Source organism: Anastrepha obliqua, chromosome 4, assembly GCF_027943255.1.
Source record: "Anastrepha obliqua isolate idAnaObli1 chromosome 4, idAnaObli1_1.0, whole genome shotgun sequence".
NCBI classification, from domain to species: Eukaryota; Metazoa; Arthropoda; class Insecta; order Diptera; family Tephritidae; genus Anastrepha; species Anastrepha obliqua.
The window spans coordinates 34,358,185-34,502,363 of record NC_072895.1 but is presented as its reverse complement, the minus strand read 5'-3'; the positions used below and the strand labels follow the sequence as shown (position 1 = coordinate 34,502,363).

Genomic DNA, 144,179 nt, shown 5'->3' with positions numbered 1-144,179 from the left:
TTTCACTGCGCTAGTCGAAAGCACTAATATAGCTCTCATATACTCGTACGAGTGTGTATATGTATTACACTCGCAGCAGAGAAGACAATAATTTGTGTTTATCGTATTTGTATGCGAAATGGAGAAATAGCGTTATTTTTTATTAGTGATATCTACTCATAAGTATTTAACTTTTTTCAAGCTTTAATCGCGCAGTAAATGCGGTCTCTATTCGATAGATTAGTGAGAAATTCTCACTCGTTGATCTAATTGGACCGATAACACCTGCATAATGATAGCAACCGAATTTTATGTGTAAATACATATCTGAGAGAGTAGTTTTTTTTTTTATTTGGAACATCCGCTTTTTTTGTTCATTTCATTTATTTCAAGTCTAAAACACAATTACTGATTTTACAGACCACTTAGAGGTAATATGAGTTTAAGTTGCTGCAGATAGTTAAATATATAAATTAAAGAAAGAGTTAAGAAATTTATAAAATTTATTCTTTCGAACCGAAAAGACAAGCGAAATAGAACTCGAGATCTCATTGCATTCTCTTAGAGCGCGGACTATAGGAGCAGTATGCGCACAATTCGTACTAAGAAATTTAAGATGAAATGGTTAAGTATTGCGTGGAGAGAGAATAGAGATGAACAATCAACTTCTCCTTTAATTACATTAAAAACAAAAGACACTGAGAGTATAGACCGTCTACTCTCTAGAGACTTTGAGTTAATTAAAATCAAGCGGGAATTATAGGAAGGGATAGAATAATGATGGAAAGAATAATGAGCTGGCGCCTATCATGGTCCCGTTACTTTGCTCTCAGCGAATTTGACAACGAGTTACGTGATTTTAGCTCCAGTCTGGCCAGATTACAATTTTCGTAACTTGATTTAGCATTTTTTTTTGTTATTTAGTCTCAGAGTTTTATTTTTTTCTTCATGACATTTTTCTGGCCTGTTCTAATTAATGTTTATAATTTTGTAAAATATCCATTTTTTAATAATTATTTAAATAATTCACTCAGTTTTATTTAGCTTTACTTTTTTTAACATCTGGTGGCATTGCCCGCGATTGCAGGTGTTGTTGGTGTTCCTCTGCTTTCGGCAGTCAAATCTCTCTCTCGCTACTGCAGTGTTGCCTAACTTTGAATATAAAAACGCACTAAAATGCCCATTTAAAGAAAATAAAACACCAAATTTTTATTGAATAACTTAAAGAACTTTGTATGCGTGACAAATTGTCTTTAGAATGTGCGTTTTTCTTAATAAATGTGTTATGCTTATGTACAATTTAATTTATGAGTTTTTTGTTAAAAGAAACTCTTTTGTTAAGGGAATGACTTATTTGCTATATTTGAGGTTATGTAACTAGATAAGGTACTCTTTTTGTAAAAATGTCAGTATGGTTTCTTTAGTATTTTCTGATATTTTGTGGCTTATTTTTACAATGAATACACCTCTTGATGCCCTATGTCCCACTAAGGATTGATGACCGGAAGAAACGATTACACTTCTATGTTTTTAATCCGCATTCAGTAAATTCAAAAGCCTTTTAAAATGTGTAAAAATGTTTTCAATCTTAAGAAGAGTTAAGAGAGGGGCATTTAATATTCTTGCATAACCTTAAAAGGAGCAAAAAATTAAATTCACACTTTCAAAATATCATATTTTATAAAATCAAGAAATTTTCATTAGTACTAAAATCTTCTTAGAGTGGCCTTTTTTAACCTTCTTTTGTATAATAATACAGATTTTTTTTAACTTACAGTTTCGGTAGCTTTAAATTAAAAAAAAAGAAACAAACACGAAACTTCAAAATTTTCGCATTTTGGGTATAAAAAAGCACTAAATTTATTGCGAAGAGCAAATGGTTGGAAAAACGTGACGTCACGTACTCTCTGATGGGCGCAATCATCTTTCTATCATTCTTGGGATAGAATATGAGACTTTTAACGGCCTGAGAGCATATTTTGTTTATTTTGTTAACTTCTGTACACGTTCAATTCTCTCAATTGCAAATTGGTGGCAAGGCCTCCAGATAAATGTTGTCGTCTACTTTAGAATAATAGCCAGGCTGCCATCTGAAGAGAGGAAATAATATCAAAATAACAAATTAAATTTAAAAGAACTGAGAAGGAGCATCTTTATAAGTTAGTTTGGGCATTTGTTCTGAAAAAGCAGGCGTACTTAGTTGTCAATATTAACGGTTCGAAGTATCTAAGTATGAAATCTATTGCTACATTATTCCGGCGTCATGTATTGGTTGTTAATTCTATACCTATTTTTATAGGTACTATTTCTCAGGCGACCGCCGAGGCCGAATGGGTTGGTACGTGAGTACCATTCGGAATTCACAGAGAATCTCGGTGAAACACCAAAATTAAGAAACACATTTTTCTAATAGCGGTCGCCCCTCGGCAGGCAATCGCAAACCTACGAGTGTATTTCTGCCATGAAAAAGCTCCTGATAAAAATATCTGCCGTTCGGAGTCGGCTTGAAACTGTAGGTCCCTCCATTTGTGGAACAACATCAAGACGCACACCACAAATAGGAGGAGGAGCTCGGCCAAACACCCAAAAAGGGTGTACGCGCCAATTATATATATATTTCTCAGAGTGCATCGGAACGTTGTTTTTTCGCCATTCTGGGTTCACTCGAGCTTTGTGAGACGGTGCCGAGTCCTGTTGAAACGTCCATGGTCTGCCACCGAAATGTTTGTCTGGCCACGGCTTCAAAGCAACCTCCAGAATACTTTCTCGATAATATTTCGTATTTACCTTGACGCCAGGCTCGATAAAAACGATTGGTTACAGCGGCCCAAACTATTACCTGTGGCGGGTGCTGCCTCCTGGTGGCCCATCGATGATTCAAATTCTTATATAAACGGTCGGTCAAATAAAGCCTTCGTTTTGAGTTTCGAATTGATCAATTTGAAAAATTGTCTCGTCAGAAAACACAATGTTCGGAAATTGACCGCTTTCGACCAAGCGAAGCAACTCCTTCGCTTTCTCAAGTCTGACTTGTTGCTGCTTTGGTGTGAGATCATGCGCCTTTTGTATTTTGGATCTTGTAAGGCTTGACTTTGAGATCATTTTCAAGTATGCGGCGGATGCTACGATCAGATATTTTCAGTTCTTTCACCATTTGATTGGCACTTCGTCGGGGATTTCGCTCAAGTCGCTTCATCGTCTTTTGATGACCATCTCCATGATGTTTCGCGATGCTACCAGTATCGTTGTAACGAGTGATGTTGCGATAAACAAAGACTTTATTTACTTCAGAGTGCTCGAGTTCACGAACAATCGCTGGTTGTGATTTTCCACCCAAATATAATGCAATCCCACCATTACGTTTGAAATCCATTACTGATTTTCTTTTTTCGCGTTTACTATCGGTAAAATTCTTTCGCACGCTTGTAAACAATACTCTGGACTGTCATTTAGCTAACTAACAGACAGCTGATGCGCAGGCACCTGACGCCCGGACATATTGATTTTCTTAGATTTCTTTGTTATTTAATTTAAATATTGTTCGTTCTTTAACCAAACCCATAGAAAAGATAATAACAACAAACTTAACGCAAATATGTAGAATGAATAAAGTATTATTTAGTATTAAATTTAATAATAAAAAATAAATTTTAATAAATTTAAATAAAAATAGTATCAGAAATACCTCGAAATGGGTTATGAATACACAAATACCTTTGTCTGTTTTCCTATGAAAAAAATGCAAAAACAATGCAATTTTATTAACTTTTAATAACACCCTGATCAAATAGTTCCCGGAACAACAGCCAGGTGACGCTTTAAGTCAGCTCTGTTTTTTTTTTTGTTAGGTTCCCTCATCTGCAATTAACATTCCTACCAAAATTTTATCGCCATTGCCTGACATTTGTAAAAGTTACGTCATCTTGAGTAAATCTGCCCCTGCGCATGTTTTCGATCGATTTGTTTAAAAATGGATTTGCATTAGCTACAACTTATTCATAATAAATTTTGCATTAAGAAAGAATTCAATGGTGCGACAACCTTAAAAATTTTGGGAAATTGTTTTAGGATAATGATATTATGATATAAAGGCAATGACCGTTTACGAGTGGTACGAACGCTTCAGAAGAGGTCGTGAGTCCATCGAGGATGACCACCGTAGTGGCAGGCCGTCGACATCGAAAACTGAAGAAAACATCAAAAAAATGAAAGAAAAGTTGATCAATAACCGCAAATTAACCACCAGAGAGCGGGCAGAGGACATGAAAATTGCTCATGGATCCGTTCAGGACATTTTAGTTAATGATTTGGATTTGCGCCACGTTGCTACAAATTTGGTCCCAAAGGGAATTGAAATTCATGCAAAAAGGGGGTCGCGTTGATATCGCAAAAGACATTATTTTCAAGGCTGAATAAGACCCAACAAGGGGTGCTCACTCTCTTCTTTTTCAATGTCGTCACAGCTTCTGCAGTAGTCGATAAAGGGCCCTAAAAAGATTTCTCTAAGTTTCAACAGTCGGTTTGTGCACTAGTTCGTCTGGCTTGCAGTTACCCTCTACGTCTCTGTGACCCGGTACCCAGAGGTCTTCGAGGTAATATAAGGGCCGGTTGGCTATCTGAGTACAAGGTGAAGTGAAAAACCAGACTGGCGTCACAAAAATGTTTTTGATGGCACCATCTTTTTAATGAGTTAGTGCGTTGGAAGTTACATTCCCAGCTGACTTCCCGTGAAAGCTTGGTGACATTCGGTTCAGTGGAAGCGAAGTTATTGCATCTAAAGTGTCAGTATATTTGTGTTATCGGTATAAAAATTAGGAATGGAAGGCCCCAGACGAGCCACCACCCAAAAAATCGCGTTTGGAGAAGTCAAAACTCAAGTCGATGCTCATTTGTTTTTCCGATTCCAAGGGAATTGTCCGCAAGCTGTTCATGCCAACGGGCCAAGCCGTCAATACAATTTTCTATCTTGGCGTTTTGAATCGTGCGATGCATTCATCCAATTCGCCCTGAATACCGTATCGAGGCCAGAGGTGACTATTATAATAATGAATAAATAAACTCGAAGAACGAACGAGATAAATTCGAACGAGAAACGAACGAACAAAGCTCTTGTCGTTTCTATGTTGACTCAGTCTTGTTTATTTTGGACTTCACCTTGTACAAGCCGCAGTATAAGGGCATACCTAATTTGTCGGTTATATTTTCAGTGTATCCCCTCAAAAAAGGTATAAAAAATGCATCTAACAAAACAAAACTGAACACTGCTCAACTAGCAGCTAGGGGAGTAGTAGCAAAGTAACAGAAGTGAGAGTTGTAGCAGTAGCTGGAGTACACAAGAATAATTTCGCAAGTAGCGCTCCGACCGTTTTCAACTTTTCTGCTACTACAGGGTTTGATTGAAAAGTAATGAGTCTTCCCGCGCGGAGCGTCTGCCAAGCGATAAACCGAATCGGCTGGTGGGGGAAAATGATCGTTGGACCTTCCCCTTCCACTAAAAACCGGTCCCAGTTCGCTGGCAATAGCGGTGCAGTCAACATCGCTGTTTTAAAAGTGTGTTAGGATTTTGCAGTGGCGAAAATGTAGCGATCGTTGGAGCAACGTTACTCGATCAAATTTTGCGTAAAGCTAAACAGTTTGTACCTCCAGGTAGCACTGTAAACGTGGCAAAGAAGTGCTCCTTCGGCTGAAAAACCGCGTCGCCCGGGTTCGGCCCGACCTCGTCAACAATTGAACCCTTCATCACGACAATGCGCCGGCGCACACCGCCTTTCTCTGCACCTCTGAATTGGCCAAGATGGGGGTTCCGGTGCTTCCCCACCCTCCCTATAGCTCAGCCCTGTCCCCTTCGGACTTCTTCTTGTTCCCGCGCCTGAAAAGAAAGCTGAAGGGGAGGCGTTTCGACTCTATCGAGGCGATCCAAAAAACTGTGACAGCCGAATTGAACGCGATTCCGGCGGATGAGTTTAAAAAATGTTTCCTGCAGTGGAAGGACCGCTACCAGCGGTGTATTGACGCTCAAGGGTTCTATTTTGAAGAATATTAGTTGTATAAGCCACAAGGTGTAATAAAACTGCTTAAAAAAAATAAGGCTCATTACTTTTCAATCAAACCCTGTACTCCAACTATAGAGAGCACTGAACATTTTTTTGACTGGTACTCTGAGCTACGAACAGTAACGAAACGTAGCTTGGAGCGGAGTTTTGCGCTACCTGTTCCACTAGTCATCTGAGTAGTAGCGAGAGCAAAAATGAAGATTAGGAAGTAGCGAAGCAATATCAATCCAAGGTGTACAGTAAGAAATAGAAATGCTTAGGAGATGACTAAGGAATCGCAAGATTGATGACACTCACCACTCACTCCACCAGGATGGAAGAAAGACTATTTTCTTCGGTGCCCATATCCAGTATGCATGCACATTATACTCTCGTACACACGTACGCACGCACACATGCATACATACAAGCCAAGCCCTGTATCTGAAAGGTGTTAATGACTTCACCAAAAAGGTATAATTCCTTTTGAGCAGTGGTAACGAGTAACATTTTCATTATTGTTTCTATACATTAGTAAAATTTTGTAAATATTTGGAAGAATTTAATGCCTTAAAGCGTGCTAAGCCGATTGACGACTATAGATAGAGAATTCAAACATAATCTGGTCTCATCCAAACGGTGTGTATGTATGCGTGTATATGTGTAATATGTGTCTGTATGTAATGTAATTTTATATGTACAGTGAAGGACTTAAGTCTACATACAGCAGCATATTTTCTGAGTTCCCAGAAGGTATACAATAATTGAAAAAACTGTTGATGTATGATAGTTTGTTTCGGAATTCATATTCACAAATTTAAAGAAATTCAATTATTTACTTTCTTTACGAGTATAAGTCTACATACAGTTCAATTAGCTTAAAAAAAAAAAATTATTCATTTTAAAACGAGCTTTTTGAATACTTTTAGTACTCAGTAGGTCCACCACCGTCAATCACAGCTTGAAGGCGTCGTGGCATTGGCCCAACTAGTTGGGTAAGCTCTTCCTGCAATATTGGATTCCATACCTGAAGAGTTGATTCTCTATCAATTTTGCGTGAGTTACTACGAGTATACTTCGTCGAATCTTTTTCTCAAAATGCATACTCTATCGGGCTTAAAGGGACCCGGTGGTCTAAAACTTTCAAAAAATTGATTATTTATTTTTTCAATATTTCGAAAGTATAGTATTTTAAGAATATACTGTGAAATTTTCATGCGGAAATGCCCAACATTATAGGTTCTGCAGCCCATTAACTAGGTAGAGAGCGGTCCGCGCTCCTGTGCCTCAACAAATGAAATGAAATAAATTTAAACATTTACCTACTCAAGCGAATCGGCTGAAATTTCACTGTCATTTACCAACCGATTGACTTCAACATACGTGTTTTCGATACGTCAATTCAGTACAATTTCAACCATGGATCGCTTTGCACCGATACAACCCGCTGAAATAGTGACGCTATACATCGAAAATAGTCGTTCCATTGTTCTAACTCAACGCGCATATCGCAAAAAGTATCGTGGCAAACAGGCACCGTCTGACAATACGACAATACTATTCGTCGTTTGGTGTCAAATTTTTTTGGGCACGAGACAGTAGGAGATCGTCAACATGCCGTTCATCAACGACCAAGACGTTCCAATGCGAAAGGTTTAGACTGCAACGAAAATTCCCGTGACGTCTAGTGTCAAAAATAGGCTACATCGAGTGGCCCCCAGATAATCTGACTTAACCCTCCCTGATTTCTTTTTGTGGGCCACTTAATTGATATTGTATTCAAAAAAATAATAATTAATAAATTTTAAATAACCAAACCAAATAAAAATACCTCACTTATACAAATCAGTGGTTTTTTTTTCAAAGTTATTTAGTTATATTTTTATTTGAATTATTTCGTAATTTTTTGATTAAAAAACTGAAAAAAACCCGATTTGTAGAGTGTCGAATTCAAACCCGCGCCATTTTATAAAATTTTTTTGTTTTTATTTTAGTAACGGGCCAGAGCTACAGTCATACTGATTAATCATTTTTTTGGTTTTTGTGTTTCAAATAAAGAGAAGGAATAAAATGGATAACACCATCCAAGTCGAATTTTTCGGGAGGGTCAACTTTGGCGCCGTTTTTAAAATTATTAAAATTGAAAAAAAATGTTTTTTCATTTTTGTATGTAAAAGAAGTTAAATAAAAAGCCTAAAAAGTTTTAATATCGTTTTTCATTTCTTTTATTGTAAAAAACAATTCCGGAAAATACTCTAAATTATCGAGCTCTAGACCCCTTAAATCCAAACTCTGCTGCGGTATATTTAGTTGTCTGGGTGCGTAGTATAAGAGCCTTCTTTGAAAATTTGTGCAGTATGCTTAGGGACACTGCCTTGTTGGAAAATCCTACCTTGTTCAAGACCCGAGTATTCTACTGATGACTTCACATATTATTCCAACATGTTTTTATATTTATATCGGTCCATAGTACCTTCAATTAAGGTCATCCTCCAACGCCAGATGCAGCTATAGCTGCCCAAACCACTACGCTACCATCGCCGTGCCTGACAGTAGGTATCAAATTTATCATTCCCATATACGCATTTCTTCTCCCCCATATTTTAGCCCGGCCATCACTTTCAAATATATTGAACTTCGATTTGTCAGTAAATAAATCTGTAGACCAGAAATCCATTCCCTTGCCAATTTTGCTTGTGCAAACTCAACCCGAAGGCGACGGTTTTTTCTGAAACCAGAGGCGTTTTACGTGGTCTCCTGCTGAATATGCGCTATTATTAAGCGATCTCTTAATAGTGCTTGGATGAACACTTTTTCCGGATGCCTCGACGATATGTTGCTCCAACTTTGGAGCCCTAAAACTCGGATTTTGGTCGACTTCCCTTAAAATATTCGTGGATTTTGGTCGATTTCGCTTAAAATGGAGCTTAGTTCTCTTCAGAAGAGCTTCTTTGGACGACCGGTTCGTTTTTCATTTTCATACGAATTATCATATGCATGTAAGTATGTATGTAACAGCACCGGGCATTGATGGAATCACTAACGATGGGCTGAAAAAGGCACTGCAAGTGAGACCAGAAGTTTTTCGAAACAAGTACACAGCAAGCATTAAAAGCGGAGCTTTTCCTGTGAAATGGAAACAACAGCGACTAGTCCTACTGCCGAATCCTGGAAAACCTCCAGAAGATCCTTCATCATACAGGCCGCCATACAGGTCTGTCAGCTCGCCAATACGGTTTCAGAAAACATCGCAGTGCAGTAGATGCAATAATAGAAGTATGCGAAATAGCAAAAATTGCTATCTCTGGTAGTATATGGCTAGGAGGAACCAAAAAATATTGCGCAGTCGGGACTCTGCACGTTAAAAACGCGTTCAATACGGCCAAATGGGACCAAATACTGATGGCACTTCGGAGTATGAATGTGCAAGCTCCAAAGCTGCAAAATCCAGCGCTGCTTTATCGCGACTGATGCCCAATGTGGGTGGACCAAGACAACAAATGAGAGCATTGTTAGCAAGCGTCTGCAACTCGATCCTGTTTTACGACGTGGAAGTGTGGGGCGACGTAGTGAAATATCCCAGCTACTTGAGACAGGCTAAACGGGTGTACAGATCATGCAATGTCAGACTCATTACAGCCTATAGGACCATATCTGACGAAGCAGCAGGCAGAATCCCCCTCGATATAAAGGCAAAACGCATGAAATAAAAATAACAGCATGCAAAAAACGCGTGGGTATCTGATGACAAAGCTTCACTGAGGGACGTTCTACAGAGGAGCGATCATACCGCTCTGCAAAACTGGCAGACCAAATGGAACGATAGTAGCAAGGGAAGAACCACTTTCACTATGATCCTCGACATTCAGAAATGGGTCCGGAGAACACATGGAAACGTTACAATAGCTTCATGCTGACACAGTTTTTAACTGGGCATGGCTGTTTCAGACTACCCATTTTGCCTATACTGCCAAGAAAAACATGAAACGCTTGAGCATACCCTGTTAGGATGCTCTAGATTTTATGGGGAACGAAGCATGTGGCGCTCAAATTATGGGCGAGAGCATGACAGCTGCTAGCCAAGTACAATATATGCTACATAAAATCTGAAGAAACGTGGAGCTATGGTTGCAATGCAACCTCAACAATTATGCGAAGGCTGAGACATGATGACAATGAACGCAGACAAATGAGTGAATAAACACATCCTGCCTCCTCGAAGGAAAATCTTAACTGGTAATACCGAGGGGAAAAAAGCAGAACAGCGAGGCGATTCAGTTCAAAAGAGCCGAGGAATATCGCAAGTGAATCGGAAATGAGTCGGCTCATACGTATCTTTAGAAGATTCCACCTCCAAGGTCCGCATACCAAAAAAAAAAAAAATAGCAATGACGATTTTTAAACTGAAATTTTCGAATAACGGTATCTACCTTACAGCTACTTCTTCAATGTTTTCTTTGCTTGAGTGAACCAGAGCAGATGGATGCACATATGTAGACTTTTTTCATACCGCTGTTTCGTTGTTCGGTTAATTTTTGTTAAAAAGCAAATAAATAATTAAATTTCTATAAATTTGTGAAAAATATGAATTCCGAAAAAAACTACATCAACAGGTTTTCAATTATTTTGCACCTTCTGGGAATTTAGAAAATGTGCCGCTGTATGTAGACTTAAGTCCTCCACTGTATGAAATGTGTGTATATCTAAATATGTGTATGTATATTCCATCCGCCCGTGTTTGTATGTATGTATGTACATATGTGCAGTATTTTATCTAACCACTGTGTTGATGGTTCCTATTATTCGACTTAACACAACTTTGTTCAGTCAATCGTATTGGCTTTATGGCGTATTATACCTTAAATCGCAATCACACCACAAACAAATAAAACGGTGAATGCAACAATGAAATGGAACCCACACCAATACACCCAAATAGCCTAAATGCACGTAAACAGCGTCTGTGCCCATTTGAAGCGGCCGAGGATCAACTGCCGCATATTTCGCACACCCAACTGGCCACAGGTAGGCAACTGCGAACCATATGGATTTGGTGAAAATTGTATATAAAAATACACAAACGTGCAAATGTGTTTGTTTAAATCCATCAATACATTTTTAAGCAGAAGCCGAAAGTAATCAATGCCAAGGGTGTAGCTACAAACATAAACAGGACTCTAAGTGACACACAGCAATTACCGGGCAATTGCGATTTGGACTTTTGTTGAAATGTCGTTAACTACACACGCACCGATTATGTTGTGCCTGTATGTGTGTGTATATGTGCTCATATATGCGTTTTATTCAATAGGAGTGTGTGAGAATGCTGATCAACTCATGGGCTGCTTTTCCTGCAAGTGACATAATCCGCAGCTGGGCCACGGTAATGAGTACGTCAAAAGCGGCTGTAAATGTTGAAGGCTGCTACCGAAATTGATATATTAGTCTGCGAAAGCTGTTAATCTGCTTTTTGTCTATCGAATAAGTGATAATCGCAAAGTAGGGACTAATGACGGGAAGCCACAGCTTGGGATCAGCCATTGATCTGGCACAATATTACCCAGAATATTGACGGCAATGTTTACGGAAGTGCTGGTTAATCCGTGCGTAAAAACTATTTGCGGTTTCAGTAACATCATCATTAAAACTCATTATTTTTAGACAAATATCCCTTGCTCAACCTAGGCTAGGATACATTTTAATGTACGCATATGATTGTGTACGTATCCGTTACTTAGAATTACAAACGAATCGATTAAGTTTTTTTTTCTCTTTAAATTATATGTATGTAAGTGCGTAGTTGCACCAACGGGCCCGTGCGAATCATCGCAGTCACTAAATTGTAAATAATAAAGTGGAAATAAATATTTGGAGTTATTTACCAACTAAATTAATTGATTTTTTTTTTTGGAAGATCAAAACAGGTAGAACAACATTTTTTCCTCTCCCAAAATGTGGCAGCAGGTTTTGTATATAGAAATATCCAAAACCGAGGTTTATGTCTAAGATATTTACTTTATAAAAAAAAATTTATCCAGCTAAGAGATCAATCACTTGTCTACTAACAGAAGGGATACGCAAAAATACTAGACGAATTCCCTTTCGTACCCTTAAAGGCAATAAACTAATCTGAAATTTCATCTAAAAACATTCTTAGGACTAGCGAAGCCATAGAGAGACTAGCCGCAGACAGACAGTTACACATCTATTGGGTACCCGGGCATAAGGGCATTGCAGGAAACGAAATTGTAGATGAGATTGCCAAAAGCACTGTTTACATACAATTCGAACAAGAAAACGATTGAAACCTTTAAATACGCTATACAATGGCATCGCTGCGGACATAAAAACACTGATAGATAGGATGTGGAATAATCTAGCAGCTCGTAAAACCGCGAAAATCATGTGTACACAGAATGCAGATAAACACGTCCGATTCATAATAACTCTGTCCAGAAAAGAAAGCAGAACTATCGTAGGTATGCTGACAGGCCACAATTTGCTAGTGGCGCACACATACAAGATAGCAATTACAAACAACTATAGCTGCAATGAACTAGAAGAGAGGGAAGCTCTTGAACACCTTCTATGTTCTTACCCTGCATTAACTAGAACCCGAGTGATATGTTTAAGAGCTCTACAATATGAGAGATTAGAATGTCTCTCGGCGTTAGAGCTTCAAAGCTTACTTAGATTCGCAAAAGACGCAGGCTTATTACAAGAAGCCTACTATATACAAGGAAACTTAAGGGTCAAGCTCAATCTGGTACCGCTAAGGACTAATAGGTCTATGTGATGGCTTTCAGGCAGCCAGGTCAACTAACCTTCATACCCTAAACAAAAGAGTCAACAGAGCTCTTCAGGACATCTTAGACGAAAAAGTTGAACTGATTACACAGGTCAACAAAGTTTTGTTCTAGGAAAGTGTAGGGTCATTTTCGAAGTAATTTTTTGCGTAGAATCCGAATCCGGGGTTTAAATTGCTCTATCACGTCAGGATTTTGAGATATCCTAAACTAAAAGTGCAAAATACGCTGTTTTTGCCCATTTTTGAGGTTATGTAGCTACGAAGATTTTGCTCTCCATAAAAAAGTAAACATAGTAGAGGTCTTCCTCTTTTAAATGCCGTTGAGTTTGCTTAAATATCTTTATTTTTCACTGAAATATCGCATTTTGAAGTTTCCATGTTTGGGAATTTTTCGATATTCGAAAATCCATTGAGATAACATGAGACGCGATACGGTCGATTACATAATCGCACAAACATGGAGACTTCAAAATGCGATATTTCAGTGAAAAATTAAGATATTTGAGCAAACTCAACGGCATTTAAAGGAGGAAGACTTATAATTTAAAATACCACGTCAACTTTTTTATGAATGGGCAAAAACAGCGTTTTTAGCACTTTTAGGTTAGGATATCTCAAAGTCCTGACGTGATAGAGCAATTTAAACCCCGGATTCGGATTCTACGCAAAAAATTACTTCGGAAATGACACTACACTTTCCTAGAACACACTATAAAATCAATTATTTGGCGCGTGCGCCTTGATGTCGTTCCACAAATGGAGGAGCCTACAGTTTTAAACCAAATTCGAAAGCAAAGAATTTTTTATAAGAAGTTTTTTAATGGCAAAAAACACACAGGGGTATGTCATTGCCTGCCGAGGGGCACCCATTTAGAAAAAAACCTTTTTCTTCATTTTTGGTCTTTCACCGAGATTCGAACTAACGTTCTCCGAATAGTAGTCACGAACCAGCCCATTCGGCTAGGGTGGCCGGGAAGATCGGGATTGGTAATAGAAAATAGAAGTGAAGTCAGCATCTACACTGATGATTCCAAGTTCAATGAACACATAAGTGGAGGCTTTTACTCTGAGGAGTTGAGTAGCAGCATTTAGTGTAATTCAAGCTGAAATTCTGGCAATCAGAGAAAGTCACCACTAGAGAAATAAATATATACAAGGTGAAGCCCAAAATAAACAAGACAGAGCTAATATAGAGACGACAGGAGCTTTGTTCGTTCGTTTCTCGTTCGAATTTATCTCGTTCGTTCTTCGAGTTTGTTTATTCATTATTATAATATTCCCCTCTGGCCTCGATACACTGTTTTGCGCGATCTAAAAGCTTTTCGAAAGAGTGTTTCAGGTCATTGACCGGAAAGGCCTTCAAGATGTCGGTACATGCCTTTTGGATGGACTCTACGGACGCATAACGCAATTTTCCGGCCAAATGCAATTTTCCAAATAAGTAGAAGTCACAGGGAGCCATACCAGGCGAATACAGTGAGTGATTGTTGGTTAAAATGGGATTTCTAGTCAAAAATCAGTCACAAAAGAGGATCGATGAGATGGTGCATTATCATGGAATAAGTGTCAGCCTCCTCCTTCGCGGTATTCAGGGCGAATTGGACGAATGCGATGCAACAAATGCTTCAAAACGCCAAGATAGAAAATTGCATTGACGGTTTGGCTCGTTGGCACGAACTCCTTGTGGACAATTCCCTTGGAATCGTAAAAATAAATGAGCATCGACTTGAGTTTTGACTTCTCCAAACGCGATTTTTTGGGTGGTGGCTCGTCTGGGGTCTTCCATTCGGTACTTTGACATTTAGTTTCAGGTTCATGTTGGAAACAGCACGCTTCGTCACCAGTTACAATGTTGTAAAGGAAGTTCTTGTTTTTTCTCGCCACTTTAATGAAGTCATTCGAATGTTGAATTCTGACCAATTTTTGGTCCTCAGTTAGCTTGTGCGGAATGAAACGTGCACAGACCTTTCGTAAGCCCAAATTATAATTTAAAATGCGATAAATCGATGTTTTGGAGGTGTTCAATTCCCATTCCATGAATTTCAACGATGATTTCTGCTCATTTTTGATAAATTTACGAACAATTTCGATGGAGTTTTCGGTGATTACTGACTTTGGGCGGTCTGTATGTTCATTGTCATTTATGACCTCATAACCATCTCTGAAACGTGTAAGCCACTCATGCACTCTGGCACGAGATAGACAATCATCGCCATCAACTTTTTTCGTCATTTCAAATGTTTCGGTAAACGTTTTACCGATTTTAAAACAAAATTTGATATAAGTTTTTTGTTCGACACTCATTTTTGTATCGATGACACAAACATACTGAGACTTTAGATGCAATAACTTCGCTTCCACTGAACCGAATTTTACCAAGCTTTCACTGGAAGTCAACTAGGGATGTAACTTCTAACGCACTAACTCATTAAAAAGATGGCACTATCTCCTTGTATGTATGTATGTATCTGTGCGTGTTTATTTATGTATGCATTTATGTACTGTCTTTCCGTATAAAATTACAAAAAAAAAAAAAAAACTAGACCTTCAACATCTAATCGGCAAATAAATAGATCTAATAATTTATGTACTTGCGTAATATTCGACAATGTAACATTCAATAATAGCAAAAACACATGTAAGTTTGCATACACACAATTCAATAATTCCCAGATGGCCTTTTTTCGTTGCACAGACCCAACTACGGGCATATATCGTAAATACATATGTACATACATACATTCCCAATTTCCCAACGCTGCCATGCAGAGGGGTTCTGACATGCCCATATGATGATTGACTCAAGTACATTATCTAACTGAATTTGAATTTCAATTCAATTGAAATTTGGTAAGTTTGCGAAACCAGAGCGAAACAAGCGAGTAGCAAAAAACAAAGCAAAACAGAAAAAAAAGACAACGTTTCCGCTTGTCTTGTTCATCAACCTCATGGCAAAACGAACCCAATTATCTTTCAATAAAGAGAGCACAAAGCGTCTATCCTCAAGTTACACAAATTGTTTTCTTGCTTTTACTGGCCCTATTGTTGTTGCTCTATTTGGTTTTTGTATGTAGCGGATTTGTATTTACTAAATCCAAAAAGCCAAAGTAACATCAACATCAACATCAACACCAAAGTGAGAAAATGCTTTCTGCATTGTTGTGGGTAAAAGCTATACGGAGGGAGGGTGCGGCATTGCGGCGGCGAGTTCCATGCGAAGCCGTAGCATCAACATGAAAGGGGGATGATCAACATTAGCTCCGCAAATCCGTAACGTGGCGTAGTTGGGCTAAACTGATTTTGCGTGAAAAGTTCATAGTTAAATGTGGAGTCGGGAACGAAACACAAATCTCGCCTGCGGGCAAACATTTTTATTAATTCATAATCAAATCCAGACAGTATCTATGCACGTACATGCATACATACAAACATACATATGAGTGTGCAGGGGTCATATACGCACATAAGCCATAAGCCCAGTTGGGCATTCCCCTTCGCTCAGTAATCTTTGTGCACTACATACATAAATACATGCATTATTACGCTCTGCTCTACTAGCAGTAGCAGAGCGATGATTTTGATTTGACTCCAGCGTTCGCCTTTCGGGTAATTTAATACTATTTTTCAATTTTCGTATTTTACAAGCATTCATAATGGCATGTGAGCGCAGTCGGTTAGAATGTGCAATAGCCGAAGAACATACACACACATACACACATGCATGCACGGTATATTAGCAAGTACTCATGTACATGCACTTAAGCTCATGTTGCGCCTAAAGAGGTAATTTTACCGCTCTAATTTCTCAACAATGACTGTTACAGCGGAAACATTAATACATACGTAGATAAGTATGTACCTCAAACCTTACAAGCAAATCTTCGACACATTCGAAACACCTAATAAAGATATTCAATTTATTCGCTATACTTCATGCTCGTAACCGAAATAAACAGCTTGTGCGGTCCAGTCATTGAAGCAAAGGCGATCTCTGAAACGCAACGTGGTTTTCTTAGTAGCTTTGTATGCACAGCCGTGCTTTGCATGTACATTTGATCGATGAATCGATGAGCCGTGAAAATTTAAACGATGACTTTGTTCCTAAGTGAATGTTTATCTCGTCAGCCTTTCCGCAATAAATTCACGGGGCCGTCTTTACCACCTGGACGCAGGAGGCCAAACTACAGCTAAAGGTGAAAGTCGATGACACACCAATACTGGCAGTTAACAACCACAAAATTTTGGGTGTCACCTTCGATAGTTTGCTCGCCTTTTCACCGCAATTGCCACTAAGGTCCAAAACCGCAACAAGGTGCTCAAATCGCTGGACGGTAGCACTTGAGGCAAAGACTAAGAAATGCTGCTGGTGACATTTAAAGCAATTGGCCGGCCAGTTCTGTATTATGCTGCGCCCGTCTGGTCACCTGGCATTAGTGATACGCAATGTGATGCCCCCTACAACACCTTCACATTGAGGCTTCCATGTCCTCTGTAGTGCCCCTTAACTTAATGCTCAGTTAGAAATTTATACTGGGGTGATATATTTGATAGAGCCTGAGCAACCTCTCTAGCATGTCAGAAGGCATCTCTTCAACTGCACTGACGAGATCCAGAATAAAACACAATTGCAACTACTGAACCGGACAGTATATAAACAAATAATAATAATAATTGGCGCGTACACTTCTGTTAGGTGTTTGGCCGAGCTCCTCCTCCTATTTGTGGTGTGCGTTTCGATGTTTTTCCACAAATCGAGGGACCTATATTACAATTTTAAGCCGAATCGGAACGGTAGATGGCTTTTTATGCGGAGCTTTTTCATGGCAGAAAAGCACTCGAAAGTTTGCCATTGCCTGCTGAGGGGCGACCGCTACTAAAAAGAACTTTTTTTGTCAATTTTGTTTTGTGGACGGAGACTTGAATCTACGTCTTCCAAATGGTAGTAACGCTTCAACCCATGCGGCTACGGAAGCCGGACAGTATATGGACCGACAATAAATGACATCCATCGGGAGACGCTGCCTCGCGAGACCTGCGTAACTTTGGCTTAATTACATTCTAGATATTGTAGCAGGTTAAACTCCTACTTATCCAGAATCGACCCCGAAGTACCCAATATCTGTTCAGCATGTGAAGGCACACCGCACGACACTAACCACCTTTTCATATGCCACATCAAACCGAATACCTCTATGAATACCTCTGGACTCAACCTGTCGGAACAGCCACTAATTTTCACAAATTATTAAATACTTTCAATAATAACAAATTCGTCTTCATTCACATGGCTTGAGTTAGGCAAAGGAAATGCTGTTCGTCAGTTTAGTGGACTATATCGATGTCCCTGTAAAGCTCATGGTGGCTTTCGCTTCAGTGTTACAACTCTCCTACCGTCCAGGTTTCTGCAAGTTACCTAAGCACGTGCAGAATGAGAGGCTGAGAGAGAACTTTACTATTCAATGGTCTGTTCAGTCAAAATAAGCTCTTTTTCTCAAAAGTTTCTGGTTTCGGAATAAGCAAAATTCTACTACTTTGAAGTAATAGAACAGAACCGAGGATGATAGTTTACAAAGTTTGGCTATCCGAAGCAAAATTGTGGGAATAAATTCGGCTGCCATATCATAAGGGATTCGTCAGCAGAATTATTCCCGTTCATTTCACACATAATCTTACGCTCATCTATGTAATAAGTCGTTGTGGGGGCGGCAATGAGTGACATGAGGTGTGGCTACGTTGAATTTTTCTCTTATAGTATCACCAACACAGTCTCACTTTTTACCGAACTCTATCCTAGACAAACCGTTTGCATTACTCCAGTTACCCCAGCAAATCAGCTGATTCTTTCAAAATAGCTGAGAGCCGGTTAACGGTCTGTTGTTAGCCACACTTTCTGAATTGTTTTCTTCAGGGAACAGAACAGTGTCGCCGCGCGAAAAAGCAAAATTACCAAATTTTCGGAAAAAAGTAACTAAAAAAGAAGCCAAATTTTCATTAAAAAGTTAACTTTTTGTATATTTCGTATGAATATTTTTATTTATAATACTTATTCAAAAATAATAGAAAAAACGCGTTATTCTTACTATTTTTTTTAATTTGTTTTTAATTTTTACAAATTTTTTATAAAAATATATGTGAAGGGTGATTAATTTAGCGATATTGGATTCTTAATTGAAATAAACAACGAAAATTCAAATTGACTGTGCAATATTTCATAATTTTGTGTAGAACCATTCACGACATTTATTTTTCAAAGATAATTCCTTTTAAATGTTGGCCACAACTGCGTCGTAATTCGGCCATCCGTGAACACCAATTTTGAATAACTCGCTGGAGGACTTCGGTTGGTATGTCGGGAATAACTTTAGTAATACTGGTTTCCAATACCTCAATCGAAGCTCGATTATCCACAAAGCATTTCGACTTCACATACCCCCACAAATAAAAGTCCTAAGGTGTGATATCACACGATCTTCGTGGCCAATCCACTGAGAGATAAATTGCTCACCGAAACGACGACGCAGTAAACCCCTTGTTTCACGGGATGTATGGCAAGGAGCGCTGTCTTGTTGGAACCAACCACAAATGTTGTGGAGATCACGGCATCAAAAAGTCGTTTATCATGGTGCGATAGCGTTCGGCATTCTCTGTTACATTGGCGCCAGCCTCGTCTATGAAGAAATATTGACCGATGATTACTCCAGCCCATAGACCGCGGTTGTTTTCAAAGGATGTAATGGCTGTTTTCGAATGGCTTGGGGTTGCTCTTCAACCCAAATAAGGCAATTTGGCTTATTGACGTAGCCATTAAGCCAAGAATGGGCTCCTCACTGAACAAAATTCGGGTCCCATAACTGATTTGTTTTATTTTTTTTATTCCTTGATATCTCTTGTCAAATTAACAATAAATAGTTTGTACATGAAATTATATGAAGAAATACCGCTCTTAATCAGAGCATAGGGCGGAAAAAAACTCAGACCAACGTGAGCGATTTTGTGCAATTTTTCGAATTTCATGCCAGGAACATCTTGATTGGTATTCCGCGGGTGTTGATCGCATCCAAGTTGTTCGTGGTCGTCCTCTTCTTCTGGAGCCTTGTGGATTCCTTTCTAGGGCCATCTTTGCGATGTCGTTGTCTTCTTTGCGTAAGGTGTGCCTAATCCAACGCCATTTCCTTTCTTTGATATCAGCTGCGGTGGGCTTGCACATTGAAATATTTAAAAGATTTTCGTTGGCCAAAATATGCGGTGAATAATGCGCAGACATCTGCTGATAAATGTTTGTAGGCTATTGCATATGTTATCTGTGACTTTCCATGTTTCGCACGCATAAAGGAACACTGGTTTGATGCTTATATTGAAAATTCGCAATTTTGTGCGGGAACTTACATCAGCTTCCGCTCCACCATTTTTTGACACTATGCTGACAAGGTAGCAGAAGTTCTCGATGTCCTCAACTGTAACCAGCGTGCCACCCACTTCAAGCGTCAGGTCAGTGCGTCCTGGTTTGGAGTTTCGATACTTATAAGCTTCGTTTTTTTTCAAGTTGACTCACAATCCAACTTGGCTTGCATATCGTATTAAGGCAGTAAGTTTAGCGAGTGCTTCAAAAAATTTGTGTGTCAAAAAGCATATATCATCGACATAGTCCAGATCGCAGAGCTTCTGATTTGGGCGCCAATGAATGCCCGATGGAATATCGATATTTGTTTTTCTTATAATGTCATCAAGTACAGTGATAAACAGCAGCGGCGACAACACACAACCTTGACGCACACCATTGTGAATACTGAACAACTCGCTCTTTTTGCCTTTGAAGAGTACACTGCACACAGCTCCCTCCTAAAGTTCTTGAATGATGGTGACGATTTTTTCTGGTACTCCATTAGTCCTCAAGGATGACCAAATTGCGCGCCTGTTCAAGGTGTCAAAAGCGCGCTCAAAATCCACAAAGAGTAGTTACAATGGCAACCGCCGTTCTGCTGACTGCTCTATAACTATACGCAGCGTGTTAATATGATCTACACACGATCTTTTGGCGGAAACCATTCTGTTCGGTGCGCAATATGTTGTTGAGAACTGGAGCGATTCTCTCAAGAATGACAAATGCCAAGATCTTTATTACGCACAACGACTTAAATCGCCTTTCTTCGGAATTGATATTATTATGCTCTCTTTCCAGTCGATCGGGATGCTGTTTGCTGACCAGATTTGAAGTAAGAGGGGACGGAGTAGTGGGGTTATTTCATCAGCCCCGAATTTTAAGAACTCAGGTGGTATACCATCCGAGCCAGAAGCTTTGTTGTTTTTAAGCTTGTGGATTGTGGTTTTAATTTCCGTGCTAGATGGGGGCTCAGTCGAGATATCCCTGTTGGGATTCCGTCGTCTATTGCTGCGGACGGCGTCTGCCTCTTCAACTGACTGAAATTATGATGCTTTAAAAGATCGGTCGGCTTCAAATCTTGGACTAGCTGTTTTTTAAACGCTTTCGAACCAAGATCTTTGCGTAAAATCGCCCAAGTAGGGCCATAACATAGGCCAAGTTGTTGAGATCGGTGCCGAATCGATTCATCCGAGTCTTTGGCAAAACTTTCATTTACAGCCGCAAATCTCTTCACTTCGGGATGTACGTAGTCTATTCGGTCGAGTAGCATCTAATGATGTAAAATTATTATAAATTTTGCCGATGGTTTGCCTAATAGTGCGTTCGGTAGGACGGTTATTTAGACCATAAGTTGGCCTCAGTGCGGCTTGAACGCTTTTCACAGAAGTAAACGTTGTTGAGGCGTAAGTCGTTCCATGATGAAATGCCAATGAATACTGAAAAAAATTATGTATTTAGTTTGACAGTAGTCACGCGTGATCTCTCAAAAAAACCCTATTAGAAAAAGTATCTCCAATTTGATCACCTTTAGGTTAGGTTAGGTTGATATGGTTGCCCAGGGAATTCTTCTTCGTCCTTTGTGATGCCATTATGGAGGGGTGAGGCGGGAGAGAAAGACCGATGGGATACAGGGAGAGGACGGGAAGAGATGGTGCTGGGATGGTTAGGAGCGTGTGGATTACGAACGATGACTATATTTGCGTCGACCGCTTAATGCTGCTGATGAAATTCATCAGATTTTTAATGTCAGCACCCGCTATATCAGCGGGCGTGGCAAAAAAGTAGGAGCCAAGATACCTAGATCTTAGCCCCGCCAGAGCAGGGCAGCTACGGAGAGGGTGCTGAGATGGTTCCACCTCATCGTCCATACATCCAGCTCATAAAGGACTCGAGGCGATTCCAAGTCTCACAGCATGCATTTCTCGCGCATTGTGTCCTGTGAGAGAGCCCACGAGATTAGAGAGCTGATATTTTGTCAGCCTCAGAAGCTCGCCCGAGCGCCTCCGGTCCACACGTGGCCAGAAGGATTTCACGACCTTACACTTTTGTGCACTTGCCCAGCGCTCGCTGAGTTGGTGCGATGCCCATCTTTCCAGAAGCAGACCGCAGGTAGTCAGGGGGATCCCGATTCTCTCCCTTCGCGGGAAATCACCTCGCATGTCTCTTGTCTGGCCAGCTCATCTTCCTCACAGTTTCCAGTAATGTCGCTGTGACCAGGAACCCAGATGAGGCTGATGTTAAAGAATTCGGACGCAGTCGAAAGCGAGGTCAAGCATTCAAGCATGATCACCTTTAGTTTAATTTATTATATAAATCAAAATTTTTATTAGAATTTTTTTAAATTTTTTAATCAGAATTTTAAAAGGAAGAAGGATTTGGGCACGCAATTTTATAGGCCATTAAATTTTAGGAGCTTTGAAAGAGCTCAAAATTCTCGTTGACTTTTTTTCGATCTCCAAAATTGTAGGACAATTTGAAGTAAAGGATACAAAAGATGGATAAAATTTTGTTGATGCCCAACAATTTTCCGCTAAGCTATCAGAGAAGTGGTCAATCGAAGCGGATGGCATGTCCACACAATTGGTTGTCCTGTGCCTTGTATCCACTGCAGTTTAAAGCGCAATTCTATTTATTGCCTGTTTAGTATTTTAGAGCGAAAAGATTCCTTAAGTAATAGCGTCATGTAGGTCTTTATTTAATGCTTTCTGTTTTTTTTTTCGTTAAAACATGTCTTAAAGAAAAATCACTCTTATTTAGACACCAGCCGGAATGAGATCGTCAAGTTGCGATAGACTCTTTCGTTGAAAACCGGCAATCGGCTAAGTTGAAGAAAAGATCGGCGATGATGTGCAGAATACGTTTGATGCTATTATCTTTGCCATTGTCATTGTGATTGTCGTTTTCTTTTCCGCTTCCACTTTTCAAATAGGAGCCCACCCATGTGCAGATGTGTGTGTGCGTACAAATTTTACATACTTTGAGGGCATTAAATGAATGCAGCTGGATAAACAAGGCCAATACCCAGATTAGGAAATGAAAAAGTTCTTTGGCTTAACAAAGCCAAGAATAACAAATACAATTGTGCGCATTGGTAATTCGCATACATGCAGACGAATATCTGAACCCTGCTGGAAAGTGGAAATGTTTTGAATGATGCATAAAAAACACAAAATCTAATAAAGGGTGGTTAAATTTCAAGGGCCGATATTGAATGTGAACCACACCTAAACGTCAACGACACCGTTGGACTTCTTTCTTTGGGGTTATTTGAAAGAAAAGGTGTACGTCGATAAGCCAGCAACAATTCAAGAGCTAAAGGATGAGATAATTCGGCACATTAACGGCATAGAACCTCATTTAGCGTCATCGAAATTTTGGACCATCGGATGGAGGTGTGACGCCGAGGTCGCGGCGGCCATTTGGCCGATATTTTGTTCAATACGTAATTGAGCCATATTAATATTATCATAATAAAGAGAAATGACAATAACTTTCTACAAAAATTTTATTTTATTCAAAATCAACACCGGCCCTTCAAACTTAACCACCCTTTATATAAATGTTTAGGTTGGTCTGACGCCATAGTCCAGACATAAACTGGTCAACTTCGGTAAGAAAGAGATCAAATATCGTGGTTGTGCAGGTAAATTTCTCTGATATGGGTTCTAGGACAAAGGAGCAGAGAGGAAAATGGAATTGGTGTTGAGCTTACCAGAAAGAGGTCAACTCAATCGGTCTTAGAGGTCTTCTTCACTGTTTTTAAAAGGGAATCGCACAACTTATTTCTTACAAAAGCACGGATCAGATGCAGCTTCATTTTTTCGTTTGCTATTTCGAAACCCCTTTGGCCTCAGTACAATAGACCTAGGACTCAGAAAGTCCTGAGGACTCCGCGCAATTTAAATTCCAACCTCGTAGCTGTGTTTACCGGTCATTGGACGATCGGCACACACGCAGAAACGCTAGGGTTACCAGTTAACATCCATTTCAGAAGCTGTGTGGATATTTCAGAGAAGGAAAATGTTGAGCATTTTCTCTATAAATGTCCGGGTTTGACAGCTAGACGATTAAGGTCACTAGGTGCTTCTTTCTTCGGCAGCCTGGAGCTCTGCTGCAATCTAAATTCCATCAACCTTCTTCATTACATCGACTTTGGTTGACTGTAGAAATTTGCCATTTGCAGGTTTCAGAATGGCATCAAAACGACGTTTTAGTGCCACTTGGGGAGTGCCAGACTGGTAACTAGTCATCAACCAACTAATGGGGCCCTATCAGTGCGGCTTCAAATCCGTTCGTAAAAATATTGGTTTTATTGGCTTCGACACAAGAACCGTCAAAACAGCCTATTTCATTTCAAATGCTTTCATTGAATTTAATAAGTTAATAAAATTTAAATTATATAAATAAACTAGCATTTCCCAGTGGGCTTCGCACCACCATACATAAAATGTTTTTTTTATATCGCAAGAAATTTTTCATATTAAGTTTTCTTTATAGAACTCGTAAAATGTTTAAACAGTTGAATTAGTTGATTTTTTTTCATTCAACATACTTTCTAAAGATGTCACAATAGCCTTTTCTGTACTTTTTTAAAATTTGATTGTGGTGGTCACCTATATACAGGTAAGGTAAAAGAGCTGATAAAAACTTGTAATTAAATTTTGATTCTTTAATTTCCATTTCAATTTTTTATGCTAAATAAATTATGCTAAAATAAATAAACTTAAAAATGTTTTTCCAGTTCCTTGAATGATCCAGTTTTTATTATATTTTCGTCCAAAATTAATATTAACATAATACACTTACAACCACAACAGTACAACAGAAACGCTCATAAGCGGCTGTGTATTTGTTGTTGTTTTTCCCATACAGGCATTTCGTATGAGAGGAAACCATTACTCACATAAAATGTCATAACTCAGGAACGGCTGCACCGATTTCAATCAAACTTCACACAAACCACCTCTTCAAAGATAGAAAAGAACTCTAAAATTTTTATGTCAATCGGTTTGGCGGTTCTTGAGTTATAAGATTACCAAGGAAATGTAATTTCTTTTTATATACATATATAGATTTATAGAACTAATAAGTATAAAATAATTATATTTAATTTAAATTATTTATCATAAAAAATTTAGTTAAAATAACAAAATAAAATTAAATTTATAATTAGGAATTTACTAAATAAATAGATTTAACTAAATTTTTTTTTTTTTTAAATTTTCATATTTATTAAATTGCGAATTACTTCAACTTCGAGAAAGAAGCAAACGAAGTTGGTCCATAGGCGAGCAATACAACGAGTACTTTGTTGTTGAAAACTACTCGTATGAATTCGAAGTTGTGATGGAATTTTTGGTCTTGGTAAACAACTGAAATCAGAGTCTCCTCTCGAGGAACAAAAACTATATTCTAGAAGCATCCTATTATGCTTTTTGTATTATTTTAGAAGGCTCTTTAACTCTCCGTTGGGCATCCGGGTCTGGCCGGACTGGCTTTTTCGAATTTGGATGTGATTTTAACATACAGGGTCCGGCACTCGAAGTGTAACCAATTAAAAAGCCCATAAATTTAGTTTGGAAAATTACTTTTATTCTATTCAAAGTAAAAAAATGTGTGGAAATAATACAAACAAAACTTTGGACGGTAATTTAGTCAACTAACACCGAGTGGTCTGAAGTTGGTTACACTTCGAGTATCGGACCTTGTATTTCTATTATTGCTAACGACATGAGCCTCCAGGCAGCTTTTTGAAAGTTAATTTTCTAACGATTTATGGATATAATCTTTTAAAAAGGATCCTGGGACAGGACGAAAAAAAGGTCAGTTCGGGTGCCCACCCGAAGGTGTTAAATTTATTTTCGGTGAGTTCGTAAAAAAACCATTGAGAAACCAGAGAGAAAACGACGCTGTTGCAGCAAGGAAAGAAGCTTTCTAGAGGGGACACGCAGCCAGCGCACCCCACACGAGTCGTAAATGGTGGCTGATGCTCATACTAATCAAAAACTATGCAAGAAACACTTATTGAATGGTGATGGCAGCAGAAATTACGGAGAAGTTGAAGATTCAGAGTAGCCTCCCTTTACTCGACTATGATGAATTAGACAAAGAACAATAAAGTTGCGGTAGCTGTCGAACTATGAAGCTGACGAGATGTTCAAGTCCTCTTCAGAATATGGTTGAAGGAATGCTTGCTCGCCGATTGGAATTTCCACTCTTTACAGTCCAAGTCTTCTTAAGAGCAAGGTAAGATATTCACAATTTGGCAAATCTTAGAAAATATCCTAGAACCTTTTCTTAGACGATTTTGAAGCCGCTTTCAGCGAAATTGCGCAATTCCACTATGCTCGATTCTTCTCGGTGTCAAAGACAGTAAAGCGAGGAGATCCTCGAAGAGAAACAACCGTTGGTTCTAATCAACCAACACCGTCGCCTTTGCTGTCTACCACAAGACCGGATACCTGTCGGGCCAGTCACTGATCGGAGGTGTCCTAGCAATGAGATCGGGAGCCATCTCCAGCGACCAGGAGCCAAAAACCTCTCAGGCACTCAGAGTCCGAGGAATCGTCCGTCTCAAGCAAGGGGAGGGGGAAGTTTGGCAAATCATCATAAATCGTTTAACGCCAGAACAACGCTTCCAATTTCTACAAAAATTTACTTTGAAAAAAAAAAAAAAATCTATTCGGGAAGTTCATAGAGCACTGGCCGATATTTGGTACCAAAACGGCGGCGTAACTAGCCATACAACGTGCTTAACAATCCATTTATTGCAATATTCAAGCCACCATTGACACCATACGGCCAGATTTATTGGAAAAAGTAGTGTAAAATTGCACTGATCGAATGGACTATGTAACTCGTAGCCGCGGGGGATATATACCAGATATCGTATTAAACAAAATAGAGGCCATGAAATTTATCTTCTTCTTGATTGGCCTTATAAACGCTTACGCGATTTTGGCGGAGCTTAACAAAGCGCGCCAGTCTTTTCTTTCCCGTGACTACCAGCACCAGTTGGACAAATCAAGTCAAGCCAAGTCCTTCTCCAACTGATCTTTCCAACGCAGGAGAGGCCTTCTTCTTCCTCTGCTATCATCAGCTGGTGCCGCATCGAATATGTTTCTATCCATTCGCACGACAGTCAATGAAGCCGCTGGATCTTTATACGCTATGTCTATGTCGTCGTAAAGTTCATTGTTCCATTGCCCACGATACTCACTGTCGCCAAAAATCAGCAAAGGTCCAAAAATCTTGCGCAGAATCTTTCTATCGAACACTCCAACTGGCGCCTCATCGGATATTGCCATCGTTACTACGCTTCTACGCCATACGTTGGGACGGGCATGATGAGAGCCTTATAGAGTGTTGATTTTTCTTCCGAACCGGTGGATACCAAAAGCGGTTTCAGGTAGGATAATTCCCTTTAGTCCGACTTCTTTGGCCTGATGTTGGAAAGGATTGTTCGAGCTGCAAAACGAAATCTCAGAGGATCGATTTCTTATTAAGTCAAATTATTGCTGGGGTATAAACAACTTCATCGATTTCCAAACGAAAAATGGTCCTACAGGGCTCCTAATATGTACACGTAAATGTATATGTATGTCTGTATATATGTAAGCAAGTATATAAGTATATATAAATGTGTATTTATGTAAATCTGCGCGAGTACCTATTCCGATATGATTTCATTGCAACAGTGGCATGTAGCCACCATTGAATGGCATCAAGAAGCAATAGCCTGAAATGCATGTGTGTGTGTGTGAGTGTATAGGCACTTTCAGAGGTACAATCATTTCCCGCTACTATAAAATATGTATGACATATTTTGCGAATGCGGATGTCACTTTAACCCCTGTTGTCTTTGGCGTGTTTATTCGCGCCGTTGAGCAGTTTTTAATCAGTAAATCTGTTTCAAAATCCAAAAGCCACAAAAAAGGTAAATGTGTATGCACGTATATGAGTATGTGTGTATGTATGTGTGCGGAAAATATGGTTGCTCATGAATTTTGATGATGCGACGAGTAAATGCAGACCTTTTTATTTAATGTACTCCTAATCCGCTTTACAATCTAAAATTTATCGTAACCACAACAACACAGCAAACCCCAGCCCCAGAGTCACAACAAAGCAGGCAAGTGGATGAAATGCATGCCATGAATATATTCCGCATTCACTTAATCTGTATTTCTCTAATTGTTTGCGCTACAACAAACACTTTGGGTCGGCTGCATTGGTTCGATGTTCATTGTTCGGCTTAACCGTTTTGTCATTTGTCGTTTTCGGCGCTTATCGCCAGCACCATCGTCATTACCATTGCCGCCGACATGGGCAACATGTCACCATCGGTGTCACGCTACATTGTAACTCCAATCCGCATATCCGTGACAACACAATCAACTTGGCAATCTTGATCCTTGCCCGTCTCGCTTCGCCTAGCAGCCGCTGCTGGGACGAACCCAGTCTGCATTCAATCACATACCAGCCTATCGAATTATTTCATAGTTGTTGGTTTGTTGGTTTGTCAAATCCACATCATAAATGGCTTTTAAAAAGGTTTCATAATGCTTTGACGCCTCCATTGAACAATGCACCGGTAGAGGCGTGTCACCTTTCGCCATCATTTGTCCAACGAGCAGTCAGCCTACAGCAACTGAGATCAATGCCGTACCTTGGTTTCGACTTTCATATTCGAATAGTGTACGGAGGTATTTTCTCTTTACTACATAAATACAAATTTATTCTTAAGAATTCTGCTAATTCTTTAATTTGAAAAATCCTATTAAGATGAGGCAAAATCTTGAAATTCCATTGCAGTAATTAGAATTTCTTGCCTTTTCGTACTTCAACTTCTCGCTAATGAGACAATAAGCGTAAGTGTCAAATTATGTGCAACCGAAGACACGCCCACACTTGGCTTCTATTTCAAGCGCTTTTGAAGTTGCATGGAAAATGAGACACAGAGCATGCAATGTAATGAAGTATTTCAGAATATATTCATATTTATATATTTATGTATGTATAAATTTTTTTATTTTTAAATGGGAGACTAAGACTTTTAATTCATACTGAGCAGGACCAAATACTTTTATCTTCGGTTAGGATTTTGTGGCAGTCGGTTTAGAATACCCAACTCACTAAGGTCATGTTTGTCCGTTGTGGTGACACTGTGTAACATGAGAACCTCAGTGCTTATTCATCATGGAACCATTGAGATGCTCTTATGATGCCTAGGATAGGTTTTATCCCAACAACGGATAGTTTCGTAAGAGCGTGAAAATGGTACTTTCCTAACCACTTTGTGCTACAATTCCAGAGGAAGTGTTCTACTGTTTCTTCTTCCTCCTCGCCTCTACAAACTCTATAGTATTCATGCGAAAATACTCTTAGCCTAGAAAAGTGCCTACCTAAGAGCCAATGACAGATAACACAAGCCACGACCTTCGAGATGTTCTCCCTTGAAAGGTTGAGCAATTCACCTAACCTTTTCTTATATATTTGCGGCCAAAATAGTCTGGTTGTAGCACAAGTATTTTCTTCTCCCCATGACCTATTGGTCTTCTGGAGAAGATTATTTTGTATCCTTAATTTGCAAGTTGTCATAGGAAATTCAGTATTGCCTCCGTTTTCAAGCAGTTTTCAAGTACTGGAAGATTAGTACTCTTTCTGGCTAGCTCATCGGCTTTGCAGTTACCTTCAACATCTCTATGTTTCGGAACCCATATAAGTCTGATCTTGAAGACGGTGCTAATATTATTTGGAGCTGCCAAGCATTCCTGAGCAACTTTAGTAGAACTGCCTCCATTGATTTGATGCTTGCCTGGCTGTTCGAGAACATATTTATCGTAGTTTTTGTGACGGCGTATGTGTTAAGGTATACAGTTACCTCCTTTACGGCTCGGACTTCTGCCTGGTAGATACTACGGACGGAAGTCGGACAGATAACTCTAATCCTACTTCTTTTGAAAATACTCCATATTTATATATTACTGGCATTTACACCCTTTTTGGGTGTTTGGCCGAGCTCCTTCTCCTATTTGTTTTGTGGTGTGCGTCTTAATGCTGTTTCACTACTACTGCCACTGTCACCTACTGCTTTAGGCCGATTCCGAACGACAGATATTTTTTGAGGCGCTTTTTCATGGCAATAATATTGTACACTCGGGGGCCTGCCATTGCCTACGGCGCATAGTGATTTAAACAATAGACAAAAATCAAAAAATTAAAAGTAATATTTTAGAAAAACTAAAATGGAAATAAAATCTTCATTATATTGCTCAAATAAAATCACCTTAAGTTTATTTTTATTTTTTGTTTCCTTATCAGTAAAATTATGATAAAGTCTACCTAAATAAAATCCTATTTTGTTTTTTTTAGATTTGATCAACATTTATTATTGTATAGTAGTTCGTTCTGAACGTTTCGATATTTTATAGTTTGACTCGTTTATTATGGCAAATATTCAGCAAGGTATGTAAATATTTTAATTTATGTTTGGTATTTTTCTTAATTTTTTTTGTAAAGTAGTCATTATTTTTAGAAAACTCTATTTTTGGTAAAAGGTCCAAAAAGGTGCCTTTCCAAATTTGTTGTTATTTGATATTTATTTTTTAAACTGTTCTGTTTTTAAAGGTATAGGTCTTTTTTTGCGCAAAGGTGTACTTTATTCCGAATTTTTATTTTTTAGGTAACGGGTGATCAATCATGAGGTGCTTTTTTCAATAGTTAAAAAAAAAACAAAAATGTAAATTAATATATGTTCAAAACCTTTATTTATCATTTGAAAGGATATTCTTTGACATTTACTTTTTGAATATGACTTCATTCAAATGTTGGCCGCAACTACGCTTAAGGTGGTCCATTCTGAAGGTCCAATTTTCAATCACTCGTTCGAGCATTTCGACTGGTATGTCGTGAATAACACGCGTAATGTTGGCTTCCAGAGCTTCAATCGTAGCTAATTTATCAGCATAGACCTTGGACTTCACGAATCCCCAAAGAAAAAAGTCCAAAGGTGTGATATCACAAGATCTTGGTGGCCAACTCACAGGTCCTAAACGTGAAATCAGCTGCTCTCCGAAATGACTTCTCAATAAAGTCATTGTTTCACGAGCTGTATGGCAAGTAGCTCCGTCTTGTTGAAACTAAATGTCGTAGAGATCATTAGATTCAATTTCAGGTAGCAAAAAGTCCGATATCATGGTACGGTAGCGAGCACCATTCACAGTTACGTTGCGGCCATCATCATTTTTGAAAAAATATGGACCGATGATTCCACCAGCCCATAAACCACACCAGACCGTTGTTTTCTCTGGGTGTAAAGGTAGCTCTTGAACCTGTTCTGGTTGCTCTTCATCCCAAATACGGCAAGTTTGCTTATTGACGTAACCCTTGAGCCAGAAATGCGCCTCATCACTGAACAAAATTTTGCTCGAAAACAGCGGATCTTCTTCAATCTTTTCAAGAGCCCAATCAGCAAAACGGTGACGTGCAGGAAGGTCATTTGGCTTTAGTTCTTGTACGAGCTGTATTTTGTATGCTTTTAAATGAAGATCCTTCCGTAAAATTGACCAAGTTGTTCCATACGACAGTCCAAGTTGCTGAGAACGGTGCCGAATCGATTCATCGCGGCTTTCACGTACACTCTCTGCTACTGCCGCTATATTCTCAATGCTTCTTGCTGGACGTGGTTTATTCGGTCGAGAATTATCCACCAATGAATATTCGGATTCAAATTTGTTGATGGTGTGTCGAATAGTGTTTAAGGCAGGCCGATTATGTTGACCATAATGCGGTCTAAGCGCACGAAAAACATTTGTCACAGAACGCTGATTTTCATAATACAGTTGAACAATTTGTAGACGTTGTTGCGGTGTGAGTCTTTCCATGATGAAATGCCAAACGCTGTTCAACAAATCCACGATGACAGTTTGCCACAACTCGCGCGCGATCTGTAAAAAAAAACGCAAATGAAAAAAACTCCTCTTAATTGATCACCCTTTACTTTGTCAAATATAAAAAATAAAGATTTGGTGGATACATGGATTTCATTGCCCAAAAAACAAAGGAAAAATAAGTTAGTTGAAAAGGTTCTAAATCTAATGAGACTTCAGACTGTCACGAAAGCAACTAAGCGGGAATTTGAAAAATCTGTTGGCATTTTTTGTGGAAAAATAAATATTAAATGGCAAAAAAATTTTCGCAGAGAAGAACAGTTTTTAGCCAAAGAAAGCAAATAGCTGAACTCTGAAATATATATGACCTCATCACTAAAAGCTATTTTAAGAAAACCAGCTGTTCCAGGTACCACTTTTGCTGAACAAAGCACTTCTCGTGGAAGACCTTATGTAGCTTTTGGGGAGTCAAGTGAGAAGACCAAAAAAGAGGCGAATTGAAGAACTGGTCTCAAAATACACCTTGGAGGAGCTTTCTTTTGCGGTAAAAGAATTATCTAAAAAAGTAATAGTCAGGTTGAGTTTAAGGAATTCAAAAAACATTCATTGACTTTACAGGAAACTTTAGCGCTTTATCTTCAGTTAGATCTTTCTCAGAGAAAATATAACTTACTTAGATCAATTATTAATAGTGTGCATTCAGAATTTTTACCTAGCATCTATAAACTGCGATAGTTTCGAGACAGTTTATTACCAAAAGATATTATAACCACAGAACAAGGATCTGAAATAAATCTACAACAACTTCTTGATTATACATTAAAAAGCATTTTAAAATCAATATTAGACAAAGAATATATTATATAAAAAGTGAAACTTTAACTCTGACATGTAAATACGGATTCGATGAAAGCTCTGGGCATAGCACCTACAAACAAGTATTTAGGTCCACAGAAATGACTGACGAATATTTATTTTTAGTTGCTATGTCACCTCTTAACTTATCAGATGAAAAACGTTATATTTTTTGGAATAGTCCTCGCTCTTCGTCAACATTTTTCTGTCGACCAATTAAATTTATTTTTGTTAAAGAAAATTCCGATTTAGTTAAAACAGAAGGCTTGAGACTGCAGCAAGAAATAAACGATTTAAAACCTATAATTATAAATTTTCAAAACAAAAATTACACTGTAAATTTTAAATTTCACTTTACAATGCTTGATGGAAGTTGCATTAATACTTTATCAGAGACTAATTCTACTCAAACTTGCTTCATTTGTGGAGCTACACCAAAACAAATGAATACAAAAGAAGTTCTTAAACAACCAGTTAAAATCGAAAATTTTATTTTTGGGATGCCATCTCTTCATTCGTGGATCCGTAGCTTCGAATGTTTATTAAATATTGCTTATAGGCTTCCTTTTAGAAGCTGGCAAGTAAAAGGCACAGAAAAAAAAGCGTTATTTGATATTCAAAAGAAAAAAATTCAAGACGACTTTAAAAGAAAATTAGGCTTATTTGTGGATAAACCTAAGCCAGGTTACGGGTCCACTAATGATGGGAATACGGTGAAGGTTTTTTCAAAATCCCGAAATAAGCTCTGAAATAACGGGCATTGATGAGAATTTGATTTTTAAATTTTCTCAAATATTACGTGTTGTGTCTTCTGGAAAGCAAATTAACATCGACAATTTTCGAGAACTTTTAAATAATACCAGAGAGCTTTACATTGAATTATATGACTGGTTTTATATGCCTTCCAGTGTCCATAAATTATTAGTTCATGGCGAAGAGATCATTAAACATTTTGATTTACCAATAGGGCAACTGGCAGAAGACGCACTTGAAGCTAGGCATAAGGAGGTACGAAATAGTCGTCTTTATCATACACGAAAAAATTCTAGAAGAAACACTAATAAAGATATTATGACATATTTACTAGTAGCATCAGACCCCTTTATATCTTCTCTGAGAAAGACTACCACTTCGCATTCTTTTAATTTTACGTATATTAAAACCTATATTTTAGAGGAAAATGTAAATCAATTTGATTTAGAAAATATTTCAGATAGTGAATAACTAAATAATTTTCTTTTTCTTCCTTTCCTATGTTAAGTATATTTTTTTGTAATACTGAAAAATATTTTTTTTTTATTATTTAAAGTTTATTATATAAAGTTGGTGAATGCGTTAAAAATATTCCTAGCTAATTAAAGAGGAAACATAATTTTGATTTTTTGAAATGTATAGAAACAATTATTGTTTTAAATAAATTAATCAATGTTTAATATTCTAAAATTTTTCGTTTATACTTCCTGCCTCCTAAATTAGCCCAGAACTTTTTTTCATGCTACAGTTGTAACTCTATACATGAGCTACACAACTGCTTTTATTAAATTAAAATCGGTAAAGTAATACAGGAGTAGTGATTTTTGTCCGATTAGCCCATATACCTGATTCACTGTGCGGCGGCCGCCTCCGTAGCCTACTTTATTTTCTAGCTTGGATCGATCCGTGTAAAAATTCATTTCCCCTCTTCCCCATGGTCTTTCACTTTCTTCTATTCGACTCTTTTCTTGGCGGGGTGTTATCTTGAAGAGCCCGTTGAAGGTGGGTTTAGGGATAGAGTAGTCGATTTCCTGACTATAACTACTCATACTTTGTAGTATAGATGCGTGGTCGAACTGTCGGGTCTTCCATAGCGCTATACTATTAAGTCTAAGCGCTGAAGCGGCAGCCACGTGTTTTCCTACCAGATTTAGATCAGGTAAGTTCACTGGCATCTCGAGCGCTTTATTTGGGGTAGTCCTTAAAGCGCCGGTTATGCTTAAAAACACAGTTCTTTGGATCTGCGCAACAGTTTCATAGAACTTGCCTTTTGAGTTAATGCCCGCCACACAAGTATTCCATATAGCAAAACAGGCCGAACTACCGAAATGTAAAGCCAGTGTATAATACGAGGTGTTAATCCCCATTTGATTCCGACCGCTTTGTTGCATGTGTGCAATGCAATGTTGGCCTTTTGCACCCTATTCTCAATACCTATTCAAATAGACCACACTAAACGGTTGTTTTCAATGGATGTAATGTTGGAGTTGCTCTTCAGCCCAAATACGGCAACTTAGTTTATTGACGTAGCCATTAAACTAAAAATGGGCCCCTGTTCTCAATACTTATTCAAATACTTTTGGAATTTAAAATTTTTTCAGTTTCTCCCTCTTCAGGTTATCAGTCGCGATGGTTCGATTGCAGTCGACTTCAGCAGGAGAGGCTTCACAAAATAAACTTCCTAACATTTGGTCCTCAAGCCACACAAAATACAGGGGGAATAGGGATAGAGGCAGAACCTGCAAGGTCAGATACGACGAAGCAGATTACGGAACCTCAATATAAAGGGCCTTTCAAAAGAGCCCTTATGCATTCAATTATATTTTTCTAAAAAAAAAAAATGCATACTATAACAAAAAAGTACAAGTTTCAAGTGGCACAAGTTTTGGCAATATTTTTTGCTGACGGTGTTGAGTGTTTTTTTTTCTCCATTTAAAAAAATGTCGACCACGCATTAAATGAAGGAAATGCACAAGACCAACAGCAAAGAAAATTCTCAAAAATCAATGTGGGTTTTAACCCACTTGAAACTTTATTATAACAGAACTCAATGAACTATAAAACTGTGTTCCCGAATTTTATCCAAGGCTTCTAAGTAAACAGTTTAAAGATTTGAGGAAAAATTCCATCCTGACTAAATAGCCCACGCACGAATAAGAAGTTAACGCGGTACTCTTCGGTAAAGGAGACACCCTGTATATTAGTAAAAAAAACTGCGGACACATACAAGGTGAAGTCCAAAATAAACAAGACTGGCGTCATAAAAATGTTTGTTATGGCACCATCTTTTTAATGAGTTAGTGCGTTAGAAGTCGGGCCGCCGAAAACTCCATCAAAATTGTAAGTAAATTGATCAAAAATGAACCGAAATCATCATTGAAATTCATGGAATCGGAGTTGAATGTCTCCAAAACATCGATTTATCGCATTTTAACTGATCATTTGGGCTTATGAAAGGTCTGTGCACGTTTCATTTCGCACAAGCTAACTGAGGAGCAAAAATTGCTCAGAATTCAACATTCGAAAGACCTCAATAAAGAGGTGAGCAAAGACGAAAACTTCCTTTACAACATTGTAACTGATGACGAAGGGTGCTGTTTCCAACATGAACCTGAAACTATGCGTCAAAATGTCGAATGGAAGACCTCAGACGAGCCACCACCCAAAAAATCGCGTTTGGAGAAGTCAAAAATCAAATCGAATCGATGCTCATTTGTTTTTACGATTCCAAGGGAATTGTCCACAAGGAGTTCGTGCCAACGAGCCAAACCATCAACGCAATTTTCTATCTTGGCTTTTTTGGTAGTAATAATCGCCTGAATGAGTCGACAATTCAGAAATTTCAAGAGACTGGTTCTGTCGAGGATTGAAAAAGGAGTGACAGGCCAAAAACTAGATGATCTCTTGAAAATATTGCTGTTGTTGCATCATATTTATATATGAAAACCATTTATATATTGAAAGAAATATTGGGTTATGATCTAAGTTGACATCTTCGGACCGGCTTTTGTGTGACTAGTAGAACGAGACGAATATATGTGCATAGAGTGAGACTGAGTACCAGACAAGATAAAATTTCAGAAGGAGATGAGCGTCCTAGAGATAAACTTGAACTGCGAAAAATTAAATACAAATAAAAACATACTAGATGAGCTCTTACCCGCACTGGATGCAGGTGTCTGCGAATTCTGGTCTGGTTTGTTGCATCGCATACGTCCAATTCGCCCTGAATACCGCGAAGGAGGGGGCTGACGCTTATTGCATGATAATGCACCATCTCATCGATCCACTCTTGTGACTTCTTTTTTGACATGAAATCGCATTTTCACCATCAATCACTCATCGTTTTCGTCTGATACGGCTGCCTGTGACTTTTACCTATTCGGAAAATGCATTTGGCCATCAAAAGAAAACGTTTTGCGTCCGTAGAGGCCATCCAAAAGGCTTGTACCGACATCACCTAAAACACTCTTTCGAAAAGCTTTTAGATCGCGCAAAACAGTGTATCGCGGGACAGAGGGGACTATTTTGAATAAATAAACTCAAAGTTATCAGAACAAAGCTCCTGTCGTTTCTAGTTTAGCTCAGTCTTGTTTACTTTGGACTGCACCTTGTATTACTTCTTATTTAATGTAGTTTTTTATTGAAATGGAGCGATTGCGGACGTGATTAATATTCACATAACAAATAAGAGGAAACGTTTCGTTTAAATACTTTTCGTGTAACATTACTAAATAAAAACGTTATATGTATGTATGTACATATGTACATATGTATAAAATTTTTCTACAATTATAAAAAGTGATCGGGTTCTACTTTCATTATAAATATTTGAATGTGACTTTTTCATTGATGGGCATTTGGGTGCTTACTATGTGACTACTTCCGGCAAAGCGTGATCGTGTATGTATTATAAGTGCATGCATATGCTTGTGTATTTGTAAATGAAAATAGTACATGCTTCCTATTATCGAACCTTTTTGAACGAATGAATGAGTAAACAAAATTCATTCAGGGATCACTCGATACACTTGTAAATTGTTTTTTTTTTGTAACATCTGACGTTTATCAATATTTGAAGATGCTCACGTGCCTATTCATGAAAGTGTTGCTATACCTACACACATACATATGCATGGAGTGCAGTGTTCATTTTGGCAGTAAATGACAGGAAAAGCTTACCTCTCACCTCTCAGCTATTGCTCACTTGTACAAGCAAACTTTGTATCGAGCTGCTACCACCACTGAAAGAGCAACCGAAAGCCGAAGGAGAAATTGCAGCAGCTTAAGGCATTTGCATGTTCACATTTTATTTTATTTGAATTTCTTAAATTTGACAATTGGATCTTCAGCCACTTCAAAGTATTGTTTGGCTGTGCGCACATCCGACTTTAAATTGCTGACAGCAAACTGACAAATAGTAGAGGCTGGACACATACACACCTACATACATACTATACATACATATGTGTGTGTGCCAAGAAGGAATTTACTTTTGAGATTATTTATTTGGGGAATTTTGAAGCATGAAAAGACCTGTTCGAGGGTGGAGTAGCTGCAGTGGTAAGTAAGCATGAAAGGAGAAAATTTGGGCATTTGTCAATGCGTATGACTGCGTATTTGCATAGAGCGGAAGCTGCTAAAAGGCTGACATGTGCTTTACGTACACAAAAGGCGCTCAGACTCGGAGATGTGGTTGTTGGTTTACTCATACTATGGGTGGCCATGCACATTAATGTTGGCAATAGCGATTAAATAAAGCGTGAAATGTTAAAGGGTTTTGCACAGAGTATCTCATTTTCTTTGCTTGTTGTTGGTTGCTTATTAATATAAATAAATATTTAGCGAAAAGTGACAAATAAATTTGGACGTACAATAAAATAGGTAAACACATATACATACTCGTACATGCATGTTTATGTGTATGTGTGCGTATTTTATATGTAAACATGTCAGTAAAGCTATGAATTAAACAAATAAAATACAAATGTATGAAGACGCTCACATACATACATGGTGAAAAGATTTTTAGAGGTGTACTACCTAGCAGACCGTTATTCGGCTCTGAGCGAATTTGACAGATATGCCAACATCATTCGTTTTATGTTTCACAAAATTTAGCTTTAGCTTGGTGAACCACAAAACGACTCGACTAGAAATTTTAGTAAGGCGGTGATTAGTCTCAAATAAGGCAGACCGCATTCCAAATTTGCGCCTCATAAGACAGCCAAACTAGGCCCTAGTCCCGAAAGTAACGCCACACATCTGCCTCATTCGGTTCGAAAAACCGAACTTCGGTAATACTCCGGATGCCCTTCTACAAATCAGTTAGGGATTCCCATTTATGCCTAAGTGAGACACTGCCACAGATTTTCGTGACCACAACCAAATTTGGTATTGTTCTGGCATGCCAGTCTTTGTCTTGCCTAACGTGGGCCTGGTAAGGTAATAGTGAAGCGTGCCTCAGTAAGGCCTGCCACCTTCGGGTCTAACTGATTCTTCGGCATGCCTCATTGTAATTCTAGTCGGAAAATGACGTAGAATTTAAAGTTCCACTCAAACAATTTTTTTTTCACCACACCTAACGAGCAAATCTGGTATCTATCATCCTTGGCTTACATAAATATTAGAATAAGAGGGGCATCCTCAAAATTCCAGATTTGATATTAAAATATAATAACCCAAGTATGTAGAATAAATATAACAGTGTGCGATAAAACTCGCTTATCTGACTTACCAATTAAACGGTATTAACGGAGACTAATTCGCTGGGCTTAAAGGGTTGGATAATTGAAACAACCCTCAGTTGGTGAGCTATGAGTTTTTCTGGAGCTTTAACCGACTGCCGTAGCAATACATTGATGACTTGTATCTTAAGTTTATCTCTCCAATCTTTCACGTTTTTTATTGATGGTAAGGTCACCAGCTCAAAGTTTCGACCATAACTAGTAATCAGATGTTGGGTTGTAATGAACTGGTTTCACACTGTTTCAACTCACACTAACGAAATTTCAAATAAATTAACTTGTGGTAGGTTATCGTTTCTGCTGCGCAAATTGTGATCTTTTTTTGGTGTTAGGTTAGGTTTGACAGGTTCCATTGTGAGCCGCAGGGGCTGGGCTACATTTCCCTTTCCATATTGAACCATCCTGAGCTTTTTACAAAGTGTAAAATGTTGTTTATACCTAAAGTGTTAGATTGTCTATATTCGTTAAGAAGTAGGATCTTAAATATCGGTTCCTGCTTCTGGCTAGAGCTGGGCATGTGCAAAAAAGGTGTTGAATTGTTTCCAACTCCTCCTCATTTCTGCAGCTACGACAGAAATCATGCATGTAAACGCCTAATCTCCTTGCATGATTTCCAATGAGACAATGTCCTGTTAGAGCCCCTACTAAGGTCCTAATTTGAAGTCTACTGAATTTTATAAAACACTTGGACAGTCGTAGATTTAGCCTTGGCCATGTTTTCTCAGCAATTTCGCAGGTATTGACACTAATCCATCCATCTTTGATTTATAGAACTGATTAAGCTTTGATAAGAAGCTTACAAGTTGCGAGAGGCACCCCCATAAAATTACTTATGTTTGGCATACAGGTACCTTCTCTTGCAAATTTGTCATGGCTACAGTTCCCTGGTATATCCCTGGGAACCCAGCATAAGATAGTAAGATATTGCTTGGCCATTTCATTAAGATATTGGCGACAACGTAAGACACTCCTTGATGTTATTTGGAATGCATACAGGACCCGTAGGGTAGCCTGGCTGTCTGATAGAATGCAGATATCTGTTGATGATATTCTGTTTATCTCTAACCATTTTAAGGTTTCATGAATAGCGTTTATTTCCGCTTGAAAAACACTACAGTGATCCGGTAGTTTAAAGGATTCACTGATAGAAAGCTCTTCGCAATATAACCTTGATCCTACACCGGTGTGCATTTTAGATCTGTCCGTGTAGATCTTAACAGGTGTGTTGGGTGATGGATCTTCTTCTAGCCAGTCCAGTCTAGAAAGGATTTTCATTAAGAAATTCCTTTCGAAGAGGGAAGGGGAGGGTGATAGTCACAATCACTGGTATATCCGTATAGGAGTTTACGATGGGTGAATGTTCATGTGTGACAGTCTTCTATTGTGAGCTCGCTTTGAGCCTTAAAGCGGAACAGGCCGCTGAGTATTTGCAGAAGAGATCTAGTGGTGGTGTTACGAAGAGAGGTCTCAAAGTTCGTAGAATGAAGAGGCTGGAGGGGTTATATTAGATTAGAATTGTGGTGGGCTGGACAAGCCTGAGCATTGTGTCAGGAAGACCGTTGACTATACCCTGATAGATTACAGTGGAAATAAAAGAGATACAGGATAGATACCACATGGGTGGTAAGACGGGAAAATTGGTTTTGAGGTCTCTCTTCCGCAAATTTTTTGGATTGATTGATGAATCTTAAGAGATCCGGAAAGGAAGTGTATGAACCTAATTCATACTCAGTACATCACAACCCAACAGCCTAAGTCTGATTTCAGAAAACGCCGCACTGCTACAGAGAAAATGCTCTGCAGTGTCCTCATTCTCCAGATATATTGGGTAGCCAATGATTCTCATGGTAAACATATGCTGTCACAGACATTGTGCCCATCAGTACTCTCAGGTCCTTCTTACTAAGTTTTAGAAGAAAGGTCGCTAATTTCCTGTTTGGTTCTTTCACAAAGCACCTGGCTACTCTACAGGTGTCCTACTCAGACCAATGTCTTCTGAGGTTAGAACTCATGAAGTCGTCAATCCATAGTTGAATCGATGCGGAATTGACAGCTAGAAAGGGTTCAGGGCCTGCATTATCCAGTTTGTCAGCCAACCCTTTTTCTTGATTGGCGCGACAACCGCTTACGCGATTTTGGCCGAGTTTAACAAAGCGGCCGCCGTTGCCGAATAGCTTGGTGCATGATTACCATTCAGAATTCGGAGAGAACGTAGTCTCGAATCTCGGTGAAACACCAAAATGAAGAAAACATTTTTTTCTAATAGCGGTCGCCTCTCGGCAGGCAATGGTAAACCGCTGAATGTATTTCTGCCATGAAAAAGTTCCTCATAAAAAACCATCTGCGGGTCGGATTCGGCTTAAAATTGTAGGTTGCTCCAATTGTGGAACAACATCAAGACGCCCGCCACAAATAGGAGGAGAAGCTCGGTCAAACACACAAAAAAGGTGTACGTGCCAACAAAGCGCGCCTGCTAACCGGCGCCAGGTGGACACACCAAGTGAAGGTAAGTCCTTCTCCACTTGATATTTCCAACGCAGAAGTGACCTTTCTCTTTCTCTGCTAACACCAGCTGGTACCACAACGAATTCCTTCAGATCTGGGGCGCTTGTATCCATTTGGTGTTAAATGAGTTTCTACCTTTCATGAATGAAATATGTCGCTTATAAATCAATGATAAAAGCCCCTTAAACAGATTAATAACTTCCATGATGATTTGTGGCGTTTTTCTTTCTTTTAATCGGGTGCCTCATGTTACCTTCAGCAAAAGTTCAAGGCAAATGATTACAGACTTTCAACATGGAGTGTAAGGGGGGAAAAATGCAGACTGTCATGCAAAGAATAATAAAGAACAAGGTTTATTTTGTAATTCTTTATGCTTTAGATGTGGCGCTTTTAGAATAGCCTTTCAAACAGTGGATTTGCTGGCTACAACATTTGGCATTTCTTTAATTTTGACTGTTGGAAGGGCGAAATTTGCTGAAATCCTCAGGATTTTGCGGTGTTAAAGCCATCGCAAGTCTACCTTTTTAGTTCTTATCCTAGCAGGCATCTTGTTTTAGGTAAGTATCGACAATTTTTGGACTTCGACCAAACTTTTTAGCAAAAGTCCCAAAAGTCGAATCACCGTTAGAGAGGTTGCTGAGGACCTAAACGTATCGATTGGCTCGATTGGCCATTCGATTTTTTTCAATGATTTGGACATGAGACGGCTCGCCGCAAAATTCGTACCAAAACTGCTCAATTTCGACCAAAAGCAGCATTGCAGAACATTGCTAATGAGATGTTGGACTCTGTCCGCGACGACCCAAATTTGCTCCAGAGGGTCGTAACTGGTGACGAATCGTGGGTTTATGGTTATGGCGTGGAACCCGAAGCTCAATCATCTCAATGGAAGCTGCCGCACGAACTAAGATCGAAAAGAGCGCGCCAAGTTCGGTCGAATGTAAAAGTTGTGCTTACCGTTTTTTCCGATTGCAGTGGCGTTGCGCATCATGAGTTCTTGCCACAGAGTAAAACGGTCAATAAGGAATATTATGCAAGTTATGCGCAATTTACGCGAAGCAATCCACCAGAGGCAGAAACGCCCGGATTTGTGGAAGAGCAAAAATTGGCTCTTGCATCACGATAAGGCCCCTGCTCACACATCGTTGCTTGTGCGCGACTTTTTGGCCAAAAACAACACACTAACGATGCCACAGCCACCGTATTCCCCAGATCTGGCCCCTGTGACTTTTTCTTGTTCCCGAAACTTAAGAGGCCCATGAAAGGACGATACTACACTACGATTGACGAGATAAAGGCGGCATCGAAGGAGGAGCTGAACAAGATAAAAAAAAATGATTTTTTGAAGTGCTTCGAAGATTGGAAAAAGCGTTGGCATAACAGCATAATATCTCATGGGGATTACTTTGAAGAGGACAAAATAGATATTAATGAATACATAAATAATTTTTGAAAAAACACAAAATTCGCGATACTTTTTGAACACATCTCGTATTCCATAAAAGTTATTGCCTCTAATCAAGTGAATCGGGTTGTATATCCAAAGTGAAAAATAGTTTATTTTTCAACTTCACAAACTTGTTTTCTGACTTTTCCACGTAGTTATGCCAATTCAAAGCTTCAGTGTAGTATCATTTGTATCCATACTGAATCCCATAGGGATTTTCACTAAGCTGGACGCAGCTTATAATTCCATTCGCTCAGAAATACTTAGTTGTACTCGTAAGCGAATTTTAATACGCGAAGGACAAATTCTTATTAATTTTTAAATTCATCAATTATCAATTTAAATGGACGCGAAGAAGTTGAAAAATCGAACCGAATTTCCGTATTTTTATACTTAACCTCAAAACACTGGTGAAATGCCATTCGGAAGCTGGAAGCTGTTAATCTACCCGTGTCAACTCTTTGCGTTCATAGTTTTGAAAGGGTTAAATCTAAGGAACGTGCTTATATTCGTGTTTCTTATGTGCAAATTGCGTTGCCTACACTTATACATACACACACACACACGCAAATATCTCCATATACAAGTAGAACGAAATATATGTATGTAAATACTTACTGGTGCATATTTTTATTCAAATCGCGTTTGCCTATTTACACTACATTTGCTCATTTAATGAGCATCTCCGTGCAGCTGAGGGTGTGATAAATGTCGCTTTTTGTATTTAAATCCAGGTTTGGAGTATTTACGAAATTGTTGACGCCATTTACTTTAGACGATCGAAGATAAGACAGTGGGCGAAAGGGAATTTTTCGCCAGCATATTACAAAATCTAAATTTAGGCGAAGAAGTCGAAGTGGGTTGTAGATACGTCAGAGTATGTATGTACAGATGTCTGGTTGAACGCAGCAACAGTGTGTATAGTTCGTTCAAATTTGCGATTATTAAATGTTTACGTCTGTATGTATAATAAAAAATAGTTTAAAAAAACTAAAAAACACGCTTTTATTGCTAATCGAACTAAAAAATAGAAAATAAATTTTAATGACAAAGGGACCTATAATGAAGTAATAGCAAATCGAACGATCAGTCATAGTCAACTACCTCAGAACAGAATTATAACAAAAATTAAGATACAAATAGAAGAATTCAAATTAGAGTTAAAAGCGTGGGATGCTTGATTTAGTAAATATTACAATCATTCTATTGGCAACTACCCATGTACAGAGGGTTATGAAAGCGAAGCAAAATGCATCCCACGCTTTTAACTCTAATTTCAATTACTTTATTTGTATCTTAATTTTTGTTATAATTCTGTTCTGAGGTAGTTGACTATGACTGATCGTTCGATTTGCTATTACTTCATTATAGGTCCTTTTGTCATTAAAATTTATTTTCTACTTTTTAGTTCGATTGGCAATAAAAGCGTGTTTTTTAGTTTTTTTAAACTATTTTTTATTTTCTACTTTTTAGTTCGATTAGCAATAAAGGCGTGTTTTTTAGTTTTTTTTTAACTATTTTTTATTCTTAATTTCTCCCGATCTAAAGCATTAAAAAGGAATGTAATGATGCAATTTTGTTTTAAGTCTAATTATTGTAACGGTCTAACAAATGTAAAAAAAAAAAATATTTTTAAAGGTTATTCACGAAAAACCAAAAAAATGCACTGACAAAAGTGTACATACGTTATATTAGGACACTTATTTTGCTCTTCTTTTCTGCGAATACTTAACTGCAAAGAAATCTCTACTGATTTGAGAAAATTAGTTGTTGAGTACAGAAGTAATAATACATCCTTTGGTTAAAGAGCTGATTTATTGCATTTAAGGAAGTCTACGGTACAAACTATTTGTAAAAACTTTGAAATAACCAATTCTCTGGACATTAATCCGCGTAGTGGCCGGCCCAAGAAGCTCAACCGGAGAGATGTATTCTTTATTCGCAAAGCAGTGGATCAGAATCCGAAAATACATGCTACTGATTTGGCCCAGGAGGTAGCCGAGAGGTATCAAATTGTTGTCCACCCACGTACAATAATGAAGGTAACAACTGCAGAACTCCTCGCAAGAAGCCCCTTATAAGCGAGAAAAACTGAAAGCTTCGTATGGAGTTTGCAAAAAAGCACCTTATAAGGGAATAGAATTTTGGAAACTAGTTTTATTCACTGATGAGTCCAAATACAACGTATTTGGATACGACGGCAAAGCCAAAGTTTGGAGAAAACCAAACACTGCCATGGATCCTAGGAATCTGATTCCGACTGTAAAGCATGGTGGTGGCAGTGTCATGGTTTGGGGACCAGTTGCAGCCACAGGAGCTGGAAACCTCGTTTCCATTGAAGAAAATATGGATCGCTTCTAATACAAGCACATTTTGGAACAAAACCTGATGCCATCCGTGGACAAACGAGGCCTAGGCTCGAGCTGGATCTTCCAGCAAGATAATGACCTGAAGCATTCTGCGCAAATCGTCAAGGACTAGCCGCTGTATTAAATTTTATAATAAGTAATAAGAGGACAAAACGTTCATGGACACACGCTTTTTTCTGTAAAATGAATCCCTATTTAATAATATTTGACAAAAATTTTATTAGAATTATGTTTACAGACCTGCTTTCTTTCCCGGCATCCATTTCATTTAGTTTTTATTTTGATGTTTCACAGTAAACACAGGGTTGTATGCCAAAGAATATCGTTATTATCTAGGATTATTTTATAATCTCAGATTTTGGGAGACAAATTTTGTATGGGAAATCCCGCTTTTTAATTACAGATTTTGAGTTAAGCGCGAAAAAGTAGATCATCTACTTATATGTGAACGTATTATAGATACATTTAGTAGAAACGGTAGATGTTGGGGTTAAATACGCATAAAAGACGGATTTCATTAGAAATAAAGATTTTTCATTTTACAACCAAATTCACCTTACTTTTTGCCCGCAGGTAAAAAAAGAAAATATTAATCCTGGCAATACTAATAAGGATAATGGAAAACTTTTATCAAATTATTGTATTGTCATCGGTCCTTGATAGGTGTGCAAAATTCCAAGTCGATCAGATTTTTAGAAGCCAGTGAAAATTAAGCTCAAAGATTCCATTACATATATACATACATACATGCATACAATCCGAGCTAATAAAAGTGTGTTAAAAATATTTTATCAGAAGAAGAAATGAAACTCAATCAATGAGAATGAATACTACCGGCAGCGCTCGAATTCAAAACGAACTAATATAATATCTATTTGTCAGAATTTGATTTTTAATGCAAAGGTAAATCAAACCAACAAATCAAGAGGCTTTTCTCTTCTTGGGGATGACACGCCAGACATAGGGGGAATCGAACAAGCTTTGATTTGTATTAGATATTTGGACAAACATGATGGAAGATTTTCTCTGTTTTTTGCCAATCGAAGATTTTACCAGACAAGGCATAGCTTCTGTCTTTCTTGAGTTTTTAAAGACATCAGGTCTAGATTGTACGTTTTTTTTTTTGGACAAGGGTACATGCGGCGAAATATGTCAGTCATCAGAAATGTGCACGAACGAGGAATCTACTGGCATTGTGGTGCGCATACCTTTAATTTAGAAGTCTGCGCTGCGTGCAAAATAATTACCATGAAAAACGTTCTTGGGACTCTCAAAGGTATTCACACGTTTTTTGTATATCCGAAACGTCGGATCGCTTTGCAAAATGCTCTTGAGAGTGACGAAAATCTCAAAAAAGAGAGAAAGAAAAAATTGAAGAGGTTCTGTGAAACAACAGGTTGGTGGAACAACACGAGGCTGTTCAAACTTTTTTACAGTTGCGACCGGTAAGTAATTAATGCCTTGGAAACGATTTCGATGCATGGAAGGATGCAACAACTTCATCTGAAGCCTTCCAACTTTTGTCAGGTCTAAAGACTCCGAATTTTCAGGTACATTTTCCAGACGCTCCTGTGTATCGTTAACGTTAGACATCAGATAAGAATGCATTATTCAGTAGATTTTTACGAGCTATCAGCTTAGTTTATTTAATCAATTCATATTTACTTCGAGGAAAAATATTTCAAGTGCTACAAAGTGAAAGAAGATTTGTTTACGCGGTACAACTTTAAGTTATTTCAACATTTTTAAATGTATAAAAATTAATTTCCAGAAAATTGTTCATCGTTATTCTTTGACGTTGTTACTCAGTCGAGTTTTGCAAACAAAAAAACAGGATCTTGTCGAGGCCATTGAATTAGCTTATGCTGCTAAAAGAGAACTAGAGATAAGAAGAAACTACGCAGACAAACATTTTGAAGAAATTTTCGAGTCTGTGAAAGAAATAAGCGAAGAACACGACTTTGAATTGCAGAAGCCCAGGCTTGCTTCTCGACAAACTCATCGCTCCATTGTTTTGACAGATTCAGTAGAGGATTACTTTAGAATTACTATCTATCCTTCATCACTCATTTGCAAAGACCGATTTTTGAAGCATCGAAATATTTTATCGAATTTTTCTTGCCTATTCCCGAAAAACTGAAAATTCTAGATGAACAGTCGTGCATCAAATTATTTGATTCGTACTCTGAAGTTCAACTTTGGCGACAAGGCATCGCCAATAAGGACATTGACCATTCACTTGAAGCACTCGATATCTGCAACGAAGACGCGTTTCCCAATGTTCATCAAATTCTTCGAATAATGGCGACTTTGCCTGTTACAACAGCCACGAATGGACGCGCCTTTTCAACGCTGCGTCGTATTAAGACGTACCTTAGATTGACTATGACTGAAAATCGATTGAACGGTTTAGCTTCTTTGGATATATATCGAGAAGTTGTAGTAGATCATCAAAGAGTTTTAAAGGAGTTTTTTTCGATACCACGAAGAGTCAAAATGCTAGTCGACGTTGAATGATCGTGTTGTTTGACTTGGTCGTACAAACATTTGTTTGTCTTTACTCAAATAGTAATAAATGTATAGTATATGTTCAATTACTTCTATAAAATCTGATAATAGCTAATGACATAGATCGATTAGATGTATAGAGAAAACAAATTATAGGTATATACCTATGAAATGAGACTTTCAGCTATTAGTCCATAGCTGGCGCTAGGAGTATTTTTAAACCTTCCCAAATGTCTTGTTCTTTTCGTCTGTTATCAATTGAAGAAAAATGCTTATCAAGCTCATTAAATGCTTATAGAAGCTTATGGTGGACATGCTCTAAGTGGAGCACAGTGCTTCAGGCAGGGCCGTAGAGAGCATATCGAGGCCCCGAGGGGAAATTGCAAAAGCGGGCCCTTCCCAATTATGTCTAATTCATATAAATACGTATAATCTCGAGTCCGGGCCCCTCTGAGAACTCCGGGCCCGGGGGAAAAAGTACCCGACCCCCCCCCCTCTCATCGGGCCTGGCTTCAGGTGGTTTGAAAAATTTCGAAGTGGTGATTTTAGCGTGGAGAACCAGGACCGCGGCCCACACTGGGGATTTTGCGGAAAAAAGTCAAATTTGCAACATACCACCTACGCAATGTTTAATGGTATTTCTAAATTCCAGAATAGAACCAACAATAAAATCAAAAAGAATTACTAAACTCCGACTTACAGTTTTTTTTATATATTAGATATGTCAAAAGTATAATTTTTTTATAGTATTGAACTGACCAAGAAAAAACTTCAAAGCGCAAGGTGTTTTTTTTTCTTTTTGCTTGAGCCGACTTCCAATTTTTTATTTTTCATTTAGGGTACGATATTTTTATATATTTTAGCCGGAAGAACAAAGGCTGTAAAGCATTTGATTATCTATTTATAATTAATTTTACGAAAAAAAAAATCATATTCCTTCATATTCTTGGATCTGCAAGTTGAGCTACATTTACCTACGGTCAGAAACTAGTATCAACGTGTTGCTTAATAACGTCTCTTTCAGTTTTAATCAATTGCAGGTGCCACCAGGTGCCACCAGGCGCCACTGATTATTTTTTGGCAATGATAATAACTAAACGCTTTCTAGTGTGTGCATAATGATAACGAAACACTTTTAATTTTGTTTTGACATTTTGAGGGTAATTCAGAATTATGAACTTACATGTATCCTGTGCGTAAATATTTGCTGGCTTATATTAATAAAAAAAAAAAAAAATTTAAAATTTATGAATTAAAAAAAAAAATGTTTTTAAATTAAAAAAAAAAATAGTTTTTAGACATGTTCTTTTCATACACAAATATATACAACTTCGTTAGTAGTAAAAATGTAAATATTTTTTGGGATGTATACTTTTTTCCGCATCTCTGTACAAAAATCCCCAGTGTGCGGCCGGCCACCGAAAAAGTTTGAGGACGCCGAAAGGTAAGCATTGTTGGATGAAGATGATGGTCAAACGCAAGAAATGATGGCAGAGCAGTTGGGAGTGACCCAAAAACCATTTCCAAACGTTTGAAAGACATGAGCATGATTTTAAAGGTCGGAAGATGGGTGCCGCATGATCTCATTATCTACATACAATACTTTTATAAGGAAATTTCCTAAAAAAAACCAAAGAGGAGACCAAAAAAAATGAAAGTTTCATCTCTTTGCACCACTGTGCAATAAAAATATGCCCGAATAAGTCAACAAACAATAAAAGGTTTCGTTCTAGTTGAAGGGTGCATAAATTGAATTTTAAATAAACCTTTTTATGCTCTTATTTTGTGGTTAAACTAATTGAGTCATCTCCCACACCGATCCGCCTGAACGCAGGAACAGTCTACATCCAAGGATTTGTACTCCCCGAGAATGAGCGGGTTCAGGCGGGTAAGTGTAGTAGCGAGCTGCTGTCTGTTTGTTTGCACTCGGCGTGTCACCCTTAGAAGCTTGTAAAAGCAAATACGTACGCACACACACAAATACACTTACATGCACACATACACACGTACCGGTGCTAACAAACATATGCACATTTAGCCATACTTTAAAATGTGAATTAATTTGATGAAACAACGGCAGTAATTTTTTCAGCCATCCATTTACATAACTGTCTGCCCTGCAACGAGCTGATTTGCCTATTGTTCGTGGGCGCTGATGGGCTGAGCTGCGGTGCATTTGTAAGTACGTAAATATGTAATTGCATGTGTGTGTGCGTGTGCGGTGAGTCTATTTGAGTTTGCGGTTTCCTTTCTGGTGCGTACTATCGTGGAACTCCCCAAACTGCCATCTGAATGGCACATTAAATGCTTGAGTGTAAAATCAATTATTTAGCATTACATTACCAGATATTTCGACAAATGCTAGCGCTCACCTCCACATTTGTCGCTTTTGTATTTACTCATCGTTGGCTCGTTTGTTTTGTCACCGCCAGTTAGCCATTTTTGGTGTCAGAAGGCAAACGTAAAGGCCGGATGTGCAGACAGGCTGACGGACAACAATCGACAACGATGAGTCGCCCTTACGCGCACTTAAAATTACATAAATATTATACATCTACACATATGTATGTATGTATGTATGTGCTGTTACTTTATCTCTGATCTGGGCGTTATTCAGGTGATTCGTTAATTGCAGATGAAAAGATAAGTAATTCCATGCCATAGGACAAACATTTATTGCAGAGGCTTCGATGACGCCGAGCGAGCATAAGCTGAGATGCGTGAATACCATTAGCAGATACAATAAAACGCTGTGGAATACAGTTCAATTTGGAGGTTTTGCGCGGTTATACAACTCAATAGAGCGGTGTTTTAGAAAATGAATGCCCCAAAATACTTTTACGAAAACGGGTCAAACGGCAGCTTTATTTCACGCACTGGAAGCTTCGCAAAGTTTTGAAATGCGCAAAGTCCTCATGCGGCTCTCGATGAATGTACCCGAGTCGCGTGTTCATTTTTGTGTTTTTATATGTTACGAATTTGTTACGTTTATATTCAAATAAAATGTACCACAATAATTCCGTATTAAATCGTTTTGTAGATTTGTTTCATACGATGACACGTAGTTACAAGGCTTAAGGGGTTACATACGTCCAGAATTTTCAAAAAAACGATTTTTGTTTTTTCGATATTTCGTAAGTATAGTATCTTAAGAACAAACTGTGAAATTTTCATGCGGAAATTCCCAATATTGCAGCTTCTACAGCCCATTAGCTAGGTAGAGAGCGATCCGCGCGCTCCTGTACCTCAAACTTTAAATTCGTTTTTCTCGAAACTACTTTTTCCGGCACGGTCTGCATGATAACTCAAACAGTTTTTAATTTTAATATTTTTTTATGTATTTTTTTTTTTAAATACTCGAAAGTGTTTTCTCTACAGATTTGATTTATGATTTTTTATTAAAAAAATTTATAAACATAATTAAAGTGTGACATTTATGACGTAAAACGCATTCTTTTTTGTAAATGCCGTAAATTGCAAAATTTTCGAAAATCTAAAATCCGACTCGACAGACGATAACTACAACTTTATTTAAAAAAAATTTTTTTACTTTCTTCAGATCCATCAACATTTCAAGGAGAAAAGATGCAGACCGTGGAGCAACTTTCTTTCATTGTACTTTGGGTCACGTGATTTTTTACATACTAATTTTTGTAAAGAAAAATTAAAATAAATTTTTTTATAAAGTTTAAGTTCTAATAAACAATGTGTACAATTTTTTCATATTTATTTCTATTGTTATCCCTTCTAAAAACAGTTTTTCTTTTAGCGCATTTTTGGCGCTCCTGTAACCCCTTAATGCTTTTGACTTCAATATTTGTAAACACTGAATGTAGAATTGCAGGAAAAAATAAAATACTATCTGACCTCTCATAGTGTGTATTTAGTTTTCAAACTAAATTACAACTTTTCCAAAAGTACATTAAAAATAAAACATTTTGCCCATTTCCCTCGAATTAAAAAAGTTTGGTCCACTATTAAACATCCATAGGAAATTAATATAATTTGTAAGAGTTTTCCATTTCCAACATAGTTATGACCCAAAAAGCATCTGGCATCTCTGGAATCAAAATTAATAGAGGTGCAAGAAGATCAAGCTCTATGTATATTACAATTAAAATATAAGTCGACGTTGATTACTGAATTTTGGAAATTTGTACTAGAAGCGAAGAATCCTGAATTATAAAAGGTTGCTTGTCGAATTACTTCAATATTCGGTACAACGGTATTCACGTATGTGAACAATTTGAATACGCTGTAAAATTCGTGAATGGCATGCTGCTTTAAGTGAACCAACGTGCCGAGATTGGTTCCGTCTAGAAGAGCTTGCTTCAGTATTAGGAGTTGCCCGCCAATCCCTTTCGAAGCGATTGTATTCTTTGGGAGTGATTCAGAAGCAGGGGACTTGGGTTCCTTATGAGTTAAAACCAAGGGATGTTGAACGTCGTTTTTTTACCTGTGAAACACTGCTCCAGGGGCAAAAAAGTAAGGGTTTTCTTCATTGCATCGTAACGGGCGATGAAAAATTGATTCTTTACAGCAATCCAAAGAAAAGAAAGTCATGGGGACTGCCCGGTGATGCTTCTACGTCGTCGCCTCGGCCGAATATTCACGCTGCGATGGTTGGTGTTATTTATTATGAACTGTTAAAACCAAGCGAAACCATCACTCTTGATCGGTATCGACTTCAATTGATGCGATTGAGCTGAGCATTGCGCGAGAAGCGGCCGCAATACGCGGAGAGGCATGAACAACTGATTCTACAGTATGACAACGCTCGGCTTCACGTTGCCAAGCCCGTTAAAACCTACCTGGAAACACTGAAATGGGAAATCCTACCCCACCCGCCATATTGCGATCGATGGCTCATGGTCTAGCTGACCAGCAGTTCCATTCATATGAAGACATCAAAAAATGGCTTGATCCGTGCATAGCCTCAGTTTTACCACGACGGTATACGAGATCTACCAGGAAGATGGGGAAAAGTAGTAGCCAGCGATGGGCAATACTTTCAGTGATTCACTTGTAACCATGTTTTTAGAATAAAGTTGTATTTTCAAAAAAAAAAAAAAACAACAGCGAGAACTTACTTGCGCACCTAATAATAATCTTTTATTTATTTATTTTTATTTAATTTTTTTTTTTTAGTAAACTTTACTTCAATTTTTTGTTTGCCATTTGTGAAAAATATTTTTCAGATTTTAGTCTTAGTTCTTTCATTATTAGTTACTCCATAATCCCAAAACGTTTTATAGTGCAGGTACCAGTCTGACACGCCCCAAGTAGTACTAAAGCGCCGTTTTGGCACCATTTTGAGACCTCCAACGAGCAGATATCCACAGCCAATTCTTCGTTGTACGTATTTAAGTATGCCTCGAAAACTGAATGGAGTCCCACTATGAAACTTTTGAGAATTACTCAGCATAGTCTCAGCTATTAGCGAAAAAAAAATTTAGAAGAAGTGTTTTTCGCAAATGACAAAAAAAAATCCCAACCAATTTTAACAAAAAAAGTAAATTTTTTTAAAGGATTTTTTTAAGTACCTATATTTTATAATAAAAAATAGTAATGAAGAAAAAATGTGTCAAAGTGTTAAAAAGAAACGGAGTTATTCGACTTAAAGAATGCCAAAATTTTCAACATTGAATACATCTCAAAATTTATACGTTTTTTTCACAACTTTTTCAGCTTATTCCTTATGCTCAAGCCTACTCATACAACCAATTTTCGGAAAAATTGACGACCATTTCTAAAATACTTGGATCACCTGACATGGAATCGCTCTATAGGAGCAACGCAGCTCTTTTTTTGTAGCTTATGAATTCATTTTCAGAGATGCGTAACCGGAACTATTAAATTTAATTTTATATTTATGGCTCTTTTCTAACTTAAAGTACAAATTCTGTGTCCTAGTTAGTTCTTCTTTGAATTGCAGGGGATTTTTAATGAGCTTCGTTTACCAAAGTCGTAGAGAGTAATCGAAAAACGGAGGCGTAAGATCTCAATGTCTACTAAGTATAAAAAGTGCAGGCTGCGATGAGCGAAGAAGTGATGCCTGCCAGTACACCAGCGCTGTACCGCAAGGAAATCAAAATACATAGTAAACAAATATATTTTTAAAACTTAATATGTCTCATGCGAATATTTTAAATATTTCTTTTGAGTTCAGAGCTTTATAAACGACAATTGGCAAAACTTTCCTTTTCACTTATTTTCCGCATTGCCTTAAATTTTCTTTTCGTGGGGCCGAAATATTTATATTTTCACTTTGCATATTTCAAATTTTTATGTTACTGCACCACTTTGTGCTTTGTGCAGCACAAAGCCGATGACATAACAGTTTGCGCCACTGCTGCGTAATGTGGGAGATGGTGGCGCCTCAGCAATTACCTATCGATGGGTGTGTGCGATGCCTGCTCATCAACACAAATAGCCATTTTCAAACGTTTCACCAACTAAAACTCAAACTTTTGATGAAATATCCCATTCAGCCGTCAAACAATCGAATGGCCTAAAGCTTGAGGCGTGTGAATGTGTATGTGCATGTAACTATACTGAAAGGTACATACGTGTGTATGTATGTATGTACTTTGCACGTCCATAAGTACTTTCACGCAGCACTCGTCGCGACAGTAGCACCAGCTTCCGCGTCTGCATCATCGGCACCAATACGTCAACTCATCATGTGAATGCACCAGCTTCTTATTTGACCCGGTTTCATCTTCCCTTTTTAGAGCTGTTAGTTATGGATTTAGGCAGATAATTGCTTGTCCTCTGAAGTGGTTGGCTCATCATCGCGCACAGCACTCAAAAGTGCGACTCACCTTGTAATTTGATTCGAATAATTTTCAGAAAATTATGGGAAAGGAAGCACTTACAAGACCAACTCACGTAAATTCATGAGTGCACACATACGAGTGTGTATGTATGTATGTGTTTACGTACTAGGGCGGTTGAACTTTCAGTTCAATGCTGGTCATTCGCTTTCGAAATAAAATTTTCCCCTTTTGTCGCCGATTTTTATCTAACCGTATTTCTCGCTTATGTTGTACACTGCGTTAAATAAATGTAGCACAGGAACGTCTTGACAATTTTTTGTTTCTTATTTAATTTTAATAACTTTTTTAAGCCATATAAGTTCCAAATTTGTAAAAATATTAAAAACAAAAACTCTAAATTTTTCATCAAAATTTCAAACTTTTTAGTCAGAATTCTTAGAAAATTTCTAGGTATGCAGTTTCGTAGCCATATAAATTTTGTTAGAGTTTCGAGTAACTCAAAAATGGCCTTGATATTTCACATTTTTTTTACTGATTCCGTTGGGTGTTTTCTTCCATATAAAAAATAGCCGAGCATTCGTTAAGTGGATGTAGGTATATATCGGGTGTTTTTTAAGAGCTTGAGAATTTAAAATTAATTCAAAACGGAACTATTATTTTAATGCATTTTTTTATTATAATCTGGTAGTTAATTTCATGATAAGTTCAAGTGCTACTTTGGGCTAAGTAGGCAACTGAGTAGTAAAGTCCTCTCTCAACGAATAAAACTAACATTCTAGAAGGCTTTCCCTTGGAGCTATCCCCATGAGGCGTCCCTTGGAGAGTTTGATAGAAAGATTCTGCGGAAGATTTTTGAACCTTTGCTCGTTGGTGACGGCGAGTATCGCAGACGATGGAACGATGAGCTTTACGGCGACATAGACATAGCGCAGCGATTAAAGATCCAGCGACTTCGTTGACTGGGTCATGTTGTCCGAATGCAAACGCTTCACTAAGACATACCAGCTGGTGGTAGCAGAGTAATATCAAGGCCTGCTCTGCGTTGGAAAGATTAGTTGGAGAAGGACTTGGCGTGACTTGAAACCATTGGCGCACAGTGTTAAACTCAGCCAAAATCGCAAAAGCGTAAGGGAATTAATTTCATGGCATCTATTTTTTTAATATGATATCTGGCATATGTCCGCCGCAGTTTCCATTTACATGGTTCATCCGATGAGCCCAACTACGGACTACTTTTTCCGATAAATCTGGCCGTATGGTGTCAATGGTGGCTTGAATATTGAAGTAAATCGATTGTTGTCGGCCAGTGCTCTATGAACTTCGCGAATAGTTTTATTTTTTTCAAAGAAAGTAAATTTGCAGAAATTGGCGTTATTCCCGCCATGTTCTGGTGTTAAACCATTTATGAGGATTTGCCAAACTTACACATACCCGTGCTTGAGTCGGACGATTCTCCCAATCTCATTGCTAGCACACCTCCGATCAGTGACTGGTCCGACAGGTATCCGGCCTTGTGCTAGGCAGCAAAGGCGACGGTGTTGGTTGATGAGAACCAACGGTTGTTTCTTTTCGAAGATCTCCTCGTTTTACTGTCTTCGACGTTGAGTCTATGGTGACTGACCCACTCGTTCTCTCAACGTCTAGGACTGGTTCGTGGTACACCCCACGGCTGGTTGATGGTTCATCGTCCTCACGGGCGTGTTCTTTAAAATGCAACACTTCCGTCTCTGAGAGCCCGGCGAGGTGATGTTTGCCCATTTTTTGCTGCTGCTGCCCTTTTTGTTGTTGTAGTTTTTGTTATTATTCTTGTTCTTGCCTGCTCGACAAGGCAAGCTCGGTAGTCTTTAATTTTTTGGGGATCTCAATGAGTCCGCCGCGCTAGCGCATCTTGTCGCGGTAAGGCCATAGTTACTGCTCCGTTTGGCCTTTTGTGGAGGAGGCGACGTTATATTACAGCCGAATTTACCGCCTGGTTGCAAATCTTTCAATGGGTGCGGTGGCCCATAACACCCTGGATTAGGAAGTGGCAGCTCTAGGTCATCGCTCTGAAGCAATATCAGACATCAGGGTGAGTTATCGTCAGAACGACAATTCCGCCCGGTGTCTGAATCCGTTTTGAGATCGATTAAGCCCGCGTCAAGGTGCCTGTCGTAGCAGGAGTATATAAAGATAAAGATAAAAAAATATGTAAGACATGCTTTTAAGTTTCAATTTACTAATCTCTCAGCCAGAAATAAAGAGCAATTTTCTTCTAATGCGATACCGTTATAGATACCATTATGATTTATGTACATATATACATATTTAAGTATATACAATACATTATAATTGACGCGTAAATTTTTATAGGTGTTTGGCCGATCTTCCCCTCGAAGTCTTGGGGTACGTCTTCTTCCTTGTTGTCCTTCAATTGTAAGGCCCTGCAGCTTTTTTGACTACCTTAAAGCTACAGTGTTGCCTATGAGAAGCGATCGGCGTCACGGAAATATTTTACCAGGTATATACCTGTGAAATGAGACTTTCAGTTATTAGTCCCTATATGTCGCTAGGAGTATTTTTAAACCTTCCCAAATGTCTTGTTTTTTTCGTCTGTCATCTGTCAACAATATTCAGTTCATTGTTTGTTACGTTTCATACAACAATGCATTTTTGTCGCTCTTAAAAATGTCGCTCCTCGTGCCTTCAAAGTACGATTTGCGGACATCGTTGATTTTTTGTTTTCAATTAAAGAAAAACGCTTCTCAAGCTCATCAAATGCTTATAGAAGCTTATGGTGGACATGCTCTAAGTAGAGCACAGTGCTTCAGGTGGTTTGAAAAATTTCGAATTGGTGATTTTAGCGTGGAGAACGAGGACCGCGGCCGGCCACCGAAAAAGTTTGAGGACGCCGAATTGCAAGCATTGTTGGATGAAGATGATGGTCAAACACAAGAAATGATGGCAGAGCAGTTGGATGCTACCCAAAAAACCATTTCCAAACGTTTGAAAGAAATGAGCATGATTTTAAAAGTCGGAAGATGGGTGCCACATGAACTGCCAATGTGAGAATGCACCGCCACATCGAACAAGAGCGGCCCAGGAATTGGTGGAGACGTACGATTGGGAACCACTGGTACATGCGGTTTACTCACCAGACTTGGCGCCTTCCGATTATCATTTGTTTGCATCGATGGGCCACGCACTTTCCGATCAGCGCTTCAATTCTCACGAAGAAGCCAAAAAATGGCTCCTTGATTGGTTTGCAGCCAAAGACGACCAATTTTTTTGGCGCGGCATCCACAAGTTGCCTGAGAGATGGGAAAAATGTGTCGCTAGCGATGACTATTATTTTGAAGATTAAACTTGTAACAATTTTTTGTTAATAAACGTTTGAAATTGAAAAAAGGCTCATTTCATAGGTACATATATAATTTAATATTTCATGTCCATATTAGGCTTCGACCCGGACATACCGCCAGTTATGTCTATCCATACTGCAACCTCTGGGTGCAATTGGGCTAATTTTCTAATGTTTTCGCCAGTCGCGGAGATGGATAGAAGTCAGCGGTAGGCTTTCTTCGAAAAATTAACAAATTTCGACAGAATATTGCAATGCTGCGAGACATATGGGAAAAGTTATGAAACGATTTAATCGAATTGATTACGTGTGTTACTTTCATTTCTTATTAACTGAAGTTTGGCTTTTCCCTCAATTTCAAATAATTCAGAATAATAATTTGCGACCACCCTAGTAAGTTCATATGCATGTGCAAATGAACAAATAAACCGGCCCATTTGAGCGATTTGTGGTTGTATGTAGAACTTAAGCGCCGACAATCAGAAATATCCATCTGTCTGTATCGAAGTTTCTGAAACGATAAAATGCAACGCATCGACTCTCCGTCAGCCGTAGACTCACAACACCCTGAAGGCTTCTAATCGCCATAGATCGCCCCAGCCAGATATCAAATGGTTGAATGAATATGAAATTCCCAACCGCAAATAGTCACTTTCGAGCTCGAGTGCAGCAGCAAAAATCAGCCAACTGACAGGCAATCGTCTCATCTCTCCATCTCGATCACATCGCCCTATATGTGTGTATATGTATGTACATTCATTACAAATACAAATAGCTATGTACATCTGTGTGATCGCCGCATATTATTGACAGTGACGCGTCACTTTTGGTGCATTTCTCAGCAGACAACGACAACCAACATCAACAGGCAGCAGTGGCAGTAGCTGCAGCAGAGGTAGGAATGGCCCAGCGATCTTATTCGAAGCGATCCGATATTATCCAGGTTGCATGCGTATTAATATGTACATAAGTATGGAAGTAGTGTAAATGTGTTTGAGTTTGTGCACACACACATACATACGTACATATATTTACTTAGAGTGCATCTGCACCTCTTCGGTCGTATGACTCTATTTTCATAAGACAGCTAAGTAAACCACTCAAGTAGGACATCAGCGTCATCATCAATGTTGATGATGGCTGCCCGGCTGCATGCATTTTACGTTAGTTAAGTTTTCTTTGAGTTTAAGTTTCTTGTTTTTGTTATGTTTTTAAATGGCAGTCGCAGCGCCGGACGTGTCATCGTTGGCGCCAGTCACCAAACCAGCCAACTGGCTGAGAGCACCAGCGCCACAATCACCAGTCACCAGTCATTGCGACAATAGCCACCTTCGGCTTGGAGATCTGCATCTGGGAAACTTGCACCGTCAATTCCTCTGTACAATTTCGAGACAGAGGCACATGTGCTTAAAACCCACACATAAATATGTACATATGCGCGAGTATGTATGTATGAATGTGCATTCTAATGTGGCACAAATAAATGAGTGTGTGGCTATTAATATGTGGAATGGTTTCGGCTGCAGGGTAGCTCCTTTTCTGCTGTTATTGTTTACACAGAAATTGATCTTTTATTTCAAAACAAAATAATACAAAATGGCAAATTACTCACTTAAATGCGTAACTGCTATAAATTTCTTCCACTACGCAGATACTGTGAGGTTCCTTTTACATCTGCACGCCAACTGAAATTTACATATGTATTTACATATGAATAGACGTGCATATATACATTTCAATATGCATACTCGTACATACATACGTACATACGTATACCACTGCGTATGCTCTTCAGTAGGCGGTGGTATTAAATGCTTTTGGAATCGAATTACAAAAAAAAAAACAAAAATGTTCCATAAACCGATTGCAATTCTTTTATTTCTAGTAGTGATTACCATTCGGGATGGCATAGGTTCGAAGCTCCGTGCATGAACATGAAATAATACAGGGTTTGGTTGAAAAGTAATGAGCCTTGTTTTTTAAGCAGTTTTATTAAATCTTTTGGCTTATACAACTAATATTCTTCAAAATAGGACCCTTGAGCGTCAATACACCGCTGGTAGCGGTCCTTCCACTGCAGGAAACATTTTTTAAACGCATCCGCCGGAATCGTGTTCAATTCGGTTGTCAGTGTTTTTTGGATCGCCTCGATAGAGTCGAAACGCCTCCCCTTCAGCTTTCTTTTCAGGCACGTGAACAAGAAGAAGTCCGGAGGGGACACGTCTGGGCTGTAGAGAGGGTACGGAAGCACCGGAACCCCCATCTTGGCCAATGCAGAGGACATCTTCGTCTATTTGCGTCGTCGAAGGCCTTCCAGATCGCTGTTCGTCTTCGACGTCCTCTCGGCCTTCCTTGAACGACTTGTGACACCGTTTTACCTGGGCACTGGACAGACATTGGTCCCTGTAAGCCTCCTTGAGTAGCCCAATGGTTTCGGTACTCGTTTTGTTTAGCTTTACGCAAAATTTGATCGAGTAACGTTGCTCCAACGATCGCCGCATTTTCGCCACTGCAAAATCCTAACACACTTTTAAAACAGCTTTCACGCGCGGAGCGATGTTGACTGCACCGCTGTTGCCAGCGAACTGGACCGGTTTCTAGTGGAAGGGGAAGGTGCAACGATCATTTTCCCCACCAGCCGATTCGGTTGACCGCGCGGGAAGGCTCATTACTTTTCAATCAAACCCTGTAGAAAGTTTTTTTCTAATAGCGGTTGCCTCTCTACAGCCAATGGCAAACTTCCAAGTGAATTTCTGCCAAGAAAAACCTCCACATAAAAAACCATCTGCCGTTCGGAGTTGGCTTAAAACTGTAGCTCCCACCATTTGTGGAACAACTTCAAAACGGTTGTTTCTCTTCGAGAATCTTCTCGCTTTACTGTCTTTGACGCTGAGTCTGTGTTGACTGACCCACTCTTTCTTTCAGCGTCTACAGCTGGTTCGTGGTACACCCCACGGCTGGTTGATGGTTCATCGTCCTCACGGGCGTGCTCCCTAAAAAGCGACACTTTCGCCTCTGAGTGCCCGACGAGGTGATGTTGACCCAGCTTTTTTGCTGCTACTGCTGCCCCTTTTGTTGTTGTTGTTTTTGTTATTTATTTTGTTCTTACGACTGCCTGCTCGACAAGACAAGCTCGGTAGTCTTCAATTTTTTGGGGATTTAAATAAAATTTAAGATTTCAATGGGTTCACAAATAGGACGAAGAGCTCGGCCAAACATCTAACAGCAGTGTTCGCGCCAATTATTTATTTTTTTTTTTCATTTACACTCATACGCACACACATACACATATTTTTTTTTATGAGGAGGAAGAGTCGAAAACTTAACCCCGTCAGTGTGGGACTAACCCGAACTAAAGCTCCTACCGTCAAGGCACCGATGGCTTTGTCTAGTTATTTTGCAGGTATCCATGTTAGTCCATCAAGTTTCATTAGACCACGTTCATACAGGGCAAATTTTATTGCTTCAAGTTTGCGAATTCCTTTTTGGTGTTGCTTTGCTCGTTGAAATTCTTGTTTTGGTGTTCACGGCATAACACGGGAACTCTGTTGTTTGCGATTGTTTCAATTTTTAGTCTACAGTCAACATCAACATTGACAAGAACTAGAACACAAACGGTGTTGACTGTATGAACGCGGACTTACTGATACTGATTAAAAGCGTCCAGGCAAGCTTATTTTTGGCAGCTCCCTTCCTTCTCAATAACTAAAATGATTTAAAAATGCTGCACTTGCGCCAGACAAGACCTGACGAACAGCTGATTTTAATTTATCCTGTTCACAAGTTCAACAAAATAATTGTTACATAAAAATGGAAGAAACCCGTTCAATTATAATTTTTTTTCTTTGTTCACTCCTCTAGGGAGCATAGGTCCTCGACAAGACTCTTCTATCGTACACGATTCTGTGATGTTGTTTTTGCACCTTCCCATGAGATATTGGCATTTGTTAGTTCGCGCAACATCGACCTTCTCCAAGTGTTTTTTGTCGACCGCGACCTCTGCTTCCTTGCGGGTTCCAGTCCAGTGTCATCCTCGTGGTGCTATCTGGTGGTTTTCTTAATGTGTGACCTATCCATCGCCACTTTCTGCGTTTGATTTGCCTAAGGATGGGTTCCTCGTTCGCAGTGCGTCGTTACTGATGGTGTTTGGCCAGAATATTCAGATAAAAAATATAATTTGTGGAGGTGTTGAATTTTTTTCGATCTTTCGTCAAATGAAATATGTAATATTTTCGCAGGAGATGATATTTTTTCAAGAAAAGAAAACGCTGTTAGTTCTACATTCTCTTGATTTAAATCCTTCTATTGTAGTGGCAAGTATCCTTTCGATAGTTGAGGTTAAGTTGGCTGTTGCAACTCAGCGATTTATACAAGTACAAGCACTGAAAGGCCTTTTGGTCCATTGTAGTACCGATGAACTGAGCTAACGCTCCACTCGCTTTTTCCTATTCTTGTTGGTTGGCACGACAACCGCTTAAGCGACTTTCACCGTTTTTAACTAAGTGCGTCGTTTTCGTTTCAGTCGTTTTGTTTGGTCTAACCGGCGCCAGTTGGGCACATCAAGTGAAGCAAATCCCTAATCATCACCTGATCTTTCTAATTAAAAAAGATGCCTTCTTCTTCCTCTGCTACCACAGCCGAACAACTTGGCCAATCAGCGGATCCGCTGGATCATTATTCGCTGCGCTATGTCTATGTCGCCGTAAAGCTCATACAGTCCATTGCTCCATCCTCTGCAATATTCGTCATCGCCCACGTGGAAAGTTCAAAAATCTTTAGCAAAATCTTACTCTCGAACACTCCAAGAGACGCCTCATCGGATATTGTCATCGTCCAAGCTTCTGCGTCATATAATAGGACGGGCATGATGAGAGACTTGTAAAGTGTGATTTTTGTTCATCGAGAGAGGACTTTACTACTCGATTGCCTTATTATTATAAAGCAGTACCTTCAGGCAAGAGAGGTTTCCCTTTAGATTTCATGGCTGACACTATTATCGGTGTTAATGCTGATTCCTGGTAGAATTGCGGCCGCTATAACCGAGAGAGTTGTTGCGTGACTACCATTCGGTAGAGCCCGGGCTCGAAACTTAGTGTGGGCATGAAACACCAAAGAGCGGTCGCCCTTTGGCATGCAATAGCAAACCTCCAAATTAATATTTCTGCCATAAAAGAGCTCCTCATAGAAAACCATTTAGCTTTCGGAAACAGCATTAAACTACAGATCTCCCCATCTGTGAAGAAACAGCAAGACACGCGCCACAAATAGGAGGAGTAGCTTTTTCAAACACCCAACAAAGAGAGTAAGTGCCAATTATATATACAAGGATGGTTCCTGGGCGGCGAGTATCGTAAGCAATGGCACAATGAGCTGTTTGAGATTTGGGACAACATATACATTGCTCAACGAATTAAGATCCAACGGTTTTGTTGGCTGGGTCATGTCGCCCAATTGGATAGAAAAGCTCCGCTCTGAAAGTATTCGATGCAGTACCAGCTGGTGGTAGCAGAGCAAGACTAAGGCCTCCTCTGCGTTGGAAAGATCAGGTGGAGAAGCACTTGGCCATCGGTTAGCATGCTTTGTTAAACTCGGTCAAACTCAAGAAGAAAAAGAACAATGATGGTTCGTCAATAAACTGCGTCTTTTATTACTTCAAAATTATAACTGTCAACAGTGATGTGGGCACCGACTTCCTGTTTTTTCCAGGAGGTAGTTGGTATTGCCCTCGTTAACCAAACCCAGTCATTTCGCTTCTTTATGCAGCTTAGACAAGGCAGAACTAACATTAAGGTCGATGATGGGAATTGCACGCTCTTATAATAAAATATGTCTAAGTGATTAAGTTCTGCGGCTCGCATGATCTTTTCCACCATTAGGTTAAAGAAGTCACACGACAGCGAGTCACGCTGTCTGAAACACCGTTTGGTACTACATGAGTCGGAGAGGTCTTTCCCACTTTCCAAAAGGAGCTGCTGGTATTGCTCAAAAGCCGATAACAAATTCAGACTTCAGACAAACTTGGGTATGGGAATAAGTTTCCGTCCTTTCTTAGCCAAAGTTACGAGTTATTTAAACTATGATAAAATGTGAAGTAAGTGCCATTGGAAGCTACAATTTTGTTCCATCTTTCAGGCAGCGTACAGACTCCTCTGACGAAAAAATCGAGATCTTTTGACTTGATCCATTCACTGAGCCAGTTTGCGATGCTCTCGTAAGAAGTGAACAAACCGCTCTCCAATAAGGGCTGACTACATTGATCAGAACAGATGGTAACCGAAGGTGAAATGTCTGGGGGATATGGCGGGTGGGGCAAGATTTCCCCATGCAGTCCCTCTAAATATAACTGGACCGATTTAGCAACGTGTAGTCTGGAGTTGTCATGCAGAAAAATCAGTTTGTCATGTCTACCGTCCCATTCTGGCCGCTTTTCTTTGAGAGCTCGATTCAAATGCATTAGCTGCAGTCGGTAAAGATCGCCACTGATGGTTTCAAATGGTTTAAGAAGTTCATAATAGATGACATCCTTCTGATCCCACCAGATGCACAAAGTAACCTTTGAAACATGAATATTTTTGTTCGCTGTCGATGGATCTGGTTCACCTGACAGGCTCCAACATTTTCGACGCTTGGGTTTAGCATAATAGATTAATTTTTCATCGCCAGGGACGATGCGATGCAGAAAAGCTTTTCTTTTCTGCCATTCAAGAAGCATCTCACTCGTCACCAAACGTCTCTCGATATGCTTCTTCTTCAATTGATGTGGCAGGCAGTTACCTATTTATGGTCCAGAAACATTCTCATCGAGTGCAAATGTTTACCGACGGTTGATCTCTCCACATCCAACTCTTTAGACATATCATCAAGGGTTGGAGATGCGTATTCATCCAATTATTGTTGTAGTTGAGTATCTGGGAATTTTTCGGGTCTTTATCACTCATGTCGAAATTGCCACTGGAAGCGACGAAACCACTCTTTACAAGTTATAGTTGATGGAGCGTGATTACCGTAAATATTGATCAATATACGACACGTTTCAGCTGCACTTTTCTTTAAAAAGTAATAATGAAGCAATGACTGCGGGAACAAATGCTGTTTTTTTCGGGGCAAACGAAGACATTTTTGAAACGAATGTCAACTACTGCGATCGAGACCTCATATATACACCTTCAAATCACCAGTGTATTACTAGAGCAAACACAAAAATAGTATCAGCAGCAACACCTCTTCTACGAAATTTATTCCCATATCCAAATATTCCCATCGCAATAGTGGCAAGGAACAAAAGATATCTCATTGAAACCTTCTGTAATATTGAATTTCGTGCAAAATCAGTAGGCCTTAGAATAAATGAAGGCAAAACTAAATATCTGAAGGTCTCCCGCAGCGAAGAAAGACGAAGTTCTGAAAACATCCAAATCGGGACATTAATCTTTGAAGGTGTTCAACACTTCAAATATTTGGGAGTGTTAATAAAAAATGACAACAGTAGTTACGACACAATACAAGACAGAATAATGGCAGCAAACAAAGCATATTACTCGTACGCCCACACAAAATTGCTGAAGTCCAAACTGCTCACACGTGAATGTAAACTCCGCCTCTACCAGTCAATAATACTACCGGTGCTGTCCTACGGCTGCGAGTGCTGGACATTGACAAGCAAAGACGAAAGTAGCTTAAGAGTTTTCGAATGATAAGTACTCCGAAGGGTGTTTGGCCCCATACGCTGCAACGATGGAACGTACCGAATACGCTACAATCATGAGTTGCTAAACTTATTCCAGGGAGAAGACGTCGTGAAATACATTAAATCCCAAAGGCTTCGATGGTTAGGGCACACTGTGCGCATGGAAGACAGCCGCCCCCAAAAATCTTTTTTATCAACGAACTGTCTAATGACCCGAGCACGAGGACGTCCAAGGTTAACCTGGCTTGACCAAGCCATAGCCAACCTGAAAAAGCTACGAGTTAGGAGCTGGAGATCTGTTGCTATGAACCGTGCAGATTGGAAGAGGATTGTGGATGAAGCTAAAGCTCACCCTGAGCTGTAATCGCTACCTGATGATGATGATGATCCAATAGAAAAGAACAACCAAAAAATAGAGTTACTTCTTCCGGGAAATCGGCACGAAATAAAAAAAACCAAGCGCTCTCTAAATTGAATTTCCAAATAAAAATTCCCAATCTCGTTTGGTATTTGTATTTTATGTTATTTCAACTCATTTATTGCATTCTAATGATAAGCTATATGTATATTATATTTTTGGGTCTTACGATCTATTTACATTGACTCACTCAAAATTAACATGCGATTTATATATAATATTTAGTTTTTCTCATTCCAACTTGAGATATTTACTTGCGTTACCTACAAAACAGTTGAAGTTGTGCGAAATGTAAAATACATTTAATAACTAAACATAAATCGTAAAAGTTACGAATACAAATAATCGAAAAGTGAATACCACATAATATGAATATAAGTAGATTAATTAATTGTAATATTTCCACTGGTCAGCGCGCGACTTTAACAATTTATTTAACTCGTATCTCCACGAACTCCAGCTGCTGTGCATGCATGTGTGTATGTATATTATGTATGTATGCGCTTTGGGATATGAATTAATTACTCAGCATACATATTTTAGAATCATTTGATCACGCGATGTAAGCCACACCACCACCCACACACATATTTATGGTATGTATAACATTTTGTAATGAAAAAATATTCTGTACAGTAAAAGGCTAATACTACTATTTGAAATTCTCTTAAAATGTCGTATGTGTGCATGTATGGTGAATCCTCCTCCCCCTTGATTTAATTTGGAGCAAAACTTCTCAAAATTCATATTGCGCCTATGGTGAATTATAAATTATTTTAATATTGATTGTACCTAAGGATGATAGATACCAGGTTTGCTCGTTAGGTATGGTGGAAAAAAAATTTTGAGGGGAACTTTGGATGCTACGATATTTGTGTTTCACAGAATTTAGCTTTAGCTTAGTAAAATACAAAACGAATGACGTCGGCACATCTCGTCCCCTTAGTATTAAAATAGCCTAAAATTTTTTTGATGTTTTAAGCAAATGAATTTGAAACTTTTTGTCGAAAGTAGCTCTCACTCAAATCTCGTTATGTCTGTAAATATTTATTATTTTTTGACTGAGGTTTTGACCCACTAGAATTTGACAAAATTTTGACCACATATAAAATCGACGATGGAGAATCCAAAAAGTCAATAAAAAAATAATAGCCTATGAGCACATAGGTTATTGTTATACTAAGGGGACGATCTATCCAATTCGCTCAGAGCCGAATAACTGTCTGCTAGGCAGTACACCTCTAAAAATCTTTTCACCATGGATTGCACTTATGCAAGCACGGGGAAAAAATATTTTTTTTTTTAATTTTACTATTCAACTTTGTATTCTACAGTTTCGTCTCCGCTGAGAAACTTTCAAGTGAGTAACTCATGTCTCGAATGCAAACAGTTCTCTTCAAAAACACAGCAGTAGCTCCAAATGAAATTTTGATGGGTATCCAATGAAAATATCTCCTTCCTTTTGTCAACGATTTTTTTTATTGAACATAGAATAAGAAAATAAAATTTTTCTTCAACATTTAACCACTTTTGAGTTATCCAAATATTATTTTGTCAAACGGAAATCTCTAAAATATGCAAACCAGTTCGATAAAAGCTAAAAAATGGGAAATCGAATTAAGAAAATGGCGCATTCTTCAAACAATATACACACACTTCAGACAGGGTTCCGCTTGGGGAGTTCTACTACAAAGTTATACTGTTGCCGAGTATTAGTGCTTGTATGGGTGCCGACGGCTGTTGTATCATGTGATCTCCGGCGGAGCGGCATCGTGATTGTTGTGCGGTAAGTCCGGCGACGTGGAGAATGGTCGATGCAGCAGCTGTGCGCTATGGTGATGATGTTGGTACGCAGAAGTGTCCTGTAATGCCGCAACGGTATTCAGTGTCGCCGCTATGCTGTTGGCGGTGGAGTTGAGCTTTTCTGGAGAATTGACGCGAATTTTCGGTGGTGTGCAATCCACCGCATAAGCAGGTGGCGGATAATTGATGGCGACGTGCAGGTGGCTGCCATTCAAGCTATGCGCCTGAGCTGGCAATTGTGGTTGTGGCCTGATGACGATCGGCTGTATCGGGAATTGTTGGGACATTTCCTTGAGATTGCTAAAACTTTGCAAATAACAACCGGCATTGAAGAGGCTGGTGGCTGTGTCCAGTTTGAATGGTGGCAAGCAGGTGGATAGCGGTGCGGTTGTGGCGTATGTGGATGCTGCTACCAAATGGCTGGCCGATATAGAGGTGGCCAAGTCGCGTGGTTTATCATCATCAATGCTGAGACTCTCTTCGCGATCGTTGGCGCCATTCGATGTGGAGCCCGGACTGTGTTGTAGTTGTATACTACTAGGAACAGGTGAGTGGGTGCCCAATGAAATGTCCGAGTCTGATGTGTCCGATGCTATTGGAGAAGGAACTCCTTCCGGTCGACGACTTCGACAGAGGTGGCCGGAATTGTTTTGATTATGTTGTATTCTGAAACGAACGAGAACGAACGTTAGAAGTTTAATTTTGTACACATACATTTACATATGTGCATATAGTATGTATAAATTTTCAATTAAATATATAATTTTTATGTAAGATTAACTTGGGCGGCCGCCGTAGCCGAGTGGTTTCTAATAGCGGTCGGCCCTCGGCAGGCAACAACAAATCTCCGAGAGTATTTCTGCCATGAAATAGCTCCTTATAAAAAAAAAAACAGAAACGATCTGCCGTTCGGAGTCGTCGCAAGACTGTAGGCCCCTCCATTTCTTGAACAACAACAAGCTACACACCACAAATACTCTAAAATGGTTTAAGCGTCAATTATATACTTCTATACACCAATTACTAACAAGAAAATAAAAATGCATCAGACATGGAAAATTCAGAAAATTTGGACAAAAATTGCAACAACATTTTCCGGGAATTTTGATTTGCCGCAGCAGTAGTGACGGCTTGAAATAGTTCTTGAGAAGTTTTCATATTGTTATCATATTTAAAACGTTAAATTACTGGCCAGTCAAAATGTCCTACTTTTAAATAATATCGATTAATTCAGGTGTTTATATGCATTAAAATTTACGAAGCGCTGAAATTTCAACCTTTTACACGCACCTTTACTGGAACGCACCTCGAAAAATATTTATGCAATTACATTAGACAGGGTTGCTTTCTGTATTCGCTTAAACTTACGCACTGAACTCGTCTCTTAAACTTACACAATTTGTGTAAACCACTTCTCAGGTAAATTTTGATACTTGTTTTACGAGCTCGGAAATTCACGAGGTTCACGTGGCTTATGAGACTTTTAAGGGGGTCTTCTGGTCTCCAGCGAAAAAAAAAATCGATTTTTTTTTTGCATAATTTTGTTGTATGTGTATGCGAGAATACGCCACAGAAAGGATTTTTTGAAAATCGCATTTTTTCACATTTTTCTGGGCACCGAAGTGTACCCTCCTCCGGCCGTTTTATCATAAACTTTATCTTTAAACGCGTTTCCCCGAAAATCGTGTTTTTTAAGCATTTTGGTCACACTTTTCATAGTAGTTATACTCCGATTTCAATGGTTTTGGTCTTAAGAGGTTCGGAAAACTTACCGCTAAGTTTCTCCGTGTACGATTTTTGAAATTTTTTTTCATTCCATTTTTATAACCTTTTAAAGTTCAAAAAATGAGCAAAAAAAATTTTTTTTGCAAATTGTTGCATAACTTTTGAAAAAAATTAAAAAAAAAAAATCTGTCACGGGAAAACTTAACCAGGGCAACTCTGAAGACAACGCATATCTAATTTTTGCTTTCTGATTATCCAGGTGGAAAAACCGTGACCAAAATGGAGACCTGTTTCGTTTGGAGGTGGACGTCTTCAGCGCCATTTCAAGGTCGCGGGTGTTAATTTTTTTCAAAGTCAAAACCATTTTTTAAAAGCCAAGACATGTACCTTTAAAATAAAAAAAATTTTTTTTAAATATTCACAGGATTTGTCACAATCAATCCCCAAAAAAAACCCTTCATTTCAGGGCCTCGAGACCAGAAGACCCCCTTAAGTGTTCAGTTGAATATCCCTCCCTGTCACGTATTTTCTTCCATACAAACTAGGTTTGAATATTTTTTATATGGCAGAAAATGGCTACTGTTATCAAAAACAGTGACAAATATTGTAAAAAATCCATGGTATTTTGTATGCTAATAAACTACATACACAAAAAAATGTAAAAAAATGCTGATTAAAAAGTTTGAAATTTTGGTGAAAATTTGCAGGTATTGACCAATGAGCAAACTGTGATTAGTTGCACTAAGAAACATACTATTTATATTTATTATTATTATATTTACATATACACATAATTTGTAAAGGTTAATTTTTAACAAAATATGCTTCGCTGCTCGATATAGAATTCCTCGCTCGCCTGTGCCAAATTTATTTGTAGTCGCTTAACTCACAAGCTCAATAAATGATTGTGCCAGTCCTTCCAAGTAAAAAAAAAAAACAAATAAATAGTTGGCGCGTGCACTTCTGTTACGTATTTGGACCGGCTCCTCCTCTTATTTGTTGCGTGCATCATGATGTTGTTCCACAAATGGAGGGTCCCACAGTTTTGAGCCGATTCCGAATGGGAGATGCTTTGTTTTTTTTTATGAGGAACTTTTTCATGTCACAAATACACTCGGAGGTTTGCCATTGCTTGCCGAGAGGCGACCGCTATCGGAAACAATTTTTCTATGCAATGATTTGAAAAGAAATTGAATTGCATAACACTTTGTGAGGAACGGGACGCCTGTCTTTTGGCTATCGTAGGAAGGGATCAAACCATTTTTTGTACTATCAGGCGCGACGCTTTAAAAAGCAACGCTCTTATAAGAGTTCTAACAGTTTGTCAGAAGGAAAATAATACAGTGCCGCCAATCATATGCAACGTTGCGTTCAAGGGATTTTGTGTTTTTTTAATCACCGCTGGGGAATTGAAAGCAGCTTATTGTATGTACACTCACTCGTATGCCGAATGCTCCAATGCTCAATTTTAAACTCTACCCATCGTTATCTTCAGCTACTCTTGCGCTTATTTCGCAACGTCTTCATTCAGTTTGGAACCATGGCTGGTTGGTTGTTTGGTTGGTTGGTTGGTTGGCTGGCTACCTGTCCTCCCAGATCATCTTACTCACCTCACTTTGGGCACGAGATCGGCGTAATCTTTGCATTGTAAGTGACAAAAGAAGTTGCTTTCAAGGTTATTTGGCCGTAATTAATACTAACTTCTGATTAAAATTAAGACGTTGTATAGCGTCAGCATTTGCCAGTCCAATTTCGAACTTTAACGTATAAAAACAACAATATTTTCCACACAATTGACTAAACATACATACAAATAATAGAGTAAGGATTTTGTGAAATGCGATACACTGGCACCTACCTAAGCGACACATCATTATTACGATTCCATTGGTTGGCCAACTCGATTGGCACTCGGGCGGAAGTCGACACTGGCTAACTGCCGCACAGCCTGACTGCGTGGCTTGTAGGCTGACTGACGTCTTGCCGTTTCGTACCGAAATATTGAAATTCAAAACTTGGAAATTCTTAATCGGCTCATGTCAAGCATTCTTATAATACTCAGTGAAGTGAAGAGGTTGAATTGGTAATATGATCGCACCTTAAAAAGTCTCGCATATGACAAAGCAGCAAATCAAAGTTTTTTGATTTTACTCTTCCACTCTACACTCTGCTTCTTATAAAAAACAACATATTGCAAGCGCATTTTTATTTAAGCAGTGCCCTGCTATTCGCGCGGTTACCCCTTTGCTTTGACCTTCAATCTGATGGCAACGAAATGGAATCGCATTAAAGTTGAATGGATGAGTGCAGCAAACGAATGTATTGAGATGTAGAAAATCTTAGATTCCTAAAACGCTGAAATGTGTTAATCGCTTAATAGCGCAAAGTTCTTTCTTCAACTGGTTGGGTCTGGGCGAGTACGCTCAGAAATATTCTCAGGATTGTCGAAATCAACGTGTGAGATAAGAAATGCGCGCGCATACATACCTACAAAGCACGAATACTCACAGCAAGAGAGAGATAAGTTAGTTTTTCTCCATACGCGTAAACGCCGCAGTCCATGTCGAAGCTGAGCCCATCAAGCGTCGATGATGATAATAATGTGGGAACAAATTCTTGAAAAGCTGCTCGAGGAAATTACATGCATGCTTAAATCCGTGAAATCGTCCAAATTACTTGGATTTTCTTTCCATTTGAGTTGTATTTGAAAGAAAACAAAAAAAAAAAACAACAAAACGTACAAGCACCTAATTGTGTATTTATTTATTGTACCTATCGCTGTAATCTGCTATTGAGAAAGCCTTCAATAACCATTTTCGTTGGCCCCCCTGGTGCAGGTCGGTTAGTTAGCCTTTGGGAATTTTCTAAGCGGAAGTAGGTGCAATTTTATCTAACCACTTAATTAATTGGGAAAAGTTTCTAATTCTGAGTGTTTGAAGTTGTTTTCGTGGAATGAACTTTATTCGCATAACGGACTTGCTCGGGCCACACATGCGGCTGCAAGGGTGCATTCATCACAGCTGCAGGTGCTTGTGTCCACTTGCCATGTGGCTTATGTAAAGAAAAGTAATTACTAAGCCGTCAGCTCCACTTGTGGAACAACATCAAGACGCACACCACAAATAGGAGGAGGAGCTCGGCCAAACACCTAACAGAAGTGTACGCGCCAATTATTTATTTTTTTTTTTAAGCCGTCAGCTATTTTCTTGCATTTGTTGTCCGACTATTTTAACAAAGAAGATTTTTTGTAATTATACGAATGAGCCTTGTCTTGCCATAAATTCTGTGACAAATTTTACTATGCATGCGGCAAGAACGAATTCGCAGAAAAAAGTTTCGTTATTTTTGCTTTCGGTCGCATGCATTGTCTACTCCTAAATTATACTCAGTTTCCGGGCAAATTTCGCTTGTTTGCAATGGAGTGAGGAGCTAAGGAAAATCGTATTGCAGGGATTGCATTACAAAAGTGTGGTAAAAGTGCAAGTGGGATTTACGAATTGCTGAAAAAACTTAATATTTCGAGACTGTTTGTTTACTGCACGATCAATCGTTTTTCCCAAACGTCTGAAGTGACAGGCAGAAACGGAAGTGGTCGTCCTCACGTGGTTCGAACCAGTGCAGCCATGAAAGCCGTTCGAGAGAGAACTCGCGGAAATCCCCTTAGAAAGCAGAAAATCATGTCCAGCAAAATTAATGTATCGACCAGTTCGATATCAAGACGAATTGGAGATCATCTCCACATGAAAGCCTTCCGTCGCTCAACTGGTCTTCTTTGACAAGACGCTTGAAGAAAATTAGACGCGATAGACGCAAGCAGCTTCTTCAGAGGCACGCGGTTAACGGCCATGAAAATATTATTTTCACAGATGAGACAATTTTCACTGTTGAAGAAGATTTTAATAAGCAAAAAATCTATGCTAAAACTTCGAAAGACGCAAAAAATATTGTTTCAAGAGTTCAGCGTGGCCATCATCTAGCCTCCGTAATTGTTTGGTGGGGAGTGTCTTGTAAAGGCGTTACATGTCTTCATTTCTGCGAGAAAGGAGTTGCCACCGGGGCAAAAGTGCAATAGGAGGATGTCTTAGAAGGCGTGTTGAAGCAGTTGATTTGACATTAGCATCAAAGATCGTCAGCTTTCTGGCGAAAAGTGTGATGCTTTCCAGACTGGATGTAGGGAGCCAAATGTTGTTAGAGCTTTCTTAATGCGCTCGTTGACACCGAGATGATACTGTCAGATAGCAAAGAGATTGCCCTTCCTCTATCTGGGTACCATCGATTAGTAACCGACGCGTACTTTGAGTGTTAGTAGGCACCATTTTGGTTTAGGAGATGTGAAAAATCAGCCCAACCTTAGCGGCGACTTTCTGTACCGATTGGAACTGCGTTGCCATGTCGCTTGAAGCGAAAGTAATTGTACGTTATTTCCAGAAACAATCAAATCAGTCTCAGAAACTTACATTACAGTGTTTAGTGAGTATTTGCGATCAAGAAAATCTAACATTTTTATATACTGGTAGTAAAGTCAATATTTTTTTTTATAAAGAAGTGACCCTAGAATACCTATCTGTTTTGCCAGCGAGTGTGGAAAAGTACATGCTAGAAGTTTTTTCTGTGATAGAAGCAGCCTTGCAGCGTCAACAAAAAATTTGCAAAAAGTCAACAGTATTCAGTAGTAGCATTCAAGAGTATATAACGAGTATTCGGTATTCAGTAGGCACTTGAAACTTCCACTTTGCTGTACTAAAATTCAATGGACTATAAAACTGCATATACAGAAAAATTCTAAAAATTCGGTTTAAAATGTTGAACGTTTTGATGAAATTTTGAAAAACGTTTGAAACTTTACGTTATATGGTTTTTATTGAACTATATTATCTATTTAGAGCAAAAAAAAGTGGTGTGTTTATAATTTTGCAACGGAGTCTATATGAGAAGAAATTATAGGGACACCAATTAGCAGTGATTAGGACAAGTACCACCATTTGAAACCATTATAGGGCACAATTAAACAAAAAATAACAAAAAATAAGAACTACAAAGAAAATATATTTCCATGTTTCTGGTCACGGAAGACATGGTAATTAGAGCGCGCTTGCCTTGAGCCGAAATCTCCAAGCGGCTTACAGATACTTCATCCTAAGACGTGGTCTGTAACTTTTCCAGAAGATTTAAAATCGAGCCATTATAAAAAGTCTTTCAGTCCAGTCTTCTTTATTAATTATTTAATTATTTTGCTGTTTTTTAGTTGTTCCATTTAGTTGTGAGTTATAGGATGCGAATAATGAAAGTGAACAAAAGAAAATTCGGAACATTTCACAGTTTTTCTTTGATAAAGTCGAAAATACAAGCCGAGCCGCTGAAATTGTGAATGGTGCCGTTACTGTAACTACTAATTTCAGGTAATTTTGGTTTTGATTCCGTTCATGCATTTTTGATGTTAAAGAAAATGGTGATAATGTCCAAAATGCCGTTAAAATCACAGAAATAATCGAAGTTGACCGTCGTGTTAGTAGTCGTAGAATCACCCACGAGGTTAAGATAGACTATAAAGCATATTTAACCATTTGCGCACAAATTTTGATTTTTTTTCGCCAAAGTACAATGCGAATTTTTTGCTAGTTTCAGCTATTTTACTTTCGTTTATTTATATAGATTTCTGGCCGAGCTCCTACTCCTATTTGAGGCGTGCGTCTTGATGTTCTTCCACAAATGGAGGAACCTACAGTTTTGAGCCGACTCCGAACGGCAGAAATTTTTTCATGGCAGAAATACACTCGGAGGTTTGCCATTACCCGCCGAGGGGCGACCGCTATTAGAAACAACTTTTTCTCTATTTTGATCTGTCGACGAGATTCGAACCTACGTTCTCTTTGAATTCCGAATGGTAGTCACGCAACATTCGGTTACGGCGGCCGCTTTCGTTTATTTAATGTATAATATGTATATTAATTTCTTGTACAGCTTAACTCATTATGCAACAAAACCGATGTAAGGGGTTAGAGGTAGTCAGAATTTTCAAAAATGTATTTTTTTTTTTGCATTTTCCTAAATTATATCTTAAAAATATTGTGTGAAAATTTGAAGTGAATCCGATAAATACTTCTTGAGTTATTCAACAATTAACAAAGGGTGTTCGGGCTCGTTTTTGCGTTTTTCTCAAAACTATATTTTTTTGAACTGGTGATCACTGTAACTTAAAAACCGCTTGGTAGATTTCAATAAAATTTTTCAAAGACATAAAAAACTCGTGCCTGATCGAAGCATTTGGTTTCAAAAATTTCGATTTTTTTTAACAATTAATTGTCGGTTTTTTTTCTCGCATATCTGAAAAAATATTTCTTGAGGCCGCACTATTGTTACTTATGAAAAAAAGCTTCAATCTGGCACTAAATTATTTATTAATAAAACTAATTTCTTTTTTCCGATTGATTTTGGATGAATCTCGAAGGACTTGTGATGATCACCGCAAACGACTTCTGGAGAAACGGACTCCACACAAATAGCGATAACTTTTACAATTATTTTTTTTTTGAAATTTTGCTAATGTCAAGTCGAAACATGATATATTAATCCTATGTTTTTATTTTTGTAAAATAAGGCAATTGACTAGAAAAAAAATTAATAAAAATCATCATTTTTTCGGGTCTTTGACTACCTGTAACCCCATAAACAGTTTTTTAAAAAATTTGTGCAAAAATTATTTCATCTAAACGTTTAAAATAGTCCGGGAGCCATGGGTCATTTTGACCTCATCTTTTCATGCCGCCTGATTTTAATACTGAAGGCAGACGCCATCTAATGGATGACGAAACCAACCGTCACCTGGTCCAGTAGCGGTGGGTGCGTGCGTGGGATGCTGCGAAACGTGTCGAAAAAAAATTTTAACAACACATATAATACCGGTTGAAATTTTTTTTGTGTATTGTTGACATTTAGTAGAATAAAAAAATAGTAATTTTGGACACATATGAAAATATAATAATGATGGTCAGCTGCGTTTATAGCGGTGGAAGAATGTATCATTGCGTTCAGCTGACGTATTTTCCCTCCTCTACGGCGCAGCTGACTATTTTTTTTATTCTACTAAATGTCAACAATACATGAAAAAAACTGCAGCCGGTATAAAATGAGTTGGCATGAATTTTTTTTTCGACACGTTTCGTATCCTCCCACAATCAGACCCACCGCTGCTGCGCCAGCTGACGTTCACTTTCGTTATTCATGAAAGCTAAATCACAAGTATAGTCAAGAATTTAACGGTATAAAAACGCAGTCCAAATTCGACTCCTGGCTCCCGGATTAAAAACCTCATAAGCCCGAACGAACAGCTCGTAAAATAACTATAAAAATTTATCAGAGAAGTGGGTTACAAAAAATCTTATTTAAAGAGATAACAATGTCATAAAGAATTACAAGATGAGCCAACCCGAATATTAATGAAATCACTCTTTTCCAGTTTTGTAGCTTTTTGACACTGCTTGTTGAACGGCTTTTCTTCAAATGCCACGTATTAACTTTGAATAAATGGTTTTGTGTTCAACTCCCACTGAGCATAACTTTTCCTATTACTGCGTTGCTTGTCGTTTTAACAATTAATATACGCATGCCGTGTATATATGTAGTTGTATGACTTTTTAATAAGTATGCATGCATGTATGTATGTATGTGTGCGTGTACTTGTATCACATACCTACGGTTCTCATGGATATATTAACTCAATTATATAAATGAGTTGAGTACGTCCGCTTAACATTATGAGATGGCATTCCTCACAACGGGATCTACTCGTCAGATGTGTGAAGAAAAATTCACACTACAACTGACAACACAACAATTAGGCTAGAAGCGCCGTCCGCAGCACGACATGAGGACGGAGGTGCAGCGATTCGTGGCACATTGTAAATTAAACAATTTAAAACTTCATTTGTGTCAGACGTAAATCAGACATGTGAGACATCGGCGAGTTAAAGGCTCGCGATAGCAGTAGCTGCATCGTAACGACGGCAATCGAACGTCTTTAAGATATGATGCCAAATGATTTTCAGTGCCCCTCGGTGGCTGAATGAATGCCGGTGAGTGAGTTGAAAAGGTGAAGTTGCAGAACTACAATTTGTGAAACTGTGAACTGCGGAACGTTCTACGCTTAACTCACGGCGCAGCAGGCATTGGCCAACAATATGAGTTATGTTATTGTCATTAATCACTCAACACGAGCAGTTGCCGCCGCTAACACTACTTACTTATATTGCTCACTGATTACTGACCACCACTCACAACTCACCGCCCATGGCTCCATGATGTTGAGGCGCGAAGGTTTGCCATCAACGGAGAGGCAACGCGCAGAGCGGCTGTGCACTGATTACACTGGTTTACAGCCAAAATGCACCAGAGACGCCGTTATGAAATTCCTATGTAAAATCACCGTCTGATTCCGAAAATCAAGGTTATTTTTTATTCTATGGTAACGTTTTTGAGATATTTACGAATTACCGTTATTTCAAAAAAACAAAAAATTGGGCCCACTTAATCATATATATCTCGAAAACGAATTGAGCGATTCCAAAACCGTTTAAAGCTTTTAAAAGGTAATAAAATTTCCTATAAACTGTGTGTAAAACACTTTTTGCTAGGCCCTGCAGATTCAAAGATAACGAACTATCATAACGGATTTTTTAAATTTTTTTAGTAAAAATATAAAAAAAATTGTACTTTGAGAGAAAGGATCTCGAAAACTTTTTACTTTTTCGTGTATTTTTTGTTTTCACTCTAAGCTCTGTTTTATTACAAAAAAAAATAAACTTTGATTAAACAAAATCGATGAACTAATACAAAAGTTACAAGCATTCAAGTAAATATATCCATATAGTAAAACTTAAGTATCCTACAAATAATAGCATATGTACTGTATGTATTCTGTCTTAACTCTATGATCTTATTTTATAATTGAAAAAGTTATGTGTCTTGTTTTGACGCTTATTTATATAAGGATCGGTTTCTCTTATGAGAAACCAACAGTAGTCACCCATCATAGCGACATCCCAGAATCCTTGATACCGACTTTCAATCATTTTCATTTGCTGGTGAAACCTTTCGCCATGCTCGTCACTTTCGTCGCCAAGATTTTGCGGGAAAAAATTTAAATGGGAGTGCATAAAATGAATTTTTAAAGACATATTTACTCCTGAAAGAAAATTAAAAAAGGAATTAGATAAATACGTAAGTGACACATTAGCATATAATTTTCTTAGGCTGGGTTAATCTTCCAATTCAGAACAAATTTTGGTCGTTCTTGTTTGTTCGGAGCAGGGCAATAAATTTAGATTAAGAGCTATATATTCTCATGTAAATTTAAAAATTTGCTTTAACATTTTTTGTTTAGTTTTAAAGTTAACTGAGAAAACGGTCTTATATACATATATATATATATTGTATATATAACGGTCTTATATGTGTTTTTTATTTACCCATTTCCGCATTGTTTTTGATTAAATCGTTCTCTATCAGCTCGAAGGACTTTTGTGTTTGCCTAAAAAAGAAGTAACGACCTTTTCAAAAGAGTCCCACGCCGCTGCCTCCACTGGTGACAATAGTTCTTTGAAATGGGTATTGACCATTATTTTCCTTATTTGCGGCCCCACAAAAATCCCTTCCTTTATTTTTGCTTCTGAAATCTGTGGAAAGATTGTTTTCAAATAATGAAAAGCTTCGCCTTCTTTGTCCAAAGCCTTGACAAAGTTTTTGATAAGGCCGATCTTGATGTGGAGCGGAGTATGAGTATTTTATGTTATCCACCCCAACTTGAAACGCGATTCGTTCTGGCCAATCCTTTATGATGTAGTGGTCTTGACGTGCTCGGCTATCTCATTTGCATAGAAAGCAACAGTATTTTGTGTATCCAGGTTGTAGACCACATAGCTTTCCAACGACTTTTAGATCGGTACATATTTTTCAATCATGTTCTTCGCATTTAATTAATTCAAGCAATTTTTGCATTGTCTCATATGTTTCCTTCGCATTTACTGCATGCGCGATCGGGATAGATGGCTTTTGGTTGCCAATATGCAATAATACGGCCTTTAAACTTAATTAATTGCCGTCTATGAACAATCGCCACTCTTTTGAATCATATGGTTCACCAAACTGTTTAAATAGACCAGCAATGTTTTTGCAATAACAAACACTGTCCTTCTTCGTATAGTACTGGGAGAATTGTTCGTGACGAGTCATATAATATGTTACCTTAACACCGGATGAAACAAATTTAAATTGTTGCATACGAGAGGCGTGTAGTTTGGCCTTTTCTTTTGACAATTCCAAATCCCTTATCCAATCATTGAGTTGTGCTTGTGACAAAGGGTTTCTTTCGTTTTCCGTTTGCAATTCAGTACAACATGATGCCGCGTAATCAGATACTGCTGTTGACAATGAAACTGGAGCCGAAACTAAAGTTAAATTTGATTCTGGCAATGTAGCTTCCGTTGAATTTAGTTCTGGTAATGACACTGTAGATACGCTCGCATAGGTTACTTTTCTTGACTTTCCAACCCCAAATACTTTTGTAGTACAAATATAGCAGTCCGTTGAATGGCAAGTTGGTTCCCTCCTCTTCATTGGTGTAATAAATTTCATATGTCGCCTAAATAGATAGTTTAAGAATCATATGTACATATGACAGAATCATATGTACATATGCTACTATTTGTAGGGTACTTAAGTTTTACTATATGGATATATTTACTTGAATGCTTGTAACTTTTGTATTAGTTCATCGATTTTGTTTAATCAAAGTTTATTTTTTTGTAATAAAACAGAGCTTAGAGTAAAAACAAAAAATACACGAAAAAGTAAAAAGTTTTCGAGATCCTTTCTCTCAAAGTACAAATTTTTTTATATTTTTACTAAAAAAATTTAAAAAATCCGTTATGATAGTTCGTTATCTTTGAATCTGCAGGGCCTAGCAAAAAGTGTTTTACACACAGTTTATAGGAAATTTTATTACCTTTTAAAAGCTTTAAACGGTTTTGGAATCGCTCAATTCGTTTTCGAGATATATATGATTAAGTGGGCCCAATTTTTTGTTTTTTTGAAATAACGGTAATTCGTAAATATCTCAAAAACGTTACCATAGAATAAAAAATAACCTTGATTTTCGGAATCAGACGGTGATTTTACATAGGAATTTCATAACGGCGTCTCTGGTGCAGAAAAAAAGTTGAAATTTGTGATCCAGTGTTATTAATGTTATTTTGGGTCAGTGGAATGCGAAACGAAGAAGGCTTTGCAGTGTAGGAAGCTCAACCGATAATTATGACAGAGCAGGAGTCAGCATGATTTCGATGATGAATTTCCAACATTAGGACCCATTTGTTTCTCCTTCGCCGCGCCATTTACCAATTGTTCGCCTGCCGGCCTCGCCATCTAAAACTACTAGAAGTGCTTTTTACAGGTATGCCCAAGCGTGTAGATTTTTTTCTTTTCAACATATTTCTTCCCATCGGCACAGAACAATGCAGGGGCACAACAACGCATCGTGGTATCGCTTCAGGAGTGTCGATGTGTCGGCTTGATGACTGATTGGATTCGTGTTGAGTGAGTCTCACATTCAGCGTGCAACATTTTCTGTGCGGCATCGTCTCAGCTGCACTAATAGAGTAATCTTTGGCCAATGCGCTGCGGGCTGCTGAACGATTGGTGCTTTGTCGCGCGCACTCATTGTCAGATGATGGGCGCATAAGTGACTTGTCTGCAGTGGCGGCTTGTCTTGATTATTAAGTATCTACTGGTAGGGAGGAAGGGAGACGGAGTATGGCTATTATTTTATTACACCTTTAAAAAGTTCCGACTTAACGATGTGTGAAAGACGTTAAACGGTCGACACAGCAGTTGCTAAAACCTAACTGATCACAGCCATAATTATATTAGCCCCGGGGAATCGCTTTACACTTACGATTACACCCGCTTTAATTTTAAGTACTAAAGTATCTGCTTTTTAAGTGGAATGTTAAACAAAAAATTGTTAACTCTATTACGCTAGCAATTTACAAGTGATAACTCATAAGAGAAAAATATGTGGCAGCAAAACTTCATAATTTCAAAAGGAAATGTATTAACTTTAGTTAGGACTCAGTGTAGGAGAGATGCTTCTTACGAAGCCAGTCTGTTTTTAGGCTTTCCTTTTTCTACAATGATTCTAAGGTGGCAGTCACAGTCAAATGTGCGGAAATAAAATATCGAAATGATAAAAGGCATTTTTTCCGACAGCGACCGCCCGCAGCAGGCAAGGCAAATCTGTTACTACATTTTAGACATCGTAAAACTCCCCTGCGGAATTGAAGGGGAAAACATCAAGGTATACGTCTCAAGTTGGAGAGGAAGCTTGACCTAAACACCAACAAAATTATTACTAATACCCTTGCATATACTGTCATATGCATGATGTTTTACTGCCATTGTAGCTATGGCCCAAAGTCTGCGAGAGGTTGAGGTTGCACAGAGGAAATTTTATAATTTGCTTTATCTTTTTTTAAGTGAGTTTTATTAACCCGTAAGTACATGAAAAAATGTTACACAAAAGTAACAAAAACCCGAAGATGCAGCCCTAGTAACATCTGGCATGCACCCGCCAGACATACTAGCAGTGAAAGATGTCTAAATAGCGAGAACACAGAGGGCTATAAGATCGCAATCTCTTGTGGGGATACGAGAAAACTGCATCGATGAGTGGCAAACGAGGTGGGATGATTCTACAAAATGGCGTTGGACGCACAAACAACTAGAGAGGAACCTACAGTTTGAAGCCGACTCCGAACGGCAGATATTTTTTATGAGGAGCTTTTTCATGGCCGAGGGGGGCAGGTGAGGTCGAAATATTGACGAATAAATAATTGCAATCATTTAATTTCAGTGTTAGTTTTGTTTGTCGAGAGAAGACTTTACTGAGACTCTACTGAGGACTTTACTTGAAGTATGGCGCGGAAGCGTGGACGATGATAACATCCGATGAAGCGTCGCTTGGAGTGTTTGAGAGAAAGATTCTGCGGAAGATTTTCGGACCTTTGCACGTTGGCAACGGCGAATGGAACGATGAACTGTATGAGTCGTAAAGCTCATAGACATAGTGCGGCGAATAAAGATCCAGCTGATGGTAGCAGGGGAAGAGGAAGGTCTCAGGCGGAGAAGGACTTGGCTTGACTTGGTGTACCCAACTGGCGCCGGTTAGCACGAGAAAGAAACGACTGGCGCGCTTTTTCTAAACTCGACCGAAAATCGCGTAAAAAAGTTCGGCATATCCAGAAAATTTGTGAAACGTGCCATCAATCGAGTCTTAAACTCATCTCAAGTGGAGGAAAGGGTCAGAAAACCGGACGTCCGAATGTTGTTCGCACGAGCAGTGCCATAAAAGATGTGCAGATGCAAATTCGACAAAACAGTAAATTAATTAATGTCAAGATTAAGCCGTGATGACCTCCATATGAAAGTTTTTCGAAGGCACACTGCACTAGCCATCGTTTGACTCGGCGGTAAGTTAGGTAATGCCAGTAGTTAGGTTAGGTTAGCCTGGATGACAATAAGCCACGCATAGACCTTTTGGTCCCTAGCGATATCAGATGGAGACCGACCTCTATAAATACTGAAAGTAGACATCATGTAGGATGTAAGCGCTTTTGGTGCACCAAAAATAAAAAAGCTAAATCTTGGTAATTCGTCGCGCTCCCATTATTTTAAACACAGATATAACAATAGCATCTGGTAGTGAAAAATGGAAATGAAATACTTCGTCACATAATTTTTGTGGCCAAAACAAATTTATTACTGAAATGAATATTATGGTTGAAGCAACAAGATGAATATCTAACATAAGGAACATAAATATTATTGAAACACATGTTTTTCTAAACAGCCGATTTAAAACCTGTAGAACTAATAATATCATCAATTATCAATCCAAAGCGCAGGTTCGCATGTTCACATAATCAATCTCATTCAATACCTGCCCTCGACATTTCAATGAGCGATGTCAAACAGCGTGAAAAGTGAGCGAAGTTATTACTTTATTTCATGTTGTACTCTCACGTCATGCACAAAGCACACACATATGAATATACACTGCTGAGTATTGTTGGTACTACGTAAGTACACACGCATACTCGTATGTGCGCATCTCTGTGTAAATGAATTTCGCAGGCTAAAGAAGAATTACCCACACGCGCCAAATTGTATGGTATGTAATGTATTATTAGCGCTTGTGGTCAACTGAACGACCGCCTAACCGACCGCACGACAGCTTGAATGGTGCACTAGCCCGGCGTCTGGAAGTGGACGTGGATGTGGAAATGGACGTGGGTGGATATAAGTGCTTCAGTACTTCATAACTAGGTATCTATGTATGTATGTATGTGTAGCTGTGGTGATAAATGTGCGTGCTTGTGCAAATGAATTTCAATTCACAACATTTTTTTGTATTTACCTGGTAAAATAAATGAAATTATAGTGGATTCAAATACGAGTATGTGTATGTACAACACCACTAACAACAATGACATTAATAACGAACACTCAACACGAGTGGCATTGGACGACGACGCAAAGCAATGAAATTTGAAATAAATAAATCCCAACAAAACAGAAATAACACCAACAGCAATGAGAATGAACTTTGAAGATTTGTTTTTTCGCTCATATGTGTATGTGTATGTGGGTATAGCAGTGGGTGATCAATCAAAACACCCCGAAGAAATGAAGTGAAGAAAATCACAGTAATATTTAGAAAATTAGATAGATAAGTGTTGCCATATCAGGGGAATTTGCTGGCAATGAAAAAGTAATTTGTAAAATAAGTAGATACGAGATGCATACATATATACATATGTACATGTTTCTGTTCAAATGATGATAAGTTGCTGCATATATGTATGTTCGTATGCACGTAGTAATTGGTACATGAGTTAATTTTTTTGGGAATATAAAAATAAGTTAGTAACACTTAGATTATGTGCTTTATTATTCAAAGTCACTCCAAAGGCTAATTTTTACAGAAATGGGGATAGATGTACATACAGTTATGGAGTTAAAATTATTCCAGTTAGAATTACTATACACTTAAATTGAGAGAGAGAGCGAAAGGGGAAATTACAAATAAGTATTTTATATAACTAATAAACGTACATATATGTATGTATGTGTGTATTGTATATGTATATGTATTTATGCAAGTTCCCCCACTTACCAGTGTTCTGAAGTGCAACACCTGCCTAGAGAAACAAATGAATATGCATATGTACATATGTTTTAATATAGAAAAAAGTGCGTGTAGCGTAGTACACATAACAGAAGTGAAACTTTCGCCAAAAAGTAGGCAGTAGCTCTCTCTCTCCTTTTCCTCTACGTTATATCTTTTTTCTCTCTCGCGGAACGAAAATGCCCAAAACGTTGCATGGCCTTGAAATTTTACTCTTCATTGTCGCTCGTCCATCGACGCCTAAGAAGTTTCACTTCACAAACAGTGAACCAACAATGTTTCGTACATCCTTCCCAATTTCTCCGGAAATGCATCTGATACGAGTCATCCATATTCAAGTTTTTCCCTTTCCATTTTGTTAGAATTCAGTTATGTGATGAAATCTAATGGCGGGGAAATATATTTCAAAAATGTACAGGGAGTCCGGTGGTAGAATTAGGTTTTAAATTTAAAGTTGCGTTCGCTTCGTCATTAGTGTGTGTTTTATAATCACGATGCTGCAGTGAACGGGTGCACAATGTGCGTTCATAATCGAAGCGTATTTTAAGGCCACTGATTCTTGAGCAACTGCTCGTCGTAGATTTTGTTCACGTTACAATATTCGACATTTACCCACATTTATACCCATATGACTTTTACTGTGGGTTGGCTTAGTCTACTGGCAAACATACTCCCTCTCATCTCACCATTAAAATAGCGGCTATAGCTCATTAGACTAGGATAACTCACTGTCGTCCAAGCACATGTAATTTAAGGCAGCTCTATTCCGGCGTTGCGGCGTTCAACAGGGAGACCGTTGATTTATAAACTTCGACAGATGGGAATATCTAGTAAAATAACGAACCTCATAGAAAATATTTACGAGAAGACTAGATCTGTGGTTTGGACGGGAAAAGAAGTATCCGACTATTTTGAAACCTGTACTGGTGTGAAACAAGGATGTCTGTCATCGCCGTTATTGTTCACTTTATACCTAAACGATTTGCACGACTATTTCGTCCCCTTAGTATAACAATAGCCTATGTGCTCATAGGCTATTATTTTTTTATTGAATTTTTGGATTCTCCATCGTCGATTTTATATGTGGTCAAAATTTTCTCAAATTCTAGTTCCACAAAGTGGGTCAAAACGTCAGTCAAAAAATAATAAATATTTACAGACATAACGAGATTTGAGTGAGAGCTACTTTAGACAAAAAGTTTGAAATTCATTTTCTCAAAACATCAAAAAATTTATAGGCTATTTTAATACTAAGGGGACGATTTAGAAGGTGGACTATTGGTTAAGGGCATGAATATACGTCTTCTCCTTTGTGCCGATGATATTGTTCTCCTGGCGGATAGCCCTAAAGTCATGCAATCCATGATTAATAACCTGGAGAAATGCTGCGCTGAATAGAATATGGAAGTAAACTCAAATAAATCGGAGATGATGGTTTTTAGAAGAGGTGGACGACTTTCCCAGGCAGAAAAGTGGTGGTACCAAGGTGAAGAAATTAAATTGGTGGCCGAAAACAAATATATTGGTGTCATTCTCACACCCAAAATGGCATGCGGCAAGCACTTAGAAGCCAAGAATACTTCAGCAAAAGCTAGTATTAATTGCACATGGAATGATTTTTTAGCGAAACCATTGATTTAATCAAAATCTCGATATTCCAAGCGGTATGCAAAGCGATACAAACCTACGCAATGCAAGTTTCGACTTATTCGATTAAGTAAATAAACGTCAACGTTACCTCATTAAAAGAATCCTCAAACTACCCGAGCTCACTCCGAATTATGCAATAACACTGCAAACTATTATAATTTAGAAGATAGCCACATTTATTCTTTGGAACTACACATGAAGTATATCTGGAAAACTATTTATAAATATAATTGCAACAGACTCCCACACAAACTCACACAAAGCATCTTAAGTAAAAATGTCTTTTCGCTTAAGCATTTGAACGACATGGGAATGGAGTTCGGTCTGAAGTTTGAAGAAAACATCACCGCTATGGACTGGCAAGATCACTGTGTGCAGCTTCTTACCAAAATGAAAATAAAAGATCTCAACATGGCAAGGCAAAAAGCACAGTCAAGTGCGACGCGAATTTATAAATATTTAGACTACTCAAAAGGAGAATCCTATAGTATTAAAGAAGATATGCGGCTAGCTGATATTACGACAATTTTCAAAGCAAGATGTGGTTTACTGAAGCTAAATGCAACTACGTATGGAAATGCGCAGAAAATATGCAGCCTCTGCAATTTAAACGAGGAAGAAGATATGCAGCACTTCTTGGGAAGATGTCCGGTACTGAAGGAGATCAAAACAAAATACCTTATCGCAGCTAAGCTAAATGAAGCAGAAGTAATAGATATACTTAATGGCCATAATTGGAAAAGACTAACTTGCTTTATATACTCAGCCTTACGCGATAGAAATTTTCTTCTTGCAGAGTTTAATTTTTAGTTTTTGAGCTGTGACAGACAACATTGTTATTGCCACAAATTTATTATTTCCCTCTTTATGTATTTATATATTTAAACGAATTATTGTAAAAATTATTGAAATGTAAAATGAAATATTTATAAATTAATAAAAAATTAGTACTACTCCAGTCCCGCTTTGCCAATATATGTTCATTTGCTTCATCTATTTGCCACTTGCTAAGTCTTGGTGAAAAGAAGAGGCCTAATGAGAGAACATCGGCGCTTCAGTACACACAAGATGGCGCCACGCCGCCCACGGGCAGAGAAATGCTGGCGAAACTGTGTAATTTCTTCCGTAATAAGCTGATTAGCCGTTTTGGTGACATATCCCGGCCATCGAGGTCGCCCGATCGCATCCCTATGGACTTTATTTCATGGGGATACTACAAAAGTAAAGTCTATGAAAAAACCCAACGACTATCTCAGCACTTAAGGAAAATATCATTCACGATGTTATTGGCATACCGACATCACTTCTGCAGCGAGTGGTAAGGGTCAACATATGTATAGGTGAAATAATTTTTAACCATGTCACCGGGCACCCTGTACATACATAAGTATGCCAGTCTTTATTATTACTTTCTACATTTGTGAAATTTTTCAATTATTCTCAACTTACAAGATTTTAACAAACCTTCACATGCAAATATCTAAAGCTTTTGTTTTTGTTTTGAAGTTCATATGTCAGTTGTTTACTCAAGTCAACAGAAAATGTAATTTAGAAAATGACAAAACTCCCAACTAATTAGAAATAATGATTTGCCAGAAAATCTAAGGTAGCCAATAACAGGTGGAAATGTGAAAGGTGTGAAATCATACGATTTCTCTGTAATTAACTTAAAGGATTTTCTTATTTTAATATAATTAGTAATATATAAATAATTGCACACAATTTATTTTTCAAAAATCTGGTTTTCTATTGAATATTTTCATTTAATCCCATAGCGGATTTTGTGCAAAGCTTAGTTGTGTTATTTCAGCAGATTAAACTCTTACTTTTCTATGTTAAAATGAATTTGAAAGCGCAGCCTCTTCATTGCGCCATCTACGGAAGCATTTTATTACATTATATCGGATACTTTTTAAGAGCTTGAGAACTTAAAATAATAACTTTAATAAGTCTAAATGCGCCAAAGGCGGCCGCCGTAGCCGAATGGGTTGGTGCGTGATCACCATTCGGAATTCACTGAGAGGTCGTTGGTTCGAATCTCGGTGAAAGCAAAATTAATAAAAACATTTTTCTAATAGCGGTCGCCCCTCGGCAGGCAATGGCAAACCTCCGAGTGTATTTCTGCCATGAAAAATCTCCTCATAAAAATATCTGCCGTTCGGAGTCGGCTTGAAACTGTAGGTCCCTCCATTTGTGGAACAACATCAAGACGCACGCCACAAATAGGAGGAGGAGCTCGGCCAAACACCTAACAGAAGTGTACGCGCCAATTATTTATTTTTTTATTTATTAAAATGAAATATTTATAAATTAATAAAAAATTAGTACTACTCCTGTCCCGCTTTGCCAATACATGTTTTTTTGCTTCATCTATTTGCCACTTGCTAAGTCTTGGTGAAAAGAAGAGGCCTAATGAAACTGTGTAATTTCTTCCGTAATAAACTGATTAGCCGTTTCGGTGACATATTCCGGCCATCGAGGTCGCCCGATCGCACCCCTATAGACTATCTCAGCACTTAAGGAAAATATCATTCGCGACGTTAATGGCATACCGACATCACTTCTGCAGCGAGTGGTAAGGGTCAACATATCGGGGAAATAATTTTTAACGATGCCACCGGACACCCATACATACATATGTACGTATGCCATTCTTTATTATTACCTTCTACATTTGTGAAATTTTTCAATTATTCTCAACTTACAAGATTTTAACAAACCTTCACATGCAAATATCTAAAGCTTTTGTTTTTGTTTTGAAGTTCATATGTCAGTTGTTTACTCAAGTCAACAGAAAATGTAATTTAGAAAATTACAAAACTCCGAACTAATTAGAAATAATGATTTGCCAGAAAATCTAAGGTAGTCAATAAGAGGTGAAAATGTGAAAGGTGTGAAATCATACGATTTCTCTGTAATTAACTCAAAGGATTTTCTTATTTTAATATAATTAGTAATATATAAATAATTGCACACAATTTATTTTTCAAATGCAAAAAATCTGGTTTTCTATTGAATATTTTCATTTAATCCCATAGCGGATTTTGTGCAAAGCTTAGTTGTGTTATTTCAGCAGATTAAACTCTTACTTTTCTATGTTAAAATGAATTTGAAAGCGCAGCCTCCTCATTGCGCCATCTACGGAAGCATTTCATTACATTATATCGGATACTTTTTAAGAGCTTGAGAACTTAAAATAATAACTTAAATAAGTCTATATGCGCCCAATCACCAAATATGCGACGTAACCGATGGCCACTTTGCTCCAATTGTTGCACGAGCAGGGTTTTAAAGGCACGCAAGCCAAGATCCTTACGTAAAATTTTCCACGTACCTAAGGCAGGCATGTGGAGACGAGTTGACAAATCGACATTTCAGCGTCTTTTTCAACACTTTGCTGTATAAACTTTGCGAACAGATTTATTACTATTTTTTTTTTTTTCAAAGCAAATTTCCACAATTTGAAAGCGTTGTTCTGGCGTTAAACAATTCACGATGGCCTGCCAAAATGTATATATAATTGGGGCTTACACCCTTTTTGGGGTGCATGCAACACCAAATTACATAAAAATTTCTAATTTCCTAATTTCTAATAGCAGGCAGTGACAAACCTCCGAGTGTATTTCTGCCACGATAAAACCCTCCCTAAAAACCCATTTGACGTTCGAAATCGGCTTAAAACTGTAGGTCCCACCATTTGTGGAACAATATCAAGACGCCACAAATAGGAGGAGGAGCTCGACCAAAAACGCAATAAATTCTTATATTTATATATAATAAATATAAATAATTTGAATAAATGCAGAACAAACTACGCCTGTCATGCCTTCATTGCTCGTTGCCTTTATGAACTAATGGGATATCGAATTCTATTCTAGGTAGAGCGGCCCTAAATAAACAAGTTATTAAAGCCCTAAATAAACAACTTGTAATTTGATTTATTTAGAGCTAGGAATTTAAATTGACTTTGATTTGAGGTATGGCCTGTTTTTTTCGCACCAGTTTCAAGTTGTCGTCTGGGCTTCCGCGCCTGCGACTCCCTTGGGTGTTCCAGTCTAGTGCAGTTTTTGTGAAATCACCTTGGGGTATACGCAACATATGCCCGATTCCTCTCCACTTACGACGTTGGATTTCTATGTGGACTTGTACTTACTTGGTCACATCTCAAATGGCCAGAATATTCGCATAATCCCACGCAGGTAGCGATTTAGAAAATATTGCAAAGGTTGCTGTGTGCGCGCTGTCATGTTCCACGTTCCACACCCGTATAAGTCGACTGACTTTAAGTTAGCGTCAAATATCTTCATCTTCGTACGTCTGGAAAAGTGAGTCGCTCTCCATACCTTGTCAAGCATGCCAAATGCGATGCGTTCCTTAGATACTCGGTTGCGTAACGCTTTCGAGGTAGCAAAATTCATGCACGTCCTCCAAAGGTGTGCCAGCAATTTGAAGATCTTGCATTTCGGTGGTGCTGGCACGCATTACTTTTGTTTTTGTAATGATGATTTTAAGTCCAGTTTGTGCTGCAGCGTCGCTTACCGCTTGTAGTGTTGTTGATATATGCGAGTATTTATGTGATAGCACACAGATGTCATCCGCATAGTTGAGGTATTCTAGGTGACCACACAAACCCCAGGAGATATTTCTGTTACTCACACAGGCTTGTCGCTTTACTAAGTCAAATACTAGGTTGAGCAAAAGCGAAGAAAGTACGCAGGCTTGTTTGACGCCGGTTTGAATTTCGACGGTTTCACTTAAAACATTCTCATGTTTCATGTGGCAGGCAGCGCCCGAGTACAGCTCTTTTGAGAGAGCGATACTCCTTTGCACGCGAGAGCTTGCCAAATTGCTTCGAGTGTTGAATGCGCGGAGAATTCACGGTTTATTAAAAGTTGTTTCACCTCAGTGTTCAATCATTGCAAGAAGCTACTTTCTCAATTCATTTTTCGTCAAAGCCATTCAATTTCGCGCTGCAATTACCAGAAAGCAAATCGTAACTCTCACGCTTACGGGGTGAATTTGTGTGCACACAACTGTATATGCCATGCCCATTATGCACGCACTCGTATACATGCAGAATTACACCAACATACAAATATGATTCGCGTTGGTTGAGCGCCAAGTGCGTTTGTACAACACGAAACGCGTAAACATTGATACCAATAGGTTCGAAACACTTGACGTCAACTCGAACGACGCTACATCAGCAACGCCAACGATGGGAAGAAAGTAGGTAAATAAACAAATACGAGCACTGCAGCTTCGGCATAACACTCGATCAGCACTGACAATAAGTATTGTAGAAAAGGCTCAATGATGTTTACCAACTACTGTATCGGAGGCTGGGAATCAACAACAACACCAACATACACGCGCATACATACATAGGTACCCACGAATTTTGTACGAATACAAAGTTTGCTGAATTGCAACAGAAAGCGGAAGTAGCCCATCTTGGAAAAATTAAGAAGCAAATACAAAACATCTGCATACATATACATATGTAGGCATGTATGTATGTACGTATGTATGTATGTATATAGAAGGCATAGGAAAAGCAATCTCAGTCTTTGCTCCCGAACATACCGGGACTATTTGCCGACAGTGGATGAAATGGAGAGAAAAAAATCCCCTTTTACAGCAAAAACAAAAGAACATCGACTCTAACTTTAACCACTTTCAGAAAATATAGAACTTTTTTGTTGTTTTAAAATAAAGAGTAATGTGTACATGTAAAAAGTTACTCTGACTTATTTGTTTTTTTATTTTAATAAAGTAGACTTTACCGCATATTCCGCTTAAATTGTACGAGATTAGAATATATGTATGCATGTGAACTTCCTTCAACTGTATTCTGTAGTTGTTTACTTCTTCGATCTCTTTACGGCATCCTTAAGTCTTTTTATTTATTTATTACGTCAATGGATGTAAGAGATTCTTATAAATAATATAATAATAATTAATTCAGATTCAAAGAGATTCTTATAAATAATATAATAAAATGAAAAATCTATCTGAACAAATTAAAGATTTCATTAAACTCAATTTCGGCTCCACTATTAAGAGCATTTCGAGCAGAAAGAGATTTTGAGAGACCAACATAGAAAAAATCCGGACTACGAAGAGCTCTGACCGGCATATTAAAGAAAAACTTACTTTATTAGATATGTACACTAACAAAACTGATGTTACCTGTCATGTCCGACCGACTGTCGCAGTTTCTCCTGTCACTAAGCAGAGGGGACTGCAGGCAGCTGGTTGGACTGATGACGCCTGGCCACTTTCTATGTGCAAAGCACATGAAAAAGATGGGCATCTCAGACAGTGCACTCTGCCCAGCATCTGGAGAGGAGGATGAGAGGGCGGTCCACTTTCGATGCGTCTGCCCGGCCTTCACTCAAATCAGGATTGAGGTCTTTGGCACAGATGTATTAAAAACCGACCACCTTGGCTACTTAAAACCACAAAATCTACTCAAATTTCTTCGGAGGTCGGGTAGATTTAAAAAAAAATTAAAAGGGAATCCGAGTGCAGTACAATGAACTTAATTGTGTCTGGGTGCTCTACTGGCTAGGCTGTTGTCCCGCCAAAAAAAAAACAAAAAAAAAATGCGGATCAGTGTGTTCTTAAAAAATATATCCGGCCTTCTTTCGGCGACTCAAGCATTCTACTGACAATTCTGAACAAAAAAGGAAGCTTAGATTTAAAAAGGATCTCGAGCGTTATTATTTTTAATTTTAGTTAAAAAGCGCAAAAACTGTTTTTTTTTGGATTTTATTAGTTTTTTTTGAAGAAATTGGATGTAGGTATGTGAGTTTTGAACATAATTGCCTATTTTTAATTGAATCCACCCGAGTTTGCCTATTTTTAAATAAAAAGAAAAAAAAAGATGCATTACAATTATTTTATTTCAAAGTATTAAAGAAATATAAAGTAAGAGCGCTTCAACTTTTTTTTTTGAATAAAACACAAACGGTTTGACTTTTTTAACTAATTTTTTTTTTATTATCGAGTTTGAACATATACATTTAAGTATGAAATTCGATTTCTTTTGCATGACCACCGCGTGCACGTTTTACGAAGTCCAATCGTTGAACCCAATTTTCGACCACTCTTTTGCATAAATCGGCCGAAATTCCAGCAATTTCGCGTTCAATATTGGCTCTGAGCTCACAAATCGTCGCCGGCTTGTTACTGTAGACCAATGACTTCACATAACCCCAAAGAAAATAGTCTAGAGGCGTCAAATCACACGAGCGCGGCGGCCATTCGACCGGTCCATTTCTGGAAATAATGCGCTCATCGAACTTACTCTTCAACAAATCAATTGTAGCGTGTGCTGTGTGGCTTGTGGCCCCGTCCTGTTGAAACCACATGTCGTCTAAGTCCATACCATTCAATTGCGGCCAAAAATAATCGTTTATCATGTCGCGGTATCGATTTCCATTCACAGTAACGTGGCGATCGTTCTCGTCAACGAAAAAATATGGGCCAATTACGCCGCCGGCATGTAAACCGCACCAAGCAGTGATTTTTTCGGGATGCAACGGTGCCTCATGAATCACGTGTGGATTGCTTTCTGGCCAGTAACGCATATTTTGCTTGTTGACAAAGCCATTGAGCCAAAAGTGAGCTTCATCACTGAAGATGATTTTTTGGAAAAAATCTGGATCATTTTCGAGTTGATCTTCAGCCCTAATTAATAGAATATCATGAAATTTACGAATCGACGTCGCTTCAAATGGTCAAACGGCTTCAGTTCTTGTGTCAGCTTGATCTTGTACGGATGTAGGCCAAGATCTTTTCGCAAAATTCGCCACAATGACGACACAGAAAGGCCCAATTGTTGAGAATGTCGTGTGAGCGACACATTTGCGTCTTCTTGAACTGACGCCCCGGCGGCAGCAATATTTTCAACACTTCGTGCACTTCTTGATCTCACTGGCGCCGGAACATTATGTAGCGAAAACGTAGATTCAAATTTTTTCACTAGACGGTCGATTGTCAAACGGGATGGCTTGTTAAATGGACCGTAAAATGGCCGTAATGCTCTTAAAGTAGCAGCAACAGAACGATTATTTTCATAAAAAATTTGCACGATTTGCAATCGTTGCTCAAGTATGTAGCGTTCCATGATGAAATGTATACTAATGAAATTTACAAATGACAAGCGAAAAATAAAAAATATTGCGTCGTTCGCCCTACCTATCGGAAAAAAGTTGAAGCGCACCTATTTAAAAACGCTATATAAAAAACATATTAAAAACATTACTAAAAAACTCAGAGGCGGTAAAATGTTCCATAAAGAATTCTATTCACTAAAATTCATTATAACACATGGGCGTAAAAGTCCCCGGTCTAATAAGGAAAACACGTTTTTTTCTTTTCAAAATTGGCTTTATTCATCAACGTAATTTCCATCAAAACGCATTCATTCCAGCGTCGCTTTAACATTTCCATACCACTTTTGTGGAGCGATTTATCTTTTGCCTCAAAATAGGCCTCAGTTTCAGCGATAAACCCTTCATTCGAGCGAAATTTCTTACCGGCGCGCATGTTCTTTAGGTCTGCGAACAACCAATAGTCGCTACGAGCCAAATCTGGCGATGTGGAGCAATTCGAAGTTCAATTCATGCAGTTTGGCCATTATTTTGATCGATTTGTGACACGGTGGGTGGTCTTGAATGTTAGCAAATGCGGCACCCACTTTGAACAGAGCTTTCTCTCTCTCTGCCTCTCTCTTCTTTGGCAATATAAAGCCAACAGGTTCTCTTGATATCTTTACGAACTCAGCTAACTCTCGCAACTTCACTTTTCGATCATTCAAAACGATTTTGTGGTGTATGATTTTTTATGTTTTCTGGTGTTACCGCCTCATTTGGACGTCCACTGCGTTGTACATCATCGGTGTCTCAACTACCACGTTTGAAGTCAGCAAAACATCGTTTTATTATTGTTTATCATGAAGCGGAGTCCACATTACACTTCAAGCCATTGCTTCGCTTGAACGGTACTTTTTCCCATCAAGAAGCAGAGTAAAATTAAAACATGAAAATCTTTTTGATCCACTGATTTGAAAATAACAAAAGTGGTGCCGCTCTTAGCCCAATAACTCACGAACTAATTAATAGAATATCATGAAATTTAACAGCTAAGGTTAGTACTAACTGAAAAAGGAGGGAATGCAAAAAAACTAGTGCCATCTTAGTGTTAGGCCCGTGACTTTTCAATCCATGTGTTTAACTATATAAAGAGCAAAATTAAGACCAAAATCGAGAGAACAACGTAAATATTGTCTTCTTCAAAAAAATTTCGAGTTTAACTATTTTAATTTAATATTTATTTAATATAATAAAAAATACATTTATCGTTTCAATTAAAAAGTTGAAAATTAATTTAGAATTTTAGTTCCAGTGTTGCGTTTGAGAACAATTTGAGAACTACATTAGAGTTCAAATTGAGGACTAACTTCATCTCAACTTGAGAGAGAGAGAGAGTCATAAACTTCATGCAGCGAAAAAATGCCCCTTCTATTGAGAACGCTATGATTCTCCACCTGAGGTTTGGTTGATAAGCAGCGTTAGAGAATTGAGAAATATGGTAATTCTCCACTTAACCTCAAATTGAGCTCAAGCCTTCATGTTTGTAAGGTGTGTATGTGCCGGTGTATTATTCTAATTTATAGGTACATACATATGTATGGTGTATACTGTAGGTTAGGTAAATAGTAAAATGAAAAAAAAAAAACGCATACACACATACACGCACGCACACTTAAATAACAGCTGCCAGTTGCTTAATGAACTGAAAGGTCTTACAATTTTCGCTGCCCTCATTTTGGGCTCTTTACAGATGCTATGTTTCATCTTGATTTCCAAAATTCCAACAACAGTGTGCACATGCATGCATACATACATATGTGTTGATAATGCAGTGTTTGAGTTTATTTGCATTCAATTTAAAATGTTACTGCTTAAAAGAAATCAGTGATAATTGTCCAATCGAAAGTTATAAATTATGTAAATTGTAAGACAGGAGTGAGCCCCTTGCAACCTAATACACCGTTTCACTTGGCGTTGTAATATAGAATCGTTTTGACATTTCACTATTTACTAGCAAGACAGTGACGCTCAAAAGCCAATCTGTTGACATAAAAGATTTCCGCGCTATTTGAAGAACAACACACACACACACACACCAACAAACGAAATTGGAATTCGAATTTGAATTGCAATAACGACACGTGTTAATTGAATGTGTCACCCATCCACCCGCCCCCTTTCGCGTTTGATTGCGTTACAAATCCACCCCCTGGGAAATGGCTGGGGAAATTGTTTACACAAGTTTTCTTCATAATTGTACACAAACATTTTGAATATTTATGACTTCACAGACAGAGGTTGTCAAAAATTGAAGTTCTATTTCTTATATTTACATACATGCATATATGTGTGTGTGTGTGTACATATGGATGTGTTTTAAACAGAGCGCCTAACAAAGCCGCTTTTGATCTCTCATTTTCACACACTTTCACACATGTGTATGTACGATGTACTTACCACGTGTGCAAAGTTTTTCTTTCACTACCATTCCGGGTTTAGCCTGATGGTGGGATTAATCCCTGGATTTATATTAGCTATTCATAATTCTGCAACAACTTAACTTGAAAAAATTGCATGAATAATGTTTGAGAAGCGCTCCTACCATGTAATAAATAACAAATAAATGGGTTTTAACACTAGATTTAGATTGTAGAACAACAAGTGGGGACCATCATTTTTCTCCAGCCCTATGTGTAGACGAGATTTTATTCAGTTTCTGCGATACATTCGTTTCGACAAAAGAAATCAGAGAAGTTAACGTTTGCAAACAGACGGATGCTCTAGTTTCAGCAGTTTGGAACAAAGTTATTCAAAACAGTCAAAACTGCTTCAAACCAGGAGATCATATTGCCGTAGATGAGCAACTCTTTCCAACGAAGGCCAGATACAGATTTACTTCGTATATGCCAAACAATATCAACGGACAAACTCTGTTACTATCAACCAGTGCAAAGTACTTAGGAGTAATTCTGGACTCCAAACTTAGCTGGAAGTTAAACGTCGAAGAGCGGGTAAGGAAAGCAGAAATTGCTTTATATGCCTGCTAACGTATGCTTGGAAGAAGATGGGGTCTTCAACCTAAGCATACATTATGGCTGTATAAGACGGTTATACGACCAATTTTAACGTATGGCTCGGTAGTTTGGTGGAAAGCTCTAGAGAGAGAGTACAATACCAAATTACTCGGCAGAATACAAAGATCAGCCTGTGCAATAACGGTCGGTGAATCAGATCATGTCCTAGAGAGGCTCTCAATGCACTGACACACGTTATCCCAATAGACCTACATATAAAGAAGACGGCAACCATGGGTGCATTTAGGTTAAATGAAGCGGGTCGGTGGAAAGAAAAAACTTATGGTCACGCTAGTCTGTTATCGCGACAAACTCAGTTAACCTCGGTGAGGACTGACTACATTGTCCCGATGGTAACGTTCAATAGGAATTTTGCCACACTCTTTCCATATAAAAAAGAATGGAATAAGGGATTCTCTCTAAACAACTTCGATACCACAGTCTATACAGATGGCAGTAAAATGGACTGTGGTGTTGGAGCTGGTATATATTCTCATAGACTTGGAATTGAAAAATCTGTGCGTCTCCCTAATACCAGCAGCGTCTTCCAAGCGGAAGTACTAGCAATTGGGGAAGCCTGTAGGTTACTAATCGCAGATTTCTCTTTTAAGGGCAATATCGCTATTCTTTCGGATAGCCAAGCTGCAATCCAGGCGTTGGATGCGACTATAACAACCTCTAAAGTGGTGGAGCAAAGTAGGAATAGCCTCACCAACTTGAGTGAAAACCATAGAGTAACCTTAATTTGGGTCCCGGGACACTGGAACAAAGAGGGTAACGAAAAAGCTGATAAACTGGCAAGAGGGGGATCTGCCATGAATAGCGCTCTTGCAGTACCAGTACTCACTCCACTAGGTGCGGTCAAGAATGCAATTTCCCTAAAATACCTTCGAATTGCAGAGTGTAGATGGAGAGACCAGACGAAATGCAAAATCAGCAGAACGTTATGGCCCACCTACAACCTCAAGCAATCGTCGACATTAATAAACATGAAACGACGGGACACCTGTAGACTTACGGCAGTCATAACTGGCTTCTGGTCTATCGGAGAACAAGCCGCCAAAATGGGCATCCCTCACAACACATACTGTCATAGTTGTAAACAACCGGAGAAAAAAGAAACAATCTTCCATTTTCTCTGTGAATGCCCTGCCCTATGGAAGGACAGAATGTCAACCCTGGGCAAACCGCTGTTCGAGAGTCTCGAGCAGCTGTCTGGCTTAGACGTCAACAACCTAATAAGGTTCCTAAACCGCACAGACTGGATATAGTCCTGCTGTAAATAACTGTTAAACAATTTGGTAACGCTAAGCGCTAGTTGGATTCTGGATTAATCACCACTCTAACCAACCAACCAACCAATGCCAAACAAACCACATAAATTTGGCATACATTTTTGGCTGGCGTCTGAAGTAGAGGCGAAATTTGGCTAACCGTATTCAGAAAAAGACGAATCTAGAAATCCAATAGATGCACACTAACCGTTTATAAAAGCAAACCAAATAAAAAAGTTCTTATACTAAGTACAAAGCATAAACACATCAAAATTGATAAAGCTGCTAAGAAATTACCTGGAACTGTATCGTTTTATAATATGGCCGGAATAAACAGCTGAATATATTGTACAAAAACACAATAGAAGAAAATATCTCACATTCTCATAGACTTTCTGTTTAGATTAGTTGTTGTTGTTGTTTTGTAGCAGCATGTACGGGGAGTGCTGCTGAAGTGACAGTCCTTGACCGGATATATAGTAAATCTAGATTGTTCCGGTAAAGTAGAATCGACTGTCGGGGCACGTATTTAGATTGGTAAAAAAACTTGCTTCAGAATTTCAGACTTCACGGCAGAAACTACGCGAATATGATATTCCAACTACAAGTGTCACGGTTTCTGTACGCAAATGGTGCCAAATAGAATAGTGCAATAATAATCAGACTACAAATATTTATAAGGCATGCAAAAAAAATAATTGCGGAGAGTGTGCACATATGAAAATCTACCTATTTAGAAATTGTGACCGACAAACTGTAAACAATTAAGTATTTTGCTGTTTGACGATGCCTATAAATTCATTTATCTATTACAACTAATATTGTTCAACTTTTTTTTTGTATTTTTTTAGGAGTTTATAAAGACTGGAAGCAGTTTTTCTTATACACCAGACATTTTGACTAGTTTTTGTAGAAATAGGTATATTTAAATAGCTGGTAAATCTAGTGTTAAATATACTTTTTTATTTAAAGTGAAAATTATTTAATTAGTAGCAAAACAAACGCCAGTAGTTAAAGTTAAACGCATTTTGTCATAGTGTGTGTTAGTGTGTACATTAGGACGGGTTAAATTCTTCCTCCACTTTGTTTCAGCGACTAAAGTATTCTACTGACAATTCTGCACAAAAAAGTCCAGGGAAGCATAGCTCTAAATTTGATTTCGAGCCTCCTTATCTTTAATTTTAGTTGTTAATCCGTAGATATTCTTTTTTTGTCTTAAATTTTTTTGCGATACATGTATGTATGTATGCAAGTATTTTTTTTTTTGGTATGAGAAATTAATTTTCTGTTTTTTTTTGTTTTAATCAAAACCGTCCACTAGGGAGCAGTTAGAACCAGTAATTTTTCATATTAATTCAACTGCCTACTTGTTTCGATTTTTTTATGATGCATAAAGATAGCGAAATGGCAGCTTATTAAAATCTAGAAGACAACAACCAACGCAATGATATTTTTAAATACTTTTAAAAAACAACAGGCAACATGCATGCATTTTTTTCAGATCTGGAAACAAATGAAAGTCGCTAGGAAGCAAATCTGGTGAATACGGTGGATGCTCCAACAATTCGAAATTAAATTCATAGATTTTGATCATTGTCAAAAGGTTGTTGTTGTTATTGTTGTAGCAGCATAAACATTCCCATACTTACATACGGGGAATGCTGCTGGACTAACAGTCCCTGGCCGGATATAAACTCGAGTCGTTTGGGTAACGTAGAACCCACTGTCGTGGAAACGATTGTCAAAATGTCCTGATGAAAAATAATTTCTTCTTTTGCACGAGTTTTTTCCTTCAGCTGGTTACAATAATATTTAAAATTCATTGTCTGGTAAAACAAGTTTGCAAGTAATCCACAAACGAAATTCCGTTCGCATCCTAAAAAGCTGATTCTAACACCTTCTTAACCGATTTGAGCACACGAACTCGGTTCGGAGCGGTAGAACCAAGTTTACACCACTCTTAGGCCTCATTTTTGGTTTGTGGATTATGGTGATAGACGCAAGTCTCATCCATAGTCACAAATCGACGCACAAATTCCATTTTATCCTCTCGAAAACTCTCTAAGAGTTGGTGAGAAAATTTCTTTCGAATGTACTTTTGTTCCATTGCTAGCGAATGCGGCTTTCATTGCGCACACAGCTTTCTGAAACACAATACTTCAGTCAACATATTGCTTACACTGCCCAACGGGATGCCTAGGGCTTCTACTATCTCTTTTTTCTAAATCTCTTTCAGTCACTCGACAATTTTCCAATACGAGGTCCTGTATTTTTTTTACAATTTCTGGTGTTGCTGCTGTTTTAGCTATTTTTGGACGTCCTTGACGTGGATCCTCTTCAAGGCTTGTACGACCACTTTTAAATTTAGCAACACGCCTTTCTACCTTACTAATTAATGGCGGCAACTCCTTATACACCTTCAACATTTTTTCATAAATTTCTTTTGCTTCTAAACCTTCCAAAAATAAAAATTCAATCACTGCACGATATTTCATTTTTCCCATTGTAGAAAATACTGTGACACGTCGATACCAAATGGCTTGTAATCGAAGAATGAATTGATGGCTTGAAAGGAAACTTCACGTACGTTCATATAAAGAGTGTGCCAACATAGCAAAAACAAATTTAGACTAGTAGCAACACCCTCTCTTTTCGAATCGTAAAACTTATTGAACAACCTAGTAGTTAAAAATATAGTTTTAAATTAGTTTAATAAAAAAAAAAAATTCTCTTTCAATTTTAATCCTCAAATTTTATTCTCTCGACTGCACACATTCTTTGCCAACGCTGCCACTTGCATATTATTGTATAAAATATCGGGGAAAAGTGTTTTTATCGAGTTATTCTCAACTAGCAATCCATGGTTAGAGTTCAATTGGAGAATGATGTTGGATACAAACTTGAGAACTAACAGTTTCTCTAAAGCTGGAGAAATATTTGTGTGTTGTTTGTTGGTATGTTTTAATATTTTCTCACAAATGGACTTCTTTGCAGTTGTATGCCATCTCCGAACTGCAGCGGTCGAGAAAAAACTTGTTGATATTGAATTTCATGTCCGTTACTAGTGGAGAATGAAACCTGTGCCTACTCCACACACTTAACCGTAACGGCCTTCAATATTCACATACAAATTCACACAAATATTCTCAAATAATAAAAGTCCATTGTTGCATTTTCATTACCCTGCGAGGAAAACCAGCTTGCTAATGCCGATGAATATGGCGGTGCATTTGGAAGTTTCAATCCATTGGCGTCCTTTTCTTGTTAGTTTCAAGTTAGATCTAATTATTTTGCCCGGTATATCTTTTTCAATTCAGTTTATCGTCAGTATCAGTGCAATAATTTTTCTACTAATTTACTTTTTGGATACATAAATGAATGTCATAGCCGTATGCATCCTACAGTTTGCCATAACCTTTCTTTCCTTCAGTGGTGTGTTTGATTGACTTTTGGTTGTTGCTTTGGCGACCAATAACAGTAAGACATTAGTGGACCCCATCTTGAACGCTCCGTAAGTGTTGGTTTGTAGGTGATTTTCGTTTTAATTTTTTCCTTCAACGAAAAGTCACGAACCCCAAAACAGCTACTCTAAACTAGGTAGCATTAAATGAGAATCAAGTCAGAGTTGAGAATGAGAAAAATTCCCTGCAAGGAAAAACAAAACTACACTTCATAAGTCCCCAATTATGGGCTTCTCTGCTTCTTCTCTTCTATGTCTCTGCTTTGCGTATATGTACCATGTGGAGAAACACTTGCAGACACACTAATACATATTTAGGTAGATCGTGAGAGAAATGCCAACTCGTGCAGTAAGCACAACATTATTTACAACAATATTAATTTCAGTTTAGTGAGTATTCAGATTTTCATTAATTCTCAAATATTTATTCGGACGTATTTTACTAGGTTCTAGTCAAGACTTTTTTCACTTACATGTAAGTATGGATATTCAACCATTTTTGTACCTACATTTAAATATTAACACAGCTAGGGTTTATTCGTATACCATTTTTTAGTTTTGAACAACAATTACTTTTTTACAAAGGGTCGGTTAAATATCCAATTTGCTGACATGCAATAAATTTCGCAAAAAAAATTATCTTAAAATGTTCTTGAGGTCAACGGTAATGCAGTAGAGTTTCTGCTTCAGCAACGGACGACGCCAAGCACAAGAGTAATGCGCTTCCATGGAAGTGTTGAAGAAGGAAGAACAGACTTCACTCACCTAAAAGGCGCCTCCACTATTCCGTTGAAGAAGCTAAGAAGACAAGAGTTGAGAAGGTGCAAACAAAACGTGAACAAGTTAAGTGTGATGACGAGGCAGAAGTGTAACCCATGTAAGTGAGCAAGCAAATAATATAAGAAAAAAATTCAGTTTGTGGGTATGCATACGTATTTAAATGCTCATACAGAAATGAGGCTATGAACCGATGGCTAAGGCTTTTTGCCAGCCGGCCAATGGCCATGTTAAGGCCAATGCTTGGTTGTTGCTATTGTTGCGTGAAAATGCAAAATATGTGGATAGTATATGGATATGCGCTACTTACAAAAACGAGCAATGAATTCCAGCAAAGACCACAAATTCAATAACAACCATACTTGGAATAATCACAAAACAGCAACGAGAACAACTACAATTACTATGAAAATACCGTTGAGAGCGAATTACGGGCTTATCTAAGTACGCACCCGTACTCACAAATATTTTATACTGTGAGCATGTACTTACTAGGGTGATCGAGTGTTTTTTTTTTGTTTTTTGTTTTTTAAAAATAGATTGCAAAATTCGGCGTACTGATATTAGAAGGTAATTATTTGACTACCATTCGGAATTCAGAGAGAACGTGGGTTCGAATCTCGGTGAAACACCAAAATTAAGAAAAAGTTTTTTCTTATAGCGGCCGCCCCTAGGCAGCCAATGGCAAACCTCCGAGTGTATTTCTGCCATGAAAAATCTCCCCATAAAAAAATATCTGCCGTTCGGAGCCGGCTTAAAACTGTAGGTCACTCCATTTGTGGAACAACATCAAAACGCATGCTACACATAAGAAGAGGAGCTCGGCCAAACACCCAAAAATGAAGTTTGAATGAAATTTACGTTTCAAAATTTCACCAATAAAATTATTAAATATTTTGTAATATTAAAATATTACTAAGGGGCTTTTCCGAATTTTCAAGTTTTTCCGACTGCTTTAAGTGGTATAATTGACCACTAAACTTAACATTCCGGAGCGCAGGCTCATCAATTCTAGTAGTTTTTTGTATTTTTTCGAAAAACAGCAACGTTCTTATTTATTCAATTTCTGTTTTTTCCCCACAAAAAAAGATGGCATAGCTAGAAAAATATGTTTTATCCACAAACTAGTAATTCTTAAGCGTGTAAACTTTTATTTTTACATTTTAAAATATGATCAGTTGCAGTTTTGACGAGTCAGTCGACGATGCTCAAGTTTCCGCAGCAATAAAAGGACTCTTCAGTGCATTTAGTAGCTCAGCAATTTAAATCACTCAAGCCACTTTATGCAGCAATCATGGCCAGGATCACATACGTAAAATACATCAGCAGTGCGATTCATATTCGTTTTTTTATCATTTCTTAGCCACAATTTTAACGATTTCGCTATTCGGTAACCCGTTTCATAACGCAAATCGATAAGACAAAATCAGCTATTTTGGTTACAATTCGATTATCGCAAACTAAACGTCAACAAGTTTGGTTTGATTAACTCAAATGAGAAAACAAGAATTAGTAGTTTTAATTAAAACGGTGAATTTACACTATCAAAATGTTATTAAGTATTTGGTTTATGATTTGCCGATTGGTGAGGAGGTGAAAATTGAAATTTGAAAAGGTCGAGCCAAGGAGCACCAGCAGATTTGGTGGCTCCTAAAACACTCAGGCTAAAAAGTCCATTGTATGTAAAGCTCTGGAGATGGGTAGATAGTCAAGGAGGAAAGGAGAAAAGTATCAGAGAAAAAGAAAGGAAAGAATAGAGACAGAGATACGGATAGAGATAGAGATAGTTAGTCCCGTGAGAATTTTCCAGATTCTTTGGCAAATCTGTAAATATCCTTCAGTTTTAGAGAACGAATATTACTCATTCTCACGACATCGGAACCCAAAACACGTAGCCGTGCTCTAGCAAAGGCAGGACACTCACAGAGAAAGTGCTCACAGTCACACTGGGTCCTCAATGATTCCAATGGTGGTCATATGCTGACCCCATGGGTTGTGTCTTGTAAGGATACCAACCAATCAACCGAACGTCTTTCCTTTCACATTTTAGTAGAAAGTTTGACAGTTTTCCTGTCGGACTTGTCACAAGACACTTTGCAGTTCTGTAGCGTTCTAAACCGGATCATCGCTCTTTACGTAGATTGCCTACATAATCGCTGATCCACTTTATGATTCCTGTGGAACTGAGGTGAGGAGGTAGTGAGTCTGCAATTTGTCGATCAACATTTACTCTGGAATGTACAAAATTCTTTTCATTTGGCTGCAGGGCAGTTCCTACAACTATTCAGGTTAACTCTAGACTTGGCTGAGAACCTGTATGTTATGAAACTCATAGGTTTAAAAATATATTTTTGGGGGCAAGGAACCGAAGACTTCATATTATGAATTCTCACATTCATGGTTCACATGGATTTTGGGACCTTGTGAATCACATATGTAAATATTTTGTTAAAATTTTCATTGTAAGATAATAAAAATTGAACGAATATCTGGAAGCGCCTCAATAAATTAATTTGTGGTGTATAACAAAATTCGCAACATCATCAGCTGAAACAAAAAAATCAAAATTTGTTTTGTGTCTCTGGAAGGACTTTTTCTTTACTTGATTTTTAAAATTTTCGTAGTATCAAAAAGCCGATGAAAAAAAAAATCAGATAATCTGAAGAAGTACCGCGCTTCGAGAAGAATAAGTTCGGACTTTAAAATTTCAGGAAAGGAACTATTAAGAAAAAACGTTTTAAAGTCGTATAGGAATGGAAAGCTGATCTGGAGTAGGCGACGTTCAAATACTAATAACTTCGTCAGTCTTGCTCCGATCAGCTTGACATTTTGACACAATATTCTTGAAATCTTGTGGACTGAAACATGATAAAATAAGAAGTTAGAAAAAAAATGTGCGAAAAAAATTGTATTAAAGCCGTGAAACGATTAAAAGAAATTGAACCGATCACCCTAATGCATACCTTACACCAATTTTTTGTAAGTGTGTGTGCAATTAACTGCTTGTGTATGTGTATAGTTTTCTCACCAACCGCTTTAAAGTGATTCTGTTGGCTTTCCATGGCAATGGTGTTGATTATAAAGTTACGTTCATGACGCTTTGAGTCGAAAGGTGCCCGGGGGAGTGGCGTGCATTCATTGTTATTGGCGTGTTAGCCACCTATAACTATAGGTACCCATACACTTGCATAAAAACCGGAACTAAAAAGTTGAAAATTATTAAAAGCCTATTAAAGGTGAGTTGTGAATATGAAAAAGAAGTAAAAAAATTGAAGCAGTTCTAAGAAGAGGCGAATGCAGTAGCTGTTTGTTTTCGTGTTTGTATCAGAATCATGAATAAAAGTTTGGTGCCTAGGTGTTTGTCATACCAGGTAAAGCATTAAGGTGGAAGTTAATAATAATAATGTTTTTAAGCCGCTTATGAACGGTAGATGGTTTTTATAAGAATCCTTCTCATTTCAGAAGTGTACTTGGTGGTATGCCATTGCCTGTGGGCTGTGGAAAAAACATTACTTTTACTTTGATATATCATTTCTCTGCTAGCGAGCGAATCCAAAGTCTTTAGATTACTACAGGAGACATACGAGGGGGGTTTAATAGGTGCCCTTGTTAGAAATGAAGACACCATTTTTTCAAAAAAAAAAAATTTTCAGCCCCCTTTTAGAAAGATACACTTCTCCCAACGCTCCGGCCATTTTTAGAGCCCTCCAAAAAATAGTATCTCTCGAACTCTCCAAAGTACGCATCTTTTCCGGCGTTGACTTCCTCGTTTGAACTAAATTTTTTTCCCCGCAAGCCATTTTTTCATGTTAGGGAAGAAGAAAAAGTCGCAGGGACGCGGATCGGGTGAATACGGGGGAGTGCGCCAGCAATTCATAACGCAATTAATGCAGTTTGGGGACGTCAACTCCGGACGAATGTGCCGGGGTGCGTTACCGCAGAGAAACAGCACCAAGAAGGTTCGCCAAATGCGTCCGTGTCTCCTTCAATTTTTTTGTGCAAGCGGTCCAATAACTCACTGTAGTATATTGTCCAGTGATCGTTCTTCCTTTTTCTAAAAAATCCATTAAGATGACGCCGTTCGCATACCAAAACACCGTCGCCATAACCTTTTCGGTCGATGGGACTGTCTTCGCTTTATTTGGAGCAGATTCACTGGGAGAAATCCATTGTTTTGATTGTTGCTTAGTTGTCTGGTGTGTAATGATGAATCCAGGTTTCATCAGCGGTAACAACTCGAAGCAAAAATTTCTTCGCATCTCGCTTAAATTGCTCTAAACACTGTTTTAAAGTTAACAGCCTCATTCACTTGTTGCCCACCGTGAGCAATCGCGGCATTCAACGGGCTGACAATTTTTTCATCGCCAACTTATCCCGTAATGCCACTAGAAAGGACTCAACGACTCGCTGCTCTGTGCATAACAGAAGCGATGAAAACCACTCCAACGGCGACGCTGGAAATGATACTCAGCATGCCACCTATTGACCTTATGACGGAAAACCTGGCAGCGAAATCCGCGAGGAGGTTAGTGCCTGCTGGGGTATTCACCTGCAGCACCTTCGGTCACAGCTCAATAGGAAAGTGGAGCTCAGGTTGCACAGACTGCATGACTCCGTACTTTAATTGGGAGAGAAGGTTTCGCACTACAATTGAAGAGGAGGGATAGCACAAAGGCATGAAGCCTGGCCATAGAACCTTTCACATCTATACAGACGGCTCTAAAACTCTAGACGGAGTGGGAGCGGGTATTTACTGCTCAAAACTAGGGATAAAGCAGCCTATCAAGCTGCCAGACCACAGCAGTATTTTCCAAGCGGAAGTTTTTGCTGTGGGGAGAGCCGCGGAGCTAGCCTACACAAGAACAAGAAATAACTCAATAATTAATATATACGTGGACAGTCAAGCAGCAATAAAAGCAATAAGCTCATATTGTATTAAGTCCAAAATTTTCGACGGAGCAGGAAGGCCATAGAAAGGCTAGCCGCAAACAGTAGGCTGCATATCTACTGGGTACCTGGGCAAAAAGGCTTTAGGGGAAACGAAATAGTAGATGAGATAGCAAAAAGTGTTGTTAGACTACATTTTCAACAAGAAAACGACATACCAAAACCGCTAAATACAATATACAATGAAATGGACGACTACATGAAAAGGAGAGTGGAAGCTAGGTGGACTAATCTGACCACATGCAAAACTGCAGAAGTCATGTGTAGAACTAACGACAAAAAACTGACTCAATTCGTACTTACGCTCTCGCGAGAGGACCGCAGAACTATTATAGGTATGCTAACAGGTCATAATCTATTGGCTGCACATGCGTACAAGATGGGGATTGCTAACACGCACAAATGCAGGAAATGCAGAGAGGATGTTGAGGAAACTTGAGAACACCTTCTGTGCGTCTGTCCGGCATTATTAAAAACGTGTTTAAAATGCATGGGAGCCCCATTGTTTGAGGGTCTGGAGGACGTCTCAAAAGGGGATCTCCCAGTTCTGCTTATGTAGATTCGACAGAAGCGCTGACATCCTACATGATGTCTACTTTCGGTATTCATAGAGGTCCGTCTCCACCTGGTATCGCTAGGGACCTTGGCTTATTGCCAACCAGGCTAACCTAACCTAACCTATCATGTAAAATATTAATTGCCGTTCCCGTCGACGCACTTATGGCCTCTGTTACTTCGCGCACTCTCGTTTGTCGACCAGTAAGAATCATGTTGTGGACTTTTTGAATGATTTTCTCTCGTCTGCCGGGCGTCCTGGCCGCTCCTCATCAAAAACGGATGTTCGCCCACGCTTAGATTTGTTCAACCAATATCTAACTGTGTGATAGATGGCGAAGCGTGCCCATAGACAGCATCCAACTTTGCCTTTATCTCCTCGCATTTTTCCCCATCCAAAAACAAAAAGCGAATTACCGAACGGTACTGCTCTTTTTCCATCTTAGCGAAAATCACGAAGCACGCCTTACTCAAATTACTGCCAAATCCGAACTAACTTATCAATCAGTCTGAAATTTGTTTTGCCGTCGTTTGATAGATGGCAGCACACGATGCTAACACCAATTTTCCTCAGGAATGCTCTCTGTCATCAAACACGGGTACTTATTGAACCGCCCTCGTATTTGGTTGAAATTATAGAAGTTGCTGACATTTGAGCAAAAATTAACCTCACTGTTGCATTTAGACCATTAAAGAGTTTTGAAAAAGGGGAAAAGTTATACATATCGAAAAGTATTCTACTAAAATTTACAGAAATTTGCTTAATATATTTAATTATTTACTCAACCTCAACTCATAACTGAATCTTTTAAATTATATTGTATTATATTTGTATATAAGGAATTTAAAAATGCAGTACAAACGCATAAAATGCGCGCTGCTATCTTACGAAGTGCCGCTCTTAGCGGCGGTCAATTTGATGTGGCACCATGAAAACGTTTAACCGCAAATAAGAAATTGAGACGCCTGCATGCGGCCGGGGTCATCAGTGCGTTCGGCAGAGATCAAACGAATATCGTACGAGTATCATTGGATGTGAATCTCTTCGGCGGTGTCTCAGTTCTCAGCACTGGAAAGTGGTTAGTTCGTTGAGAAAGGGGTTTGCAATGCTAGTTTGAGCAGTGATTGCTCCTCCATATATACATATATACATACGAACGCACACCTTAAATGCTCCCCCAAGAAGTATCGGATTCCAATTCACCATGCCAGGCTTGCTTGGCTTGACTTGGGAATTCGCCAAAGCGTGCTTGCAAGCTGTTACACAACACCCGTTCGCTCAACCATTCACTGATCGTGCTGCACACGTGCAAAATGACATAGACCCAACTGATTTATTTGTAACCAGCTGTCATCTGTTTAGTGGTTTTCATTGAAATGCTTCACCTACCGATAATGAGAATGCGCACTCCGTTTTATGCAAGCACAGCAAAAAATAGTTAAAGAAAGTTTTGTATGAAATATTTTCTAGAATTCGAATTTAAATAACCTTCTATTCCCTCAGCAGTTATTAGTTAATAGACTCACCTATTTTTGGCAGCAGCTGCACGATCCCTTTGCCTTCGATTTTTGAACCAGTTCCCAACTTGTGTGGGGTTGAGGCCGGTTGCTTTCGCTAATTCACGTTTTTTTGTTGGATTCGGATACGGATCCTGAAGGTACCACTCTCGCAGCAAACTTCGCGTTCGCTCCTTAAAGCAATGTGTTTTTTGTTCACCATCCCAAATGGTTGGTGGCAGAGGAAACTTTTTTCGAACGCGATATTTATCCACAGGACCTTAAATTTTAACAGAAAGAAATTATTAATGGAGGTCGTAAGGCAAGCATGCTTGAGTGGGTAAAAATGTCTATTTACGAGGTGGCGCAAAATTAATCATCCAATGTTGTTTTGCACAATTTTTTAATAAATAAAACAATTTAAATGAGTTTTAGTGAAATAAATCTTTATTTTGTTAACAAAACAAAAATAACTTAGTGAGTCCTTGTAATACATACCCAGTGATCGGCCGCGCAACTTTTCCGCTTCAATGTAGTGAGCTTCGAGCCACATTGCTTGTAATTTGCCATAAGATGCCTTTGTAAATTTATGATTTTCTATTATTGCATAAAGCTCCCTGCAAAGGAAATAAAGAAAGAATTTAAATAAACTCAGAATAAGAGAACTACGCTTTTATTTGTACAACTGCCAGCTATTTACTGGGAAATTTCGCAAATATATTTAAGGTTTTGACAATAAAGGAAACTTTCAAATAGAGTCGAAGAGAAATACGCCCAAATACGCATATCCAGAAACATTCTCGATGCTTGATCGATTGTTACTTTACAGAACTTAATTATCATATTTTGCTTCAGAACTCAGTTCCATTGACTAAATTTAAATTTCTGTCGTACAGGACCCTCTGCGGCTAATATTGAAATCAGTATTGTTTTCGTGGACTGCGAAATATTACTTGGATAAATTTAACGAAAATACAGGGTGAACGATATGAAGTGCTACCTATTCAAACCACTATAACTTTTTTGTGTGAAATTAGTTTTTATTGATTTCAAAGACCAAATTGTTCAAAAATGATTACAATTTTAACATATGTGTATTCACTTTAGCTCGATATGACCACCTTTTGCCTTGACTATAGCCTTCAAACGGTCAAAAAATGAGTTGCATGCTGCACGAATGGACCAGATGGAATAGTCCATCGGATTTGCGTCTGGCGAATTCGAAAGCCATTGTGTGGACGAAATGAAGTGTGGAACATGATTTTTTAACCATTCTTGGTTCACACGAGCTCTATAAGACGGTGCCGAGTCCTATTGGAACGCCCATGATCTACGACCGAAATGTTTGCGTGTCCACGGCTCTAAAGCAGCTTCTAAAACATTTTCCCGATAATAAGTCGCATTCACTTTGACACCAGGCTCGATAAAAACGATTGGAGAGCGTCCATCAGCGGTCACTGCGGCCTAAACCATTATTTGCAATGGGAAATTGCTTCGAGTGGCCATACGTAGGTTCAAATCAAAGAAAAAAAAATTCAACAAAACTGAGACGCAAATGCTTTTGATGGCTTATAAACAATATATTGAACTGTCATTGGAAAAATTTTCACGTTGATGTCACGAGGTGTTTTACAAATGCATGCAGTGTGAAGTGGTTCATATCGTTCACCCTGTAGTTTAAATAAATCAATATTTTCCCAACTTATTCCCACATAATTCAAATGAGAACTTCATCAAATTTCGACGTTAACAGAAGCAAATTCGCAATTTTATTTATCTATAGAAAAGTAGAATGCGAAAAACTTTGTCTTTCTTTTTTTTCTTAGAATCAAGGGTTTCAAAACACTTGTTCATGGCGAGGAACAAGAATGAGAGCATTTAGAACTGGGACCTGAACGATCCATTGTGATTGATTGTGGTTTTGATTAGTTTGCACGCAAAATCCAAAACTGTGTCGTAGGTGATTGTTTTGAATGGCTGGTATAACCAAACTATATTAGTTCGGGAGCCATTTTGCCCTCATCTTTTCATGCCGACTGATTTTATTACTGAAGGCAGATGCCATCCAATGGATGACGAAATCAACCGTCAGCTGATCCAGTAGCGGTGGGTACGTGCGTGGGATGCTGCGAAACGTTTCGAAAAAAATATAAAAATAGTCAGCTGCGCCGTAGAGGGGGCAAAATACGTCAGCTGAACAGGCGAAGTTGTGAAATAAATTAAAAAGTGAAACTACTTATGCCGATTGAAATTTTTTTACATAATTTTGGACACATATGAAAATATAACAATGATGGTCAGCTGCGTTTATAGCGGTGGGAAGACCGTCAGCCGAAGCAGGAATGTATCATTGCGTTCATACATCTCGGCGGCGCGCGGAATTTTCAATGCTAGGACTGACGTCTTTCCCCCCAACGGACAATCAGCTGACGATTATTTTTCCATTTTCATTTATTAATACTATAATATTTGAAATTTTCAATCTGCATAAAGTAGTTTTATTTTTAAATTTTTTTTACAAGTTCACCTGTTCAGCTGACGTTTTCTCCCCCTTCTACCGCACAGACATTTCTACTAAATGACAACAATACATGAAAAAAATTTCAGCCGGTATAAAATGAGTTGGTAAAAATTTTTTTTCGACACGTTTCGTACCCTCCCACAATCACACCCACCGCAGGTGCTCCAGCTGACGTTCACTTTGGTTATTCATGAAAGCTAAATCACAAGTATAGTCAAGAATTTAACGGTATAAAAACGCAGTCCAAAATCGACCCCTGGCTCCCGGACTATGTATAAATAGGAGATTCTGAAAATTTGGTTGTGTTCCCTTGAAAGATGCTGCTTGACAGGCAAAACGCTGAATTCAAGGTTCTAATTTTCAAGGGCTTTTTGTCTATGAATAAATTCATAGTTGGTGGACTTGAAAGCATAAAGGATTCTTAATATGTCGCGTAGAATATATTGAATATTGCACTTAAAATAAACTTGTGTGTCAACATTTGACTCAGCACACACAGATTCATAGGTTTTGCACAATACTGTAAATATCCTATCGCTTATTTTGTTTGCTAACGGCACGCCATTTCTCGTGTGCTTTTATTGTTGCGGATGGAGTTCAAGCAAGCGTTGCAGTCATACCACCCGCTACGACACCAGTGGCGGGGAAATTGTTACATTTTGTCCAAGTACTTCTGACGAGCTTTCGAAGTATTTGTTAAAAGTCTGCGGCTGACACTTTCTTTTATCGCCTATAAGATTGAATTATTTTGGGTTCGCACATAAAGAAAACCTGCTTCGTACATATTAATTTATGTACTTATTTAAACACATACAAATGCATGTATGTATGTATGTATGGATAAACTTAAGTACGCGCATGTATTTACTATTGGAGGGATATTTAAAGGCAATTGATTTGTGTGCTTATAATAGCAAATTTTATTATATTTTAAATTGCATTTAATTGAATCGGACTCATAAATGTCGTGTAGGGTACTTCTTAACAAAGAATAGAAGTGAAAAGATACCTTCGCTACAAAAAGTTTATTTGTGCCAATAAACGACTGTTAAACGTTGAAAATTTTAACTTTTATGCTTTCAATTTTATTTTATTTAGTAATTTAAATTAAGGTGCAAACTGGAAATAGATCGAACTGTTATTGAATGAGCGATGAAGTTTAAATACCTCGGGGTGGAGATCTCCAGTGACCGCAGCTTTATTAAGGCAGTACGAGAAAGGTTATTAATATTAAAAATCTGGTTTAATTAATTCTGTATTCTACTCTTCTCTTCTGTTCGTCTATGTCGCAGTTTTCTAATTTTCCTAGCAAAAAAAATTGCATCCTGTTCCAAAATCGAATTCTATGTTATGCCCAAAAAGAGTTGATTGACTTTGCCATTCGGAAAATTAAAAAAAAAAAACAAATTCAGTCCGCTCAAAATGTTCAAAAATTCAGCTATTGATTTACAGAAATCCCCTTCCGATAAGAAATTCACATATTCCATATACAATTAATCCTTTTTTTATACATGGGTAACACGCATCGTCCCTAATACAAGTACATATATGTATGGATGTATCATACAAGTATATCCGGGCGATTTGTACTGGATGCAGAGTATATGTCCTATAATGCTGGTTTGCCCTAAATGTCTGACGAAGATCAGCGGGTCAACTCTGTAATGCTGTGCGAATAGAAATTGCGATACGAAAGGAAATTGTATTACAAAAACAATTTATTGTCAATGTAGTTGAGTCTGTTTTTAAACTATATTTCTGTAAGAGATATGTAATTTGTAATTTTCTTTCCCATTGCAAGTACAATTTGCATCTCATTACAAAGTAGACCCCCAGGAAAACGAGCGCATGTACGGAATACAAAGGTGTGACCCAAGAATGATAGAATAAGCTGTTCTTAAGCTGTGCCCCCTTTCTCTTGACCACATCATTTGGCCTTCACGGCAAAAACTTTAAATTTCACTGATCCAGTTCCATCCTATAAAAGTCGGTGCTTGCTACTAAAAGACTATTTTTCAATTTAATAAATGGGGTTATGAATTCCCCATTGCTACTCGAGAAAGCCAATTTCAATATCGCTCAGCGAAGTTAACGAAATCATGATTTTTTCTGGTTAGGGATAGTAGGAACTAATTATGCTTCCAATGCTTCGATTTCTAGAACTCTGGGAGATTTTAATTCGATTTAAAATCATACTGGCCTGGATTTTTCTTCCACAAAAAACCACTTCAAATTGGTACTAAATGAATTGTTGAACTAAATTTTAAGTATTATCTTATAATTTTCCTCTGTAAATTGTAAGAAATGTTATCTTTCTCTTTCACCTATTACAATTGAAATTATAAGTTTACTTTTACTTTGATTAATTAATTTAGCATTAATCTGTTTTCATGGTATGTAAGAAATACTGTATTTTTTAGACTATTAATTGAATAAAAACAAATAAAAATAAATAAAAAATAAAACTTGGCAATTCTTGTGCACTGCCCTCACAAACCGCCATTAATTTTTCCCTTAACTACGGCAAAGCAGGAAATTTGGAATGTTTTATAGTTGTTATAGCTATTCCGCGTATTGTAACGTCCACGGAATCAGTAGCTAAATTTTTCTTAAAATTTTGTTTAATAATAAAATTTATTTAAATAAAAAAAAGAAATTCCCCTGAATGTTTGGTTTTTATTTGTTTTATAGGTATTTCTGGCGCCAAAAAGATGAATTTTTTTAATAAATTTATAACACAAAAAGTATGAAGGACGATTTCTGTCAATTGCGAGCTGAAACCATTATACGAAATTACAAGTAAAACAACTCTTTATCTTCCTATTTTTTTGGCAGGCACCTTGGTGTGTGATGGTGTGCGTGCTTCCTCGTTTTGCTTGGCCGATTGGCGGGGTTGCTATGCCAAATTATCTTTTATATGGTCACATCAAAAACAACAGAATATCGACAAAACAAAAAAAAAAACAAAATAATATCTTTGACTTGGAAAATTTACAAATAACAAATATTTTTAATATATTTTTTAGCTATAAAAATTTGTATGACATGTTTTAGAACTTTTGATACGATTTTCCATGGAATTTAATCATTTTTTAGGCAACCTTGTATAAAAGAGCGTTTTGGAATCAGGCGATTCAGCTGTGGGCATTTTTTGACAATCAGCTAAAAGAATTTTTTTACTTATGGCTGAAACTACTCGTATGTTATTTCATTTATATCTATAGATGGGCACTTTGCAGTAGCAGCGAAAATGCAGTAAATATCATTTTTTAATGATATTGCAATTTACTGGAATTACTGGAAAAAATTTCAGTAAAAATATTTTATACTGATTATAGCAAGAAGATATAATTTGATTTGCATTATCAGTAAAATATTTACTGTTTATTGGTAGTCAAAATGTATTGCACTCCCAGTAAGCAAATTTAATTTTTTAGGTGTTCAACAAAAATTTGTCTTTTGTTTTTTTTTGTCTTATCTTCTTCTCCTCAGAAAATGAAGAGGAACATATGACACATTAAATACAAGAGAGGTAGAACTTGAAACCGAAAATATTCAGCACAAGCTGAAATAAAAGTAATGTGAAAATATATTTAGTATTATGAACGGATTGAGATCATTAATAAAGAAAATCCACCTTGCATGAAATATAATCTTAATTCAACTTTTTATAATATAATAATTCTGATATAATAGATACAAACCATGAATTATATATAATATATAGTATATATAATTGGCGCGTACACCCTTTGTGGGTGTTTGGCCGAGCTCCTCCTCCTGTTTGTGGTATGCGCCTTGATGTTGTTCCACAAATGGAGGGACCTACAGTTTCAAGCCGACTCCGAACGGCAGATATTTTTGTGAGGAGCTTTTTCATGGCAGAAATACACTCGGAGGTTTGCCATTACCAGCCAAGGGTCGACCTCTATTAGAAAAATGTTTTTCTTAATTTTGGTGTTTTCACCGAGATTCGAATGGTAGTCGCGCACCAACCCATTCGGCTACGGCGGCCGCCAAACCATGAATTAATCCACAGAAAACCAAGGTTGAAAATGTTGGGTTGTGAGTCTTTGCATTTCGTGTACGATATAACAAATTCATCACCTCATAACTGTAACTGTCGTACAATCCAAACAAAAGAATTTTATGAAGAAGCAAAGAGATTTGAGAAATACTTCCTGATTCAGCCTGATGCTTGGAATGTCGTTTATTGCTGCTATTTCTCTCACTGACAATAAATTATGATTTTTAAAAATGTTTTTAGACGTCAGCCTGATCAAGCGGAGAATAACTCCTGTTGGCAACAGGCGTTACTTTGCGGTCAGTAGTCAATCCAGAAATACAGGTCTCTTTTGAAGGGCCAAACTGACACTCTACAAAGGCTCATCATTCCTGTCCTGATATATAGAAGTGAAGCATGGACTATGTCAACAGCAGATGAGAAAGAATTGGCAGCCTTCGAGAGAAAAAATCTACTTAAGAACTTTGGCACCCTCAACGTTGGTGAGGAGTATGAACATGGACATAGAAATACATGTACGTGTAAAAAATACAGCGGCTACGCTAGCTTGAACAAATTGGTGCGGAAGCGCTAATTGAATTCTGGAAGAATCACCACTTTAACCAGCGCTGGCTAGAACATGTGACCCGTATGAACGAAGACGCTCCAGCAAGGTGAATTCACGACACGGTACCCCAAAAAGGAAGACAAGGAATTTGGGATTTGCAACTGGGTCCAGCGAGTGCAGGACAGAAATAACTGGCGCGATATTTTGGACTCGGCCAGAACCAACACTCGGTTGTAGCGCCACATAAGTAAGTACTTAAGAAATAGCAATAACGCAAACAGAATATGAAGTGAAAAAAATGTTCAACACTTCAAGTTTTCTAAATAAACGTCAGGCAATTGAAAGCCAAGAACTCTGCGATGCAAATTTTGTTTGTGTTTGCTATTGTGCTTGTTTTAAGAAAACTTAATAGCGAATAAGAAGTATAAAATAACTGTTTCAAAGAAAAAAATATGCGCATTTTCTTAAATAATTCATTGAATCTAGCGGTTGAGTCCTGATATGTAACTACCAATGAAGAGGAAATGATTCTTGCACTAATCAGTAAAACAAAATTTTGCCGCAATTTTTTTCAGTAATCAGTAAAAAAAATATTTTTGCTGGAATTTTTTTCAGTAATCAGTAAAAAAATATTTTTGCTGCAATTTTTTTCAGTCATCAAAAAAAAATATTTTTGTTGCAATTTTTTCAGTAATCAGTAAAAAAATGTTTTTGCTGCAATTTTTTTCAGTAATCAGAAAAAAAATATTTTTGCTGCAATTTTTTTCAGTAATCAGTAAAAAAATATTTTTGCTGCAATTTTTTTCAGTAATCAGTAAAAAAAAATATTTTTGCTGCAATTTTTTTCAGTTATCAGTAAAAAAATATTTTTGCTGCAATTTTTTCCAGTAATCAGTAAAAAAAATTTTTGCTTCAATTTTTTTCAGTAATCAGTAAAAAAATATTTTTGCTACCATTTTTTTCAATAATCTGTAAAAAAAGTTTTTCGCTGCAATTTTTTTCCAGTAACAATTTAAAGTCTTTTTAAATGAAACTGCCCTCCGATAATTAGGTGGTGGCGACCTCTGAATGGCATTCTAATATATTTTAAAGTTGAGGGCATTCAATAAACTAAAAATGTCCGATTCATTTAATGGAATCTTTAGTTTGAAAAGTTTCGAAGTATAACAAAATAGGCCTCAATTTACTAAAAAAACATGATTCAATTATTAAAGATTTGCTCACTTGTGATATCAGAGTTTTGTCACTCCCCCACAAAAGGTTGCATTTTAGAAGGGTGAAGAAAGTGAACGCATTCCCTTTTGGGTAAAAATGGTAGCAAAAAAGTGTTTTTTTTTTCTTAAATGGAAACAAATTCCGAAAGGTTTAAAAACTATTTAGTTAATATTAGAATGTAAATAACATATTTTATGAACAAGGTAAATACTCCCAACTCTGTTTTTACACGGTATATTCGTTCCTAAGACTTTAAAAAACCAAAAAAATTGGCAAAAGAAATAATAAATAAATCTACATATATTAAATATATAAGTATTTGTAAAACAAAAGCTATTAATTTTTATTACAAAAAAGAAAATATTAAGATTAATGTGCGGCTAAAATTCAATCCATAAGTACAAATCATATATGTATGTAAATATTTAGAACAAAAATCAATTTTGCAACTACTCAACTTCACAACAAGCGTGCAAATTTATTATGCACTGGACCAAAAATACTATCATCAGTAGATATGACAATCGCTATGCCAAATATGCCCAGAACATCTCTCGGCTATTATTCAAATTAATAACGGCTTCTCTTGGCTTTTTAGTTGTAGCAAAGTTTGCTGCTGGCGACTTTTTTTTTGCTTTCTCTAGTTGTTTACACAAGGTGTCGCAAAATTAATCACCCTATCGGAAAATTTATATTTTTTGCAAATGGCGTCGTACGTCAGTCATATTTGGCACTTGCGAACTAAAGAAGTGCAATGGGTTGCGTAAAGGTCAAATAAAAAGTTCCATCAATCAAAATCACTTTTTTTTGTATTTGTAAAAACTACTTCAAAAACGAAATTGGATGATTAAATTTGCGCCACATTGTTTTTAGTACTTATTATCCATCTAGACGCTACCTAAAGATTACGTTGACATTTTAATATTTACATAGTTGGACTTGATTAGTTCTTAAATGTACTTATTGCCCTTGCACGAATTTTTTAGCTTGATAAGATATCCTTTTATATTAGGAATTATGTTTTGTTTAAAAAAAAACATTTTTTTTTTTGAGATTCGTGCAAGAACGAAAATTTCGCGTAAAAAACTTGATTAGAACCGTGTTATTTCAAAATTGTTTAAAAAAGGCCGTGTAAAAAGAGAGTTGGGTGTATGTGGCCATATTTAAGTGACATATGTATGTATGTGCCTTAACGTGGAACTCGAAAACTTAGCTTTTATCTGAAGATATATAAAATCTTTAAGTGAAGAGTTCAGCTGTAGAGATTTCAGCGTAGATTCGAATCTCGGTGAAAGACCAAAATAAAGAAAAAGTAGTTTGAAATAGCGGCTCCGCGTGTATGCCATGAAAAAGCTCCTCATAAAAAATATCTGCCGTTCGGAATCGGCTTGAAACTGTAGGTTACTCCATTTGTGGAACTACATCAAGACGCACGCCACAAATAGGAGGAGGGAGCAGCTCGGCCATACACTTATAAAAGGGTTTACGCGCCACTTATATATATATACTTGAATATATTATGAAGTTCAGCGTGGTTGAATTGTGTTGTATATAAAAATTAATAATATACATAAAATTAAAAAATATAGTTTTTATATCAGGTCAGTCCATAAGTTCGTGCGTTTTTTAAAGGTGATTTTAAAATTAATAAAAAAGATGGTTAAAGTATTTATTAATCAATAATATATTTTCCTTCATTATTTACAATGTCTTCCCAACGTATAGGCAAATTTTTAATTCCCTGCTCAAAAAATCTTTTGGCCTTGGAGCCAAAATACGCTTCGATATCCCTTTTTATAGTTTCTTTGAGGAGTAGTTCTTGTTACTCTGTTACTGGAAAAGGTGACAATCACAAGGTGCAATATCCGGGGAGTACGGTGGATGCGCCATTAGCTCCCATCCAAGCTCGTTCAGCTTGCCTAATGTTTGCCTTGCGGTATGAGGTCTTGCGTTGTCGTGGTGAAACAAAACTTTGCGTCTACTCACTAAAGACGGTCGATTTTTGTTAAGTGCCTCTTTCAGGTTTGATAGCTGATGAGAATAATAATCAGCAGTTGTCGTCTGGTTTGGTTCCAGAGGTTCATAATAAACAATACCGGCCATATCCCACCAAATAGACAGGAGAATCTTCTTGGGGTGAAGGCCATCTCTAGAGGTCGGTTCTGGTGTTTCATCTTTAAATAACCATTGGCGTTTGCGAACAGGATTATTTTAAAGAACCCATTTTTCATCACCAGTAACGATACGGTTCAAAAAACTTTCATTTTCAAGCCGTTGCAGCAGCTGAGAACACACATTCACTCTCCCCTGAAGGTTGGCGACGGAAAGTCTACGCAGAACCCATTTTCCCAGCTTTGAAACCTTTCCCAACTGAACCAGGTGCCTGTCAACTGGTCCATGCGATGAATTTAACATCTGAGCTATCATATCTACTGTGAAATTTGACTCAGCTTCCACGAGTTCGAGCAAGGCTTCGTCGGAGTTAAAGACTTCAGGACGACCAGCGCGCGGGGCATTCTCCACGTCGCAGTTACCACTTCGGAATTTTTAAAATCACTTTTGCGCAGTCCTGACACTCACGGTATCCTCTCCATGAACAGTGTTTATTTCTGCAGCAGCAGTTGTTGCATTTTTAACACTTTTATAAAAAAAATACAAAATATGCCTCTTATACGCGTTCGAAGATTCCATTTTATTTTTTACAACACGTGCTTCTATCCGCGATTAAAATCACTTGTTGAATGCACAATATATCAAAGAAAATAAAAATAATTTTATTCCGCGAATAATTTTCTGTATGCAAAATTCGTACAAAAGTGAAATTATGGGTAAAAAAAAGCACGAACTGATGGACTGACCTGATAGAAGTTATTAGCGGAACTTGCCGAGTCTGATATTGAAAAAAAAATTTGTTTGACTTAATCCAAGATTATATTTTGTAAATTAATTTTTAAATTTAAAACCGATCGGGAAGTCGCGAAGTTTCCTCAATATGAAGCTATTATGTTACCTAAACAAAATAGGTTTGGTTAGGTTGACCTGGCTGCCTGAAAGCCATCACATAGACCTATTGGTCCTTAGTGGGACCAGATGGAGCTTGACCCTTACGTTTCCTTGTAGTAGGCTTCTTGTAATAAGCCTGCGTCTCTTGCGAATCTAATTTAGTTTAACCCCGAGAGACATTCTAACCTCTCATATTGTAGAGCTCCTAAGCACTTCATTCGGGTTCTAGCTAATTCAGAACATTAATTAGTGGAACATTCAAGAACATAGAAGGTGTTCAAGAGTTTCCCTCTCTTCTAGTTTATTGTCAAATCTGCAGCTATCATTGTTTGCAATTGCCATATTGTATCCGTGTGCGGCTAACAAATTGTGGCCTGTCAGTGTACCTACCCCTAAGCAAAATAGGGTCATAATGAATTTTTCCATAGAAATTTTTCACACATTCAATTGACTAAAAACAATATTTGGCCATATTTACGCCTTATTTCATTACGCTTTGCCCACGTATTATGAGTTTGGAGTTTTGATTCCCAAGTCACTACTTTAAAAACTTTTCACACTTATTTAAATTTATTATTATTATTATTTAGAGAGATGTTTAAATAATTTTAATAATTTTTTTATTTTCAATTTATTTTTGTAAATGTTCAATTAATTGATAAATTCTTGTTTTGGAAAAGGCCGACGTCAATGGTACTGCCATTCAGGTGCTCTGAACACTACATCCACCCATGTGAAGAAAGGCTCATTGGAAACCGGTACCGTCGATCCCAGCTTTCTTATAATGAAGCCTGCAATGTATGACATTGATAGTCTCCACGAGGACCTATCACACTCTACTCCTTTTTTAGCTCTTTGTGAAGTGGGAATTCCTTCAAAATAACCTCATCATCAGAGAAAAAGCTTTCTAAATTCTCTATTGAAGTGTAACTTAGGCGCAGCCATTCGGTTTCATCACCTAGCAAAACTTGCGCTGTAGCGGGCTGTGCTTAATTCCACATTCATTGAACTCTTGGTGGAAACTTATGAATTTTTAAAGTAACCTATTAAATATTTCCGTGAACCAAATTTGAAATGCATCGCGCTAGGATTTTTAAAATATCCATATGTCGCGCGCAATGCCCCGAAAAATGCTCTATGCCAACCTGATTTAAGCGGCATGTCTGTCTTCATTCCATATCGTACTGGTGCTGGACATAGCGCCCAAGTTCCTGCTCATAGGCACACAATTTTGAAAGCGAAATGTTTTTCCAACAAAATCTACTTTTTTTCCACTTTTACTCGAAATTTCTAGAGTTAGCAACTCAGTGTCTTGTTAAGGGAGCGGATTTGTTAAGAGCGAACGCGAAAGCTACTTACTGAGCAAACCTTTTATTATTGAATTATGCTAAAAACTGCCTCTATAATCACGCTGACATATTTACAAACAAATTACTTAACATTCAAAATAAATAAGTGAATAAGAAAAGCGTATAAATGAACGTCGAAAAATGCTAGTGAAATTAGTTTGCTCACATAGTTGAGAATAACTACTTATACATACACACATACAAACTCGTATGCACTCAAACCAACGCACAATGCATGCAAATGCGATACGGGTAGTAATTAGAGTAGTTCTTAAAGTTAATTTCCATTACATTATATTGGGGCAATATTCAATTATTTTAATTGTTGAACAATGAGACCCAGCCACTTCCGTCCAGTATGTATGTGTGTTGGCATTTATTTGTACATCGCTTGGCATATGAACAGCCAAAGCTGGCAAAACACGCTTAATGCACGCAAACGATAGGCTATTAGATTCCGACTCATCACTCATCGCTGTTGTGTGTTCCATTGTTCAGAGCCACGCCACGTTTGCAAACCGTTTGTCAACCAAGAAAGCTGTGCAATGCCGAGGCACATAAGTTTTGAGATTTCACTTCGCCAAAGCAATGCTCTAAAGAATCTTAATTAGTAAATTAATGGCATTGTTTATTAATTTAACTCCATTCTATCCTCATTACTCGCCTGCTCGTACCCCATACTTGCTCAGATCGTTTTATTCATTCACTAAGCTGGGCGTGTAGCCAGCGCTGCGCAGCTTCTGGAGCTGCTGCTGCTGCTGCTGCTTAAGATATCAAGTGTCACGTTGGCCGTGCATAAAATTTCCAACTTACAGTCGAATTCCTTTCATTGTGGCACTTGAGTAGGGTTTGCGAAATTCAAAAAGACGGATATTTGGAAAACAATATGTTTGCGACTGCTACCAGCTCGATGTCAGGTAATTCGTTTGGCCCAAGCTGAATTATTGGCATAGGTACATAGGTATATGAGCCGAGCTCATCATTTCTATACAATGCAAATTCATGAATACACACATAAGTACTCATACATATATACTGAATATTTGCAAATTTTGGAAGTGGCTCTATTTGTTGAAGATCAACCCAATTCTTCTAGTTTCATTTATTTTCTAATACACCATATACTTATGCGCATATTTTGTTGCTATTTTATTTTTTATTTGTTATAAAAATTAAGTGCATATTTTAAATTATTTGCATATTATTGATATTCATTTATTTATGTCGGATTAAAGGGCACAGATATCTGTAAAATTTCGAAAAAAAATTTTTTTCATAAAATGTTACAATAATATTATATAATCCTTTAAGAATATGTCAAAAAAATTTTAGAACGTAAATTTAAGTATTTCTTATAAAGGGTGGTTAAATTTCAAGGGCCGATGTTGAATGTGAACCACACCTAAACGTCAACGACACCGTTGGACTTCATTCTTTGGGGCTATTTGAAAGAAAAGGTGTACGTCGATAAACCAGCAACAATTCAAGAGCTAAAGGATGAGATAATTCGGCACATTAACGGCATAGAACCTCAATTATGCCTCAGCGTCATCGAAAATTTGGACCATCGGATGGAGGTGTGCCATTTGGCCGATATTTTGCTCCATACATAATTGAGTCATATTAATATTATCATAATAAAGAGAAATGACAATAATTTTCTAAGAAAATTGTATTTTATTCAAAATCAACATCGGGCCTTGAAACTTAACCACACTTTATAATAGATCGTCAACCGTGACGACTCTATTCTTTGCATTCGAGCGCTGGGAGAGGAATTTTCATGTATTCAAACTTCAGACGCGTTTTTCTCACAACTATATTTTTCGAATTGGCGTGCACGATAACTCGAAAAGTTATTGAACGATTTGCCTGAAATTTTGCACACATCTTTTTTATGATATTATTTTCCATGTGAATACAAGTTTTCGATTTTTCGAAAAAATAATTTTTTCGAAGCAAAAATAGTAGGAAAATTGCCTCATCGAATACTTTCAGAGCCGGAGGGTTGTTAATGGTAACGGTTGTACGAGTTAGGATAAGGCCTTTATGCACTGCGACCAGATTAATCTAATTGCTTAATTATTTACTATTATTTAATATACCGAGGAATCGAGCCAGCTCCTTAGGAGGGAGCAATTGCACCTCCTCCTCTAGTAGGTACAAGCCCAGGATTTTATGTCTCCAGTGACCTAATGCCTCACAGGTGGTGATTAAGTGTTCCAAAGTCTCCTCTTCATCACAGCAGAATCTGCATAATCTTGTACTAGATAACCCTATTGTGTTAAAGTGTCTATTATAGACAAAGTGACCTGTAAGTGCTCCACAGATTAATTTGAAGCCCTTTTTATCTAGAGGCCGAAGGATTTGTATTCATTCGAACAACATGACTCAACCAACGAAGCCACTGGATCTTTAACCGCTGCACTATGTCTATGTCGCCGCAAAGCTCATACAACTCATTGTTCCATCGTCTACGATACTTGCCACCGCCAACGTGCAAGCGTCCAAAAATTCTCCGCAGAATTTTTCTCTCAAACACTTCAAGTGACGCTTCATCGGATATTGTCATCGTCCAAGCTTCTGTGCCATACGTTAGGACGGGTATGATGAGAGCCTTATAGAGTTTTAGTTTTGTTAATTTATTACTCAATTCCCTACTTACTCCATAGCAGCACTTGTTGGCAAGAGAGATTCTCATTCAAAAATAACTTCTAAGTTCAAAATTATACTGACCGATCTCAGACAACAATCAGAGGTAAAATAAGATGTCTTCAAAGGAGAAAAATACTTGATGAAAGTAATTTGGTAGCATTTCGAAATAATCAAAAATAGTTTATTTAGTAATCAAATATACCATGAAAGTACTTTATCAAGCTCATTTTGGGCCATTTTGAATCGTATGAGATGCTTACACTAGAAAAGTTTTTCTTAATGCCGACGTGTATTGATGCCGTTCCACAAATGGAGGGACCTACAATTTTTCACCGCCTCTGAATAGCGAATGCTGTTTTATGAAGACATTTTTCATGACAGAAAAACAGTTTTCTTGATAGAAATCGACCCATTTCTTAAACGGATGGTGACTGGTGAAAACGATCGTGGACAAAGAGTGGCTAAACCAGGACTTATGCTGAAAACAGTGAACGACGTAGGCAGTCCCTTACCGCAGCCCCTGACGAGCACAAAAACTCATCCCGTGAGAACAACTGCGTTCTTTTAATTATTGTACATATTTACACAATACATCGGTTTGTGTGTGTATGTGTTTGGTTGTATCTACACAATGTTGGAGTTAAAATTTTTCATTGTTTAATAAACCAAAGCCAAAAACCAACAAATGCAAATAGTAAATTTATCTATAATTAATATTATTCAACAGTGTTTTTAATTTTTCATAGTTTTTGTTGTAAATGATTTCGAAATGTACTGCTTGGCAACACTGTGTGGTAAGAGAGCAATCAGCTGACAGGGTTCTACGGGAAGTTTTAAAAATCGTGAAATAAAATCTACGATACTACGATACGGAAGGAAGGAATTTTTCATTTACATGGGGTTCTCATTAGTTTGATCGTAACAGCTGACAGGGGACTGCGTTTACGTCGTTCACTGTTTTTAGCATAACGGACAGCAAAGTTCTACTGTGTATTTGGTGGGACTTGAAAAACAACATTTTCCATCAATACTCCAACATTTAAACGAAAATATATACCACAACGTAATCAACATGAAATACTATGACCCATCAACAAAAAAGGAAAAATAAGCAAAAAAGATTCCCACCATTAAAAACTGAGCTTAATAAATAAACTAAGCTGCTGAAAGCCAAATTACAAGAATACAAAGGCAAAATGCTAAAAAAAAATTCACAACACCTTTCAGCTGACAAGAAATCCAATTATTCACTTCGGAAAGCGGGCATGAAGAAACTAATCATCCACAATCCTTCAATTAAAGAAGCAAATAACTCTCGAATTTTGGCAAAAAAACGATATCGGGAAGACTGAAGTGTTTGCGCAACACCTTCAAAGGATATTTCAACCTGAAGAAATAATTAATAGTTTTATCCCACCGTCTGTTGTCCCAGAATCCTGCGAAATTCTACTATTCACGCTCTTGGAAATAATTTCTCAAATCTTTAAACTGAAAGAAGAAAGAAAGAAAGGCCACGGTCTTGACCTGATAACAGCAGAAGTTCTAAAAACCTAACACCTGCCGCATTGGATAAATTAACTGTGATCATGAATGCCTTCATTCGTTTAAAATATATCACACTTGCACACCATTAAAATGGAAATTATTGGAATTTATAATGATTCCCAAACCAGGAAAAATGCAAATGAAGCAGCTTCTTACTGCCCAATCTCTTTACTTCCATTGTTGGGAAAACGTTTTGGGACGCTATTTGCCACCCGCTTAAAAGAAATTATCGCGCTCAAAGAAGACAGACCTACTCACCAATTTGAGCTTAAAGAAATTCATTCTACGATAGACCAAGTGCATAGACTAGTCAATGCAACAGAAGAATCTCTGGAGCAAATTTTTCCGCCATTTTTCTCGATGTCGCTCGAGCGTTCGAAAGGTATGGCAGGAGGAACTAAGCTACCCACCTAAAACAATACTTCTGATAGCATGAATAAAGCATGAACAGGCCCGGTCAAACATAAAGAAAATTAATGCAGGAGTCCCGCAAGGTAGCATACTCGGACCTATTTCGTACTTGTTACACACTTCAGATATTTCCGTTCCTGAATCCAGCAAAAACGCAGCATTTGCGGACGATACGCATATACTCTCCGTTGGTGAAAGCGAGCGCATATCAACTGAAAAACTACAAGCAACGATTGATAAATAACGCAATGGCCAGAATGTCGAACATAAAACTGTTCGAAACAAAATCAGTACAAGCGAACTTTACAAACAAAAGAAATATCTACCACCTTGATCGAAAAGTTCCAGGAGCAACCGATAGGTAATGGTCTAAGTCAACTGAGCCGCACAGTGCCATCATTATCGGTTAGACCAAGAACCACCGAATACTATCCAGTAGCCATCGAACTCACTTGATATGCCTCCCTGTGTTTTTTTCTGTTGACTCGGTCAAAACCGTTTGATCACTACGGGGAACGTGTTTTATCAGCTGAAACGATGTAATGGTAAAACCGAAGCCGGATGTGATGACTTTACCGAAAATAGAGTTCCAGAAATGATTCGAAAACTGGATCAAACGCTGGCATAAGTGGGTTGCAGTTGGTGAGGAGTACTTTGAAGGCGATAATATAATATCACTTTTGAGGAAAAACATCGTATTCTGAATTTTCTGAATATATTCCTGAAACTTATTGATCAAGGTGTGTTTTGCCAAAAATTCTGTGACAAATATTACAATGCATACGGCGAGTACAAATTCGCAGAAAAAAGTTCCATTATTTTTGCTTTCGTTCGTATGCATTGTCTACTCATAAATTATACTCAGTTTCATGGCAAATTTTGCTTGTTTGCAATGGAGTGAGGAGCTAAGGAAAATCGCATTGCAAGGATTGAATTAAAAAATTATGGTAAAAGTGCAAGTGAGATTTACGAATTGCGGAAAAAACTTAATATTTCGAGGATGTTTGCTTACCGCACAATCAGTCGTTTTTCCCAAATGTCTGAAGTGACAGACAGAAAAAGAAGTAGACGTCCTCCCGCAGTTCGAACCAGTGCAGCCATAAAAGCAGTGCGAGAAATAATTCGCAGAAATCTCATTAGAAAGCAGAAAATCATGTCCAGGGAACTGAATGTATCGACCAGACCCATGTCAAGACTAATTAGAGATGATCTCCACATGAAAGCAGTTTCTTCGATGGCACGTGATCCCGAAATGTGAAGGCATCCCGCACGACACTAACCACCTTTTCACATGCCCCATCAAGCCCATTCATCTAACACCCCTCTTCCTCTGGATCCAACCAGTCAACACAGCAAGTTTCCTCAGCCTACCGTTAGATGAGCTAGACGAAGACGACCGATGATTTACACTACACTGGCAGGGTAAATTTAACTGCTACAGCATGGCGCGCGGTCAACGGCCATGAATATATTCTTTTCACAGATGAGAAAATTTTCACTGCCGAAGAAGTTTTTAATAAGCAAAACAACAAAATCTATGTTAAAACTTCTAAAGACGCGAAAAATATTGTTTCAAGCGTTCAGCGTGGCCACCATTCAGCATCCGTAATGGTTTGGTGGGAAGTGTCTTGTAAAGGCGTTACATCTCTTCATTTCTGCGAAAAAGGGGTTAAGACCGGGGAAAGAGTGTACCAGGAGGATGTCTGAGGAGCATTGCCAAGAAGATAAGCTCAAAATTCTTCGATTACGCAACACAGCACGACTTAAATTTGAAATTTTACAATTTAATGATTCGGTTGGACCGAGATAGTTCGTTCTTGAAAACCTCGCGCACCAACAAGCAATTGCTGAACCCACACGTCCAGCACCCGCAGTAGCAGAGTTGACTGAAGAGGAGAAAAAAAAATTTAGTGAGGAAAATAAAAAGAAGCGTGAAGATGAAATCAAAGCAGCTGCTCTGGTAGCCGCCGCTTTGTCATCTGTCGAATTGACTCCAGAACAAGAAAAGAGCAAAAGGAAAAATTGATTTGAGATGTGTTATACTGCGTATTAGCAGCGTATGACAACGAACAGAGTGATATGATGGTCGAAAAATAAAAAACTGGAAGGCATACCCGCTTACCGGTTTGTAATTGGACAATATATATAAGGATAAAATAATAATGTATTTTTGTTTCAGTGAAATACTAAGTTTATTCGTGTCGAAAGAGCTTATAAGTTTTGACACATTCAATGTTGATTTTGGTACCGTGCCAGCCGACAATGGAGAGAGTCAATGGAGAGCAATGGATCTTCCAGCAAAATTCCGTTCCAGCTCATAAGGCAAAAACCACATAGCAGTGACTAAAAACCAGTATTCCTGAGTTCATAGCCGCAGAAGATTGGCCGTCTGAAAGTCCAGATCTGAATCTATTGGACTACAGTTTTTGGTCGGAATTAGAGAACATAGCCTGTCGAAGACCTCATAGACATTTGGAGAGTCTCAAATAATCTTTGGTTTGAGCTGCGACGTCAATATCGATGGAAACCGTGCGTGCTGCAATAGCTGAATGGCCGAATCGTGTGAAGGCCTGTGTAAAAGCAAATGGTGACCATTTCGAATGAAAATTAAAATATTTTTTTTTTAATATTTGCGTGATTAAATAAAACTATTTAGCTTCATTAAAAAAGTATTCTAATTTCATACCTATAACAGAGTTAACTTGTAACAGAACTTATGGCAGGACTAAGTATCATATATATGTATGGATGTCAATATGTATCATAACATTGGCTTCAAGTCATATTTTGAATTTTGATAGACGATATGAAAATTTGGGAGCAGCAAAATTCTGTAGTAGACCCAGTATGACCCCAATGTATTAAATTAATATTTCTGCACCCTTGACCAATACTCGAAAAAGTCGCAGATTTTGTTACGAATTCTTTCGTTTCTAATATAACCAGTACTGCCACGCTTTGAATATATTAAAATATTTCATGTTTTTAACAGTCTATAAATTTTAAATTTAATTTGTAAATTTCAAATTTTTTTTTTATAATTTAGTTACAGCGTTAAAAAGTCTACATTTATGGCGGGAGAACTCTTAGCATTTTACAATGATAATCCGCCGTCCTCAAATTGATTGTTCCCGCCGGCTGCACGGCCACTGCTTCCTGATTTAGCTCTGCGTAACTTCTGGCTATTCAATAAATAAAAAGCGCCGCACTAGAGGCACTAGCTTGAGTTCATATAAGAGATTAAGCGTAAATCGCTAAACAAATTTGGCCTAATAGACCTCTTACAATGGGTCCGTTGCGTACGTTGCGCCAACGCATTTGACTGACGTGATGTGTGAAACGTACGGTGATGCCACAATGAAAATATTGTCGCATATAAACGAAAAAATGTAGCAGATGTTCCTGTCGTGAAAGCAAATGCCATATTTCGTGGTGTATAAAGAAGTTTTTGTTGGTTGTGAAATACAATATATTTTTATAAATTAATGCTTACTGAAGTGAAAGTGGTTTTAATAGAATTTATGGTAGTCGCAGACGGCGAGTTCGACCATAATCGGGATTGGTATGCACATTCATTTACCAGGACAACTTGGCTAAACCTAGCCGTTTTTCTACTTGTTCGAGCTTTTATCGAAAATATGAGGGTGCATTTGAACGGAGTCAATTAATTTAAATTCCATTCATTTTCTGCATTTTATATGATAAAAAGCATTATTGATAAAAATTTGCGCGTTACAAAATTGTTCTTCTTTAAACAGTTGCCATTATGCCGTACGCACTTGACGTACAACAAAAGTAGAAAGTTGTCAGTTTTTGTGCATTCCGGCATGGCGCCCTCGGCTCAAAAACACATAAACTATTTAGCTGTCAGTCAAGCGCGTTGCCCCAACGGACGCAACGTATCCATTGTGACGGGTTCATAAGTGTATTTTGCCGCAGCGATTCTAAAACTTAAAAAAATAACTCTCAATTTGAACGGAGTAGGAATATTTTTATAATCGTACTCCATAGCAGTTTTTAATGTACCACAACTTTTGTGTTTGATGCCACTTTTTCGCAACTTAAGAAAATTTCACCACGCATGCATACACAGTAAAAGCTCCCCTTGCCCCCCTAAGCGAGCATCTTTTGTGACTGGGCGATTGACAAATTTTACGTTGTGCTTTTGGTGCAATTGAGTGGCTAATCAGCGGCAGCTCCTGTAGCCAGCCAAACGCGCCAAATGAGAGTCCGCCTGTGGAAGCTTTTACTGAATATGTGCGTGTGTGCATATGTATGATAGGCATATGTAGTGCTATCTATTACACGAAAATCATTGTATGTGCACACCTACATACGTATGTATATTTTATAATTGCGTAGGTATATATTTCCCACCTGAAATTTCCGACGTGATAGGCCACAACCGCCCGCGCCCTGAGTACGGCTTCACAATTCAATATTTCATGCATATTCGGCAAGGCCACCGGTAGACTCCATAGGAAGCGCGCCAAACGCTCTATGTCCCCGGAGTCCTCCAGGGTTTTGCAGACGATTTCCACTTGCGCGGCGGAGAAGGCGAGCGTCGGCACTGCCAATATTGGGCTGGGTGCTATAATCTGATGTGTGGGCGAGAATGTCTCTGAAGGAGGTTGCTTGCCCTCCGTCGGTCCAACGGCCATTTTATTCGTTGAATCCACTGTGAACAATTTCGCATACTATTCCGGGCCACGAGTTTTGTGTAATTTTCAGCGGCGGCGGCAAAAGCGACAAGAGCGACAAGGAGAACAACAACAGCTATAAATCTGTTATGCGCTGGAGCTCGCAACACCAAACGAAAGATAATTTAACAATACGTGCATGTGTATGTGCGTATGTATGTACTATATGTATGTGTGTATGATAAATCAAGTTCACTAAACACATCAAAAACTTAATCGAATCGATTGTAACGATTTCTAGCTGGCGCAGAAGCACACTTCATTTTTCATGGACATCTTTTGTTGTTTTGATTTGCAGTAGAATTCATCTAAGATGTACGTAGATGTAAAATTTTTTTATATTTAATTTAAATCACAGCACTCATTTAAACAGTTGCGCGTTGTTATTAGACGAGTGATAAATTTTTGTTTTTGTTTTGCTATTCGATTTTCCAACACTTTTGCTGTCTGATCGTACGATTTCACACTTAACTGCACAGCACCGTTAGCCTATTGGGACGTGGCCACCAATCAAGCCGTTCATTCCTATAACGCGGTTGACTTGCGAATTAATCCGCAGCAATGATCTCGCAGGCAATCGGAACCGGATAGGACATTGATGCGGCCGCGGTTTATGCACTGAACAACGAACGGATCGGATCGGTGCTACTTTGCGACGGGGTTATTGCGCGTCTACACGTAGGTAAGCTTTGCAAGTAGGCGAATGCCAATTAACTGCCACCGCTTCTGCGTTTGTGATAGCCACTGTTGCTGGTGGTGCCACTGCTACCGTTGTATTGCTACCGATGCTGCCAATGCAGCAGCTGCTGGTGTTGTTGGTGCGGCTGCTGCGGCGACGCCTGCGTGTAAATTATCGGACCCGTTTCACCAAACTCGTTTTGCGTTCTCGTGACGGCGTTGCTGGGATCGAGCACTCAAATAGTCGTTGTCGCGACCGTCAACAAACAAAATCAAATAATGGCCTGTAACTGAGCTGACTACCAAGCCGACAACGACAACGACAACTACAACGACTACTACAACGACGACGGCGATGACGATGACGATGCAGGATTGGAAGTTAGGGTGCGGAGTAGCAGAAGCGACGCGTCATACAAAGCTAATAACAACTACAACAATGGCAAGCTGCCAGTTTTAATGTGAGCAGCACAACAGAATAGAGATACCCAACTAGTAACGTATGCTCATTCGTACGCCAACACACGGACACACAGACACACTGTGAGACAAACAACAGCAACAGCAGCAGCCGTTAGCCAGTCAGCCAGCCAGCTAACCACCAAACAGGTATAGGTACCGTTGACTCGATGGATCGGCACAAAATCTTCGCAACAATGAGCTAAGCAAAGGAAAACATGTTCAGCCAGCAAATTTAGGAGGCGTTGCCGCTGCATGCGCACATATTGTGCTCTCGCTCTAACCGCCGCCATTTTCTTCGGTGTCTATTAATACTGCTCATTTACTATTCCTTTCAAAGCCATCTCGCTCTTACCCCACAATCGTGTCTGATACTTTCTCATGGGTGCATATGTGAATGAGGAGATGGTCGTGTTGGTGAGAGTTTGCGTTGTAGGCATGTGTGTTTATTTTTTGAATGCAACAAACCGCGATACAACTACCAAGCCCTCCCACCTCACTTCGTATGCAATAATGAAATCACTTACGACGACCGCCTAACTGCGATATGTTTTGTACAAATCTAATATTGGTGCACGAAGGTTTCGTTTCCATTTATTTCTCGATTGGATGGGATCTATTTGCTTAGAATTGTGAGAATTCATTACTGTATTATGTCGGAGAATAACAAAAGATTCAGCGTACAGTGTAGCCAAAAAATGTTTTACGGTGCAAAAAATTTTAAATTTAGTATACACGAAAATCGCGTACGATACAACATTGTCCTCAACAGATGGGCGTTACAGGTAATCTTTCGAGTTTATTTCACCATGAATGACACAGGAATGTCCTTCGAATTCTAGAGTAGTATGTTATCATTTGGAGACCTTACGACCAACTTTCGATTAATAGAATAGAGCGCATTCAGCAAATTTTTGTTACATTACGTTTACTATTTGAGTCCCCTGTTCCATCCTTTAATTCTGGGCTAAAGTTAATAAATTTAGAATCTCTAGAAAAGAAAAGTACAGTCCTTTCACTTTCGTTTATTTTCAGCGTTGCTAATGGCATCGTAGCCTGTCCAGATCTACTTAAGTGGATAAGGGTTAATGTTTCACAAAGAACCCTTCGCAGTGTTACCCTTTTTATGCGTAAAGCCTGCATGATTTCGCTTTATTCAGATCTAATTTCAAAAAAAGTTTAAATTTAGTTGGTTAATATTGTATTTATATTGATTGCTAATATTTAAGTTGTCAAATTAGGCTTACTTTTCCTCACATTTTTGTCTAGTCTGTAAAGTAAATTGTACTGTAGACTAGAATTAGATAAAATTAAATAAAAAAGGTGACCAAAACCATTGAAAGTCGAAAATTGCGAGACTTGTCTTTCGACTCACCCACAAAAAGCCCACCCAGCCCGTTTCCCTCCCTCGTGATGAACGTTAAGTATTATTACTTTACTTGAGAGGAAGCGGCCTTTGCCTCTACATGAAGTTCTGCGCTACGCAGTTCGGTAGTTACTATTTTTGCCATACTACTCACAGCGGACCAATGTTCTTCTGACTCGCGCATAATATTCCCTAGGTTACAAACCATTATTGACTTCCCAACCCTAGCACTCAATTCTTCCTTTCCAACTCAAAACGAAGGCAGACAAAGAAAACTTGCTCTGCATCTTCAACTAAGTGGTCACAAAAAGTGCCGTAGGAGTCATTCTCATGCTTAAATCTATGCAGGTAAGATTGAAACCATCCATGTCCACTAAGTACTTGGGTCAGGCAGAAAGAAGTCTATATGCCCATGTTTCGATTTAGCCATTTGAATATATTCGGAATCAATCGATACGTTGATCGTCCATTCATAGATTTGTTCCGTACCTCTTTCGGTTGGTCAGCTGTGCTGCCTCCGCTTGCTATAAAATGTTAGGTCTCTTCATTTGTCGGATGCCATTATAAATGCCATTGTCGGATGCCATTGGCGAAACGTTGAAAAAAGCTATTACTGGGCTTGTCATGAAAAATATCGCTAACAGTGTAAAAAGAGATAGTGACTTAATAATGTGAGAATAAGTGTATTTTGTTTAATAGAATTTGGTCCAAAGTGTCATGCAATGTTTGAAAAGAAATGATCGAAATTTAATCATTCCCAATTCCTGTATTCCCACGATTGAACCGCTTGAGAAAGTCGGAAACAACGAACAAAATGTAAGCTGATACTAATAGTTGTAGAAACTATCAGAAAGCCAGCAAGAGGAAACTTAGACTTTTCAAAATGATATTTATTAGCGAAATATTGAAAAAGACAATGATTCAAAGTGCTGTTGTTTTGCCAAATGAATTGGAAATACAAAGTATGGAAATATAAAAACTTAAACTGGGCGCAGTTATAAAATAACTTCTTTGAAATAAAGTAAGTGGCAGCTGGATATCCGTTTTTTGTTATTAACCCTCTGTTGGACACCTTTTTTAAAACCTTTGGATGGTCACATGGAAAAGTCTTTAAGTCTTTTTAAGGCTATAATCATCTGCCCGCGGTAATATGATGTGATATGGGATTGTATTTAAATCAACGAGCCAGGACTCCTTTCATTTTTCAAAGGAACGATGAACGCGGAGCAATATCTGCTTTTGCTTAAAGAAGCTTTAATACTAACTTGTAAGAAACTTTAACTCAGGTTAATTTTTATATACCTTTATACTCGGCAAATTGCAACAATGCAAGAAATGTACAATTTTTTTATTACAACTAAATATAATATTAAAATAAATATTCTTTCTTGTGCAGGTAACTCACCCGATCTGGCCCTCAGATAAAGCTGTTGGCTTTACTTAAAATAGAAGGGATGCAAACGGCAAACTAAAAAAAATATATTTTTTTTTTCAAAAACATCGCAATAAAAATACATACTTAAAGCCCAACAGAAACAAAACAGTTTCGAAAAAGAAAAAAAAATATAAAAAAATTTTACTATAAAATAAATATATTAGTTTGAGGAAAAAGAAATCCATTATTTTTGCATACAAATTTTACGCAAATGGTTTAAAACTGTTTTATGTTGGATCTTTAGCTCCTGGGCGATGCTGCGACTACTAACATGCTGGTCAACTTCGATTGTTTCTGTGATTTTATCGATATTACTGACATTTTTTTTAATATCAAAAATGCCTGAACGAAAACGAGGAAACCAAAATTGCATGTAATTATCTGTAACAGTATCGACACCATAAACATCATTCACAATTTCAGCGGCCTGGCTTGTATTTTCGCCTTTATCAAAAAAAAAAAAAACTGTAAAATGTGCCGAATTTTCTCTTTGTTGATTTCCATTGTTAACACCCTGTAACTCACAACTGAATGGAACAGACGAAAAACAATAAAAGTCTTTCTTTTAGTGTGAAATATCACCTTGACAATGAGCTGTGACTTTAAATGGTTTAATAAACACTTTACGAGATATCGCTCACTACAGCCATCTACCGAGAAAATAATGGATTTTTTCTTTCCCACACTAATATACTCATATATATGTATGTAAATAAATAAAAAAACAAGCATACGTTTTTTTCGAAAAAAGTAGTGCATCATTATTAAATAAGTATCTTTACATGTATAATTTTTTCACGAAAAGGGACCACAAAAATATAAATATAGCAAATCTTATTTATCTTCAGAAGCTTAACAATTTGCCCTTCTGTAACGCCAACCACTGTAGCGAAATATATTACAATTTTTCTGATTTCTATTACTCAACTGATTTTTAATACCACCGAAACGAGCTGTTTAGCTATCTCGCTCTCACTGCTTTTCTTTAAGTCCATACACTTTTCCATCCTCATTCTTATTTTACAATTCTGCCAACAACAACAGTAGTAAGCTACAATAATGAGAATTCCACTTTGAGCTTACTACCTACACACACACTCATATTAGCACTTGTATGTGTGTGCATCTGTGTGTATGCCCAGTTGTGGTGCCATTTAAGTAACGAGCATTGTGATTACGGCTGTATCGATGGACGCCTTTCAACTGGCAGAGTGTTGTTGACGGCACCCCGGACTCCGTGCAAGGTCTGGCAGTTATTGCATCGCGTGTCGCATTTTTATTTTCAGTTGCTAGCGAAATGCGACATGCGAGAAAAGTGGCTGAAATAGTGGTTGGGCGTAGCCATACTGCAAGGGCATGAATATGGAAAAAAACGTCCACAGTTTTATATATGTAGGTATATTAAAAATGTATAATTATATGTGTAGAAATATATAAACCTGTGTATCGCTCCCATATCACTTTGTCCGAGTGTTAACAGATTAGTTGTTTACATGCTAAAGTAAATGAGTTCTATAAGTTGCTACACGAAAATAGTAGCCTGCCTGCTGCTGTAATGAACGTCAACTAGCCAGCGAAACATTTTCGAGCTCTAAACGGAGGAAACGAATGGTGACGTGAGGCTCGGGCAGTCGTTTTGTTGATGTATGCAGGTATACTTACACATACATACATACATACATATGTATATACAGTTGAGATCAGAATGATAGTATTGCCAATAATAAGTAAGGCATTCCGCATTATAAATTTACTGCATTACAAGAAGTAATGCTTACAGTAAAATGTTTTGATAATGAAATTGAATCTGCTGATTGCTGAAAAGAAGTGCAGTGAAAATATACATATATTATATTTTTTATTGAATACTCTACAGAAGTAGATGACGGCAATGGGGTATTATATTTTAGATAAACGTTTTTAAGGGGATATTCTAGTCTAAAGGCCCGAACTTCGAGCATTTTTTGACGGTGAATAAAAAAAAACGCTATTGATATTTTTACTATCCATTTTTTTATCATTTATTTATTTATATATTAAGGGGTTAGGTGGGTTTCAGAGGTTGAAAAAAAGAAGATTTTGACTATTTTTTTTTTAGTATATAAAATCATATATTTTATTTAAGCAATTCACTGTATCTAAGATACATATATAAACAGTATTTTGTGAAATTTTTATTTAAATTTTTAAAATTACTTCATTATAAAGTCATATTTAAAGAATATTGTGTGAAATTTTCATTGATTTTTATGAAGAAATGAGTTGGTGGCAGCGAATCTTCGCGGACGTCTCATAAAAAAGTTTTATTGCGGTGTCCCTCAGAACTCATTACTGGATCAACTAAAATCAAAAAACCAAATTGATTTCAAGAGCTAATAAAGTTTCGCAGGTAACAACGTCGAATTTTTTTTTTTTTTTTTTAATTTTTTAAAGCGTTTTGAAGTCAAAACACCGATTTTTCATAAAAAAAACTTGAAAACTTTGTTGTTTTAAAATATGACAAAATTTAAAAAAAAAAACTCGACGTCATTGCCTCGTGAATAAAGTAAAGAAACAAAAAAACCAAATTTGAAAAGAATCGGTGCAGTAGATATGAATCTACAGTGGACACCGACCGTAAAAAAGGCAAGTGTGAGAAAAACGCGTTTAAAGATTTCGGCAGCGTGAAATCCGGTTGGAGAGGTAGATACTTAATCCTTTGTGTCTTTGTCAATTTTACTCCAATGCACTTCAAACTTTCACACAATAATCTTAAGATGTTATAGAATACTTAAAAAAAAAAAAAAAAAAAAATTAAAAAAAAAAAAAATACCCCTACTACTACCCCCTTAAAAAATGGAGTTTTGAGATAAACACGTATACGAGCGAAGCGCTCAACTGACGTGGCCTAATGGGCGGAACTTCTGAAGGGTCTATCCCTTAGAATTTTACTCGGATTGACTTAAAATTTTAGGAGAGTATTTTAAACATACTGTACTATTTAATGAGACAAAAAAACAAAATTCGATTTTTTGAAGTTTTCAAACCCACCTAACCCCTTAAGAGCACACAAAATGAATTAAAAAAAAACTTTCATGGAATTATGCGTCCTTGAAGTGGGAGGGCAAAACAAAAGGCAGTGTCCTAGGGCTCACGATTTCTACCCTTGTGGTCATCTGAAAAAAAAAACGATGACAAATTCTTAATTAATATGAATGTCATTATCGTATGACGCAGAAAAAAAGGGGAAACATTTTTTTCATTAAATGGCGGCTACTCAAAAATTGAGCTCGATTTTTCCCTAATTTTTTAGCTTTCTCGAATTGTTTACATATATTATTATTATTATTATCTATACTAATATTATAAAGAGGAGAACTTTGTTTGTTTGTTTGTTTGTTTGTTTGTTTGTTTGTTTGTAACGAATAGGCTCAAAAACTACTGGACCGATTTTAAAAATTCTTTCACCATTCGAAAACTACATTATCCACGAGTAACATGGATTACATTTTATTTTGGAAAAAAATAGGGTTCCGTAAGATATTTGGATTTTTCGGACACAAACTGAAAAAAATCTTATATATAAAATAAAGTCAACTTTTTGTGTGTGTTCGCTAACCGGCCGTGTCTGCACCGAATTAAACCAAACTTACACACAATGTTAAGAAGGTATTGAAGATGGTTTCCTTATAGTTTGGATACCTATCGGTGGATAGGGCTCGAGATATAGGTCAAAACGTGGACCCTAGAATGTGTATGTACAATATGGGTATCAAATGGAAGCTGTTGGTGAATGCTTTAGTTCAGAGTATTTTTCATGCCGCTCCGTGACTAGGGTCTCGAGATAGAGACCAAAACGTGGACCCGGGTAACCTTTGGTTGTGTATGTACAATATGGGTATCAAATGAAAGCTGTTGATAAGTGCTTTAATACGGGGTAATTTTCATAGCTATTGATGACTAAGGTCTGGAAATATATGCCAAAACGTGGACCCGCCGTGTCTTTGCACCGAATTAAACCAAACTTACACACATTGTTAAGGAGGTATTGAAGATGGTTTCCGTATAGTTTGGATACCTATTGGTGGATAGGGCTCGAGATATAGGTCAAAACGTGTACCCGGGTAACCTTTGGTTGTGTATGTACAATATGGGTATCAAACGAAAGCTGTTGATAAGTGCTTTAATACGGGGTAATTTTCATACCTATTGATGACTAGGGTCTCGAAATATATGCCAAAACGTGGACCCGCCGTGTCTTTGAACCGAATTAAACCAAACTTACACACATTGTTAAGTAAGTATTGAAAATGGGTTTCGTAAAGTTTGGTTGTAATTCGGAGCAGTGGCAACGGGTACAGCGTTCTTTTCAGCCAGTCATAATGTTGCTTACTTTTTTAACGCTTGGGGCGGAACTGAACTGTCAAATTGACAGTGTTAGTTACAATATGTCAATATTTCTTTCTGATTTGGATGCCATAAGGAAAAAACGTAAGTGCAACATGTAAAAATTGTTTGTGAATTTTTTTGGAGTGGATTTTGGAACAGTGAATAATTTCTTACGAAATTTGAGAATTTAATGTGAAATCCGAATGAAAGTATGTGTTCGTGGAAAAAAAATTTTTTTCGTTTTTTTTTTTTGAAAAATAAATGGATAATGGTTAAAAAAGCTCCAATGCTTAATAAAACATATAAATTGAAACGAAAAATGCATGGATGATCAGGAAAAAAGACGATTGTTTATTCATATGCGTTGATTTGAAATTTAAAAACAATCTTCCTTTTTCCTGATTTTCAATTTATATTTTATATTTACTCAAAAACATATAGAAAAACAAAAAATATTGTTTATACCAAAGCGCTTGAATAAAGAATAAAGAAATAAATAATATGAAAACAGTTGATTAGAACTTGAGATATCGTGCCGACCATATCGAAAGCAGTAGTTTCCAGAAATACACGTTTAAAGTTCGCTGTCCGCTCAAACCAGTCTAGCTGTCGCGTCACTAAAATAGTTGTAACTTCGAAAATTATTCGAATTTTTAAAAAATCTTGTTAGGGAGATATTTTTGAATACTTAAACTATCGAATTTTGAAAAAAAAAAAATTTTCGATTTTTTCAAATTTCTAGACTAGAATACCCCCTTAATGACCTGATGTTTATTTAGACAATTTGTTTCTTTTCATTCGGCCAGGTATAAAAGTATTTCCCGAAGGTAATTTCCTAAGAAAGTAGAACCCCATCAGCGTAGGCAAGGTCTTCGAGAAGTTCCGATAAATACCTCTTCTTTTCCTCTTTTTTTTCAAATAAGAAATAATAATAAAGCAGACAACAGGCAGGTTTGTCTTACGCAAGCAGTGGTGGGAATGCTTTCCGACAGATTACCATTGTGCAAAATCCTGCATTTAAAGTTGCTGTAGTGCTCGCGTACGAGAGATATTAGTTTCGCCATGATCCTTCGAGCGTGTAACGCGTCCCATTAGCTGTTATAAAAAAAAAATCCTTGAATGAATGTATTATGAAGTTGCTAATACCATAGGCATTTCAAGTGAATGAGTTCAATATATTTAATATTTGCATAAAGCAAATATTTAATGGAAAATCAAGTCTAAAAATATTCCTATTACTTTTATCCCCGAAATCAAAGAAGATGCTTTCCATTTCGGGACATGTTCTTCGATTTCGATGTAACTCAAATATGTTGCTCTCTGGTCACAATAATGGGACACGTATTTTTTTGTTCGCCTGAAAAAATTTGTTTTCAAGATTTATCGGCAATTTTGTTTTTCGGCTCAAAATCGATTTTTTCAATTATACAATAGATTTTTTTTAAATGCTCATAACTTAGTCAACAACGAACCGATTTTCATGATTCTATGAAACTAAGTTATCAGCAATTAAAAAAAAATTCTTATATAATCAAAAAAATCGATTTTGAGCCGAAAAATAAAATTGCCGATAAAACTTCAAAAAAAATGTTTCGGGCGAACAAAAAAATATGTGTCATTATTTTGATGAGGCACATTTTCACCTCAGTGGATTCGTCAATAAGCAGAATTGCCGCATTTGGGCGAATGATAATCTAAGAGTGATTGCCGAAAAACAAATGCAGCCACAAAGAGTGGCTGTTTCGTGCGGTTTATGGGCCGGCGGCATCATTGGGCCGTATTTTTTCCAAAATAAGGCCGGTCAGACAGTTACTGTGAATAGTGTTCGCTATCGTGAGATGATAACGAACTTTTTATGGTCCGAATTGGAAGATATGGATGTAGCTGATATGGGGTTTCAACAGGATGGTGCCACTTGTCACACAGCTAACGAAACAATGGCTCTTTTGCGCGAAAATTTTGATGGCCGAATAATCTCACCTCGCGGCGATGTCAATTAGCCGCCAAGATCATGTGATTTGACACCGTTGGACTTCTTTCTTTGGGGTTATTTGAAAGAAAAGATGTACGTTGATAAGCCAGCAACAATTCAAGAGCTAAAGGATGAGATAATTCGGCACATTAACGGCATAGAACCTCAATTATGCCCCAGCGTCATCGAAAATTTGGACCATCGGATGGAGGTGTGCCGCCGAGGCCGCGGCGGTCATTTGGCCGATGTTTTGTTCCATACATAATTGAGCCATACCAATATTATCATAATAAAGAGAAATGATAATAATTTCTTAAAAAAATTGTATTTATTCAAAATTAATACCGGCCCTTGAAACTTAACCACCCTTTATATAAAAGCAAGTCTTTAAAAAATGTGTCGTGTTAATTTAACTCCGTCTATGCTACTATTTTTTTAACCATACCTGTACGTATGTATGGACTTGTAAAGCGTTCGATATGCTAAACGCACGTCGGGGTGCGTTCGAGAGTGTCGACGTGCTAAGGCCTTTATAATCAACTACTATATTATGACTGGTCTGTTGTCAGAACAGCTATTGTACAAATACGTCTGTGCCTGCATGTAGGTGTGTGTGCTTTCATACACATACACACGCACAAGTACAATTTGTGCAAGCTCTTTAGAGTACATCATTATGTACATAGGCATCTATGTTAAGCTAAAACGGGCAACATGCCACAGGCTACATGACTCTTGTTAAATCTGAACGATGACTTTTTGAGCACTTGGCTAAGCATTTGGATAATCGTATTACGTGATGATTTCGACTGCAAGGCTCACATTGGCATAATCACACACGCATGCATGCCTGTTGGTATGAACATAGAAGTGTGTACTTACTACTACATACTCGTACATACATGTTTTTGAATATGGGCCTGCGAATAGAAATGCCGATTCCGCCTATCTCAATTCGGACTGCTTGAGCAACAGACTTAGCTGTCATATCTGCCCCTTTGGGCAAACTTGCTTAGAAACTTCAAAATATCATAAGCTTCATTTAAAGTGGCTAATACTGACTAACGTGCGCATCCGTTCGACTTCAATAAGTTAATACGAGTCTCTGACTGAGTTATAACGAATTTTGAATCTACACGGGCTAGAGTGGTGAAGGTCTTCAATAAGGCATTCTCCCTTAAATAGATCACATTTGACCGAGTAATAAGATTTTGTATAGCTTATGTTCACAGTTATTATGTATGTTTGGCATCGATATCACTAAACTAGAAGTTTTTTTTTCATAACAACTATCCAACAAAAGCCTAGTAAAATTAGCCAATCTATTTAATTA

The 144,179-nt window shown here is 37.9% G+C and overlaps 1 protein-coding gene across 2 annotated transcripts; it reads right to left on the bottom strand.

Moving 5' to 3' along the window:
- Positions 1 to 67,597: 67,597 nt before the first annotated feature.
- On the bottom strand, positions 67,598 to 133,538 carry LOC129246041 (protein Optix). 2 transcript variants are annotated; one of them, XM_054884549.1, is made up of 4 exons: positions 132,246 to 133,538; positions 111,097 to 111,215; positions 110,629 to 110,878; positions 67,598 to 68,965 (listed from the first exon to the last, which is right to left on the bottom strand). In XM_054884549.1, the coding sequence occupies exons 1-4, from the start codon at positions 132,527 to 132,529 to the stop codon at positions 68,242 to 68,244; spliced, it is 1,377 nt and encodes a 458-aa protein (XP_054740524.1). In that variant the 5' UTR covers positions 132,530 to 133,538; the 3' UTR covers positions 67,598 to 68,241. The 2 variants fall into 2 exon arrangements, with proteins under 2 accessions (XP_054740524.1, XP_054740525.1); XM_054884550.1 differs by lacking the exon at positions 132,246 to 133,538 and adding an exon at positions 128,881 to 128,932.
- Between the last annotated feature and the right edge of the window lie 10,641 nt (positions 133,539 to 144,179).

Coding starts and splice junctions, on each gene's coding strand:
- LOC129246041 (XM_054884549.1), bottom strand. CDS start 132,529: ATGGCCGTTGGACCGACGGAGGGCAAGCAACCTCCTTCAGAGACATTC. Junction 111,216..132,245: donor TATCACGTCGGAAATTTCAG/GTGGGAAATATA, acceptor TTTCCTTTGCAG/GGAGCTTTATGCAATAATAG. Junction 68,966..110,628: donor GCAGCTGCTGCCAAAAATAG/GTGAGTCTATTA, acceptor CGTTCGTTTCAG/AATACAACATAATCAAAACA.